Consider the following 144,179-nt stretch of genomic DNA (forward strand, 5'->3'; position numbering starts at 1 on the left):
AGTCATTTAAAGAAGTAAACTCAACAGGAGTATTCCCTGAAGTTTTACCCCCAGTCAAAATGAAGGCATTCAGGCAGAGAAGAGCCACCATTTGAGAAACTCTATATGGCGGGTTTTAGAACTCAGGCTTTGCTTGGGAAGCTGTTTTTATTATTAAATTTTGGTCATGCTGTGCAACATGTGCCATCTTAGTTCCCCGGCCAGGGATGGAACCTGCACCTTGTGCGTGGGAAGTGTGGAGTCTTAACCACTGGACTACCAACCAGGGCAGTCCTGGGGAAGCCATTTGTAACGTGATGAAGGCATCTGTATGGTGACTTCAGTGGTCCTTAAAGTTTGATAACCCACAGAGAAAGATAATAGGATTAGGAAATAAGATATAGATAGAACAACTAATTGGAAAAGTCCTACCTTTTATGAACAGCTATAAGTTTTACTGTTTTAACTTGCTAGATTGATGGTAGTGATTTAACATATTATAATACAAGAAAACAATCACTCCCACCAAATCACATAATATTCAATGTACATTTACTATTTTGATCCATCCAGATCCTCAGGATTTAGACCTTACTGGCTGTTTAATAAATTAGCCAAAATACCCCAACTCAGAAACAAAGAAATGAATGAAAAAGGAGCAAGAGTCATTCGTGTCTGGGGCCCTCGTGGTATTCCAGAGAAGCAGCTATTTTCCTGAGCCACCCTGTGATGATAAGTGACTACTGGAGTTGACTTGAGTTCAGCCTCTCTCTCTTGAAGGGAAAGCAGTTAAGATCCATAATGAGAGATTATCCTAAGGGAGGAGCTTTAAATCAAACAGTTGACTGGTTCTGATAGTTTGCAATTACCAGGACCACACACATACAGAGCAAAAGTGACCGTAACTCTGTGAGGAGACAGAATGGGACGTTTAGAGAGTATTCGAGCTGGAAGATCTCAGAGAGCATCCAATCTTTGCTTCCTCCTTATGCCAACAACAAGGCAACTGAGACCTGAAAGGGTTAAGTGATGTACCAAGTGCCACACAGATAACTAATGACAAAGTGAGGGCTGCTACTTGAGTGTGGGGAACCACAGTCTTTCTAGACAGAATTAGAAAAAAGCCCCATTGTTTCTAATGCTTATTATATAGTCTCTTCAATGCCTTTCTGTTACGAGGTGGCATATATTTGAAGAACTGTGGCATCTGGATCTTTTTCTCTTTTACTCTTACCTGTCTGATCTTAGGTAAATTGTTTAACCAGTCTGGGTTCCTGTTCCCTGATCTTTGGAAAGTACAAACATAGGCAGTGGTGAGCTTTAAAAACAGTATGTGCAAAAGCTAGTGTACAGTACATAGCAAATGGTAGCTGTTCTTATTATATTAGAGGAAATATTGTTTACAAGAAAAGAGAGTGGGCACTGGAGTCAGGCTGATAGGCTTCGAATCCTGCCTTCACTTCCTTGTTCTGGGATCTGTTTCGTTCTTTAAGCCTTGAGTCCTTCACTTTTAAAATGGGGAAAGCAAAATACTTACTTCATAGCACTACCATGGAGATTATTTCATGGTACGTGTGTAACTGCACCGCATGCTGAAAAGTTTGATAAACATTGGCCATTATGATAATTATCTTAAACTTTGCTATAGAGGATATAGGGCAGGGTCAGTAGACTTCATTTATAAAGGATCAAATAGTTAATATCTAGGGCTTTGCATGATGAAAGACTTCTATTGCAAATACTTACCTCTGCCATCGTGTCAAGAAAGCAGCCATAGAGAATATGGAAATGAATATACATGACTGTGTTCCAATAAAACTTTATTTACATAAATAGGCAGTGGGCTCTACTTGGCCTGTGGGCTGTACTTTGTCAGCTCCTGAGAGAGGGAAGTTAAGAATTCCTATTCTATGATTTCTCAAGGAAGGTGTCTGTTCATGTAGGTGAAGAATCGGGTATCATTTTTGATGGAAAGAAGAACTAAATGTCTCCTTTAGGCACACGTTTCCTATCTTCAGACCCTGTTCGTGGCAGGCTTTTCGAGTAGCAGGGCAAGAGTCTCTTTTTTCCCCCCAACCACAGCTTGCTTTCTCCTACCACACAGCCAGCCAGTTCATAAAGAGACAACCTAAGAATCACCTCACAGTTAGACCCACACTGTCCTAGAATTTCATTTCATGACGTCAGAGTACAAGATAAGGGATATTACCTGCAAATGCTGTTTGGTTCTGATATTGGCATGAGTTGCACAGTTCGCTAGGGGTTTTCAATTTTTCTTCTTCCTGTCCATTGAATAGCAGCTGGATATGCTTTGCTTTGAGTCCTAGGGTGCTTCATGAGGAGAAGGTCTTCAGAGACAAGCTATTTTTGGTTTTGACACCATTCAATGATCTTTCTCCTGTTGTTCCTGAACCCAACAAGTGGAAGGTCAGGTGCTCCCCTTCTGGAGATGATTAAAGGTGGTACTTTGCTCCAGAGTGGAGGTTTAATCTTATTAATTTGGTACCAGAGTACATCTTTCTGGCAGAGAAAAGAGAAATTTAATATTGGCCACTTTCACATACAGAATCCAGACAATTTATTTCCTACCCACTGATCTAGATTCTGGGACTGTAGAAAAGAAGCATCTTAGGAAGCTGCAAAAATTAGGGAGTGGACTCTGATAAATAAACATTCAGTTGCTGTATAAAAAACACAGTGCCACTGTTTACAATAGCTAGGACACGGAAGCAACCTAGATGTCCATTGGCAGATGAATGGATTAGAAAGTTGTGGTACATGTACACAATGCAGTATTACTCAGCTATTAAAAAGAATACATTTGAATCAGTTCTAATGAGGTGGATGAGACTGGAGCCTATTATACAGAGTGAAGTAAGCCAGAAAGAAAAACACCAGTATAGTGTATTAATGCATACATATGGAATTTAGAAAGATGGTAATGATGACTCTATATGTGAGACAGCAAAAGAGATACAGATACAAAGAACAGACTTTTGGACTCTGTGGGAGAAGGCGAGGGTGGGATGATTTGAGAGAATAGCACTGAAGCATGTCTATTACCATATGTGAAATAGACCACCAGTCCAGTTTGATGCATGAAACAGGGCACTCAAAGCCGGTGCACTGGGATGACCCTGAGGGATGGGATGGGGAGGGTGGGGGAGGGGTATTCGGGATGGGGGACACAGGTACACCCATGGCTGATTCATGTCAGTGTATGCTGAAAACCACCACAATATTGTAAAGTAATTAGCCTCTAGTTAAAATAAATTAATTAATTTAAAAAACCAAAAACACAGTGCTAACAAGTCTAAATGGTAGTGAGCTAATCATTAGGGTGAGGCTGTCAGACTTTATTGGTGATCCAGGGTTTACTGTTCCCTACAGAGCATGTGTGAAAGTAAGTATTTTGGGGAAAAAAAATCACGTCTTTGTGGTCTCAGCAGAAACCTGTGACTAGTTTCCCCTGGTTAGAGCAGGGAAAGACAGTTAAAAGAATATCACAACATTTAGTAGAAAAGGAAAATTCTCCCATATTTCTTTTTTTTTCATTATGTTTTATTATAGAACATGGACTGTAGTTTCTTGTGTTCTCTCACATTTATGACAGTAAAATACATTATTTCAGGAGCTACATAGACAAATATCGATAATTTTCCCAGAATCCTCCTTACTGTAGAGTTTTGACTCTCTTGGGGGCAGGGCATCAAATCTGTCATCTTTAATCAGAGTTCTGGGAAGCTAGGATATCACCTTGCCAGTTCTCAATTATGGAAATGTTTATATTGTTTTAATTATGTGAATAGTGCTTCTATAGGTATTAAAAAATATTTATTTTCTTGAGCATGATTTCATTTTGGTCTATCCAGACAACAGTTGTCATGCCTTCAAAATGGACTCATTTTATATTGCATTTTTTTAACATGTTACTTTCTGATTTCTGAGGTAACATTTAATGATCTATGAAATTGTTTTTTATTAATAGGTGATGAATTAGTGTACAGTCTTCTTAAAGGCATTTATTTTTCAAACAGAAGATTCTGTGAGATACAGGGTTTTCACCCAGAGAGATGACTTTTCAATTACGTATTTGATGTAGAGGAGACCTCTGTGTAGGGAGGTGGTGTGGACTGTTGGATTGGAGAACTTTGTCTCCTCCTCTCTGAAGCCCTCAGACATATTACTGCTGCTCAGCCATGACTAAAGCCAACAGGTGGGACCAGGGTCACAGACAGGCAGGACCAGACAGAGCTGAGGCAGAGGTGAACAGACAATGTTGGGGAGCTCATGAAGAGGGTTTCCTCTGTCACGTCAGACGTATACAACATGTCCAAAGGGTTAGGAGTCCTTATAGACTGTCAGACGCGGCGAAAAGGCTGGATTGGGTGACCTTTAAGGGTCAGTGGTGGGCTGGGTGGGAAGGCTGTCTGTAAGATGTTTGAGGGAAGCATATACGAAGGTAGTGGAGATTTCGCAGTTAAAGAAAGGATGAAAATAAGGCTCTATCTGGGGGCAGTAGCAGAGTCAAGCCAGGAAAACAGCATGAGGAGAAATGATGCTCCTGGCAGCCTTGCCAGTGACGCAACTCACAGAAGAGCAGGGGCTGGAACCCACGTCGCCTGACCCCCAGCCTTGGGGCCGTTTTCCGTAGAAGAGGAGCATTAGGATATCTGATGACGGAAGGGAAGGACCAGTGGAGGCTGCGGGCGGATGCTGCAGAGGCAGTGGCTTTTGAGAGAAAGAGACCAATTGTCTCTGAAGGTGGAGAGGGAAGCCCCAAAAAGGTGGATAACAGGGAAATGGAGGCAGATGGAGGACCAATGCCAAGTCGTCACGCTTCTCAGGAGAATCCATATTAATGGTAAATGAAAAATCTTTCTCTCCCCCCACCCCCTACACACACACACACACACACACACACACACACAAATAGTGAACAATAGAAATTTAGTAATTCTTACTTGGGCTGATTCTTTCCCTTTTCAAGGAGTAAATTGTCAAATGATTGCTATGACTTGGACTTACGTAGGGAGAGAAAATTGTTCCCATTTTTCTATTTAAGTCTCTTTTAAATCAGGACAATTTTGGTGCAATCCTTTGCCAACAGAATGCAGATTATAGATTGTTGTGGAGCTGGCTGTATTTCACGAAGACAGGAGATCACCACCCTCCCTCCCTCCCTTTCTTCCTCTTACGAACTGATTTCTAAGTTTTGAGTACATCCCAAGACTAGGATCTATAAAATAGCCTTAATGATTTTACCAGAACTTGTAGACATTACAAGCTACCTCTTTAAGGTAGGATAATACAAATAAAAAATATACCAGTTCTATGCTAGAATCAGGCTTGGGGGCCTAGTGGATAGCATGGACATTTCGAAAATTTTCTTCCAATGCTATTTTGGTTTAGTTTGTTAGGAAGTTCTAGGGGAAAAATTATGGGTGCTTTACAATCACCATAAATGACCCACATTCCTTTAATTTCATGTTGATCCTGATGACAAGCCTTCATTCCTGCTTTCCCTGCTAACTCTCATCTGCAGTTCAGGACTGAGAGCTAAGCGCTAAGATGATCCTCCTTTTATATTTATAATCTCAGGATAAATTGTAGATGCTCGACATGAACACATAAGTTCATGTTTATCCAAAGTTCAAACATCCAGAGAGCTCATATTAGCAGAGTGTGTTTCTAAAAGTGCTGGGCAGTGATGAACAGTTTTCGTAATTGTCACCCAAGGCTTAGACTGATCCCGAGGGGCCGCCTGGATTATCAAAGAGAGAGTCCTTTTTGTTCGGTTTCCGTATTTGATTTCTTTCATTTGATTTTCTCATTTGCTGAAAACAGAGGATGGTTTATTAAACCTCAGCCAGGATATTTGATTAGCGGGGGCACTGCAAGTCTAGCCGTTGTGTCTGAATGGTGACAAAGAGAAAGCAAATCCTGCCAGTTCTCTTTCCTGAAGAGGGTACTGGGATGGTGAGAAAGTCCCTTCGTTAAATGTGAAAGGAGAAAGGACTTGTCTCGCCTACCTTGCCAGCCACCTGAGTTCAATCACAAAAGGAGACAACGCCACACAAGAGTTAACTGCTAACACCTGACTGCTCCTGCCAAACTGGACGAGCGGGCTGCGTGTGCCTGCTTCCTTGGTCTAATTACCCACTGAATGCCAGGGTGGGAGCCCGCTCGGCAGGACACCCTGCCCTGCCTGCTTGAGCGCTTAGGCTGAAACACTCCTGGTTTTTAATCCTGTCCACAGCCCCGTCTTCTGTTAGTTGTTATTTTCCTTCCTCACCTCTGGACACTTCAGCACATTCACTGGAAACATCATCACAGGCGAACTTGGCTTTGACAGAAACCTCTCTGAAATGATTTTTTTACCCCTGTTCTGGCTTGCACTTGAATAATTCTCCATCAACAGCACGTCTGATTGAGTTGGCATCACAAACCCTTTTGTATGCTATTTTTTTTTCTTCAAGAAATATTAAAGTCTGAATAAAATTGGAATAGCTGCCTGGTAATGATCTCATTATATATAAATACAGAAGTGCTCGCAGGGGAGATAATGACTCCAAGACTCAGGTATGCGGCGAATTCCTATTATCTTGCAAGGAGTCAGCCCACAGCTGCCCTCCTCCACCACTCCCCCACGCATCCCGTTCAGTCTCAGGTTCAAGTCGCAGAGAACGAATGGCTGATTGAAGCTGGGAATAGGGTTTTTTTTTTTTTTCTTTTCCCCTTCATGACATATGTTAGGAGATGAAAGGAACCTGGGCTGTGTGTTTACTCTTCATTTGGGAGTTTCACATGTTCTGATTGATAGGGAAGACAAAAAAGGCAGAAGGGGAAACATTTGGTGCTGGCTGCAAAACATATCCATTCTCAATGTGAGGTTGCCTCGTCTGGTGAGGGTAATTGTGATGAGGCTAGCTCTGGGTAGAGATGCTACTAAGAGATTTAAAAAAAAAAAATCACAGCTCCCCACCCCGTTTGAATTCTTATAGAGCAAAAAGTCATACACAGATGGCAGCAGTAGGGGTGGGGACTGGGGTGGGAAAAGCCCTCTTAATATGGGCGTTTACTCATTATTAGCCCTGGTCATGTTCTCTGGCTGCCAAGGGTACATTACAGAGGGCTCCACATTGGATTCGGTTCCCTATATGGGCTAAGCAACCCTGAAAGATTTTTATTCCTTGTGATTAGCATTACAAAAAGCAGTTGGATAGGGGAGATGGTAGACCCCTTTGCTGTCAATGTCCCTGTTAGGTCCTGGAGGGGCATTGATCTAAAGGGGGATTGCCATCTGCCCTCTTAGACCAGAAAGAGGAGGGGGACGTGGAGGGATACTTGGCTGTTTCCTCTGGCACAAGGTTGATTTTTCTTTCTGCCATCCCTGTTTTGTTGTTTTTGTTCGGTTGCTTAGTTGTGTCTGTCTCTTTGTGACCCCATGGACTGCAGCACGCCAGGCTCACCCGTCCTTCACTATCTCCCAGTTTGCTCCAACTCATGTCTATCAAGTCAGTGATGCCATCCAACCATCTCGTCCTCTGTTGCCCCCTTCTCCTCCTGCCCTCAATCTTTCCCATCCCTAACATCCCTGTTAGGCACTATCAAAATACTAAATAACAACATGAGCATAATTCTTTGGCAAAAGGATGGAATTAATGACAAGGATATTTTGCCCACAGTTAAAGTATGTTGTAGAACAGTTACAATAAATTCCTATTGACTGAGAGAGAGTTACAGTCATAAAATCTAAAGAAGAGTTAGATTAGGCAGCGACCTGTTGGTATCAAGTGGGACCATTCTCACTGTGGGGAGGCTCAGGACAAATGTCCTCGGCCACATTTGGGTCTATACTATACATATGCTGTTTGATACACTTCTAAGTCCTTCCTTAGTTTATGTCTTGACATTTGTAATGCCTTGGGCTCCCTAGGTGGTGCTAGGTGTAAAGAATCCACCTGCCACTGTAAGAGATGTGGGTTCAATCCCTGGGTCAGGAAGATCCCCTGGAGAAGGGAATGGCAACCCACTCCAGTGTTCTTGCCTGGAGAAGCCCATGGACAGAGGAGCCTAGAGGGTTACAGACCATGGGGTCGCAAAGAGTTGGACACGACTGAATGACTGAACACACAGTGGTAAAATGCCTTAGCCTCAGGGAAGGAATCTTCTCTCTCCTTCCAGGGCCACAGGTCCTGCCGAGATCTGGGAAAATGGTCCCTGACTAATGCTCTGACTTCCTTGGGTGATGGCAATTAAATGTGGATTCAACTGTTTGCAGAAATTGAGTGTCGGAATCCCACCTTCTTGTATGTTCCCCTTTACCTGTAGAGGGATCTAAAAGAAATAGCCAGCTCAGTAATAACATTTTCTCCAATACCCAGGCAGATCTCATGATGCCGCCAATGATGAAGGTGATGCTAAACTATTATTCTTTGACAGTTTAACACGTGCCAAGCACAGTGCTACTTGCTTTTCACACCTTGGCTCATTTCTGGGGAGTGGAGACTGTTACGTCATCTTCAAGATGATCTTACAGAGAGTAACTTGATGTCCAGCGGGAGAAGGACAGGTTTGTGGCTACAGATACTTGGAGGCTGTGGAGACAGGAGGGGAGATGGGTCACACAGAAGAGAAATCTCTGAAGGAATCCCTTAGTTTCTCAATCCCTTTCCTAGTTTTCAGGGTGACTTCAGTATTCAGCCTCCATTGTTAGTGATACCCCAGAGATAGGCACAATGTCTGCCTACAAGGCACCTGTGATCTCGTAGATGGATAAGACTAGACATGAAAACACCACCACGTGGAACAAATCTGGATTTGGTCTCTCATGTTCTATTCACTAGCCTTTACAGGCTGCAGGGTTTTTTTTTTTTTTTGGTTGTATTGTGTGGTTTGTGGGATCTTAGTTCTCCAACCAAGGATCAAACCTGGGACCCCGGCAGTGAAAGCACCAAGTCCTAACCCCTGGACCACCAGGGAATTCTCAACCTAAGCTTCTTTTTAAAAACTAAATGACTGGACTAGATAAGAAGTTGGCAAACTTTTCTTATAAAGGGCCGGATGGTAAATATTTTAGTCTTCAGGGGCCCTGCAGTCTTTGACTACTCAATGCTGCCTTTGTAGCAAGGAAGTGGCCATCGACAATATGTAACATATAGGCATGCTGTATTCAAATAAAGTGTTATTTGTAATTACACTTGTAAAGAAAAATCAGGGGGGTTAGATTGAGCCCGTGGCTGATCCTTGGACCAGCTGATGGCTATAAGCCCCTTCCAGCTAGAAAAATGCTACCGTTTGTTTGTTCACCTTCCACACTGATTTCAGCTTTGGAGTGTGGAGACAGCTCTTTGCGTTTTCTCTTCTTTAGGAGGAGTATACAAAAGATGGCAATAGAAGTGGTCCTGGAGAGGCACCAGGAGGGATTCCCAGCAATGTTCTGATTGAAATCACAATGGGAGGAAGCCATTAAAAAAGGTGGGGAGAAAGGTCCTATTAATCAGAGATGGGCACTGCTGTTTTAGTTGGAGATCTGGCTATTAGCTCAGCAGGAAGACAAGATGGGGTAGGCTGGGAAATTGGCTTTTCCAGAGGCAGAATGCTAAAGAATTCTTTTTTAGAGCAAAATTTTCATGTAGTTCCTTATATAAGGCTTAGGACCCAAGGCACAAAACTTCAATAATGAAGTTTTGCTTGTACTGGGAAGCACAATCTAACATAGCAATATAACAATCTCACACAAGACTCTTAACAACCTTAATGGTCTAACACAATCTAAACACAGACTATTTTTGTTGGAAATACATCAGTTCAGTTCAGTTCAGTTGATCAGTCGTGTCCAACTCTTTGCAACCTCATGGACTGCAGCATGCCAGGCCTCCCTGTCCATCACCATCTCCTGGAGTTTACTCAAACTCTTGTCCATTGAGTCAGTGATGCCATCCAACCATCTCATCCTCTGTTGTCCCCTTCTCCTCCCTTCAATCTTTCCGAGCATCAGGGTCTTTTCAAATGAGTTGGTTCTTCGCGTCAGGTGGCCAAAGTATTGGAGTTTCAGCTTCAGCATCAGTCCTTCCAATGACTATTCAGGACTGATTTCCTTTAGGATGAAAATACATACACATCTCCATTTGAAAACTCTCCCATTTATTTTTTTTCCATTTATTTGAATAACTAGGTTTTCCAAGACATTTAAACAAATGCACACTCATAGGACTCTTCTTGTTGCAAGTGACAGAAACACCTTGCTCAAATTGACTTAAAAAATGGAATATATGGACTTAGAATATAGCGTGATCCAGAGTAATGCTGGCTTCATCTGGGGAAAGGGTCTGACCCAGAATGTCACATGAGGGTATTTGTTTCTTGTCTCTTTCATTTCTTCTTTCCTTGCGTATCAGCCTCACCTTCAGGTGGACTTTTTCCTGGTGGTAGGATGCAATCTAAGACTCACTTTCTTATATGACCAAATACAGCAAAGGAACAAGAGCTTTTTTTTTTTGGTCAAAAGTTATAGCATAGTCTCCTTGGCCCTGACTAGGCTACATGCCTGTTTCCAAACCAATTCCTGTGGCCTCAGCGAATTAGGGCCCACTACACAGCAAGAGTTGACTCATAGGAAAAGACTCTGATGCTGGGAGGGATTGGGGGCAGGAGGAGAAGGGGACGATAGAGGATGAGATGGCTGGATGGCATCACTGACTCGATGGACGTGAGTCTGAGTGAACTCCGGGAGTTGGTGATGGACAGGGAGGCCTGGCGTGCTGCGATTCAAGGGGTCACAAAGAGTCGGACACGACTGAGCGACTTAACTGAACTGAATTGAACACAGCAAGAATGGTAAAGGCGTGGGGTTCCCCAAAGGAGAGTTGGGTTACATCTATCGGAAAGAGGTGGATGGTTTTGGATAACAGTAGACTTCCAGTGTAATGATGCATTATCATTTTCAAAACACTTTCATGGAAACTCTAATTTGATTTTATAATGATTTTATGGAATGATAGCATGTTTATTATTTTTTAAAGACTTTATTTTTAATTGAAGGACAATTGTTTTACAGTATTACGTTGGTTTCTGCCATATTGTCAGCTATTATTATTTCCATTTTCAAATGAGAACATTAGGACTTAAATCACATGACTTGTTCAAATTCACATAGCTGGTGAAAGAGATTGTATTAACTTTTTCCCCCTCATGCTGTGATGTTTGACCACCAAACAGGAGAACTATTACCTCTTTTGTTTTGGGCTAGATGCCTATTAATGTCGTCTAAAATAGAATTGGCATTTTGGGACAGCCATATCCTGCTGGCTTACACTGGCTTATAGCAAAAACAGCCTCACTGATTTTTCACGTAATTGCTGGTAAAATGTATTAATACCTAAAATGGCTCTTTGAACCTACGTGCAGGGCTGCCTTTACTCCTGTGATATCTCGTATTAAATTTCCCCCATTGCTCCAGACTGGCAAGGATTTTTGAGTCATGTGGGATCTGAAATATTAACTGTCCCAGCTTTGTGCCATGTTCAAATTTAATATATGCTTCTATTTCATCTTTTAAGTAATTGATAAAAAGGCTGAACAATAAGATATATGTAATATTGATTAATTACTGATTTTAATCTGGAATGAGGTCTCCAGTTACATGTCACAGGACTCTCCACCTTTGGATTTAGTCAATATTTTTATAACTGATATGGATGGAGACTTAACTGATATGTTAAAAAGGTGAATCACCTCACAGATGGAATATATCTTCTCATTTGACCTCTTGGCCCATATGTCTGATATGAGGAACATTTTGATGGAGGACATCACCTTTGAAAATAAAAAGCCAAATTATTGGCCTGGAGTCAATGGTAGTGATGATTTTATGAAACTCCCATATCATTTATCCTGGATAGAGTCAGGAAAATTGTGGCCATTCAGTTAATGTTAAATTCCTGCAATGAAAATAAGAAGATAATCACAGTGGTGATCAAGTATCACCATCTGTGAAAATTTAGGAATAAATAGACAGTGTGTATTCCCTTAGTGACTCAATTTTCTTTTTTTCAGATTGGAAAATTGAAATTCTATAACTCAGATGTAAGCGATAACAAGGATTTGGCCAGAAATAGCGTCTAGGGCTCAGATTCTTAGGCAGGAGCATGGCAGGTGGATTGCAGAGTCATCTGGTGGTAGGGATGGCTTTTACACAAGCTTGTTCTCCTGTAGGCATGTTAAATCGCTCAGACCTGGCCCACTCTTTGAGACCCCATGGACCATAACCCTCCAGGCTCCTCTGTCCATGGGATTCTCCAGGCAAGAATACTGGAGTGGGTTGCCATGACCTCCTCCAGGGAATGAATCTTCCCCACCCAGGGATACAACCTAATAGTCTTAGGTCTCCTGCATTGGCAGGCGGGCTCCTTACCACTAACGCCACCTGGTAAACTCACCTTTCCCCCCTATCTTTTGGCCCCCCTGCAGTGTATGTGGGATCTTAGTTTCCTGACCAGGGCCTGAATCCCCGCCCCCTGCAGTGGACGTGTGGTGTCTTAACCATTGGACTGCCAGGGAAATCCCTATCCTATAGCTTTGACTGGGGATTAGTTCAAAGCACTTTAAAGGAGAATGAGAGATTCTTATGAATATTAGAAATAACCTGATCAGTTATTATCAATTAAACAAGAGTGAGAAACATCACTGTGCAACTTAATTTCCCTAAAAAGACTCCATTTAGGATTGGTCTTGGTCCTGGAGCGGGAGGTGTGCTGGACCACTCCCATCAGCAGAAGCTTTGTGGCCACTCTGTCCCAGGCGATGACATCTCCCGGACAATGATCTCAAACACACGTGTTCCTGCTCTGCCTCACTTCTCCCACTGCCCTGCCCTTAGTTCTCTTAGAAACGCCACCCTTACACCAGTATTTCCTAGACAAATCTTGCTTTCAAACTAATGGATAGATTTAATGGAAGATGAACAAAAGCTATTCTCTTCTTCCTGTTCCCATTAAGTGATTAACCGGAGTGATCAGGAAAATACCGTTTCTGTTCAAAAGGAGAAATATTTAGAGAGCAAATTTCCTTCACCTTTTCCCAACTGTTTTCAGAAAACAAGAAAATAGCAGCTTGTTCTGGTGCCTGATCCCGCCCCCTCCTCTCCCAGCTCTCCCTCCTCCCCCTGTGAGCACCCCCCCCTCCCAACTACACTCCTTCAGCTACAAGAAGAGGTTATCAAGGTGATAATAAGCGAGAAAATGTTCCAACCTTGTTTTAAGCCTCAGCCACATTGCACTGCTTAAAAGAGGTTAAATGCTTGTGTGAACCCGTGTTTTCCACACCCGGCCAGGCAGCCCTAAGCCGGGCTGATCCCGCCTCTCCTCGCCCCCTCTCTGCCAGAGACTCGTGGTTCAGGATGATTGAGGTGGTCTCAGCCTCCCCAGCAGCTGCTGACTTGCACTTGGAAATTCAATCCTCTCAAGGTAATTCCTCAGCTTATGAAAAACTTCTAGCAGTGAATTCTGAATTTGATGCCGCCCACTCCCAGCGGGCAACTGGCAGGCTCTCTGACTTCCAGCAGCCTCCTGGCCTGAGTGAGTGGGGTGCATTGTGTTATTTATCAAGGTAGTTTTACAAGGGACTTCCCTGGCCGTCCAGTGGTTAGGATTCTGCACTTCCACTGCTGGGGGCCAGGGTTCAATCCCTGCTTGAGGAACTAAGATCCCACAAGCCCTGCAGCAAAACAAAGTTGTTTTACAAGCAGGACTGTTTTGGTCTCATTAGGAGATTTCTAGCTATTTCTAGAGCACCACTCTTGATCTCCTTTCTCTCCTGAGGTCTTCTATATCTCAAATGACTTGGGGTCCATCTGGTCACCTGTAGGCCACAAGTTGGCCTGGCTTCTGCTGCTAAGTTGCTTCAGTCGTGTCCGACTCTGTGCGACCCCATAGATGGCAGCCCAACAGGCTCCCCCGTCCCTGGGATTCTCCAGGCAAGAACACTGGAGTGGGTTACCATTGCCTTCTCCAATGCATGAAAGTGAAAAGTGAAAGGGAAGTTGCTCAGTCGTGTCCGACTCTTAGCGACCTCATGGACTGCAGCCTACCAGGCTCCTCCGTCTATGGGATTTTCCAGGCAAGAGTACTGGAGTGGGTTGCCATTGCCTTCTCCGGGCCTGGCTTCTACGTCAGTGTAAAACTGTTGCAGGAGGGGGAACCCCTTGCAGGGCCGGAGTGTGGTCTCTTATCTCACGCTCAGAAATGAATTGTCCAAGGAGACATGTTGACAAAGCAAGAGGTTTATTGGGAAGGGGCACCTGGGGGGAGAGCAGGAGGTAAGGGAACCCAGGAGAACTGTCCTGCCACGTGGCTCACAGTCTTGGGTTTTATGGTGATGGGGTTGGTTTCCAGGTTGTCGCTGGCCAGTCATTCTGACTCAGGGTCCTTCCTGGTGGTGTACACATCGCTCAGCCAAGATGGATGCCAGCGAGAAAGAATCTGGGAGGTCGGTAGGACATGTGGGCTGGCAGCTCTTCTCTCCTCTTGACCTTTCCCCATTGGTGGTAGCGTGTCAGTTTCATGCAATGAGTAACAAACTAACAATAGTTAGTTTCATGCAATAATAATTCACACAAGTGGCTATTCTCTTGCCCAGCCAGGGCAGGTGGTTTCAGTGTTTCCCCTGAAAACAACTGTGCTTGTCTCCTCTTGGCTGGAGCATATCTCACTGCTTAGAGTGGCACTCTGTACTAAGGTTGGGAGGCCAAACGAATTGTGAAAGGAGCTGTGGAGTTACCATTTGCTATGATAACTCGGTCACCTCCTGCGAGCTGGTGGAGATGGACATCTTTTAAAAAGCAGATGGGGTACCAGGTTTGGAGAAATTCTACTCAGTTCGAGGAAGTTACCCAGAGATTCTGAAATAACCATCTGCTTTTCAGATGTGGGGGATCAGTATTCTCAAGCAGTGACACTGTGCCCTGCTTTTCATCCCTCACCCTGAAAGCTGCTCTCGTCCCCATGGCAGGAAGTCCCTTGTCGTGGTTGCAGACGCTGCTGTGACAATCCTCTGCCTCATAACGGGGACAGCTTTGGGGTGGGAGGATCCAAATGTCCTTGTCTCCTAAAGCTTCAGCTCTGAGTTTCAGGATGTGTTTTGGCAAGTGCAAATCCAATAGTAGTTGAACCCTTGATAATCTTTTATGCCCTGTAGAAGTATGTTTTTATTCATCCGTTTCTTCAGGAGATACGAAATAAAGCTGTTCCATTCTAGGCATAAATTAGCATTTATAACAATGCATTGCAAAAAATGTAATTTAAATAGAACTGATTAGAATTTTGATAGGGCACCTAGGAACCTCTAAACAAATGCCGATCAGGTAATGAGTGGAACAAGTCATTTATTTCAGTGGTTCAGCTATTTGTTCGATGATTGGGTCACAGTTTCCCAAACATCTACAGTGACTGTTCATTAATTATTCACTTCTCGCCAGTAATTGTCCAATTTAACTACAAACTGTGAGCTTATAGGCAAAGCCACAGAAGACAGCCAAGGGAAAAAGGAACAACCTAGATAAAAGTATATTTTCTTTTTGTAATAGCATTCGCTAATTCAAGGACTTAGAGAGAGGGGAGCTATTGTTAGACTTTGGCCTTGGTCTTGCCTACACGTGGTGGACTAAATTGCTCACCATTTGTTAAGCGGGGACATTTAAGCTCCAGAGTGCTGAGCTTTGCAAATGAGGCTGTTCAAGTTGGCATTCAGCCTGTCTTTGTGGGTAGAGCCTCACCTTTGGGTCATTGAGCAACGTTCTGTAAGTGGGACAGAGAAGCTTTGAATGCTATCAACTGGATCCCATGTTTTTTCAGGGTCCTCCTCTTGGAAAATGTTCTGAGTCAATCTGAAAGCTTCATGTGCAGGGTTTTTCTCCTTTGATATTTTGGAGGTTTTTCTTTTCTTATGAAGATGAAGATGTTTCTCTCTTTCATGAGTTCCGCTCACATCCAGGGAATTCTTGGTGGGCAGTGGTTTCGCTGGTATATCCTTACATTCCCTGATCTGTTTTACTTATTATCTTCACTGGTAATTAATGTTAGTTTGTCAGCCCTATTGTCTTGATATAATCTTGGTATTAGTAGGATGTCATTTTCTAGAATGCAGATTAGAAATGAAATCCTAAGAAAGGCAATAAACAACTTTCCCCCCAGGTCAGAATGAAGCATTTTTTGTTTTGTTTTGTTTTCGAAGCATTGTTCTAAAGGAAGAATCATCAGTTTTCAGTTCAGTTGCTCAGTCATGTCTGACTCTTTGCAACCCCATGGACTGTAGCACACCAGCCTTCCCTATCCATCACCAACTCCTGGAGCTTACTCAAACTCATGTCCATCGAGTGGGTGATGCCATCCAGCCATCTCATCCTCTGTCCTCCCATTCTCCTCCTGCCTTCAATCTTTCCCAGCATCAGGGTCTTTTCCAATAAGTCAGTTCTTCACATCAGGTGGCCAAAGTATTGGAGCTTCAGCATCTGTTCTTCTAATGAATATTCAGGACTGATTTCCTTTAGGATGGACTAGTTGGATCTCCTTGCAGTCCAAGGGACTCTCAAGAGTATTCTCCAACACCACAGTTCAAAAGCATCAATTCTTCAGCGCTCAGCTTTCTTCATGGTCCAACTCTCACATCCATACATGACTACTGGAAAAACCATAGCTCTGACTGGACGAACCTTTGTTGGCAAAGTAATGTCTCTCTTTTTTAAATATGCTGTCTAGGTTGGTCATAACTTTTCTTCCAAGGAGCAAGTGTCTTTTAATTTCATGGCTGCAGTCACCATCTGCAGTGATTTTAGAGCCTCCCAAAATAAAGTCTGTCACTGTTTCCATTGTTTCCCCATCTATTTGCCATGAAGTGATGGGACTGGATGCCATGATCTTTGTTTTCTGAATGTTGAGATTAAGCCAACTTCTTCACTCTCCTCTTTCACTTTTATCAAGAGGCTCTATAGTTCTTCTTTGCTTTCTGCCATAGGGTGTGTCATCTGCATATCTGAGGTTATTGATATTTCTCCTGGCAATCTTGATTCCAGCTTGTGCTTTGTCCAGCCCGGCATTGCATATAAGTTAAATAAGCCGGGTGACAATAATCATCAGTATTATAGTTTTAATGTTGCTCTCCTTGCTCTGGGGATTTTGTGGCTGAAGAACCTCCAGGGCTGAGGCTCTACAAAGTGGAGCATGCTTTGAACAAAGGCCTGATATCCCAGCAGGTGTGAGAACAGGGCTAACCTGGTCCTGCTGTCTGACAGGCTAATGATTGTCACAGCGATTTGTCTGAGTGGCATTGTCTTTTTTGATTCTGCTGCCTGAAAAGAGAACATCTTCCTTCCTTTGGGTCATGGCCACATACAAAGCATGCATCTAAGTCACTACCCAGTGGGCCATTATTACTAAATTAATAAAGCCGGGGTCTGGGTGATGCCCCGATGCTGACAGTGGAGTGACAAGCGTGTGTAGAGAATTTCTGTTGTATATGAAAACAACAGTGAATATCTCTGGGACAGAGTCTTTGTTGCCCAAACTCATGGTATCTGTGTGAGAGAAAAAGTGAACATTTGTTATTGCTGGAAGAATTTACAGCAGCCTGGCTCTATGTTTGCAGAATTCACCCATCATTTGAATACCTGCTTCTTTGAATAGGTGTCAGGCCATTTTATAGGTGAGTAAACTAAGGCAAAGAGAGGTAAAGAGATTTGCCGTACTCACAAAACAATTCTGAGGCCCAGGAGGCATGAAACCAGTGGTCCACCTCAAAGCAATTTTAAATCACTGAGGCCTATGTGTATGCCTGTGCTTTTCTTTCAAAATAGAGGGAAAAGGAAATAGATATACTATTAGAGACGGCTGATACTGTTTTCAACACTGATGATATTGGTTCTCATGAACTCTGCTATTTAGATATATGCTAAGAGAACTCACTACCTTGGAACAAGCAAATGGCAAATGGATAAAATATTGTGTTTGGGGTAATTTATTTTCTCTGGCTCTGTTAACTCTTGAGCAATTAACTGGATTATTTCCTTAATGTGAACAATGATTCTCTTCATACTAAAACAATTAGTTGGACAATTGTGTTAGGGTGAACATTTACTTTTATTATTTTTTTCCTTTCCTCCTATCACCTCCTTCCCCACATGTCTGGCTGTCTCTCTGGGAGCCATTTCAAATGCGTAATATCTGCGGGAAGATTGGAAGCTCTCAAACATCATAGCCAGGAAGTACAGCTGCACATTTCTTCTCAGCAGATCTCCGCATATCTTTGGAATTTTATGTCGTGTTTACTTTCCAATCACTGGATTCCGTGTTATAATGTCTCCATTATTTTGATGGGGAGATTAGAGCTGATTGTTGCTCACAGCAGCCTTCAGCCACCCCCGGTGAGACCTCCGCAGCTTACCTTATCATAATATTGGAAAGCAATTTCTCTTGACTGCTGTGAACCCATGCCAGAAATCCGAAATGCTGCCACAGTCATTAAGTGATTTCCAATTAGTTAATTGGTTTCACAGGCTGCTTCTTTCTAAACTGCACCTTAAATGAAAAGCAGAACCATCCATTTTTGAAAGAGAGGAACAAAAAAAATCCTGGGGCCTTTGGGTTTTCAGATCCTAAAACGAAGCATACTTTGGAAAAAACGGCATGAAAAACAGCAGTCCTGCAGAACATTATCATTTATAATTTTATTTATTTGTTTTGGGCTGTGCTAGGTCTCGATTACCGCCCGGTCTTTTCTCTAGTTGTGGCGAGCGGGGATTGCTCTTCGTTGCAGGGCTTCTCATTGTGGAGGCTTCTCTTGCTGGGAGCACGGGCTTCAGTAGTTGAGTTTCTTGGGCGCTAGAGCACAGGCTTAGTAGCTGAGGTGCATGGGCTTAGCTGTTCTCTGGCACGTGGGATCTTCCCGGATCGGAGATCGAGCCTGTGTCACCTACATTGACAGGCGGATTCTTTACCACTGAATCACCACGGAAGCCCTGAAAATATGATTACAGAAAAAGAATGTATTCTGTCTCCCAGCTTTCCCAAGCGGTGGAGAGTTTCTTTTGCCCACTTTGACTCTGAATTCAAAGAAGTGAGGTAGGCTATTGCAGAGCAGCACAGCGCATGAAGAGTTTCTAGATCCACATGGATTCTTCTCCAGGGAAGCCGCCTGGCCTGAGTGTTGGGTCTCCAGGGCAATATTTGCTTGGTTGCTCTGACATGCTATTAACCCTCACTGAGCACTGAGCGAAGTCCTTGAGAATGGTTCTTTAATAGGCTGCTTTTCAGAAAGGGATTTGGATATGGTTAGGAGTGTGTGTCAGACTTTATTTTTTTGGGCTCCAAAATCACTGCAGATGGTGACTGCAGCCATGAAATTAAAAGACGCTTACTCCTTGGAAGAAAAGTTATGACCAACCTAGATAGCATATTCAAAAGCAGAGACATTACTTCGCCGACTAAGGTCTGTCTAGTCAAGGCTATGGTTTTTCCAGTAGTCATGTATGGATGTGAGAGTTGGACTGTGAAGAAGGCTGAGCACCGAAGAATTGATGCTTTTGAACTGTGGTGTTGGAGAAGACTCTTGAGAGTCCCTTGGACTGCAAGGAGATCCAACCAGTCCATTCTGAAGGAGATCAGCCCTGGGATTTCTTTGAAAGGAATGATGCTGAAGCTGAAACTCCAGCGCTTTGGCCACCTCATGCAAAGAGTTGACTCATTGGAAAAGACTCTGATGCTGGGAGGGATTGGGGGCAGGAGGAGAAGGGGACGACAGAGGATGAGATGGCTGGATGGCATCACTGACTCGATGGACGTGAGTCTGAGTGAACTCCGGGAGCTGGTGATGGAAAGGGAGGCCTGGCGTGCTGCGATTCATGGGGTTGCAAAGAGTCGGACATGACTGAGCGACTGAACTGAAATGAACTAAAGGGGTGTGTGTGTGTCTGAGTTGCTCAGTTGTGTTCGACTCTTTGTGACCCCAAGGACTAAAGCCCGCCAGGCTCCTCTGAACATGGAATTCTCTAGGCAAGAAGACTAGAGTGGGTAGCCATTCCCTTCTCCAGGGAATCTTCCTGACCCAGGGATTGAACCTGGGTCTCCTGCATTGCAGGCAGATTCTGTACGATCTGAACCACCAGGGAAGCCCCATGGTTAGGTATATGGACTGTCAAAAGGAGTGAGGTGAAGGAAGGTGAAAGGTTTATTAGAATATCTCTAGTTAATGGTGGGGAGTCATAAACAGGAGTTGTGAGCAATTACTGATTTGCACAACAGAGTAAATATTTATTTAATAGGGTAAATAGGGTAATAACTAGCCACTAGGTAAATCAGTCATCTCTTTTCTTTGCTAGAGAAACCTAATGAGAGAAAATCTAATGGTAGATAGAATGCATAAAAAGTAAATGCAAAATTTCCTCTCTGTTATTTAGATAAAAATGCAGTCATTCAGATAAGAAGCAGCAGAGAGTAGTGGTTAAAAGCAGACTCTGGAGACAAATTATCTGGGTGGAAATCCTGACAATCACTTTCTAGTTGTGTAACTTGTGGCAAGTTGCTTGACCTCTATGTGCTTCAGTCTCCCGTGAAACAGGGGAGAGGAGCTTTAATACCGTCCTCCCAAGGTTGTTATGAAGGGTGAACATAATGGGTTAAAACCCATCAGTTCCTAAGAACCAGGTTTGATACATAATTTGTTCAAGAAACCAGATTTTATCATACGCCATGTTTTGAAAAAGATTCACTGTTTGATCTTTACATTGAAAAAACCCTCTCCTCTTTTGGGTAAGTACCCATGAGAACTAACTCTCAAAGGAGGGCAATAGCTGAGTTGCTGGGGGCCCATTTGGTTGGTCAGTCCATCTGTCAGTCAGCTATGTTCCCTGCCATTAACTCTTTCAGACAGTTTCTTTCCTTCAAATTGATCTTTTTGTTAAAGAACAATTTTTATGTTAGAGAAGTAGATTAAATTGGAAGAGTAGAAAAGGCAAGGATTGGAATACTGGGTCAGAAAGAGACAAACAACTTGTGTGCAGGTGTATATATATATGTGTGTGTGTGTGTGTCTGTCTGTTTGAAAGACAGAGACTGAGAGACAGACAGATGCACACACAGACAGACATGCACACAGAGAGAGACAGGGAGAGAGAACATTTGGGTAGCAACAGAAAATCTTCGCTGAGTAGGGGACCAAGGTGAATCCGGAGGCAAAGAAGAGAGGACAGGCAGCCCTGGCTGGCGCTGGTGCCTTTCCGTCTGCTTTGGAAGCAGTTGGTTCATCATTTCAGCAGCCTGGAGTCCTTCAGTAATGACTTTATGGATTAAAATTTAAAACCAAATTAGATGTGTTTACAAAACAGCACCCACACTGAATTGATAATGAGCTGCCAAAAGTTGGTCTGACAATTATCCGGGAGCCCTGGGGTGTGCCGTTCTGGTAGATGGTCCTGTTGTTTATTGGTGTGGGTAAAGCCGCAGCCACCCTTTCTTCTGTATCTATTCCCCTCCCTGCCTAAAGATAGCACTTTTAGGAGATATGCTGGCAGGCACAAGTAAGTAATGCATGTTTCCTGGCCTTGATAGTGACTCTGGTAGAAGTTTGTCTGCTTTTTGGGTATGTCTTTAAACATTTTTAAGTTTCCTTGTGCAGCCCATTCATTCCAGTGGAAACCATGGTTTAAAAAAAATACTAAGTTTGAGATCTCATAACGATACAGGAATTCTTAGATGGTGTGCTGTGAAAGTGAAAGGTTTTCAGGGATGGTGAATTCTTCTGCCTCTTTCCAGCAGTCATCCCGTTTCCTAGCACATAGCTATTTCAGAAAGGGAGAGTCTTTCATTCCAGTTATATGCAACAGAACGCAGTATTTTCTACTCATATATTTTTTAGAGCAGGAGCTGCTTTTTCAAGTTTGTTAATCAGTATAAAGGAAAGAAATCATCAAAGTGAATGCTTCTTGGTCCTATCTAGAGACAGCAACACTTTTTCTTGTAATGAAGCGCATCAGTAGATTTATTTCTATGGTCCATGAAGCTAGTTATGACTCAATAAATATTAAATCAATCAGCTGAATAATCTCTCCCTGCCCTCGAGGAACTTATGATCTGCTGAACCAAGATGAATCATGTCCCTTTATCTTTTAATATTTTTTGACTTTCGCTTTTGGGGAAGAAAATCTCAAGAATTTCCAACCAGGGAGCCTGAAGAGGTTTGGGCTGTGATGCACTTAAATTCATTTACAAGCCAGTGAGAAGATTTGGTAGGAGTTGTTACCTGAGCATTAATAATGCTTGTGAGATGGCCCCTTTATAAAAGAGAGTTAAGTGCTAAAATAACACCAGGGCTAAAGAAAGTGTGGCTGCTGGTGGTGATCCAAGGGGGTGTGTGTTGTGTCTCCAGGGGTAGGGAGACGGAGACGAGCACACTGGGACCAGACGGTACCATCTGTTAATCACAGAATTTAAAGCCACAATTCAATTACATGGGATTCCATGCTAATATGAGTGGCTTTTCCATTTCAGAAGGCAGCAGGAGCCTGCAGTATAGTCAGTGCGCATCCGAAAGCCTGATTAAATGTGTTGGGGGTGCACATGGAATATTTTAGTCTCGGGATATTATTTATATTGAAACAGGAGCATCTTGGGGGAACAGAGCTGCACTAAAGCCACACACTTAATGGATGATCTTTTGCTTTCAGAGAGGCTGTGTGTTCTGCGTGGACTCCAGTGGCCCTGGAAAAGGTCTTGGCATCTTCCTGACCTGCTGTAAACCTGCTCGCTGGGCTCAGACACATTAGAAATAAACAAAATGCACTTGTTTGAATGGATGCCAGGCATTAAGCTGCGGCTCCTGGACTTTGTATCAGGGACTCCAGCAGGGACGGTTATCCTCTGGTTGCACTGCAGTTTGGGTAACAGGAAATTTAAAACTAAAGGAGCCAGATATTTAACCCCTACAGGGGCTTGGTCCTGAGACTATTCTTTGGTTCTTGAGCCTTTAGGAAGCTCCTGATCTGATAGGAGGGAGGGTGCTCCCCTGCCCCCAACATTTAACCCCTTCTCGCTGCTCTGACTCTTACCTTGCTCCCTCCACCTGGGGTTTCCTTCCTTCTATTGTATTGGCCAAAAGGATTGGGTTTTATACTATCTCATGGAAAACCAGAGGGAGCTTTTTGGCCAACCTGATACTTCTAGATGTCCCAGCTCAACTCATTCTTCAAGAGCCAGCTAAAATGTCAGATTGGTTTTCCTTGCTGCCTCCCTTCACTAATTCTTCTTCTTCTCCTTTATTTCCCCCCCCCCCGTGGTTTTTTTTTTTTAAAGGCTTTTTATTGAATTTGTTACAATATTGCTTCTGTTTTTTATGTTTTGGTTTTTTGGCCTGGAGGCATGTGGTATCTTAGCTCCCTGAGCAGGAATTAAACCCGCACCCCCTGCATTGCAAGGCAAAGTCTCAACCACTGGACTACCAGGGAAGTCCCCCTTCACTAATTCTTATCCTCCTCACCCCGCAGCCCCATCCCCATAAAGCACTCAGGAAGCATGTCATCTGTGTTAGCAGTTCAGTTGTGTCCAACTCATTGTGACCCTGTGGACTGTAGCCCGCCAGGCTCCTTTGTCCATGGGGATTCTCCAGGCAAGAATGCTGGAGTGGGTTGCCATGCCCTCCTCCAGGGGAATCTTCCCAACCCAAGGGATTGAACCTAGGTCTCCCACATTGCGGGCAGATTCTTTACCAACTCAGCCACCAGGGAAGCCCATAGCCTCATAGAAAAGCATGGATTTTGGACTAGATAAGTCTGAGTTTATCTTTCAGTTCTTACAGTTATTGTGTGAGTTTAGGTAAGGCTTCTTCTGGTAAGGCTTCTTATCCTCTTTAGCCTTACTTACCCTTAGCTATAAAATGGGGATAATGCTACTTACCTTAGGGTTTGTAGGCACATTAAATGATATCACCAAGTACAAGGCTGCATAGAGAATATTCCATAGGTCTTAGTTCCTTCATCCAGCTGGTGGTAATTCTTCACCTTGTGGTCATGGATCTCTTAAGAAGATCTGATGAAAGTGATGGTCTCTGCTCCCAGGGGAAAAAGATACATGATCAGATTTTCATACAATTGTAGGAAATTCAGGGATCCCTAAAGTCCAAACAAGAACCCCTTAGGGGTGGTGGTCCCAGGACCTCCCTGGTGGGTCAGTGGTTAGGACTCCATGCTTCCACTGCAGGGGGCACAGGTTTAATCCCTGGTCAGGGAACTAAGATCCAGCAAGTTTCAAGGTATGGTGAAAAAAAAAAAAAAAGAGTGGTGATCCCTTGGTTAAACCCCTCCTCCACCAAAATAACCACATTTGTAAGACTGAAAAGAGACCTGGCACTTATGAGGGGCTGAACAAACTCTGGTTAATCTCAACTCTTCCAAAATTGCAATCGGTGTACACCAGGCCTGGAGGAAATCTAGTTGTAATTTTTCCTTATATTTAGTTTCGGGAAGCTGTCATGGCCAAGTGACAGAAATACCTCGGAGTGGAGAGTCTAGTCCTTGACTGACATGTCTTCCAGCTGGCCTGCCATACCTGCTTTGAACAAATCTGGCCTTTTCAAAGATCTTCCCTTTCTTGTCCGACTCTACCCTGCAGTCCTGTGTGTGCTGCTATCCAGCCAGGAGACGTGTTTTGCTGACATCTCTGTCTTCGCTCTCTGTATGGGATTTATAGCAATTATCCTCTGCTTGGTCCCGGTGTCTGTATTTTGGCAGGCCGCCCTGCCTTCCATGTGATAAGTGCTTTGCAGACAGTGCAGCCGGAGCTCTGCCAAGCCTAATGTCACCCCCATCAGATGCCACCTGGGTCTAGGGGTTACCTCCGCCTGCCCCTTCTTTTCTAAGTCTGCTGGTACAGGTTCCCCTGGTACTATGTTTAAAAGCACAAAGTGATGTGCAAGCCTGGCTGTCATCCAGTGCCTTGGAACAATGTTAGCAGTGAACCTAGATAACTCAGGCATCTCTGAGTGTTTTTTATAGCCCGTACTACCTGGATTGGTTTGTCTGACTGTGTACAGCAAGTAAATGAACTGGATAATCGCCATATTTCTATTCCACTCCGTGCTGTGTAGCCTGCGCCTCTGGAAACAAAAGTTTTCTCTCCAACAAAGTCAGTCCTCAAGAACAATGGTACCTCCTGGGGGTGAGTCCCTTTGTCAGCATGTGCCAAGGTATGACTAATCAAATTGGCTCAAAAAAACCCCACCTTTTTCCCATTTGACTTTCATTTGATATTTTCACTGAAGAGCAAGCCACAAGGACAACAACAGAGAAGCTCCGAAAGCAAACAAACAAAACTCAAACCAGCTTCTCTCTCCCTCCCCCCCAAAATAACCATCTCTCATTGATGTGTCCCGTTCTGGGTGTGCAGGTCAGGCTGTACTTATTTTCTGGCTGCTTTGTGAGTGTCCATATCTGAGAGCCCAGGAATACTACAGATCACTGTTTCTCAAACTTGAATGTGCCTTCAGATCACCTGGAAATCTTGCTGAAATGCAAATTCCTGTCCAATGGGTCTGGGGAGGAATCAGAGGTCCCGCACATCTAACGAAGCCCCTGGGGGATGCTGTTGTCCCTGGTCCCTGGGTGAACCTTGGAGAACTGAGACGGTGGCCTCATCCTGTAAGGGACCTGTGCATGAAGCTCCGGTCAATCTCCGTGGCCTGTTAGGCTCTCGGCTTGGCCTGCTCTTTGTCACAACATGATCCTGTTTCTTATAGCAAATGCAAGTAGAAAGCGTCTGGTCTTGAGAGAAGAGCAAACACATTTTCATGAAATCAAGGCAGGATCCACCTAAATATAACACATGGCCTGTGAAGACACCTCCTTGCCTGCAAGTCCTCATTGGCATCTCACTAGTTATTTAAAGTTCTCAGTAGGAAATTGTTCATCACTCAAAATTTAGGACAGCCTAGAAAAGTGCAATGAATGTAAAATTTCAAAGTCTGGAGTACTTGTCACAGCAAAGAGCAAATTTTTGGAGCTTGAATTGGAGACAAGGAAAACTCTAATCACAGCCGCTCATTCTTTGTTCATTCCTATTAAATACCACTCTTTTTTGTTTTTATGTCTCTTTGAAAACTACCTGGACTCTTTTCTGGAGGGAGTCGGGTATATAGTAACACATTCATTATGTAAACATTTATTCTTTCAACACAGAGTGTCTCCCATGTGAAAAAATGGTTGTAGTGACTTCGCTTCTGAGTTAATAAAGCAAGCCATTAACCTCTGTGAGTTTCCATTTCCACATCTGAATAATGAACAGCTGGCCCCGGGTGATCCCGCTTTGTCTGGTATTGTGCATTCTGAGCACTGTGAGACACTGAAGCAGAAGCATTCTGCCTGTTGGTGGCTTTTTAGTGTCCACCTTGAAGGCCTTCCTTAGCTCCTTCTCTTTCATGGCCGGGTGAAGAAGGCACTCATCATCCTGTGGGTGTGTGTGTTGTGGTTTGTAGGGTGATAAGTGAGGGAAGGAATATGGTTCCCTGTACTAATGTTTCTTTTTTTTTCTTTCTCCTTTGGAGTGGAAGAGCATTCCTATCAAAGAAAAGCCCCACAGAGAGTTCCTAGGTATAAATGTGAGAAAGGTGAGGGAGTCCAAAACCCTTTTGGAGGCTCTTCCTTTGGCCGCTGAGAAGGTTCCAGAGATGCCCCAGGTCTCTGCTGGAGAGGGGTGGAAAACCATTGCTCTAACATCCAAATTAGTTAGTTCTCTAACATCCAAATTCTAAACCACTCTATGCTGTTTCTATGTAAATAAAGCTGGTAAGGGGAAATCTAATTTAAGAACAAATGTGTAAGGAAGAGTGTGGAAATCTGAGTAGCTCTGGGTAGATAGAAACAAGGAGGATGGAGAGGCTCTGTCCTCCTGAGGATGGTGAGAAGGAGAGTGAGGCCTGGCAGGCATGTGTAGAGCTGACCAGATGAGGTCTAGACACCCCTGCAAGGGGTGGATGTGAGTTCTACAATGAAGAGACTGGCTCCTGGGCTTGTCTTGAAACAGGGATGAGGGGCAGGCAGAGACTGAGAGAGAGAAAGAGCAAGAATAAGAGAGAGAAAGAGAGAGAGAAATGTAGCCAGCCTGGGCCTGTACTCCCTGGGTCTGGTGGGCAGGAAATGAAGCAGAGCCGCTGGGAGACTGTGATGGATGGCGTGGAGGGGACTCTCCTGTCCTTGTAGTCTATCCATTTCCATTGAGTTGCTTTGGAAGTCCCAATCTGCAAACCACAGGGGCTGAGTTTAGACTCTAAATCAAGTCTCTGCCTTCATTGCCTTTGGTGTCTGTGAAATGCTTAAGCACTGAGTGAGAAGAGGAATCCTAGTTTCTACTTAGGCCAGTAGAGCAAGTCCCGCTGTGGCCTTTGGGCAAATGGCTTTTTATTTCATCTATATGTCAAGTACCCTCGCCTCCCTATATACATGTATTTTTTTCTTCTCTTACAGGGTGACTAAAAGTGAAGAGCTCCTTTCCTGTTGTCATGAAGGCTGCTGTCTAGTTGAGTTGCTTCTCGAGCAAGAACAGTCGGTGTCATTAATTTTTTCTCCGTACTGTGTGGGCTGTGGAACACGAAACCGACTTGATTGATCACATTGCCACTTCAAAACGGGAGTCTTCGGAGGCAGGTGGGTGAGTGGGTTGGTGAAACACTTCGGAGACTTAATGCATTTGTGCAGTTATCACAGCATCGCCCCTCCGTAGATGGATTACATTCTGGATCAGCTTGTGTGTGAGGGGCTGGGTCAAATCAGGATGGAAAGAGACAGATGGGGTGAAACTAAAGGAAGAAAATGACTCTGCCTCAGCCACAAGGTGGCCATGATTGCAAGATGGGCTAGGTATGGGTGCTCATGTGGGGCATGATGTGTGCCTGGGGGCAGAACCAGAATGGAAGAGGGATTGAAAATCCTGTCATCTGAGGAAGGGAGTAAAGACCAAGTGTATTTAATGGCAGAAGAGAAATTCTTATTTTGTGTGTGTCCTGGTTTTTGTCTTCAGTTCTTAAAGGGTGGTTGAAGAAAGGGGTATGGAATATTCTGTGTGGCTTTCGAGAAACAATTGAAACCTACTTGACTCCATTTGAGGGTGACATGTTTAAATGGAATGGGTACCTTCTTATGGAAGTGGGTTTCTCTTCATGTCGTCATTCAAGTCAATGCTTTAAGGCAAATGCGTGCTCTGGGACATATTTGGCTTGGTTGACCTCTACAGGTGCTTAGAAGGTGGTCAGACAAAGATTTCATCACATTTCATAAATTTCCTTCCCATCTTCAAGAACAACTTCAACAATTTCTGGCCTTGTTGAAACCAGATATCCTGCTGTGGACAGAATCCAGCTTCCTGTGAAAGTGGAGTCATATAGAACTGGCTCCTTTTTCTCTTTAAGAAATAAGATTAAAAATCTCAGTTTCTGTGTCATTGTGATACAGGAGAAAGAATAGAACTTGCAATCCAGAGTGGGATCCCAACTTAAACATTTTCTTCTTGTGTGATCTAGGGCAAAGCTTCAGTTTTTTAATTAGTAAATTAGAGCTAATGCTGTTACCTTTGCATGGTTGTTAGAAGCAATGAGATGACATAGGGACAGGGCCTGGTTACATAGTAGTCACTCAGTAAGTGTACTTGTTTCCATTTATTTCCTTTTGTCTCCCAGACAACTAAAATAGAGCAGTTGAGTTATAAGAAAAGCAAACTACATGCCAATATCCCTGATGAATACGGACACAAAAATTCTCAACAAAATGGTATTTACAGCACATTAAAGGGATTTATGTACCCCATGGTCAAGAGGGGTTCACCCTTGTGATGCAAAGATGATTTCAACACATGCAAATCAGTAAATGTGGTTCATCACATTAGTAGAATGAAAGATAATAATCACATAATCATCTTTCTGGGATAACAGGGTGTGAGGCTTCTCAGCACCTGTCCTTGACTTAGGGTGACTGCGGGTCATGGATCCAAGACTCATGGGAGGGGTGGTGGGGTGGAGGGATGAGAGATGGCAGAGTGCTGGGTACCAGCCTATGGGTGGTTTAGGCTAGAACGGGGTGTCCTCTTGTGGTCCCATTTTGTAGTCCCAGTGTGTGTGTGTGTGTTTGTGTGTGTGTGTGTTTGTGTGTGTGTTTGTGTGTGTGTGTTTGTGTGTATGTGTTTGTTTGTGTATGTGTGTGTGTGGTTGTGTGTGTGTGCACGCACGCGCATGTGTGCACGTGCACACAGTTGTTTTCCTTTAGTTTCTAGGCTCAAACTGTCTACTGCATAATTTCCTGTAATCTGGTGTTTCTCCGACTCCAGCATGCATACAAATATCCTGTGAATCTTGTGAAAATGCACGTACTGATTCAACATAACCATGGAGGGGCCTGAGATTCTGCATTTCTCACAAGCTCTCAGAGGGCACCGAAGCTGCTGGTGTATGGACTACACTTTGGGTAGACTGTGTAGCCAGTGCTGCCTGCAGAAAGCCTCTGAAGCCATCTTCAGTTGGGTGATGATTTTGGAGCCTGCCTCTCTGATTCTGCCAGAATTCATGGAGAATGCCTCCTTCTCATTTTTTGGTGAAGAGTCATTATTTTTGAGTACTGTGTATCTCTTTTTCTCCAAAGGTCTACCCGCAATCTATAAAGCCCATATATAGCAACGCATCTTTTTCTCAGAGTGGTGCTAACATTGCTGGTGGTGAAGCCCTAAGTACAAACCTGTTTTAGGAAAGAAATTCATCTTGTTAGAGGGAGCTGAGTACTTACAAGGCAGATAACGTTCTGCAGTTGCTGAATTGATGCAGAGAGGCACCGGGATTCAGACTTAACTATTTTTCATTCTTTGAATGAAGTCTATCTTCTGAATTACATGAGCTGTGTGAAGCGGGGAAGGAGAGCAATGGTTCTGGAAACAAAAACAGAGTTCTTATCTTTTAATACAGGAAAGAATGCCTCAGGATATTATTATTTGTGATTTATGGGGTGCATAGCAATATGACCAGTGTCTCTCCACAGCAGACAGAGGACTCTGACCCTCTGCCTTTGATGAACTCTTGTTTCTTCCCAGGGGCAGTTTTCCACTGTAGAATAGCTGCTGCATCACAAAATTTTGGCTTAAAAAAATCATACTGAATGAGCTGCTTGGAAACTTGATTTTTGTTTTCAGTCCTACTGCTGACTTTCTCTGACTTTGTCTAAATTCCTTATATCTTCTGCCCTGTTAGTAAGGTCAGTCACTCTTGCTATCAAACATTTGCTTTCGAAATACCTTGAGATGTTTATTAGCTAAATTAGTCTTGAGTATTTGTGAAAATCCGATTTCCTTCTGAAGATATATCAGTTTGAGCTGACAAGATCAAACTGTGTGAATGAATAAAACCAACTAAACAAACAAAACGGAAGAGAACTGGACCATCATTTGTGAGGAAAGAGTAGAAGGCAAGGCAAGTTCCCTCCCTCCCTTTCTTCCTTCCTTCTGTCTTTTTAAAAACTTTATTTTGAAATATTTCAGATTTATAGAAAAGTTGCAAGAATAGTATAAAGGTTGCCCAAATGTTAACATTTTCATCGTGCTTGCTGTCATCTCTCTCTCTCCATCTATATCTATGGTTTGTTGACCCAATTGAGAGTAAGTGAAAGACAAAATAGTTGCCCCTTATGCTTAAATACCTCAGTGAATATTCTAAGGATGTACTTAACCACAGCACAGTTATTAACATCAAGATTAAACTGACAACACTATTAAACCTATAGACTTTATTCAAATTTGAAGCCTGGTGTGCTGCAGTCCATGGGGTTGCAAAGAGTCGGACTCGACTGAGTGACTGAACTGACTGAATATGTCCTTTAAAGTAAGACAATAAAAAAAACAACTTCCTTTGGTTCAGACCCAGACCAGGCTTATGTGTTATATGTAGTTATCATGTTTCTTGTCTCATTATCCTGGAACATCAGCTCAATTTTTCTGTCTGTCATAGTGAAGGTAAATTCTTTTTTTTTTTAAAATTGAAATATAGTTGAAATACAATACTGTATTGGTTTCAGGTATACTACATAATGATTTGATATTTACATACATTATAAAATGATTACCACAATGTCTAGTCTGTCCCCATACAAAGTTATTACAATATTATTGACTGTATTTCTCATGCTGTATATTATATTCCTGTGGCTTATTTATTATCTAATTGGAGGTTTGGACCTCTTAATCCCCTTCATCTGTTTCTACCACCTCCAGGCCTCCCTCCTTTCTGGCAGCCACCTGCTTGTTCTCTGTATCTATGACTGTTTTCATTTTGTTTGTTAGTTTCCACATTTAAGTGAGATCATGCAGTATTTGGCCTTCTTTGCGAGACTTTTCACTTAGGCTAATCTAGTCAAGGCTATGGTTTTTCCAGTGGTCATGTATGAATGTGAGAGTTGGACTGTGAAGAAGGCTGAGCGCCGAAGAATTGATGCTTTTGAACTGTGGTGTTGGAGAAGACTCTTGAGAGTCCCTTAGACTGCAAGGAGATCCAACTAGTCCATCCTAAAGGAGATCAGCCCTGGGATTTCTTTGGAAGGACTGATGCTAAAGCTGAAACTCCAGTACTTTGGCCACCTCATGTGAAGAGTTGATTCATTGGAAAAGACTGTGATGCTGGGAGGGATTGGGGGCAGGAGGAAAAGGGGATGACAGAGGATGAGATGGCTGCATGGCATCACTGACTCGATGGACGTGAGTCTGAGTGAACTCCAGGAGTTGGTGATGGACAGGGAGGCCTGGCGTGCTGTGATTCATGGGGTCACAAAGAGTCGAACACGACTAAGCAACTGAACTGAACTGAATACTGTTTAGATCCATGCTTATTGTTGCAAGTGGCAAGATGTCTTTTTTAATGACTAATATTCTACTGTGTATATCCATATATATATAATGTGTGTATATATGTGCATATATATCATATATATATTTATATATATGTGTGTATATATATGTGCTTATACATATCATACCTTCTTTATCCATTTTTTTTATTGATGGACACCTAAGTTGCTTCTATATCTTGGATATTATAAATAAATAATGCTTCTGTGAACATTGGCGTGCAAATATCTTTTCGAATTAGGGTTTTTGTTTTCTGTGAATAAATACCAAGAAGTGAAGTTGCTGGATCGTATGGAAGTTCTACTTTTAATTTTCTGGGGAACCTCCATTCCGTTTTCCATAATGGCTACACCAATTTACAATCTCACCAACAGTGCAAAGGGTCCCTTTTCTCCGCATTCTTACTAACAATTGTTATTTGTTGTCTTTTTGAAAACCATCATTCTGACTGATGTGAGGTGTTATCTCATGGCTTTAATTTCCATTTCCCGGATGATTAATGATGTTGAGCATCTTTTCATGTGCCTGTTGGCCATCTGTATATCTTCTGTTCAGTAAGTGGCCTTTTTGTTTTGTTGATAGTTTTTTTTGTTGTGCAAAAGCTTTTTAGTTTGACTTAGTTCCACTTGTTTGTTTTTGCTTTTGTTTGCTTCACTCGAGGAGAGAGATCCAAAAAGTACTACTAAAGCTGATGTCAGAGAGTGTCCTGCCTATGTTTTAATATTAATTTTGTATCCTGCAACTCTGCTGCATTCATTAGTTTTAGTGGGTTTTTTGAGGGGGTTTCATCGTTATTTTTTCCTACATAAAGTATCATATCATCTGCAAGCACTGGCAGTTTTACTTCTTCATTTACAATTTGGATTCCTTTATTTCTTTTTCTTGTGCACTTGCTTTGGGTAAGACTTCCAGTATTATGTTAAATAAAAATGGTGAGAATGAATATTCTTGTTTTGTTCCTGACCTCAGAGGAAATGCTTTCACTTTTTCACTGTTGAGTATGATGTTGGATGTAGGTTTGTCGTATGATGTTTTATGATGTTTAGGTATCGTGCCTGCATACCACTTTGTTGAGTTTTTATCATCAGTGAATGTCGAATTATGTCAAAAGTTTTTTCTGTTACTATTGAGATGATCATATTATTTTCATTCTTCAATTTTGTTAGTGTGATGTATCACATTGATTGATTTATAGATAATGAGCTATCCTTGCATCCCTGGAATAAATCCTATTTAATCCTGATGTATGATCCTTTCACTATATTGTTGAATTTGATTTGCTAATATATTGTTGAGGATTTATCACTGATTTTGGCCTGTAATTTTCTTTTTTTCATGTGTGATGTCTTGTCTGATTTTGGTATCAGGGTGATGCTGACCTCATATAATGAGTTTGGAAGTGTTCCTTCTGCAGTTTTTTGGAATCGTTTGAGAAGGATAGGTGTTAACTCTTTTTGAAATGTTTGGTAGAATTCATCTGTGAAGCCATCTGATTCTGGAATTTTGTTTGTTGTGAGTTTTAAAATTGCTGCTTCAATCTGATTACTGGTAATTGGTCTGTTCACATTTTCTATTTCTTCCTGATTAAGTTTTGGGAGATTGTACATTTTTAGGAATTTATCCGTTCCCTTTAGACTATCCACTTTATCAGCAGTTAGTTGCTCATAGTGATCAACTATGATTTTTTGTATTTTTTGGTGTCCATTGTAACTTCTTTTTCACTTCTGATTTGTTTATTTGGGCAGATCATCTCTCTCTCTTCTTTTTCTTGATGAGTTTGGTTAAAGGTTTTCAATTTCAAAGAACCAGCTCTTCATTTCATTGACCTTTTCTGTTGTCTTTAGTGTTTATTTCATGTATTTCTGCTCTCATCTTTATGATTTTTTTCCCTTCTGCTAACTTTGGGTTTCGTTTGTTCTTTTTCTAGTTCCTTTAGGTTTAATGTTAGGTTGTTTATTGTCTCTTGTTTCCTGAGGTAGGATGTTTTATTGCTCTAAACTTTCCTCTTAGAACTGTTTTGGCTGTGTCTCATAGATTTTGGATTGTTGTTTCCATTTTCATTTGTCTCTAGTAGGTTTTCATTTCCTCTTTGATCCCTTCAATGACCCATTGTTTGTTTAGCAGCACACTTTTAGCCTCTATGTGTTTGTTTTATGTTTTTGCAGTCCCCACCCCCACCCCTCTTGTAGTTGATTTCTAGTCCTGCGCCGGTGTGGTCAGAAAAGATGCTTGAGAAGATTTTAATCTTCTTAAAAATATATTGAGACTTGTTTTGTGGCAAAGCAGGTGACCTGTCCTAAAGAATGTTCCATGTGCTCTTGAAAAGAATGTGTGTTCTTCTGATTTTGAATGGATTGTTTGAAATGAAATGTACCTTTAAATCCATCTGATTGGTCCAGTTTGTTGTTTAAGGCCAGTGTTTCTTTACTGACTTTTCGTCTGGGTGATCTGTCCATTGATGTAGGTGGCGGTAAAGTCCTCTCCTATTATTGTGTCATTGTCAGTTTCTCCCTTTACGTTTGTTAATTTTACTCCTATGTTGGGAATAGATATGTTCACAATTGTTATCTTCTTGTTTGGTCTGTTTTTCTTATGTAATATCACCCATGGTCTCTCCTTATCAGCTTTGTTTTAAAATCTAGATTTTTTAATGTAAGTATAGCTATTCCAGCTTTCTGTTTCTATTTGGAGGGAATACCTTCCCCCCGCTCTCCTCACTTTTAGTATGTGTATGTTTTTATATCTGAAGTGAATTTCTTATAGGTAGCAAATATATGGGTCTTGTTTCTAAATCCATTCAGCCTATATCTTTCTACTGGAGAATTTAATCCATGTACATTTAAAGTAACTATCAGTAGGTATGTACTTATTGCTATTCTGTTAATTGTGTTCTGATTGTTTTAGTAGTTCTCTTTTCTTCCTTTCTCCTTATTTTCTCTCTTACCTTGTGATGTGATGATTATCTTTAGTTTTATGTTTGAATTCCTTTCTCTTTTTTGTGCATGTATCTTAAGTTTTTGGTTTGCCATTACCATGAGTTTCATACTAACAACATATATTATATCTAATTATTTTAAGTTGATGATAACTTAAGTTTGAACACATTCTAACCACTCTACATTTTAATTCCCCATCCCCACGTTTACCATTTCTCACATCATATTTTATATCTTTTTGTGTATTCTTCAACTAGTTATTATGGATATAGGTGATTTGACTACTTTTGTCTTTTAAGAGAAAGTCAGTTCTTGACTTTAAGAGATTTTATAGAATTTGGATGGACAAATATTACTTTATTTTAACAAAGAGTCATAGAAGGCAGCTAGGAAATATCAAGGTTAATTTCTGAGAATATTAATGTTGGTTTGGCTCAGATGGTAAAGCATCTGCCTACCATGCAGGAGACCCGAGTTCAATCCCTGGGTCAGGAAGATCCCCTGGAGAAGGATATGGCAACCCACTCCAATACTCTTGCTTGGAAAATCCCATGGATGGAGGATCCTGATAGGCCCCAGTTCATGGCGTCATAAAGAGTCGGACACGACTGAACGACTTCACTTTCACTTTTACAAAATTATAAAAATCAAGACACAATTCCTATAATACAAAAGTGAATTCTCAAAATAGGAGTCAGCCCTTCACTTTCACTTCTGTTTGAGCAAATACCATTAGAGATTTTAAAATATTTTTTCAAATCTCCTACTATGCTCATAAAATATGCACATTTATAACTTGTGTTTGTATTTTAATAAAAATGAGATTATACTATGTGTCTTGTTGCTTTATAACTTTCTTTTAAAAAAATTCAATATGTCATTGGTATATTTTCCTGTCTGGCTATGCAGGTATGTGAGGGTAGTCTTTTGGTATCCTTTATGGGAAAGCCTAAACCCCAAAGTATTTTTCTGGCTCAGAGTCTTTGATCTTGGTTTTGGTGGTAGTTTTGGTTTACTGATAAACTTGAAAGTGGCCTTGTACCCTGGGAGAGAACATTCTTTGTTCATGCACACAGATGGAGTTTGGAGAGTAAACTCCTTTCTCTTGATTCTTGGCTCTTTCTGCTCTTCTCTTTCATGGTATCCTCAGATGCTTAATTTATTGGCTCTTCATGGAAGATGTCGTCAGGGTGTTTTAAGCCTGGGAAGACTTGATCACAACTTGGATAATATAGCTTATATTATATATTATGTATGTGTAATGTTGACTCATTTCAAAGGTCAAAATTAAATATGAAACAAAGTTTAAAATGACACTTTCAATTAGTGAAATCTGTCTCTTTTGTACTGAAACTAGAATTCATGATTACACGACATAATACACACACACACACAAACACACATACACATATATATATCTCAATATCCATGCATGCATGCACGCATTTTGTACAATTTCTGTGTTCACGTATCTGGGCATCATCCCTGTGGGTGTTAATTTCTAACTGTTTAGATGCTCTTTTATCTGTATCCCAGATTAGAAGTGCAGCTGTTCTCCAGTCTTAGACATACTTGCTTGATCTTGGAATGACATTAGGGGGTTTCTTGCAACTGTTTTGCTGAGATCATTAAGAAAATCAGTCTTAAAGATTGGTTTAGACTGGTTTTCCTTTGGTTCTTAAGTGGAATTTCTCTGAACTTTTCTGACCTTTAACTCTATTCATTCTTTGCTTATCCTGACCTTAAGGTGCCTTTAAACCTTAGAGGGCAACTAGTCAGTGATGATTCAAAGTTATTTATGAGCTTGATGGCTGTATTTGTGGTTTTCCCATTTTGCTTCTCTCCCTGAAGTCTTTAACCTGAAAGCACTTTGGAACAGGGTCTGTTTTCCTTTAACTGCCTTCTTGCACTTGTTGGGCAAAATCAGAGCAGTGATTGAGTCCTCAACACCCGTATGGCACTGCAGAGTAATAACATTTATCACACTTCTTGTTTAAGCCCTTTAGAGAATGACATTTCACAGTGTAATTTTGCTTCACAGATTTTTCCCATGTGAGTTTTAACTTTCAGGGTAGAATTCTCTCTTATGGCTTCACCTTTTTCCTATTTTGTGTATTTGGGAGAAGTTGCACAAATCAGCCTCCTCTCAGCATAGCAAATGGAATCAGGTTACGATCCCAAGTGCCCTTCACCTCCAGATTCCTGATGGTTTCTTCCTTGGTTTTCATGAGCAGGCCCAAATTGCCTCACCTCTCACTGCCCTTTCCACTTTAGAAACAAGCAGCTAATAGTAGCACAGCTCTAAAAATTCCCGGATGACCTGCATTTTGCTCTCTTTATTATCCCTTAAGAAATATCTCAGTAATTGAAATCTAGAGCAGCAAGTTTTGTGATCTTGTCATTTAGCATTTTACTTATGTTTGGTTTATTCATACTGTGCCTTTAAACTCCAAGTGGTCACTGTCTGCCTAAGGGACCTAAAGAAATGAAACCCAGAATATCATCATTAATTCAAAGGCAAGAAGTTAAGCAGAGGTCTTAGTGCCCACGGTTGTCTGGGAGTCAGAAGGAGGAAAAGGCGGAGAAGAACATGGAACATTTTAGTGGACAGTAACAGAGAGGTGAGACATCTATGCCAAGACTGATACTGCACGCTACCTTTTATTTATTTATGGGGACATGGGTATCTGTTTTGTCCCTCTACAGTAATTTATCAGTGAGTTCATCTTGATTTAGTAGTGCACAGAGGACCCGTACTGCTAATTCCCCACTATTTCATATATTTCTTTTACCTTAACTCATAAAGCTTCAGCATTGCTACTTCCTTTATCATCCATCTGTATTTCATCGCAAGTCCAACTCTTTGATCTGTAGCTTGAGCCCTTTCTCCCCACCTCTTTGTCCTCCCTTCTTCACAGATTGCATTCCTCGGTATTGACATTTCAGTCATTTGATTTATCCCAACAGGTTCCCTGATGCCAACCAGATCGTAATTCCTGAGCATCACTTCAGGACCTTCCTGGTTATTTCCCTTGCCTCCTAGTATTTGTGGATTGGTACCTAAGAGATTTACTGATGATTTTTCTCCTCTTTTAGGTTTTTGTTTGCTCAGATCCAACCACAGGTGGTAGCTTAGAAGGCCTGAGGATATCTGGAATTGTGTGAAATGGGAGCTTTGTTCTGCTTGGTAGGGAGTGCTGGAATGTTCTGTCACAAGTATCCTCACAGAAGGGCCATATCTGGAATTTCTTCAAAGAAAAGAAATCTGCTAGCCTTTATAAGTTAAACACCATCTACCTAATTTCCCTGAGAGCTTCTAGATGCGGAGAATTGGATGACCATCAGTTTTCAAAGTGGATTGTCTTTTAAAAAGAGAAACACACCTGTAAGAAACTCATATTAATTTTGCTTGAAAGAGAATAGAAACCTTTTTTTCTCATGTCATCTGTTTTTCACTGGAACTGTATCTGTGGGATCTGAGCCACACACACACATTCAGATAGGCAAATAGATATATATAACAGGGAGATATAAGAGAGAGAAAGAGAAAAAAAAATCTCCCTTTTGTTAATTCTCATGATATTGGCATGAAAAGTCTGAATGTTGCATTATCACCAGACTTTCAGCTGTACTGATTTACATTAGTGACATCTCTTTCTTGTGTCAGGCAAGAGAAAGCGCTACAGATTTTTTTCCGGTCTTTTTAGCTTATTTTAAACAGTTTCTATGATTTCACGTGGAGAGAGGTCTTGTCACTTCTGTATGATATATTAGAAACTGAGTGTATTAGGAAAAATAGCCTTGTCCTTAAGTTGAGTATAATCCAGGAATTCCCCCATTATTTAAAACTATAATGTCATGAAGGGCACTCATAATTCTCTGTTCTCTTGCTTTATTCTGTAAAGCTCCTGTGGCTGGGGTCTTTCAGAACTGTTCTGGTTGAGGTTGATGAAGTTGATCCCATTTCATATCATGATGGTGGATAAAAGACCTTCTGCTTGTGAGCAGGGAATGCCTATCAAGACCTCCCCCGACCATTACTCACCCCCCCCCCACCCCCCCATTCACTGCAGAGGGTACATTGGCCATAAAACACTGTGGTGTCTGCTTTTCTATCGTCCTCTCATCTGTAAAATACAAGAGTTTGTTGAGTCACCCAGTCCTAAAGTCAGGTTTAAAATGGGCTTTTATTGTAGCTGGAGGGCTTTGCTCTGAGGCAGAATTTCCTGATGCTGAAGATGTCCAATTGCTTGAATAGTTGTATAATCACATTCTCAACAGACCTTAAAGACTATTTTAATCTCTATCAGATACCTGGAGGCTGAAGACAGAACCCTTTGACGTTAGGTCCATAACTCAATTCTTTAGTAGGGGAAACCATGACAGTTTGTAACTTCTGATAATGGTACATGGATTTCTGCCCAACGTTGATGTTCTATTGATTAAAAAATGTTCTGGAATCCTGTGAAATGAATCCAAGCTGATAGGATGACTAAGTAAATAATAGTAAAACAGTAACCAAAAAAGTCAAGGGAATAAAGCATGGAGAAAAAACTCTAACAAATAACATATGTTTAACATCAGAAGTAAATAATAAAAAGTCTAATTTACTTAAAAGAATTCATCTTTGAAATGGAACAAAAATTACAAAAGAGGAGAAAAAGTAGAATTAAAATCTGATCTTGGAACAGGAGACACCATGGGGTCATACACGCATCGTGTGAGTGCACAAAGGGAAAAAATAGTATAATTTTTTTCAAGATGTTAAGTGACCGTGGTGCTTAGTCTCTCGGTTGTGTCCAACTATTTGCGATCCCATGGACTGTAGCCCACCAGGCTCCTCTGTCCACGGGATTCTCCAGGCAAGAATACTGGAGTGGGGTGCCTTTTCTTTCTCCAGGGGATCTGCATGACACAGGGCTCAAATCCAGGTTTCCTGCATTGCAGGTAGATTTTTAACCATCTGAGACACCAGGGAAGTTATAGACGAATGTGATCTTTACGTCCAAAAGGTCCACATTACTTTTCTGGCACCAGGGTTAAAAATAATATATATATATGCCTGTTGGAATTATCAAGAAGAAGAGCGCCATAGCAGAAACAACATTTGCCACTAAACTCCAACACTGAGAATCATTTTTATATATTCTACCAATCCTTACCAATTAGACTTATGGAGTAAAGAATTTAATTATCCTATAATAATAGTATGTACACTTTGAAATTAGAAATATGCTGCAGGCTTTGACGGAAAATGCATAGGCTGATGGCTTTTAACAAGAATGGAAGACAAGATTTAAAAACAAAACAGAGTCCTAAGTGTTGAGCTATGGCTTCTCCTTAAAACCCCTTCTCACAGGTTTTTTGTTTTTGTTTTTTTTAAACTGACAGAGAAGTACTGATTTACTGTTTCTATAAGGGGCATAATTTATCTGCACTGATTAAAATGATCAAGTATACAGTGACAGCTCTTTATATTCTAGGTAAATGCTTCCTTTGTGCTTTTCAGACAAGAATTTCTGATATGATGTGGGAAAAGCTGAATTCAGTCAGTCTTTGGGGTGTGTTTTTATCCAGGAGGTGGCTTGAAATGGATTAATGGCAAATCACAATAAATTATTTATCAGATAATAGGTGTGATAATTGTTCTTATTTATCATCAGTATAACTTGCCTTGTTCTCCTGTCATGCTTTCAATCAAATCCTCTCCAAAGATTTGCTGGTTAAAACATACAGTCAAAAGGTCATTCCAACAATTTTTACTCATAATGGCACACTGATTATCTCCTAATTGGAAAATGTAAACTAGGGGCTCTGGAAGAAATGCGAGTGACCCTTGCATTTCTAACACAATGAGGAGAGTCATTCTATACCTCATTCATCCTATCACGGGGAACAACACAATTTTCAGTAATTTTGATGGTCTCCTGAATTAATTGGAAATAACTTTTTGTTTTCCATGGAGAAGGAAAAAAAAACTCACATACCCAAGTTTGCTGAAAAAGTACAGATGTAAAATACCACTATCTACTGTCCTGCTGGCAGCTAATCCATTGAAGCTTAATTGTAATTATCCACCAGGTCTGGAGCCGGAGAGGAATACTGATTACTGCTACGTGCGTTTCCGTGGGCAAGACTGTGTACTGAGCCTGCTGCAAAGTTGTAAGTAAATTTATTTCTACTGGCAGCTGTAATGGATCATCGGTCATGGACTATTTCTGGACTCTGCAATGGGAGGAAATAATTCCAACTTATTCATGCAGAATTTCTCCAAAGATTGCCAGTGTTGCAAAAGGAGTCTGACATACACTTCAGCACCACACACTCTTGTACAGAGGTGCCCATGGTCCAGATGTTCACGTCGTCACCCAGAAATCCCATGCTCAACTAGACAACCCAGTAAGGGTTTTCCAGCTTCCTCAAGGAGAGTGGTAGCTGCCACCAGCAAAGAAGCCTACACACTTCTGTGCGTCTTCCCTCCCCCTACTCCTGTCTTTGCCCCTCACTTGTTTTGGGTGTGAGCAACTGGTAAAGAATCTGCTTGTGAACGCAGGAGATGCAAGAGACGAGGGTTCTATCCATGGATGGGGAAGATGCCCTGGAGAAGGAAATGGCAACCCACTCCAGTATTTTTGCCTGGAAAATCCCATGGACAAAGGAGCCTGGTGGTCTACAGTCCATAGGGTTGCAAAGAGTCAGACATGACTCAGCACACAAGGGCACACATACACATGTCAAGGTCACAGCTCAGATAGGAACCTCTGCTAATACTCCACTTCTCTTTTGGGTGCACGCATCCTGCTGCAGCTTCTTTTGGACATGTTGCTCTGTGGGGACTCCATAAACCTTGCCTAATTCACGTATCTGTTTTTTCCTGGTCAGCCTGCTTCTTTTGTACCTTCTGAAGATTTTCATAGATTTGAGTTGGACTACGGTCTATCCGAAGTTTCTCGCATCCTTTACAACTTGCATCATCTGCAGGGCTCCTGTCGATGCCCCCCGGCCAGGCCCTTCTCTACCTACTTTCTCTATTCTTGTTATCTTGGCTCCAGCCCCCTTGGCCTTGTTTCGTGTTTTTGTGTCTCTGAACCACTCTCTTCAGATCATTTGTATTGTTTCTCTTTCTCCCAGTCTTGCCCTCATTCTTGGAAACTCTTCAGTTCCTTTTTAATGTTCCGCAGGGCTGAGCTGGATTTACCTCTGCTTGCTCAGCTTGATCCTTCCGCTTTTCCTCATAGTGGAGTTTAGACACTACCAGTGTCGACTCCCATAGTGGAGGCCACTTCCTGACTCTTTACCTGGTCAGGGGGCCTGTTTTCCCAAAGAGTCTTAATAGCTCTCTCTGTGATTTTTTCAGTTCCTCAAGAAGTTGCCCTGCCCCAGGTGGTGCTAATGGTAAAGAACCTGCCTGCCAATGCAGGAGACACAGGAGATGCTGGTTCAATGCCTGGGTTGGGAAGATCCCTTCGAGAAGGAACTGGCAACCTGCTTCAGTATTCTTGCCTGGAAAATCCCATGGACAGAGGAACCTGGCAGGTTAAGGCCCATGGGGTTGCAAAGGATGGGACATGACTGAGCACGCATACAGTCACATGTAGGAAATAGAACTTTTTGGTGAACTGGGTAGTGATAGAATGTTCCTAGAGTGCCATACAGAACTTTTTGGTTTTGGTACTGATTGAGATTCAGTGACTATAACCTTGTATGCAGGGAAAGCAATAGTTTTATTGATCAAATTCTTTGAATCCCCAACTCAAGACACATAGGACAGAATATTTGAAATCATGAAAAATCGGGATGCAGTATTAGATATCCATTGCTGTGTAATGAACTACGCCAAAACTTAGTGGCTTAAACTTTTATTATCTCATACAGTTTTTGTAGGTCAAGAATTTGAGTACAGTTTAACTGGATGGTACTGGCTCAGAGTCTTTTATAGGGATGCAGTCGAGATGTTGGCTGAAGTCACAGTTATCTGAAGGACTTGTTGCTTCTAAGAGGACTCCCTGACATGGTTGTCAGTAGAAACTCTCTTCTTCACCACATAGGTCTTTCTATAGGACTGCCTGAGTGTTCCCATAATATGGCAGCTGGCTTCCCCTAGATCAAGTGATCCCAGAACAGCAAGTTAGAAGATTTAATGTCTTATATGACCTAGCCTTGGGGGTTGCACTTCATTGTTTCCAAGTACTCTATTACGTGGTGTGTTCAGGTACTTCAGTTGTGTCCATCTCCTTGTGACACTATGGACTGTAGCTGCCAGGCTCCTCTTTCCATGGGATTCTCCAGGCAAGAATACTGGAGTGGGTTGCCATGTCTTCCTCCAGGGGATCTTTTCGACACAGGAATTAAAGCTGCGTCTCCTGCATTGCAGGTGGATTCTTTACCACTCTACCACCTGGGAATCCCCATACAGAAGTCAGCCCTATTTACTGTGGGAGGGGACCACCCAAAGGTCCGGTACCGGGAGGCAGAGATTACTGGGGACCATCTTGGAGGCTGGCTGCCACAAATGTGTAGGTCCATTTATTGTGCCTTATTCTGCCCCTGTTATCCTTCCAACCACATTTGGAAGGTGATGAAAAGCATTGTGCCTTGTTTAGCTGAGCTGGAAGAGACACTGAGGCACATTATGTCTTTTGAGCAAGTGAACCAGAAAACAAGGAATACAACAACCATCATGGTTAAAACAAAATGTTTTAATTCCTTCTTTCATTCTCTCTTCCACCAACTTTGGTATTTCCCGATGTGTATTTTCCACAGTACTAATCCTGTGAAATACTCTACCAAAATTATTTTGCACTCAAACTCAGAGATCTACAGATTTCATGATGACTCTGAGAATTCTTGCAATAGAGATACTTGTTTCACTTTAACCGAGCATTTCTCAAGTTTGTTTATCCACAGGTTTTCAAACTTTGCCCTACCTAAAAACATCCTCTAAACCTAGTGTTCTTTAAAAATATATGTTTTGAAACACTGGGCTGGAGAGTTAGATGTCCATAACCAATATTATTCCAGAAAAGATTTAAGATGGTTGTAATATAAAAACAGTACGTTGAACCTACCTGGAATCGTACAGTTGAGTGTGCCCATTAGATTGAGGTCCTTGAAGGGCAGTCTTATATCCACCATACCTAACTCAATACCTAAAACTCTTTGTTTGCTGGGGAACCCTCCATCAATTATCCCCTTTATTATGCTCTCAGAGCATGCACTTTGATGTTTCTTTACCCCCATATGAGATCTCTGTTGAAAACTGGCCCTCAAAGTCTTTCAAAGAGCATTAACCTCCTTCCCCCAGTTGGAGAGAATTTTCTCCACCTACGTATAAACTCCAAGAAGCATTGCACTGCTGAGATTAAGCATCTCTTAGCCGGTGTATTTTATGACTGAATTGTTTGTCTTGGTATGTAAGCCTCTGGGGCATAACCATTTCTTCTTATGAGTCTGGTATAGCACTCAGCACACTGTCAGCACTCAACCTCAAATAAATCATCATAATAATAGTCATAAACATAAATCAAGGGAGCACAATTCAACTTATTTATAGCCTTACAGGAGAAGCACAATAGAGAAAGTGCAGTTATTTTCCATCATATTATCCTATATCATTTCCAAGCAAAATGTCATATTGTCCACTAGTGTGTAACCAGGTAATGAAGGATTCTGGTGTAACCTGCAAATTCCTTGAGGCCAGAGTTAAATGATGTTAGGCTAGACACTCACATTTTCCAAGTTTCTGTAATTAAAATCTGAATTTCTAGGGCTTATTAAGGTAATATTTAACATATAATTATCTTGACATTTTAAAAGGGAGAAGTGTTTAAGACAAATTATGTAGTAATATTTAATCACAAAAAATCTACTGGTTCTGCTCATTTCTTTAAAGATCTGTTCTCTGATTTCTAAGGTGAAAGCTTAAAACTTAATAAAGTTTTTAATCCAATGTTTAATCTAATGGACAATAGTGGATTAGTTAGTGGGTTATAATATGCAGGGTGGTTTTACCACATTGAAATTAGGCCTGCTTTACAGTTGAGCTTGTTATTCCATATGACTGAATATCAAACTACAGTAGTCACGTTTTCTACCTTTTTTCCTTTAAACTTGAGAGATTTGGAAAACACATCTACACATACCCATCTCCCAGTACCCACCATCCCTGTATGTGTGAAAATAACAACCTCAAATGTATTCATCATCAAGCAAGGTGCTTGAACATTTTGATAGACTTCTGTTCTGGCTTTATCCTAAGCATCTTCTTAAAATAATATCCAAGAAACACTTGACTGTATTTTCCTTTTTTGTTTTTTTAGGAAAACATTTTAGATTGAGCTGAAGTCTTCTTTGATGATCATTTAAATCTTGCCTCCCTCTTGTAAGTGGCAGTCCCTTTTTGGTGTTCATAATCATGAGTTTGTTTTATATTCTTCCACATGGTTGTTTTTTGCACTAACATACATATATAGGTACTTCTGTGAAATGTATAGTATTTTTTTGTAACATGAAAAATATTTATATTATATGTAATCTATTCACATCATATTTTATGTATTTTATGGAAATTACATTAAAGGAAAACCATCAGTGGTGATGTACACACACATCTGTTTATTTAGTCTATTCATTTTATCTACAGTATAATATTCCACATCTTAACTATACATCAATTTTATTTAACAATTCCATGATTTCTGTTGTAGTGAACATCTTTGCCTGTACTAGAGTGTTTTTTTTTTGTAATTTTACTTTACAATACTGTATTGGTTCTGCCATATATCAACATGAATCCACCACAGGTATACACGTGTTCCCCATCCTGAACCCCCCTCCCTCCTCCCTCCCTGTACCATCCTTCTGGGTCATCCCAGTGCACCAGCCCCAAGCATCCAGTATCCTGCATCGAACCTAGACTGGTGATTCATTTCTTATATGATATTATACATGTTTCAATGCCATTCTCCCAAATCATCCCACCCTCTGCCTCTCCCTCTGAGTCCAAAAGACTGTTCTATACATCTGTGTCTCTTTTGCTGTCTCGCATACAGGGTTATCATCACCATCTTTCTAAATTCCATATATATGTGTTAGTATACTGTATTGGTGTTTTTCTTTCTGGCTTACTTCACTCTGTATAATCAGCTCCAGTTTCATCCATCTCATTAGAACTGATTCAAATGGATTATTTTTAATGGCTGAGTAATACTCCTTTGTATATATGTACCACAGTTTTCTTATCCGTTCGTCTGCTGATGGACATCTAGGTTGCTTCCATATCCTGGCTATTATAAACAGTGCTGCGATGAACGTTGGGGTACACATGTCTCTTTCAATTCTGGTTTCCTCGGTGTGTATGCCCAGCAGTGGGATTGCTGGGTCATAAGGCAGTTCTATTTCAAGATTTTTAAGGAATCTCCACACTGTTCTCCATAGTGGCTGTACTAGTTTGCATTCCCACCAACAGTGTAAGAGGGTTCCCTTTTCTCCACACCCTCTCCAGCATTTATTGCTTATAGACATTCTGACTGGTGTGAAATTGTACCTCATTGTGGTTTTGATATCTTAACGTTTAACATGTGGGTTAGGGTTAGGGTTTCTTAATGTTCATACCCCCATATGAACATTTAAAATTTTAGCAGGTGGTATGAAGTGAATGTTCTCATTCACAAGGTCACCACTGGTGAATAAATCCTTCTGTCTATAAAACCTCGCCAATGCTGGGTATTCTCAAATGTTAACATTTCTTCTAACCTGATCACTGTAAAATATCCTTAGTAATTTAGTTTATATATCCCTGGTTATTAGAGAGGGCCAACTTATTGTCATATGCTTCTTGGCCATTTGTATTTCCTCTTCCACACAGCCTTTGATTGTGTGAATCACAACAAACTGTGGAAAATTCTTAAAGAACACCTTACCTGTCTCCTCAGAAACCTGTATGCAGGTCAAGAAGCAACAGTTAGAACTGGACATGAAACAACTGACTGGTTCCAAATTGGGAAAGGAGTATGTCAAGGCTGTATATTGTCACCCTGGTTATTTGATTCTATACAGAGTACATCATATGAAATGCTGGGCTGGATGAAGCACAAGCTTGAATCAAGATTGCCGGGAGAAATATCAACCTTGTAATTTATGCAGATGACACCGCTCTAATGACAGAGAGTGAAGAGGAACTAAAGAGTCTCTTGAAGAGGGGGAAAAAGGAGAGTGAAAAAACTGGCTTAAAACTCAGCATTCAAAAAAACTAAGATCATGGCGTCCGGTCCCATCACTTCATGGCAAATAGAAGGGAAAAAAGTGGAAGTGGTGACAGATTTTATCTTCCTGGGCTCCAAAATCACTGTGGCTGGTGACTGAACTCATGAAATTAGAAGACCCTTGTTCCCAGGTAGGAAAGCTATGACAAACCTAGACAGCGTATTAAAAAGCGGAGACATCACTTTGGCCACAAAGGTTTGTATAGTCAAAGCTATGGTTTTTCCAGTAGTCATGTATGAATGTGAGAGCTGGACCGTAAGGAAGGCTGAGTGCCGAGGAACTGATGCTTTCAAATTGTGGTGCTGGAGAAGACTCTTGAGAGTCCCTTGAACAGCAAGAAGATCAAACCAGTAAATTTTAAAGGAAGTCAATCCTGAATATTCATTGGCAGGGCTGTTGCTGAAGCTCCAATACTTTGGCCACCTGATGCGAAGAGCTGACTCATTGGAAAAGACATTGATGCTGGGAAAGTTTGAAGGCAAAAGAAGGGGCTGCAGAGGATGAGATGGTTAAACAGCATCACCGACTCAATGAACATGAATTTGAGCAAACTCCAGGAGATAGTAGAGGATGGGAGCCTGGCGTGCTGCAGTCCTTGGGGTCACGAGAAGTGGGACATGACTTAACAACTGAACAATGACATTCCTCTTCAACCAGTTGCCTATTATATTCTCCTACTGGATCACCTTTTTCTTATCAATGTTTAGAAGTTCTTTTTATAGTTGGGATATAAGCATTTTGTCTTTAATATTTGTTTCAAATATTTTTCACAGTCTGGTTCTTGTCTTTGCACTTTGTTTAGGTGTCTTTTGTTTAGATGTAGTTTTAAATTTTTCAGGTAACCAATTTACTTTATATTTTATGGTTTTTCTTTTTTAAATTTTAGGAAGACAGTTTCATTTCTTTTCTTCCTCTAGTGCAATGAGTTTTCATTAATTCTGGATCTTAGCTTGATCAGATGTGAAATCAATGTGGAGTTGAACCTAAGGTAGTCGATACTGGTCCTAATGAACTTAGTCAATGGAAAATCACAGAAAATATCTAATACATGCACCCCATCTTGACAAAGTGAAGGTGCTGTTTTCTTTTTTCATCAATGATTTTATGCCTGAGCTTATTATATTTAGCAGTTGGATTCTCCTCCTTTGATTTTCAGCATTGTTTAATTAGACATTTGGCAATCTCCATTGAATGGCTTTCTCATTCTGTCACTAAAATTTTAACAGCAGTTGTTAAGTGAAACAAGAGAAAGCTCTGTTCACCAGGATATACTCCAAATTCGAGGGAAAATGGGCTTCTGAATTGGAATTAACATGGTTATGTCACAAGAAAAATCTCTCTTGAACTTTTCTGCTTTATGTACACCCAGTCCCCTCTGCACATTAAATTTCCTATGTCAAAACCACCTTACAGCACATTTATCCTTGTCTGTTTATTGGCTTATGTTCAGAGTAAGATATCAAGTAGTGAGTCTTTCAGAAATTTGACAAAGTCTAAAGTGACTGCTGCCCCAAATTTTAGCATTGGAGATGGAATACAAGAGCTTAGTGAGATGGACAGACTCCTGGCATACCACTGTATCTTGGGGCTAGGCTTCAGGTTTGTTAAATATGCTAATTTAAGAACATGTGCAGATAGTGACTGCTTTGATAAGTTTTAGGCTTATTCTTAAATATCATTGGATTGACAGGATGGTATCAAAAAACCTTTTTCAAGGAAAATTTAAATGTAGTCAGTCATACGGTTACCATAACATAGAATGTTCTTAATGGAGAGCTTTCATATACCTTACATTGTTTACTCCTTGCAACAAGTCTGATAGGGATTATTTTTCAGTTAATTAATTAATTTGGGTGCCTCAGGTCTTAGTTGCAGCATGTGGGATCCAGGTGTTTCTTCAAGAATCCTCTGTTGCGGCCCTCGGACTCTCTAGTTGTGGACAGGGGCTCAGTAGTTGCAGCCTGTGAGCTCTGTGGTGCATAGGCTTAGCTGCTCCAGGCATGTGGGAATCTTAGCTCCCTGATCAGGGATGAAATCCGCATCCCCTGCCTTTCAAGATGGATTCTTCACCACTGAACCACCAGAGATGTCCTGGTATTATTTTTTTTAATAACAACTTTATTGAGATATAATTCAAACAACATACAATTATCTTTTTTTTCTTATTTATTTATTTTCATTTTTATTGGAGTATAGTTGATTTATAATGTATTAGTTTCAGGTGTAGAGCAAAGTAAATCAATTATACATATATCACCTCTTATTAAGATTCTTTTCCCATATAGGCCATTAGAAAGTAATGAATAGAGTTCCCTGTGCTACACAGTAGATCCTCATTAGTTATCTATTTATAAATAGAAATGTATATATGTCAGTCCAAGTCTCCCAATTTATTCTTCCTCTTCTAACCCCTGGTAACCTTAGGTATGTTTTCTACATCGGGGACCCTATTTCTGCTTTGTAAATAAGTTTGTTTGTACCCTTTTTGTAGATTCTACATATAAGTGATACTATATATTTGTCTTTCTCTGTCTGACTTCTTCACCTAACATGATAATCTCTAGGTCCGTTCATGTTGCTACAAGTTGCATTATTTTGTTCTTTTTTTATGGCTGCATTCAATTACCCTTTGAAGTGTTCAGTTCAGTGGTTTTTCTTATGTTCATGGAGTGGGGAAACCATCAGCACACTCAATTTTAGAGTATTTTCATTACCCCTCCCCCAAGTCCCATGCCCATTAATGGTCACTTCGCCATGTCTTTATTTCTCAACCTTAGACAACCATTAATCTACTTTCTGCCTTTACAGATTTGGCTTTTATGGACATTCCATACATGTGGAATCATTACTATGTGGCCTTTTTCTTTCTTTTAATATGTGGCCTTTTGTGAATGAATTCTTAGTATAATATCTTCAAGGTTCATCCATATTGTAGCATGTATTAGTGCCTTACTTTTTATTAATGTTTAATAATCCATTGTATGGATATACCACATAGTTTTGTGGAAGATTTTAAAAATTGGAGTCTAGTGGCTGTACAATGTTGTATGTTATAGGTGTACAGTACAGTGATTCACAATTTTTAAAGGTTATACTCCATTTATAGTCATTATAAAATATTGGCTGTATTCCCTGTGCTGTGCAATATATCCTTGTAGCTTATTTATTTTATACAGACTACAAAAGCAGTTTGTACCCTTTAATCCCCCACCCTGATTGTGCCCCTCCCCACTTCCTCTCCCCACTGCTATCCATTAGTTTGTTGTCTCTGTGACTCTGTTTTGTTATATCCATTAACTTGTTTTATTTTTAAAATTCCACATATAGATGATATCATACAGTATTTGTCTTTCTCTGTCTGATTATTTTACTTAGCATAATATCCTCCAGGTCCATTCGTGTCATTACAAATAGCAAAATTTCATTCTTTTTTAATGGCTGAGTACACTGATTATCTGTCTTTCACATTTTCTTTATCCATCCATCTGTTGGTGAACACTTGGGTTTCTTCCATATATTGGCTGTTGTAAATAATGCTTCTATGAACATTGGGGAGCAAATTGCAGGGTTTTTGATTTCTTTGGATTTATGCCTAAGAGTGGAATTGCTGGATCGTAGTTCTCCCTGGAGGAGGGCATGGCAACCCACTCCAGTGTTCTTGTCTGGAGATTCCCCATGGGCAGAGGAGCCTGGCGGGCGACAGTCCTTGGGGTCCCAAAGAGTTGATTGCGACTGAGCAACTCAGGGCATGGTAATTCTATTTTTAGTTTTTGGAGGAACTTGCATGCTGTTTTTCATAGTGGTTGCACCAATTAATATTTCATCAGCAGCATGCTAGGGTTTCTTTCTCTCCACATCTTTGCCAGCATTTGTTATTTGTCGGTTTTTTTTTTGATGATAGCTATTCTGACAGTTGTGAAGTGGTATCTTGTTGTTCTTTGGAAGTGCATGTCCCTGAATGACTAGTGATATCGAACATCTTTTCATGCCTGTGGTCATTTGTATATCTTTCTTTGGAAAAACGTCTGCCCATTTAAAAAATCAGGTTGTGTGTGCTTTTGATATTGAGTTGTATGAGCTGTTTTATATATTAATATTTTTGATATCCCCCCTTATTAGTCATATCATTTGTACATGTTTTCTCCCATTCAGTAGGTTTCTTTTCATTTTGTTAGTTTCCTTTGCTTTATACAAACTTTTAAGTTTAATTAGATCCAGTTTGTTAATTTTTTGCTTTTGTTTCTTTTGCCTTGGGAGAGTGATCCTAAAAAATATTGCTGTAATTTATGTTAAAGAGTTCTGCTTATGTTTTTTTTTCTAGGAGTTTCATGGTGCTGTATCTTATATTTAGGTCTTGAATACATTTTGAGTTTATTTTTGTTTATGGTGTGAGAAGATGTTCTAATTTCAGTCTTCTACATGTAGCTGTGTTTCCCCAGCAGCACTTATTGAAGAGACTGTCTTTTCTCCGTTGTATAGTTTTGCGTCCTTTGTTATAGATTATAAGCGACTGGCTGTATTTGACTATAAGTGCATGGATTTATTTCTGAGCCTCTATTCTGTTCCGTTGATCTCTGTGTCTGTTTCATGCCAGTATAATAGTATTTTGATTGTTGTAGTCTGTAGTATAGTCTAGGCTTCCCAGGTGGAACAGTGGTAAAGAATCTTCTTGCCAAAGTGGAGATATAAGAGACCAAGGTTTGATCCTGGGTCTGGAAAATTCCCTGGAGGAGGAAATGGCAAACTGCTCCAGAATTTTTGCCTGGGGAATCCCGTGGACAGAGGATCCTGGCCGGCTAACAGTCAGTAGGGTCAGAAAGAGCTAGAAACGACTGAGGACTGAGCACCCACACACACTTAGTGTAGTCTGAAGCCAGGAAGCATAATACCTCCAGCTTTGTTCTTTTTTCTCAAGATTGCTTTGGCTATTTGGGGTCTTTTGTGGTTCTACATAAATTTTAGGATGATTTTTTTTTCTAGTTATGTGAAAAATAGCATGGGTATTTTGATAGGGATCACATTAAATATATACATTTCTTTAGGTAGTATGGACATTTTAACAATATTAATTGTTCCAATTCGTGAATATGGATATTCTTCCATTTCTTTGTTTTGACCTCAGTTTCCATCATTAGTGTTTTGTAATTTTCAGAGTATGTCATTTACCTCCTTGGTTAAGTTTATTCATAGATATTTTATTCTTTTGATGCCATTTTAATTAATTAGTTTCAGTTGCATTGTATAGCATGCAGGATCTCAGTTCTCCAACCAGAGACCAAACCCTGCATACCTCCTGCTGTAGGAGTGTGGAGTCTTAACTACTGGACCACCAGAAAAGTCCTGATGCAATTTTAAACAGGGTTGTTTTTTTGCTTTCTGTTTCCAATAGTCCATTATCAGTGTATAGAAAAGCAATTGATTTCTGTGTATTAATCTTATATCCTGCAACTTTATTGAATTCACTTATTAGTTTTAACAGTTTTTGGGTGGAGAGTTTAGGGTTTTTTCTAAATAGCATCATATAGTCTGCAAATAGTAACAGTTTTACTTCTTCTTGTCCAATTGGATACCTATTATTTCTTTTCCTTGCCTGATTGCTGTGGCTAGGAAGTCCAGTACTATGTTGAATAAAAGTTGTGAGAATGGACATCCTTGTCTTATTTCTGATCTTTGAGGAAGTACTTTCAGCTTTTCACCATTGAGTATGATGTTAGCTGTTGGTTTGTCATAAATGGACATTATTATGTTGAGATATACCATATCAAAGTTGGTATATATCTTTATACCAACTCTGATGAGTTTTTATCATGAATGGATGTTAAATTTTGTCAAATGCTTTTTCTGCATCTATTTAGATGATCATGTGGTTTTTTATCCTTTGTTTTGTTAATGTGGTATATTACATTGATTGATTTGCAGATATTGAACCATTCTTGCATCCCTGAAATAAGTCTCACTTGATCATGGTATATGATCTTTTATATATATAATTGAATTTGATTTGTTAATATTTTGTTGAGAATTTTTGCATCAATAGTCATTAGAGAAATTGGCCCTTAATTTTCTTTTTTTTGTGTGTGTTTTCTTTTCCTGCTTTTGCTATTAGGGTAATTGTGACCTCATAGAGGGAATTTGGGTGTTCCCTCCACTTCAATATTTTTGGCATAGTTTGAGAAGGATGGATATTATCTATTTTTTAATATATATTTGGTAGAATTCCCCTATGAAGCTGTGTGGTCTTGGAGTTATGTTTGCTGTGAGTTTTTAAGTTAGAAATTCAATTTCACTACCAGTGATTCATATGTTCTGATTGTCTGTTTCTTCCTTATTCAGACTTGGGAGATTGTGTGTTTCCAGAAGTTTATCCATTTCTTCTATTTTGTTCAGCTTTTTGCATAACTATTTATAGCATTCTCTTATGATATTTTGTGTCTCTGTGATATCAGTTGTGTTTCTCCACTTTCATTTCTTATTTTGTTTATTGATAAGCCACATTTTGTTTATCTATTAATCAGCTGGTGAACATTTGGGTTTTCCCCAGTTCAGTTCAGTTCAGTCGCTCAGCCGTGTTCGACTCTTTGCGACCCCATGAATTGCAGCATGCCGGGCCTCCCTGTCCATCACCAACTCCCGGAGTTCACTCAAACTCATGTCCCTCGAGTCGGTGATGCCATCCAGCCATCTCATCCTCTGTCGTCCCCTGCTCTCATTTGATAAGTGAGGAAAACAGTCCTAAAATAAAACAGTCCTTATTCACAGTCATATAGCCAGACATCACTAGAACTGTAAATTAAATCCATTCATACTTCATAATATAAGAACATCTCTTTTCATATTTTTTCACTTTCTCCTTATTTTCTCTTAAAATTAAGGACAACCTAGTATTTATGTTTAGAAGTATTGCTATTAATTTGATTTATTTGCCACTAAGTCATTTTTGTTAATGCTTCCGTGTAGGAACTACATGGTTCTTGGGCATCATGAATGTAACGAGATTTACACACATCTACAGACTCAACACAGACATTCCCTAGGCAGTTATACTTTGGAATTCCACTCATTATCGTCATGCCAACCTGTTAACTTTTGATAGTTTGGTAGCTGATGACAGTTAAAAAATTCCTGGCTGACATGTTAGTTATGATTTGAAAGTATGGAGGAGTAAAATGTCTTGAAATTTTCCCTAGTTCCAAATTTAACAGATTTAGAGAGCTCTGCCTCCTTGTTCAATATGTTAAATGTGAAAGGATGTCTTATCTTAAATGTAAAAACAAACTTGATGCTAATAGTGAACAATAAAGTTTTTAATTCCATACTTACTTTAAGATAACTTTGTAACTGATATTTAGGATAGTTATAATGGAATTATTGAAATTGAATCTGGACAGTGCAATAAAAATCTCTCATATATAGAAGAAAACATCAATTAATTTAAATGACTGCCCTTGGGACAACTGATCTTCACAATGTGCCACATACATTCTTAATGTTCAGATGAATTGGCCATAACATTTGATGTTCAGCAATATTCCATGAAACAAATGATTTCTGTTATCTGGTTGTAGACGAGTAGGAGAAGCTGGATACATAGTCTTAAATTTTGTAGGGATTTTACATATAGCTAATTTTGAAGCCTCTCCTTTTAGAGTTGGAAAAACTAATTCCTAAAGAGATTAAAGTCTTATTTAAAGTCACAAAGTGAAAGTCAGTCTTCTTTATGCTTTGCCTGCCTAACAACTGTTCTTAAAACTTAGCAGATTGGAAAATATCACTGGAGGTTCCTGAAGAAATAAAAAATAGAACTGTCACATGATCAAGCAATTTTATTTCTGGGTGTTTACTTGAAGAAAACAAAAATACTAATTCAAAAAGATGTATGTACCCCAATGTTCACTGTAACATTATTTACAATAGCCAAATATGGAAGCAGCCTAAGTATCCATCAGATGAATGGATAAAGAAAATGTGGTTTATGCATACAATGGAATGTTACTCAGCCAAAAGAGAATGGCATCTTGCCATTTGCAACAACATGAATGGATCTAGAGGGTGTTATGCAAAGTGATACAAGACAGACAAAGACAAATATGATTTCACTTACATGTGGAATCTAAGAAACAAACCAAGCCAAACAAAAACATACTCATTAATACAGAGAACAAATGGGTGGTAACTAGAGACGAGGGGAGTGGGAGGGTGGGTGTAATAGGTGAAGGGAATTTTAAACCTCCAGTTATAAAATAAATAAGTCATGGGGATGTGATATACAGCATAAGGAACACGGTCAATTATATTGTAATTGCTTTGCAGGGAGATAGATAGTTATTGGACTTACTGTGTTATCCTTTCACAAGGCGTGCAAATGGCAAATCACTATGTAGCATACCTGAGAATAACATGATATTTATTTTAGCTATATTTCAATGAAAAAAGACTAGCAGATGCCTCTGGAAGGACAGATCCCTGAAATCCTTCCTCAGTGATCCTTTGATTTTCCAAAATTTCAGAAAATATTATTTGTTATGTGAACTTGGTTGAATGTGAGTTTGGCTATGTTTTGCTTTTCTGTTCCCAATGTCCAGATCACACCTGAGAACACAGTAGATGCTCTATAAGTATTCATATTTCTGTGACACTCTATCCAGTGTCTTTTCATGGTTTTCTGTCTCATGGTCCAGGCTCAAGTTTTTCTATGTTTTTAGTGATGGACAGTTTCCTCCCTGGTAGCATCTTAACAGAAAATGCCAGTGCATAAGACAGATAACTGAAGCAGGCTCCAGGTAGCCAGATGTTTGGCTTTTTGGTTTTCCCTCTTGCGGCTCTACAACAGGGGTTTGGGGGGAAGAGGACATGTCTTAGAGGGGCACCAAGGTTCCAGGAATCCCGGCTGCAAACCCACCACTTCAGGCTCTTAAAGAGAATTAGAGGTAAGAATCCTAACTAGGAATAGCTGTTGCATATTTATTGGCTCATATCCTGTTTGGGAAAGGTAATCATCTGTTAGCTTATGTAAAACTCTAAGACTCTAAGTCTTGCAGTAAGCCACATGCTCATTCAGTTCTCTCACCAGTCATGTTAGAGCACTTACTATGTATTAGGATCAGTCTCTATTTTAGTAGCTATGGATCCCAAACATATTGAGCAAATGGACCAAAATATTCTTTTTTTCTTGGAGCTGACATTTTGGTAGGGGAAGATAGACAATAAAAAAGATGTAATTACATACTGTGTTGGATGGTGATGGTGATGATACATCTATAGAGAAACAATGTGAAAGGGTACAGGGGGTGTGTGTTTGTGAGTGTGTGTGTGTGTTGCAGTTAATGGGATAGTAATGGAAGGTTTAAATGCCCTTTGCTTATAGACTTGAAGGAAGTGAGGGAATGGGCCATAGGCTTTCTGGGAATGGAAAGTGTAAAGCCCTAAGTGAAAGCATGCCTGGTAAGTGTAAAAGGGATTTCTGTCTTCAGTCTCCTTTACATGAGATTCCTTAAATTACAAGGAGCCATAGAAGAATTTTGATTAAGGAAATTATTTGGTAGGATTTCCTTGGTTCAGATCCTATAATTAGGCAATAGATAGGAAAGGACTTTCATGATGAATGATTTAAGGATAACTTACCTGGTATCGTGGTATCAAATTTTCTTTGGTCAATTATGTTGACTCACACATGCACTGATTCCATTTCTCTCTGTATTCCTGTACAGAAGGGAAGAGCTAAGAACCCCCTTTCTTAGGAGATGTTTAAAATAGGCCAGTGTCTCATCCTGGGTAGTTTAGGGGAGTCTTTGCCTGAAGGCAGATCAATCTCTCAAGTCTCATTACTGTTCAAAGAATCTTTACAATAGACTGCCCCTCTCCAGGTGACCTCAAATTCTGTCTCTTAACCAGGAGAAAGTTCTTTGGTGCTGTCATCCTTTCAGTTTTCCCTATATCAGAAAATACTGGGGCATCATAGACCTTAGGGGGTGTGGGAGAGCCGTTCTCTGTCATTTAGGCCGTAAGCAGCATCATTAGGGCGATGCTGAAGGAAACGAGTCCTGAGAGGTTGCTGTGTGATTCCATGACCACATTTACTATAGACCCTGTTTTCTAAAATGCTGCACTAGTTTCTTTCAAGGGAGGTTGTTATCTGCTGCTCTAAACAACTTGCTTTGCAGACAAGTCACTGGCGGAGAGGACAAGTTATGAGGCATCTGAAACAGGCTGGTGATGGGGGTAACGGAATGGCAACCAAGGACCCTTAAGAGCTGTTCGCACGTTAGATTTTGTTTGGAGCCCAGTCCTGGCCCTGTGGAGCACAGAGTTTATGTTTCATTTAATGATAGCCTGATACTGAAAAATGGATGCGGTGTAACTTTCTAGTGGGAGGCTGGGGAAGGGAGTCGAAGCAATAGTGTAGAAGGGAGCTTGACGTGGGGGAGATATACCCTGCCCTGTTATTACCAAGTGCCTGCTCCTCAATTGTTTTCACCTGTTTCAATGCCTTGCCCTGTGGCTCCCCTGAGGACCACCCTTTATTAAATGCTTCTTACTACTTGGGAGCTGTTGGTAGTGTTGCTGTTGGGAACAGGGTAAGGAGATAGAGGGAGGAGGAAACTTGGGATGCATCAGGAAAATTGACCCTGTTTATACCAATACACCATTTCATGCAAGACACAAATTCTTTTTAAGATATTCCATGTGAGCTTTTTCCTGAAGGAGCTCAATGGCAAATTATTTTTAAAATATATATATATATTTTCCTAATTTAAGTATTTTGTAAAACTGGATTTTCAAAGTACAGACTTCAGGAAAGCAAGAAGCAACTGGCAAGACCCCTTGTTAGATGTCACTTGAGCTTGGGGATGTGAAAAGTACCTAGCTTTACATAGCAGAGAGATATCAGATTTGAATCTTGGGTCCACCATTTGCAAGCTCTGTGACTGGATAAATCACTTGGCTTCTGAGTCTTCAACTGATTCATGTGCAGAAATGGAGGTAATGATTCTTCTCACACCAGGTCATTATGATGTAAAGTTTCTGACACATGATGGAGGCTCAACAAGGGCTGTTTCATCCTGTTCTTTCTCTATGGGTGCATGAGCACACACCCATTTAGGTTGAACTGAAAGCATCATCTTTGTTTATCAAAGAAATTGGCCAGTGATGGTAAAGACACCGTTTCTTGCTCAAAATAATTCTTAGTGCTTTTCTTGGACTTTGGTGATTTATCCTCAAGTATGAAATCACCTATGATCATTTTCTGCCTCTGGCCCCTGCAGTGGCCACAGGGACTTCCCCCCTGGGGCCCTGCTCCCCTCTCAGTCCTTAGAAGTGATGTAACATTGGATTCTTCACATTTACCATCATGTTAATCTGTTGTGTTGAATTCTGGGTCTCTTCTAAGTGCCCCAGTTCAACATTTTACACTGAGTTACTACCTTCACATTTGAGGAAAAGCTTCAGCTAACCAATAAGTTTACTGGGATTCCCTGGTGGGTCAGATGGTATAGAGTCCACTTGCAACGCAGGAGACCTGGGTTTGGAGTGGCAAATAGTAGGAAAAAAACCGTTCCCAAGTTTATGTGTTTCCTGTTTTTATTTTCCCATAGACCACATAAGAATACCATAATTCTAAGGCACTGGAGTCGACAACTCCTAAGGAGCTCCAACAGTGGTGGATGGACATTGTAATAAAATACATGAAACTGGCCCAGATATTACAGAACAACAAGATATTTGTCATTTTGACACTCTTGGCGGGTGGGTAGGATTGTGCTGCTCAGCCTCCTGCAGAGGAGATATATCTGTTTACTGTTAGGTCCCCGGACTGCTTCCTTCTATAGGGAAAGGATGAGTTGTGTTTAGACATTTATTCATTTAAGATATTGAAGGTTTTGTGTCTTAAAGTGTTCTTGCCCTCTTGTGGGAAATCTAAGGGGAGGCAGTGGGTTTCAGCATTTGCCCATTTAGTGCTATTATCAATTTCCCTGGGAACCACGTTGGCCACAGTGTTGAGTCTTTGGTTCTCCCTGGGACATATCTGTTTTGCTAAACATCTGAGAGTACGCTGTGTTTATATGTCTTTATCAGGACAATGACAGCATAGTGATTTCCTTTTGCTTTAGGAGCTCTATTGATTGAATAGGTGGATTCTCTGCTATACTGGCTTTCATTTTTTCTACTATGGTTTCTTCATTGGTCAGTGGAACCAGATTGCTATTAGTATATTTCTCAGTATCTGTGGGAAGGGCTATAGAGGAGGACTAGTTCCTCCTGCTCCAGTAATTCTATGACTTCATTTTGTGACCAGAGCCTGATGTCTGTACTATTGTTCTTGAGCTTGTATCCCTAGAGTAGTATTGTCTTTCGAAAGAATTACCTGGGAAGGCTCAGCACTAATCCCAGTGATACCACGGAGGCTGATGTGTGATTGTTTAAACCATTTCTGGGATTTCCCTTTGGAAACTGCCTTCAAAGGCAAAACACTAGTCACAAAGAAAATAGTTTGCTGATATCAGGGACTTTAAAATCTGAGAAGAGGAGTATTGATCTCTTTGAAAATCAACAGTCTCTGAATGTATAAGCTGTGGTTTTTTTACCAAGAAAATATCAGCCTCATTACTTTATGGTCACAACTGACAAGGATAGAAAAGAATATTTATAATAACACCTTAGCACAGCTATAGTCAATAACTCGTGATAGAAAGGACAATCCAGAGTATTAGCTTTTCCTGAATCATCAGCTGCATGTCCTTTTCTAGTCATTATGTCATTCATTGTTTTTTTCCTCTTTCATTAAAAAAAAATTTTAAGGCTTTCTCCCATGATCCCTAAAGTGGCAGTCTTACTTGTTTAAGCGAAGCTTTTATATTCCCTGATGTCTCAGACGGTAAAGAATCTGCCTGCAATGCAGGAGACCTGGGTTTGATCCTTGGGTCAGGAAGATCCCTTGGAGAAGGGCATGGCAACCCACTCCAGTATTCTTGCCTGGAGAATCCCATGGACAGAGGGGCCTGGCAGGCTGCAGTCCATGGGGTCACAAAGAGTCGGACAGGACTGAGCGACTAATACAAATACTTCTATATTCCCGGTTCCAGGCAAATTCTTTGATGGTTCAAAGCCCTCTGTTTGTTCTCTTTTTTTTCTAGCCAACACCATCTTTATTTATCACTCCTAAAACCATACTTGCCCCGCCATGATTCTTCTATCAGGGGAAACTGCTAACCACTTTTGCCTCCCTGTGATATCCACTGGGTTTATCCCCATGCTCCTGCAGCGTCATGTTTGAAATCTGAGCTCAGAGTAAGAAAGGATATGGGTAACAGTGTTAAGATTTTCTAGTAGCCTCTTGCATGTCATATGGATGTGTGCATTTTTGTGTATGCTTTTTTCTGGGTTCTTTTTACATATGTCCCGCTGGTTAAGTTTCTACTAATTACAAAGGCTAAATAAAGCCTCCTCTTCAGAGGGAGAATATTTTGGTAGGGCTGTATTTAGGAGTATGGTAGCTTGCAGCATTTGCAAGAAAAAGGAAACGCAAAGTCCAGAAGACTGATAAGTGACCCAGTCAACCCGCGTCCCTGGGCACCACACTTACTTTTTGCTTCAATAAAGTCAGCTTCAAAGCAATCTCAATCCTTCATCAAAGAGATTTCCAGAGCGCTCCCAATGGGTTAACATAAATCTTACTATTCTCACTGGTTTTTTTTTTTTCTTCCAAGTTGCCTTTCAAAAAAAAAAAAAAACACACCAGTCCTGTGTCTCCATTTCTTTAAATCTTTTATCCTCGGGCTGCTAGCACTGGCTGTATGGATTACATATTAGCAGTTAAGAATATTCCACAAAGTCCTGGCTTGTTCTCACCCTGCAGTGCTTACAGTCGCCGATTGCGATGAAAGGAATTTGAAAGGCACAGCCGGGCAGCCCTGCACTGGCTCAGCGCAGACCCTCTCTGTGGCTTATCGCGCTGAGGATGTTCTTTGGACCAGCCATCAATCATGTTTGAAACTTTCCCGTGATTCCCGAGATATGAACCCCTTTGATATAAGTTAACAATACAGCATATGCAGCAAGGGCTAAGGAAAATGCTTTTGACTTCAAGTTAAAGAAATGCTTTGTTCCAGCTCAGAGTTTTACACTTTCTTAGGGTCTCCCTTCTCTTGGGCAGCCTCCGTGGCCCCCTGCCAGCTAAGCTAAGTTTGGGCGCCTATGGATGCTTCCGTGGCTGCCATAACTGGAAAAGAGAGGCTCCTGGAGGGAGATTGACAGGAGTAAAGAGGAACAGAGAAAGAGATGGAGCAGGGAGAGGAGAGAGGGGGTGAGGAAAGAAGAGCTTATCAAGTTGAAGGCAGAAGTGGATTGGGAAAGCCTCCAGCCCTGAGGGAGCCGGAGGGGCTGACCGAACTCTCAGTTTCAAGCTCAGGGGCATCTAGAGAGGAAGAAATCCCGTGAGCCTGTATGTCTCTGCTTTACAATGAACAAATATAAAGGAACCATTTCGGGAAATGTTCTTGGGAGCTGGAGGTTCACTTGTTACTCAGACTCTACCCTGTATACTTCCTTTGTTGTTTTTAGAAATTTGGCCTTGCTTTTAAATATTTGAATATTTATCCCTGCTTCAGGATAACGGGGCAGATGACTCTGCTTTGCTGATGGGGAGCGGTTAGTTCTGAGCCCTGGGGCTAATATTTAAACATCAAAGAAGCCAAAGGAGCCCTCACCATAATCAGGCAGCTTTCATTTTCAGTTACTTCTAGCTGAAAGAGAAGGGGAGTTATCTGCAGAATTATGGGGCCCAGGACCCCCATATCATTGTGCATTATTTTAAGTGGACACAACGCTGATTGCTCAGTGCTCTGGGAAAGCTGTTCATCAACTGAACCACATTCAGAACAAGTGCCGCCTGCATCCCTGTGTTGAGGGTTGAAGACTGGAATTAAAATGTCACCCTTTCTTTTATCTTCAGCTGCAGTTTGGAGGTACTTCCCCTGAGGGTTGATCTGCTCCTTTTCTCACTGGGTTGAAATAATTCCATTAGAAGTCTTTTGCTTACTCAAGTAAAACAATCTACCAAGTGAGTGGCGTTTGGCAAACTCGTTCCCTTTTCTTGATTATTCTGGTCTGTTGATCTGTGTCTCTGGAGAAATTCTGGAAACTTCTAAGAAGTCTTTTGGAGTTTAAAATATTATCTCCCTGGTGGTTAACCTGGATCAGAGACTAATAAGATGAATTCCTCCCTTGCCTTGGTGATCCCAGTTCTTTCTTCACACCCATCAATCCTCCAGCTCTTGGAGAACTCAGAAATAAGGAGTATATTTGTCACTGGTGGGTAGCAAGGCAACAGAACAATTCAGATTGGTCAGACAGAAATAAATGCCTTTGGAGGAAAAGTAAAAGGCACACAGTTGGTTGTAGGAAACTGGAAAGAGAATTTTACATGAAATGGTGGAAAGAGAAAACTCATTCTGTTAAAAGCCACAGAATTATTGTCATCCTATCTCTGGTAAATTCCATGACATCTGGATCCAAATAATCTGCCACTAGGAACAAGGGGTAAAAAATAGAGGGGCCTTCCTTGGCATTTTATTTAGAAAACATCCTGATTGGTTTTTAAATTCCTAGAGCACATGAGGAAAGAATGAAGTTAGCTTTTTCAGAGTCTGCTTTCTTCTGGAGAGAGGATAGCAGAAAAATGAATGATGGGTTACTTCTAATTTATAATGATGGTTTCATCTCCCCCAGATATTACTTTAGTTCTTGGATGATCGCTTCTCCCCACCTGAATCCTGATTGCTTTTTGAAGATGAAAAAGATCACAGAGGCTGTATAGTACATTTCTAGCCTTTACACGTCTGCAGCTTACACACTGCTTTTGATACTAGTTTAAAATTTTTTGGGTAATAAGAATTCCAGTTTGTTTTCAATTTTTTCTTTACTCCATGGCTTGATTAACAAACAAACATTCATAAACAAAACCGATTAGTTCCTATCACTTTTTAGTTTTGTATTGAAGCCCAGACTTCAGCTCTCCTCAGTTATTTTGAACATAACTAGTGGCTTCCTTTATTAGAATAAACTGAACAGCCAACATGAGAAATACTGCCAATGTGTCTATGTCTTACATAACGAGAAACATGGTGCTTAACAAAAAACATATATGTCGTCTAATATCAAAGTGAATTATCCTTTCGTGCTCACTCTCAGATTTGGTACTTTTTGTTTTTTAACTTATGCTGTAGTTTTTAGGTATTCTGGAGCTCTGACCACTTTCATTCGTACTTATAGTGAAAAATTGGAGCACTCCCCCAAATAAATGATAGTGTCTGTGCTACTGTTTTTAGAAAGAAAATTTGATCTTTATCAAAGAGCAAGGATAAAACCCATGTATTAATCACCTCCGTTGCCTTTGTTCCAAATTTAAGATTATTGTCATTCCCTTTGCTTCAGCGTCTTCTTTGCCCCATGCTTTCTTTTAGACAGGGAAGACAAGGACAGAGGGCGGGAATGATGAAGGTAAGATATAGGGCAAGATACATGCATTCTTTGAGGGCAGAAACCGTATCTTCTTCAGTGTTTATTCTATCCATAGACTGTCTCTGTCTGCCAAATACTTAGAATCTAGCTTGACAGTCATTTGATTTTGTTGATGGGGTAAATGAGCAAGAAGATGGAGTTTGTGGGCAAGTCTAGACCGAGAGTTCCTAAAGTGTGGTTCTAGGGAACGTTAGTCTAGGTGCATATCCCATACAAAAATTCTAAGAAAACATAGACTGAGATTGCATGTTATTTAGGAGAGTCAAAATGCACATTTCTATACTAAAGAGTCTGAAAAGAAGTCCAGTAGGAAGGAAATCTGCAGCAAAGTAGTAAACCCAGGGTTTCTCAAGTCTATTTGACCAGAAACGTTTCCCCTTCTTTTTATTTTATTTTGTTTTTTCCCCCTTCTTTTTAAAAACTTCCTTTGCCTTAATGTCCCACTAAACCAGTGCTCTGATTAACATCCTAGATTAAATTAAGATGGAAAATCTTGCCTTGTTTGGGCATTAAATTTAAGTTGTATTTATTGAATATATAACCATGTCTTTAGGTATCACAAGAATCCCATTAGTAAGAAACAGGAGACAATGAAGTAAGTAAAAAAGCCTTCATTTCCCACCAGGTCAGGGAAAAAACCGGTTGACACAAAAAATCTTGATGAAATATTGTTTAGGGAGAAACCACTTAAAGATATAAATGTCTATTATGAGAAGCAATGGTTAGGCCTGCCTAAAATATTTGCTATCGCTGACTCACAGGCTTAATACTATTGTACAGAGAGAAACTGTGTATTCTTCTGGAATGAATAACAATTTAGCTGGGCAAGCAGTAGAGATCGATGGTTTTATGTATCTTTGATTCTTTTATGTTTTTCCAGGGTGCAAGTGGACTGAGAAAAAAATTCAGGCCCTCTAAATATTTTTTCTTATGCCTGAAAAGTCTATGAAGAGCTTAGCCATGAAGAAGCCGGGGCACAGTTTCCTGGGCAAGTTTCACTGTGACTTGTTCTGTTCTGAGTAGCCCTTGTTTGGGACAAATGGTCTCCATCATTTCTTCACCACTCAGCCCTGTAGGAGGAAGATGGCACTGATGTGAGTGAAGCTTCGACATGGCAGTCACCTTCCCTTTTTTTCTGCTCTCCCTTCTTTTTGGATAATGAATCGGGGTGTCGTTAGCTGCCTGCCTTGTGTTCATCAATGTCAGCGCTGGCAGGGTAACAGATAACGGCAGAGATTCAAGGCCACCCAGGGAATGAAGCCTGACAGGACCTCATCTATCACTCCCCTTTTAGGGGGTCTCTGTGGTGGAGCTAGCATCAAAGCTGTAATCGAAGCTCACCAGGTCGCTCAGGGGCCAGGCCGATTGCTCTGCCAAAAAAGCAACTTGAGCTGTCAAATCTGCTTTGTAAATGAAGTGCTTTTCTAGAGACAGTGTGTTTATAATTGTCATCCTGTATGTAGTCCCTCAATATCCAAGAGCTTCTCTCCATGAGCTCCCTCTGGTTATTTTCAGACAAATGAAACACCATGTGGAGGAAAGGTGTGCCAGAAAATGGATGTTTTTGACCTTGGGCATACCTAAGCATACTCTATTTCTGAGGTCTTTGCCCTAAAGGATTTGAGTGTCATCTCCTTGAGCAGCTCAATTATTAAGGCTAGCTAGAGAAGGCCTCTGGAGTAGGCAATGGCACCCCACTCCAGTACTCTTGCCTGGAAAATCCCATGGACGGAGGAGCCTGGTAGGCTGCAGTCCATGGGGTCGCAAAGAGTCAGACACGACTGAGCGACTTCCCTTTCACTTTTCACTTTCATGCATTGGAGAAGGAAATGGTAACCCACTCTAGTGTTCTTGCCTGGAGAATCCCAAGGATGACGGAGCCTGGTAGGCTGCCGTCTATGGGGTCACACAGAGTCGGACACGACTGAAGCAACTTAGCAGCAGCAGCAGCAGCAGAGAAGGCCTGACTGGGCGCCGCTGCTTTTCTTGTCCTTTGCCCTGGGGAGTCTGCCCTCGTGGCTGTTTCTATCCATCCATCCATGTCAGCAACCTGCGGACTGACATCTACAGCCACCTCTTTTCTTCAGTCTCCACTCCAGAACAGCACATCCGGATCTCCACTTGCATGCTCCACAGGCACCTCAAATTCATCGTGTCCTAGACACCGTCTATCCCCTTTGCTCCAAACCTGCTTCCATCTGCATTCTCAATCTCAAGAAATGCATCACCTTCTAGTAAGGAAAGCATCCTAGATCTGTTGTTCATCTTTCAGTTCAGTTCAGTCGCTCAGTCATGTCTGACTCTTTGTGACCCCATGAATCACAGCACGCCAGGCCTCCCTGTCCATCACCATCTCCCGGAGTTCACCCAACTCACGTCCATCGAGCCGGTAATGCCATCCAGCCATCTCATCCTCTGTTGTCCCCTTCTCCTCCTGCCCCCAATCCCTCCCAGCATCAGAGTCTTTTCCAATGAGTCAACTCTTCGCATGAGGTGGCCAAAGTATTGGAGTTTCAGATTTAGCATCATTCCTTCCAATGAACACCCAGGACTGATCTCCTTTAGAATGGCCTGGTTGGATCTCCTTGCAGTCCAAGGGACTCTCAAGAGTCTTCTCCAACGCCACAGTTAAAAAGCATCAGTTCTTCGGTGCTCAGCTTTCTTCACAGTCCAACTCTCACATCCATACATGGCCACTGGAAAAACCATAGCCTTGACTAGATGGACCTTTGTTGGCAAAGTGATGTCTCTGCTTTTGAATATGCTATCTAGGTTGGTCATAACTTTCCTTCCAAGGAGTAAACGTCTTTTAATTTCATGGCTACAATCACCATCTGCAGTGATTTTGGAGCCCCCACTGTTTCCACTGTTTCTCTATTTCCCATGAAGTGATGGGACCAGATGCCATGATCTTCATTTTCTGAATGTTGTGCTTTAAGCCAACTTTTTCACTTTCCTCTTTCACTTTCATCAAGAGGCTTTTTAGTTCCTCTTCACTTTCTGCCATAAGGGTGGTGTCATCTGCGTTGTCTGAGGTTATTGATCTTTCTCTTGGCAATCTTGATTCCAGCTTGTGCTTTTTCCAGCCCAGCATTTCTCATGATGTACTCTGCATATAAGTTAAATAAGCAGGGTGACAATATACAGTCTTGACGTACTCCTTTTCCTATTTGAAACCAGTCTGTTGTTCCATGTCCAGTTCTAACTGTTGCTTCCTGACCTGCATATAGGTTTCTCAAGAGCCAGGTCAGGTGGTCTGGTATTCCCATCTCTTGAAGAGTTTTCCACAGTTTCTTGTGATCCACACAGTCAAAGGCTTTGGCATAGTCAATAAAGCAGAAATAGATGTTTTTCTGGAACTCTCTTGCTTTTTTGATGATCCAGCGGATGTTGGCAATTTGATCTCTGGTTCCTCTGCCTTATCTAAAACCAACTTAAACATCTGGAAGTTCACGGTTCACGTATTGCTGAAGCCTGGCTTGGAGAATTTTGAGCATTACTTTACTAGCGTATGAGATGAGTGCAATTGTGCGGTAGTCTGAGCATTCTTTGGCATTGCCTTTCTTTGGGATTGGAATGAAAACTGACCTTTTCCAGTCCTGTGGCCACTGCTGAGTTTTCCAAATTTGCTGGCATGTTGAGTGCAGCACTTTCACAGCATTACCCTCCTCCAAAATCCAACTAAAATTAATTCTGTTGGAACCAACTTGTAAACATCTTAAGTAACCATCCCATCTTCTCCATCTCCTTGTTTCACCTGGATTTTTCAGTAGACTTCTGAATGCTTTTCCTGCTCTGTTTATCCACACTGCAAAGAGGTGTCCTACCTACAAAGGTGGTCATGGCACTTTCCTGCTCAACAGTGAGCATACTACTCGGCATCTCCCCAATGCTATGAGATGGACTCTACCCCTTCCTGTGATGTTCCAGGCTCTTCATTATTTGACGCGGGTCTATCTGACCACTGTCATCTTCTGGACTCTCTCCTGCCTTGAGATTATGAACTAGCAATACTTAAATACCTGCATGTCTTAGAAGATGCCAGTCACTTTAATGTCTCTGCACCTTTTCCATGCTATTTCCTCTTCCAGGAATGTCCTCTCAATACATGCCCATTCAGCAAATACTATTCATTTCTAAGTCTTAGTGCAGGGACTTTGTCATCTGTGAAAACTTCTCTAACTCCCTACCAATACTGTTATGATTTTTCATGTCTGCTTTTCCATTATAAAAGAAGTATCACTTACTGTCTCTGATTATCAAGCAGTATATTAATTTCTTTACAGATTTATACTTAATTCTCAAGTCTGCCTATAAGGTAGATACTATTAGACCAATTATACAGGTGATAAACTGGAGAAGGAAATGGCAACTCACTCCAGTATTCTCGTCTGGAAATCCCATGGACAGAGGAGACTAGCGGGGCTACAGTCCATGAAATCAAAGAGCTGGACACGGCTGAGCGCCTAACACACATACACATATGAAAAAATTGAGGCTCAGACTAATGACATAGTTTCCCTCAATTGAAAACCCAGCAAGTTTATGTGACTTTACGATGCTACTCTTTCTGTCGTTTTAAACTGTATCTGTTCATGTCTTGAAAATAAGCACTGTTACCATGTGTTTTAAATCCCTAGTGCTGAGCAGAATGTTTGGTACAGAGTAGGTGTTCAATAATAGATAGTTACTGAGTGAATATAATGCATAAAGTATTCCATATATTTGTACCCACAAGGTACTTTGCACACATTATCTTTATTTTTCAAAATAAAGATATGACAGGCATATGACCCTATGACAGGCAATGAGATTCCCATTTTCACAGTTGTGGAAACTGAAGCTTGAGCAGGTAGATGACTTGCTAAGGTCATACAGGAGGCAGGAGCAGTGTTTTCTCATTCCATAGCCCATGTTCTTCTCAGCACATCATGCTGGTTGCCAATGAGTGAATTCTCTGATGACAAAGCATCAACATCAAGAGACAGAGAGAAATGAAGAGCGTATAGTTCACGTCCAGATCTGTTACTGTGCCCTTCGTGGCATTCTGTGGCTTCACTGTATTCTTTCCATGGAGCTTTTTCTAACACAACTCTGCGACCTCCATCCCCTTCTCTCCAGCCAGCCTGGCCTCTCAAATTCCCTCTTACATATTCTGCCTGCTGTTCTTGCTCTCTGATTTTATTCATGCTGTCTGAAGTGCCTTTTTCCACCACTGCACCCAGCCGAACCCATGCATCTCTTAAGGACAAGCTCAAGTTCTATCTTCTCTACGAACAATTCCCCATAGCTCCATCCTGCCAGCCCCGACCAAACATAATGTTGTCTGTGCCTTATATTTTGGTCTGGGTTACATAATTTTATTGCGTTGCTCTATTCTATCTTGCACCCTGTAATTACTTCAGCATCCAAGCTTTATTCCCAGGAATATTGCAAACTCTTTGACAGGAGGGACTGTGCTATATATTTCTTTTATATTCCACACAGTGTAGAGCACAATTCTAGGCGGGCCCTCAATAAATATTTATTGAATTAAATTGGTTATGGCAATGACTACATTTAAACCTGCACAGAATTCCTTTTCATAAATTATAGGGGGCGAGAGAAGAGGCTTATTGGAGGGAACCGCTGAATATATTCAGTCTGGGCAAGGACACATGAGAATGAAGGGCTGTGATGCAGGTTCCTAAACAGAGAGAAATAGATAGATTGGGATTTGGAGCCAACAGTGGGAAGAGGAAGACTGAAGAGCGTGAGGAGGGGGAGTAGTAACTGCAGCCAGAGCAGCGAAGACGGTTCTGAAATGAGAGCCATGCCTTTTAGCAAAGAGGCAGCCAAGAATTTTCTGTTTTTAGAAGTTATTAACAAGTTAAATAATTTGACAGAGTGTTCTTAGGTAGTCAAGAGATTTGCTAAGCAAGTATCTTGCTGGGTCAGCAAAATAATGCTGCTCTCCATAATTCTTGCACAGGTGGAGTGAAGTATTTTCAGAGTTTTATTCATGAAAACCACTTCTATTTCTTTTTACTGTTGCTGTCTCTGAATTCTCTTCCTCCATCTCCCCCTGCCACCACCCACACTCACTCACACTCACACATATACACGTTCTTTCAATTGGATAATTTCCACTGAATATTTGGGGTGATAATATTCTCTCTTAAGTGACTAGATTCTTAAAAGATTTAATGATTTTTGTTTTTACTTCTGTCTCAGATTTATGTATTTGGGGCTATGGAGGAAGTTCCTGTGTGTAATTTGACTTAATACAGGTAATATTGTATTCTTGCTGGGAAAATCCCATGGACAGAGGAGCCTGGTCCGGTCCATGGGGTTGCAAAGAGTTGGACATGACTGTGGCAACTGAGCACAGGACAGGTAATATTGATTAGAAAATTATTTGTTCAAACACAAGATGACATATCAAACCATTCACAACATTAATGTGGGAATATTTCAGTATCATTTAAAAATCTGGCTTTTTTTTTCTCTTGGCCTCATTTCTGTACTTGGAACTTATAGTTTATTGCCAGAAACACTTTCCTGAACAGTTCTGAGAAGATAGAAAACAAATATGCCATAAAAACAGATTGGGATTAAATGGCAACTCAGAGGACTATGGTTAATTTCCTTGCTTTCTGGTAAGAGACAAATTATAAACTATTTTCATTCACTTGATTGCAGTTGAATCCTTAAATTTCTCCAGGGAAAAGCATACCACCAACTCCCTCGGAAATAGCTCCTGATGTCCTATAAATACTATCAGATATCAAGAAGTTGTCTTCTAGGAGGAAATGTTTTTCTACCTCCTTCTCTCTTTCCCCACCCTTCTTTTTCTCATTTTTGGTGCGTGACTGTGAAGCAATGATTTGTTTCCATTTGGAAACTTTCTGTTTCTACAAAGGAAATAGTTTTATGGGGTGTTATAGATATTGCTGGCTGAGTGTGACTACATGACAGAGATCTGCCCAGTGAGTGTAAATAGAGGATGATATTTATAGATTCCCAGAAATATAAGGTAATAAATTAGTGTTATTCAAGCCACTAAATTTGTGATAATTTGTTATAGCAGTGCAGCTGCTGGAAAACAATATGGAGATTTCTCAAAAAACCTAAAAAATAGAACTACCATGTGACTCAGCAATTTTTCTCCAGGGTATACATACAAAAAAACAAAAACAGAAACATTAATTCGAAAAGATGCATGCACCTCAATGTTCATAGAAGCACTATTTATAATTGCCAAGGTCTGAAAGCAATCTAAATGTCCACTAGCGGATGAATGGATAGGGAAGATGTGTGTGTGTGATGTGTGTGAGTATAGTGGGTATACACACACACCACACACACACACACACACACACATGGGCTTCCCAGGTGGCTCAGTAGGTAGGGAGTCTTCCTGCAATGCAAGAGACACAGGCAGATGTGAGTTCGATCCCTGGGTTGGAACATCCCCTGGAGAAGGGCGTGCAGCCCACCCCAGTCCTCTTGCCTGGAAAATTCCATGGACAGAGGAACCTGGTGGGCTACTGTCCATAGGGTCACAAAGAGTTGGACTCGATTGAGTGACTTAGCATGCATGCATGCACGGATGGACTTGAAGGGCACTATGCTGAGTAAGCCACACAGAGAAAGACAAATACTGTATGATATCACTTATATGTGGAATCTAAAAAATAAAACAAACTAGTGAATATAGTGAAAAAGAAACAGATTCACATACAGAGAACAAACTAGTAGTTGCCATTGTGTGTGGGGGAGGTGCAATACAGAGATAGGGGTGTGGGAGGTACCAACTATTGGGTGTAAGACAGGCTACAAGGATGTATTATATAACATGGGGAATATAGCTAATATTTTGTAAAAGTTAAGTTTTTACAAAATTAGTGACTGTAAATGCTGTGTAACCTTTAAAAGTTGTATTAAAAATATCTGGATGAAAAATAAAACAAAAAGGCAGAAAAGGAATTGTTATGCTAATAGTAGGAAATGAATACACTGGGTTTGCTTGTTTTCCTACCCAAACGCTTTCCTCCGATAACTCCGCACTATCTCCCTCTTCTTCCCGCTCTGTCTTGTGCTTTGAGGTGTATTAGTTTTGTTAATCCATTGGAGTTTTAGATAATAAAATAGAAATAGGTACTTATTAAACTCCTGTTCTTCTGTGTAACTCCTCTCAGATGCCCAGTAAATGCAGCCATTTGCACATACGAAGCTGGCACTACTGAGCCCACGCAGCCATATCCCTTCTTACTTAAACCTGTATGATTGTGGCAACCTCCTCTGTGTTCTCCATACTATGTTTTTCCCCTCTAACTGGATAAAACTGACCTTCCTACTAATATGCCCCTTTTATCATGGCAATCCCTCATCAAGAATTGACACTGACTTCCCGTCTCCTAATAAACTGATTCCTTTTAGTTTTCAAAATCTTATCTTACTCTGGATTTCTAGCCTGACCTTGAACCTGCTGTTTTGATTGAGTTACTGTCTTCCTATCTACTATATCCCAAGCTGTAGCAAACCCTTGTCTGGCCTGGAATTATCTTCCCTCATCTTTCTTCTTCTTTTTTTGATCTTTCTTTTTTAATCTTCTTCCTCTCTCCTGATTCCCCCTTTCCCTCCCTCCCTTCCTTCCATCTTTCCTATCTCTCTCCCTTTCTTTCTTTGTTTCCACCAACATTCTATACATTCTGAATGTATACCACTTCAGTTACCAAACATCCCTGATTCTTCTAACTTCTGATGACTTTCTGTTATCTGATCACTGAACTGTACTTGGTACCACCCATGTGGTTTTATTTGTGAGTTCAAGGTTATTTTCCTGTAGTTCCTTTTATCTGTGATTCAGGGCAGTGCGCATAGTGATTATGCAAATAGATTCATACTTAGCTGATTCCATTCTCTCTTGCCTTCTGTATACCTCCCTCGTTACCATGTAACCAATTCCAGAGATTCTCCATAGTGTTAACTGGAGGTAGGGAGACTGGGTTAGAACTGGACATGGAACAACAGACTGGTTCCAAATAGGAAAAGGAGTACGTCAAGGCTGTATATTGTCACCCTGCTTATTTAACTTCTATGCAGAGTACATCATGAGAAACGCTGGGCTGGAAAAAGCACAAGCTGGAATCAAGATTGCCAAAAGAAATATCAATAACCTCAGATATGCAGATGACACCACCCTTATGGCAGAAGGTGAAGAGAAACTAAAAAGCCTCTTGATGAAGGTGAAAGAGAGTGAAAAAGTTGGCTTAAAGCTCAACATTCAGAAAACGAAGATCATGGCATCTGGTCCCATCACTTCATGGGAAATAGATGGAGAAACAGTGGAAATAGTGTCAGACTTTATTTTTTTGGGCTCCAAAATCACTGCAGATGGTGACTGCAGCCATGAAAGACGCTTACTCCTTGGAAGGAAGGTTATGACCAACCTAGACAGCATATTCAAAAGCAGAGACATTATTTTTCCAACAAAGGTCTGTCTAGCCAAGGCTATGGTTTTTCCAGTGGTCATGTATGGATGTGAGAGTTGGACTGTGAAGAAAGCTGAGCACTGAAGAATTGATGCTTTTGAACTGTGGTGTTGGAGAAGATTCTTGAGAGTCCCTTGGACTGCAAGGATATCCAACCAGTCCATTCTAAAAGAGATCAATCCTGGGTGTTCTTTGGAAGGACTGATGCTGAAGCTGAAACTCCAATACTTTGGCCACCTCATGTGAAGAGTTGACTCATTGGAAAAGACTGTGATGCTGAGAGGGACTGGAGGCAGGAGGAGAAGGGGATGACAGAGGATGAGATGGCTGGATGGCATCACTGACTCGATGGAGATGAGATGGGTGCACTCCGGGAGCTGGTGATGGACAGGGAGGCCTGGCGTGCTGCGATTCATGGGGTCGCAGAGTCAGACACGACTGAGCGACTGAACTGAACTGAACTGAACTGAACGGGACCAGATGTGAAACCTGATGCAATCAGGATCGTGCTCTATCAGAGCTGTGTTCTATCTCCCTCACCAAACTATCTCTGAAAGTGCTTGGCAAATTCTGGAATTTTATTTGGTTACTTGATTGACAGAACAGTTGTAGAGCACGTCCATGGTGTTTTTCATCACAGCCACCTGTCAGGATGTTAGCACCACCATCAGCATCATCATTTTCTCTGTCATTATCATCATCTAAAGCTTCCAGTATTTTCTTGAAAATGTAATGCAGACATCAGTCTAAAACTACCTTACTGGGGGTCATCTATCCTTGATATTTAAATAAAGTTTGGTTTTTGTCTCCATTCCAGGGGGAAATTCAATGTTTCTCTCATTATCTTTGGGATTCCAGGGAAGTGACATTTTTCATAATCACTTCTGGTTGTGAGATTCTGCTTTGGTTTCAGATTTAGTTTCCATTCTGCATTTGCCCTCTTGGATGTTGTTTCTTTTCCTGCATGGTTTTATCCTGCTGTGTATTGCCCTTATCCAGGATCTTTTCTCTCCAAAGCCCCGCCAACTTAAGCTGCTATGTATTACAGACTTTACGGAACACTTAGGGGTGGATGGTGGTCAACCCAGAGGGTTAGAGGGTCTGTGTGCACTGATTCTGTTAAAGCATATTAGAGAAAATATTACAGAATTTATTGATACTAACAACAGAAAAGCATACTAGAGATTACTATTCTACTCTTGAGATAGATCTGCCTTAAAAATTACTGGTCATTTCTTCTACCATGCCAGGGTTGCCCTTCTCTCCTTGAATTCCTCCTCTCTCCTTCTAGATGAGAATTCTTGTTCATTTCTAGCGAGGGGAGTGGGTGGAAATCAACTAGATTTTCTTTCGTCTTGTTTTAGAAGACTCAAGTCAAGTCTTCTGGGTTTCAATTTTGTAATCAGACATGTCTATATAGGTATGTTCCTAAACAAAGATGGTTTTCTCCTTGAGAAATTTCTGCACTATTTTTTCTCTTTTACTGTAAGTGGAAAACATAAGTCAGAATTAGTTGTGAAAACTGTAAAGTGTTACCACTCCATATTTTGGGTACTGAGATTATTATGGGTGATTATTGTTTTCATGTTTAAAATAATTTTTATCTTCAAAATTTTCTGTAGTGAATGTGTATTTATTTGCAACTAGCAAAAAGTGAACAAACCGCTTAATCCAAAATGAATACAAATAGAAGAAAAGAATACTAAAACTGATCAACTTATTATCTATATTTTGAAATATTTATGTGTCCTATAGTTTTAGAATCAAAACTTCTAAAAGAGAATAATTTTTAAGCAAGTTCTTTCTAAGGACTTAATGCTCTGTGGGTCTCCGATAAATGTGAAACGGTATCTACTTGATTCACTCCCCCAGCTGACATACTGGCATAGCTTCAAGACATTAAACCATTTTATGAGGAGACTTGATGGGTACAAGTTATTGCCCCATTATCAGTGTAAGACACAGAATAAAATACCCTTCAGTTGGACCTATGGGAATAAGACCTGTAAGGCAAGAATAACTTTGAAGAGAAGAAACGAAAGTGATCAAAATGGACACCAAAAGTATTGAAGGAACACAGATATTACAGAAACATACGATGGGACACAGCAAGATAATGACTGCAGAACATGGGCGTTTTTGGCCAGTGTTTGTTTCCTGTTTGTTCCTACTGCTTCCGTTCCTTTAAATCAACAGTTCAGGCTGGGCCAGCTGCTCTAGTGATGGAGCTTTAAATAAGAATATTGAGATGACTGAGACAATTGATGGAGTCATCCTTTACCATAATATATGTTCATAACACTGAATAGTCCCCCGTTTAATCAAGAGATTGGCGGGACAGGGAAGACATTAGTAATTCACAGTTGGAATAGAATAAAAAGGTTATAATTCATGGATGAGACACCCAGACTACATTATGTATTATGAGTTTAACTTGACTTATAACTCTTTGTGGAATTTAAACTGTCAAAACCGACCATACGCCTTGACTTTTATAGTGATTTAATGAGTTGTTTGGTGAAAATAAATGTTGACAAAGTTACACAATTTTCTTTTTTTTTTTTTTTAAACATTGTTGTCCTTTTTTTGGATATTGGAGCTGGCTATTTTGCAATAATCCAAGAGTTTATCTTTTCACATCATCCATGGATAGGATCTCGGCCTTGGCCTTGAATGTGTTTTGCTTGTTTTGTATGCTTGATCTTGATGCGTGGATCAAGGCAAAAAGAACCTAACAACGTAATGATTAACCTCTGGTGGCAGTAAGACAATACTGTAAGTCTGAAAATAGGGGACCCATAGCCCTTATACCCCAAGAGTCAACTGATTCTCTAGGAAGTGCCCAGTCTTCTGGATGTGGTTTGGCTTTACCTTAGTGTTGCTGAAGGGCCCTGATGCAGCCATCCAGAGTGCTGGTCACGATGCTGGACTTGAAGGGTGAATGGTTGTAAGGACAAGCTCAATTCCTATGGAATCTCAAAGGAGGATCTCAACTATTGAACTGATGCTGTTGATACTGAAAGAAATGAAATAATGCCAAGTTGTAGTAGCAACATGGCAAAGAATCTTCTCAAATGAGCTGTAATTTGAGCAGGCACACATTATCCACTCATTAAGAAAATAAGGCACTACTAATTGGCTTATTATGTACTCTTTAATTGGTTCTGCTAACTTTTAGTTACGGCATAAGGGAATAAACAGGGAATCCTGTTTGGGGATTTGGCTTGGACAGAGAGACCTCATGAAATTTCCCCACATGGTAAAAATGATTAGCTGCACCACCATTTAGCAAACATAATAAGGAAATAACCCTTAATCTATTAAGAGCTGCCTAACTGTCCTGACTGCATGGTCAATGAGCCGCTACGAACGTAAAACTCCCTGGGAATAAAGTGATCTGATGTGTGGGAGGAAATGACCTCCTTTAGGGCACCTAGTACCCTGAAAGGTGATTTACTCTCTTGTCCTACAAAACGCCACTTACTTCACAGGGGTGACATTTTTCTTCAACTCAGCTTCTACCGTTATCTGCTTGTGTAAAGGAAAGTGAAAGTTTGAGCTAACCATGTAAATCCTATGGACCCCTAAAAATGCTTTTTCTCCAGTTGCCTAGATATTTCAGTCAAATGACTTTAGGCCTCATTGCTGATTGCCTGAATTTCGCATTTCACTTTGGAGGAGGACTGGACAATGTCGCAGGATGCAAAAATAGTAAAGCTATAGAAGGAAAAGTTTTCTGAAGTGTTAGAGATAATCTATAATGCTATGTTAAAGAAAATTTGCTTGTGATACACAACCCAGTGATAACTGATGCATTTTTATCTTTCAGTGTTTACTGTTTGAGCCAAGGTTTTAATATTTAGATCAATAAACACAGTTTATAATCTGAAGGTTAACTTGGTATTTTTAGCATCAGAATTTGATCCCTTCTCACCACCTCCTCTGCTAGTAGATGCCCTGAGGTGCCATCACCTCACACCTGGATAGTTATAAAAGTCTCTACGCTGGTCTCTCACTTCTTCCCTAGACGTGGCTCCTGGGCTCCGTTTGTCACAGCAGCAAAGTTTTCCTCTCAGATGCGGGTCAGTTTTCCATTTCCCCACTAGAAACTCCCCGTGGCTTCTCATTTTCACTCAGAGCAAAGGCCATGGCCCACACTGTGGCCAAAAGCCCTTCAAGATTGGTCCCCAGCAACCTCTCTGCCTGCTTCTTGAGTCCTTGCTGCCGTTCCAACCATGCTTACTCGCCAGTCATTCCCTGACTACCGGAAGCACTCTCTCCCCTTGTGATCTTTACAGCTGCCATTTCTTCCACCTGGAATGCGTGGCTCTACTGCTCATTTGCTCCAGGGCGTGCTCAGTTGCTTCAGTCGTGCCCAACTCTTTGGGACACTGTGGACTGTAGCCCTCCAGGCTCCCATGCCCAAGGGATTCTCTAGGCAAGAATACTGGAGTGAGTTGCTATGCCGTCCTCCAGGGGATCTTCCTGACCCAGGGATCAACCCCACATCTCTTAGGTCTCCTGCATTGGCAGGTGAGTTCTTTACCACTAGCACCACCTAGGAAGCCCCCAGTTGCTCCAAAATCTCTGCTTAAATAGTCCCTTATCAAGAAGCCTTCTGTGACCACCCTCCATAAAATAGATGATGCCCTCAATATCCCTTTCTTTCCCTTATTCTTTTCATAGAATTATCATCATCTGATATTTCCTGTATTTATCTCTGGATTTGTTAATTGCCAGGCTCCTCCCACTCCTAAACATATGTATGAGGTAGAGACTTTATTTATTTATTTTTGTTTACTTCTTGTGACAGATTGAATTTTCCAAGATGGCTACAAGATCGCCTGTCTTCTTAGAATGCAATATTGACAGTCTTCCATCAAGATATGTGTGTTGGGGATGGTTATGGTTTTCCATTTGAATCTTGGCAGGCCTGTGGCTCTTGACAGAAGTGATTTCCAAGGCTAATGCATAAGAGGAAGAGCTCTTCAGGTGAAAAAAGTATCCTGATTTCTGGTTAGAAACTTCCTTTAGTCTTCTTTATTCTAACGGCAACTCTTGGTTAATTAATTTACATGTTGTACATCCCCTTGTATTTTTAGAAATTTCAGGTTAGCAGTTCCAGCTGAATTTTTAAATAAATATATAAGAGAATAGACAACTCACAAGATCTGAATAAAGGAAAGTTAAGCTTACGGTGGGGGCTTCCCAGGTGACGCAGTGGTAAAGAACCTTCCTGCCAATCCAGGAGACACAGGAGAAATGGGTTCAGTCCCTGGAAACCAACTCCAGTTTTCTTGCCTGGAAAATTCCATGGACAGAGGACCCTGGAAAGCTATTGGCCAATGGGATTGAAAAAAGTTGGCCACAACTGAGCACACACACAAGCTGAATGTAAGGCTTAAATATATGATCTTCTTGAAAGCATTTTTTTAAAGTCATTTTAGTTACATGTACATATTTTTGGCAGATAGAATATTAGTTTGTCTAGACAAAGACTTTCATGAGCAAGAGGCTAAGGTCTGGTATTATCTGTTGATTGCCTTTGTCCTTGCTGTACAGGTATCCTCCATTTTTTGAAAGTTCACTTTGCTCCACTTTGCTTCACTTTGCTTATACGAAAGACTTAACATTGATACCTATTTTCACTAATCTGTAAAAATCTAAAGAGGATTTACATGTTTCTGAAAAGAAGAAGGACGGATGTTGAAGCTGAAACTCCAATACTTTGGCCACCTGATGTGAAAAGCTGACTCATTTGAAAAGACCCTGATGCTGGGAAAGATTGAAGGCAGGAGGAGAAGAGGACGACAGAGGATGAGATGGTTGGATGGCATCACCCACTCGATGAACATAGGTTTGGGTAGACTCTGGGAGTTGGTGATAGACAGGGAGGCCTGGCGTGCTGCGGTTCATGGGGTTGCAAAGAGTTGGACACGACTGAGCGACTGAACTGAGCTGAGAAGCAAAAACAGTGTCTGTTTCGCAGGGGGCTGGTATAGAAGCAGTGGGAATCCTGAGCAGCAAGAGTGGCCGCATCAAGCTCCTTCCCCAGGAGCTACACTCAGCATCTCAGCATCAAGCTGTTATGGTTTTGAACGGTGTGAGCGTCTGTGCTTTAACTAGAGTTCTTCTGTGCATCATTAGCAAGATGTGTCCTAAGATACTTGCTTCTTCGCTTTATGCCATTTTGGCTTATAAGAAATTATTTTTTAGGAATAGCTCTACTTTTGGATAATAGAGGAAACCTCTGCTTCTTCCCAGTTGTAATTACGTACACAGGGAATAGAAAAGCTTTAGCCTAGTTTACATTTTATACTATTACTATAGTAGAATTTTTGACAAAAGAGCAAAGCAAAGCCAAAAAAAAAAATATAGAAAGAAATAATTTTCCAAGTCACCATAACTCACATGAAGTAAAATTGTTTGGAAATGGGCTGTTTTCTCACTAAGAAAGACCCATTACACCTGAGCTGTTTTCCTGTTCACTAACCAGTGTCAAAGCAATGGAGAATTCTGAGATACAACCCTTAAAAATGTCACTCGTGTCCAACTGTGAAAGTCACCCAGCTAGACTGAGTTGCTTTACTTTAGACCTGAAGGAGTCAAGCTTCTGTCTTGGGACATTTCAAAGAGGTCCTGAGTGGCATTTCTTTCCTCATTTTTGATTGGGAGTAGTTCAGTCTTAGCAAGCCTCTACAATCATGACCTTCTCTGTCACCCATCTGGCTGTTGAAGCATGAAACTGGGGTCTTGAAGAGATGTGAGGTAGGAGGCCAGGTTGGCTGCGGGTCGTTTCTCTGAAAACATTCAGGAGCAACAGAGGAAAAGGCCACCCCATTTACAGCAACATCCTGTAACATGTCCATGAGAAGTCCCCAACCCTTTGGGCACGGACAGCTACTGGTCCGTGGCCTGTTAGAAACTGCGGCACAGCAGGAGGCGAGTGGCAGGTGCGCGAGTGAAGCTTCATCTGTATTTACAGCTGCTCCTCATTGCTTGCATTACTGCCTGAGCTCCGTCTCCTGTAAGAGCAGTGGTGGCATTTGATTCTCTTAGGAACTTGGACCCTAACACTAAAGTCAAGGGGGAATATCCTGAGAAAAATAAGTGATGCAGTTGAATCGTCCCCAAACCATCCTCCCCCAACCCCCCATCTGTAGAAAAATTGTCTTCCATAAAACTGGTCCCTGGTGCCCAAAAGACTGGGGACTACTAGTGTAAATTGCCCATCTCTGTATCTCAGAGAGGAAACCTGAGCAACGAGAGATCCCTCAGGGTAGCAGAACCATCTAATAACTAATGTCTTCAACTTTCCTACCACTTTCAATCCCTCAGTTCCTGGGAAGAAATTTCTCCCTTCAGGCAGAAATCTACGTGTGTTCCATGCCCTTACTTTCTCTTTAATCTTGGTGATTTTCTCTCATATTCCTGGGGGCTGACAACAAGTTTACAAAACTGCATGAATGAAATTTAGTGTGGGTTTAAGCAGAGCATGAGGAGTCGGGCAATTGGAGACTGTGTGGCTACTGTGCAAGATTTGGGCTGAGGATCATTTATGTCCCAGTTGAGTTATCCCAGGTGCCTCTGGTGGAGCAGACAAATCTACCACGTGCCAACTAAAGAATGTTACTTGCCACCTGGTTCTACGAGAGTTAGCCATTAGTCACTGCAGTTGCTGACCAGCACACCCTGAAAGGAATTCATGGTGAAGATCAAGAAGGAGGCACTCTGTCCTCTGAAAAAACTGGCAGAACAGGCCCTAAATAGTTAGATATTTTTTTGCATCTTCTCATACCTGGAAAAGCATTAAAATCGTTAACGGAGAAATCTGCTCCTTGTGACTAGAAACTTTTTACCAAAATGTTTTCTTTTTTGAGAAATTTTTTAATTAAAATAAGACAAAATTTTTTTTTCACCATGCTGTGTGGCATGTGGGATCTTAGTTCCCCAACCAGGGATCGAACCCAGGCCCCTGCATTGGCAGTGTAGTCTTAACCACTGGACTGCTAGGAAAGTCCCCTAAAATGTTTTCTAGATTGCATGTACCTCCTTTAGCAAGTTGCATATATGTGCTGACTTCCCCGTCCACCTCTTTGGAGTCGTTCCTCGGAGCTCTCCGAGAGGCTGTCTCCCTGGCTATTGTCCTTAGTAAGTCCCCAGATATAACTGACCTCATCCCTCTCACATTGTCTGTTTTCTTTTTTCAGTCAACACAAGCACTGCATTGTTTTTAAGTCTGGATTCTTTTATTCTTTTCCTTTTAAGTTACTAAACTGTGACATAGTTTGTAACATAGCAATACCTATTGGAAGACCATTCCCCGTCCTGCCTCCCAGAGGAAACACACTTGACCTTTCTAGTTTTGGTATCTTCTAGTGGCTACTAACAGATATCCGAAGAAATTTTCTGTTTTATGATTTGTTAAATATGAGACATTGCCTATGGGTGCTGTCCTATGACAGGTAGAGACTGTTAAATTAATATTTTATTTAAAGTGGATTTTTTTTTTTTAAGACAAAGAGAATGATAAGGCTTGTAGTGGAAGAACACTGCATGACTCTGTTCCTCTCCACTCTGAATTTCTGCTCCCCAGTGTCAAGCACTGTCAATTCTTTTAGCTCTTATTCTGGTATTAATCTTTGAATTTCTCAATAGCATACTTACACCACAATTTGTGATCTTTGCGTTTTAGATATCTTAAATTAAAAAAAAAAGAAGAATAGTTGATTTGCAATGTTAATTTCTACTGTATAGCAAAGTGGTTTAGTTATTCATATACACTTTAAAAAATATTCTTTTCCGTTATAGTTTATCATGGCATACTGAATATAGTTCCCCGTGCTATACAGTTGGACCTTGTTGTTTATCCGCTCAATGTATAATAGTTTGCATCCGTGAATCGCACTCTCCCATCCATCCCTTTCGTAGCTAGCTCCTGCTTGGCGACCACAGGTCTGTTTTCTCTGTCTACACATTGTCTTTTTACTTCCTACTCCAGAAGTTAGATTTCAGTTTTCAGCACATCCTACCACCGTATCTTCCCTACTACATAACCTTTGATTGCTTCATACTCTCAGGAGATTTTTATAGTTTTGGTATAAATTGGTTATAAAATCATTATTATGATTTTGTAAATATTGTTCATAGTTGGGCAACCATTTTTGATTTAATTGTATTTCCTTCTTGAACATTTTTATTGGAGTACAGTTGATTTGCAATGTTGTGTTAATTTCAGGTATATAGCAAAGTGACTCAGCTATGCATATACATATGTTCATTCTTTTTCAGATTCTTTTCTCATTTAGGTTGTCACAGAATATTAAGTAGAGTTCCCTGTGCTATAAATTAGGTCCCTGTTGGTGATCTATCTTATGTGTGTATTAATCCCAAATTCCTGATTTATCCCTTCCCTTTGGTAGCCATAAGTTTGTTTTTGATGTCTGTAAGTCTGCTTCTATTTTGTAAATAAGTTCGTTTGTGTTGTTTAAAAAAATTAGTTTCCACATATGAGTCATATCATATGATATTTGTCTTTCTTTGCCTGACTTCTTTTAGTATGATTACCTTTAGTTGTAGCCACGTTGCTACAAATGGCATTGTTTCATCCCTTTTTTGTGGCTGAGTAGTAAGTGTTCTTGCCTGGAGAATCCCAGGGACAGGGGAGCCTGGTGGGCTGCCGGCTATGGGGTCGCACAGAGTCGGACACGACTAAAGCGACTCAGCAGCAGCAGCAGCAGTAATATTTTGACCCTACTTTGAACGGTAACTGATTGCTACTTCTGCCGTCCTCTTTTGGTCTCACAGACCAGCCCTTGTCCAGCACAGGAGGGAGCTGTACAAGGGTGTGGATACCAGGAGACGGGCTCGTTGGGTCCACCTTGAAGACTGGCTACCATATCTTCTATCCTGGATTCCATGTTCTTTCTTTTGGTGGGCTACATTTTCTGGCGACATCCTGAAAAAGGTTGCCTGGGAAGTAATCTTTTTCAGATGTCACATCTGTGAACTTGTCTTTAATCTGTCCTCATCCCTGAATGAGGGTTTCGGTTTAGAAGTCTAGGTTGAGAGCATTTTTCTTCAGAATTTTGAGGGCTTTATTCTTTATCATGTAGTTTCCAGAGTTATTATTGGCAAGTCTGATGCCATTGTGGATGTTTATTGCTGTGTACTCCTTGTCTTTGTGTTCTTGAAACTTTTAGACTTTTCTCTTTATCCCTTGTATTTTGGAGTTTCATACTGTGTGTGGGATTTTTTTTTCTTCTTCATACATTTGTGTATTGTCCTGGATATGTGATGGGCTCTTTTAATTTGGAAACTCAAGCTCTTCAATTCTGTAAAGTTTTCATTTATTAAAAATAAATTTATTTATTGGTAATTTTCTCAGTTATCTCTTTCTGGGGTCATATTTGTTACATGGTTAATCTGTATTGATTCTTTGCTTTTCTTTGTATTATACTTTCTATTTTTTACCAGTGTTTCTTTGATATGCTTTCTGAAAGATTTTCTCAACTTTATTTTCCAAGACTTTTATTGATTTTTAAAATTCTTCTTTTATTTTTAACTTCTAAGAGCTCCTTTGTTGTTTGATGAATGTTTTTTTCTCTCTCTCTCTTTTAACACTTTGTCCTTCCATTCTACTTTTATCATTTTGTCTAATTTTTTTCCCCCATTGGATGCTTTATGAGAATGTTTGACTTAGTGAAATTGAACTATTAGTGCTGAAGAATGATACATGAAAGCTGATTGGAACTATATGTTCAGAGGCAGGGACTGTCAAGACTTGGGGCTTTAATTTAGGGTAATTGGTTGGTGCTCTTTCATTGATAAATATCTCAACTTAGTATTTATAAATCTTTTTTCCCCCTCTTGGATTGTTTTGTTTTAGGGTGGGTATGCTGGGGGACAGATAACAAACTAGGCTTCAGGATTCTAAGAGCAGAGTCGGGTAAGTGGGGTGGGAAATCTCATCACACTTTGTGCACAATTTCACCTGGTTTTCCTGCCTTAGTGGGGTGTTCCTCAGCTCTGCTGGCACCCCTGAATCTGGAGCTTGTCTGGGTTTAGGCTTTCGGTAAATTGCTAACATGGAGGGAGACAGACAGCTACCTGATTGTACCAGCTAATGGACTTCCCAGGTGGCGCTAGTGGTAAAGACCACACCTGCCAATACAGGTGACATACATGAAAAGATGCTCAACATCACTCATTATTAGAGAAATGCAAATCAAAACCACAATGAGGTACCACTTCATACCAGTCAGAATGTCTGCGATCCAAAAATCTACAAGCAATAAATGCTGGAGAGGGTGTGGAGAAAAGGGAACCCTCCTACACTGTTGGTGGGAATGCAAACTAGTACAACCACTATGGAGAACAGTGTGGAGATTCCTTAAAAAATTGCAAATAGAACTGCCTTATGACCCAGCAATCCCACTGCTGGGCATACACACTGAGGAAACCAGAATTGAAAGAGACACATGTACCCCAATGTTCATCACAGCACTGTTTATAATAGCCAGGACATGGAAACAACCTAGATGTCCATCAGCAGATGAATGGATAAGAAAGCTGTGGTACATATACACAATGGAGTATTACTCAGCTGTTAAAAGAATACATTTGAATCAGTTCTGATGAGATGGGTGAAACTGGAGCCGATTATACAGAGTGAAGTAAGCCAGAAAGAAAAACACCAATACAGTATACTAATGCATATATATGGAATTTAGAAAGACGGCAATGATGACACTGTATGCAAGACAGCAAAAAAGACACAGATGTGTATAGCAGACTTTTGGACTCAGAGGGAGAGGGAGAGGGTGGGATGATTTGGGAGAATGGCATTGAAACATGTTTACTATCATGTAAGAATCGAATCGCCAGTCTATGTCTGATGCAGGATACAGCATGCTTGGGGCTGGTGCATGGGGATGACCCAGATGGATGTTGTGGGGAGGGAGGTGGGAGGGGGGTTCATGTTTGGGAACACATGTACACCCGTGGTGGATTCATGTCAATGTATGGCAAAACTAATACAGTATTGTAAAGTAAAATAAAGTAAAAATTAAAAAAAAAGTACCTCCAGAGTAATTTTTTCAAAATAGGAATAATTGCAAATCATGAAAATCTAAGTTCCACTCAGACCTTTTTTCAAGGGAAAGTTTTATTTTATTCTGTAATTTTGAAAATAATAAATATGTATCTAAGTATTAAAAAAAAAAAGAAATGTGGGTTTGACCCCTGGGTTGGGAAGATCCCCTGGAGGAGGGCATGGCACCCACTCCAGTGTTCTTGCCTGGAGAATCCCATGGACAGAGGAGCCTGGTGGGCTACGGTCCACAGGGTTGCAAAGAGTTGGACATAACTGCAGTGACTTAGCATGCACCCACATGCACACCAGCTAATGGAGGGGACTTAGGATGAGGGGTTTAACTGCTTCGTAGAAAGACTTTGAAACAGTGATGCTCTGGTTGAGGCTTAGCTTCCCTCCAGCCTTCACAAGCACTTCATGTCTCTTGTTTGGAGAACGTGTACCTTGACATTACTGCACATTGAGGGGCATTTATTAGAACACTGGTTTTCAGAGTGTAGTCTCGGGGTCTGAAGGTCAAAAGAATTTATAATGATACTCAGATAAAATTTGCCTTTTTCTCTCTTATACTCCTTTGAGCATATGGGGGAACTTTCCAGAGGCAAGATGATGTGTGATATCACAACAGATTAAATGCAGAAGCAGGTAAGAGAATCTGGCTATCTTCTGCTAAGCCAAACATTACAGAGATGTGTAAAAATGTACAACAAAGCTGATTTTCTCACTATTTTTTTTTTTAAAATAAACAATTATCTTTCATAAAGTATGTTATTCGTGTTACCATGTACTGGGATTATTAATATTGTTAAGTCAGTTAATAAATAAATACAGAAAGTATCAGTTTTGGGTAAATATATGTGTGTGTGTGTGTGTGTGTGTGTGTGTGTGTGTGTGTGTGTGTGCATGCTCGGTCACGTTCAATTCTTTGTGATCCCAAGGACTGTAACCTGCCAGGTTCCTCTGTCCATGGAATTTTCCAGGCAAGAATACTGGAGTGGGTTGCCATTTCTTCCTCCAGGGGATCTTCCTGACCTAGGAATTGAACCTGTATACCTTGGGCCTCCTGCATTGGCAGGCAGATTGTTTACCACTGAATTACCAGGAAGCCCAAGTATGTATGTATGTACACACACACACATACACACACACACACACACACACACACACACACACACACACACACACACTCATGTAAAGGCTTCCCTGGAGGCTCAGATGGTAAACAATCTGCCTGCAAGGCAGGAGACTCGCATTCAATCCCTGGATCAGGAAGATCCTCTGGAGAAGGGAATGGCTACCTACTTCAGTATTCTTGCCTGGAAAATCCCATGTACAGAGGAGCCTGGTGGGCTACAGTCCATGAGGTCGCAAAGAGATGGACATGACTGAGCAACTAACATTTTCACTCATATGTGTAAATATATATTGGCATATAAATTTACCAAAAGCTGTTACTTTTAGTATATGATCAATGTGAACAAAAGTTCTCAGAGGTCTTCAGTACTTTTTAATAGTATGAGAGGGTCTTGAGATCAAAATGTCTGAAGTCGCTGAATTAGAATAATACTCTTGGATTCTTCTTTGGCCTCACTCCTCTCTAGGTGACAAGAACGACTTAATTGAAGAGTTTGGGAGAAGAACTGGGGAGGTAGGGCTCAGCCGTTTCCTCTCACTTTTCCTTTACACGGTCCTCAGTTCTTACACCTAAGATTTGCCTGTCTGTAATAAAGCATGTGTTCTCATCACCCTCTGATGGTGGTCACCTTAGGGCCTGTGGCACTGTCCTGTGATGAGGCTTGAATTGGCCCATCATGGCTTATGATTCTGATTGGATAAGTCTGTCTAATCCAGGAGTGGAATCAGAACATTTGTCTAATTCAGGCATAATAAGCCATGTTTTCTAAGAAGTGCTTTATTTGTAATAAACATTTAACTTTTAAAAAGTTTTAATTTTTGTGATTTTAGACGTACAGGCAAGTTGCAGAAATAGTACAGAGTGTTCTTAGATTCTTTTTGCCCAGTTTCCCCTGAAGTCGATGTTTTATGTAACCACAGGACAGAGTTAGAAAGCCGAGATAGATCATAATATACTGCAATGAACTAACCCACAGACCTTTTGAATTTCATCAGTTTTCCCATAAATCTTTTTTCTGGTCCAGGATCCAATCCTGGGTTTCACATTAAACGTGACATTTTGATCTCCTGCTGCTCTGGTCCTGCATCTGTGTCTTATGCAACGGTAAAATAGTGTGTTCTCAGTCATGTCCAACTCTTTGCGACCCCATGGACTGTAGCCCACCAGGCTCCTCTGTCCATGGGATTCTCCAGGCAGGAATACGGGAGCGGGTTGTCCTTCTCTCCTCCAGGGGATCTTCCCAACCCAGGGATTGAACCCATCTCTCTTGCATCTCCTGCACTGGCAGGTGGATTCTTTACCACTAGCACCACCTGGGAAGCCCACATCTGTGTCTTAACCAGTTGTATATTCAAGTGAGAAAAAGAGAGGTGTTGTTTGTCAGCCTTGTCTCAGCACTTCCAAATGTTGAATCTTTCTAGAATTCTGTGGTATGAAGGGATTAGTTCTTATCTTCTTCCCCCTATTCCCCACTATGGTACTTTCTGCCTTCTCCCTTTGACTATTCAGTTGCCTCAAGTCCACAGCTTTTCCAGCTTCCAGAACTTTGTTGCTATGTTTCTTCTGCTCCTTTCTGCCCTCCTGTTTCCTGCGGTTTGCCTTTTGGGTGACTTGTACTCTCTCCCACAGTCTAGAGTCAGTTGCTAAGCCCCACTCGTACTCTGAGAACTTGGGAGTGAATATATTTTTCTTCCCTTGATGTTATTATGGGGGCTTCCCAGGAGGCACAGTGGCAAAGGATCTGCTTGTCGATGCAGGAGATGTGGGTTCGATTCCTGGGCTGGGAAGATCCCCTGGAGTGAGAAATGGCCACCCACTCCAGTAATCTTACCTGGAGAATCCCATGGACAGAGGAGCCTGGTGGGAATCAGCTACACTGAATGACTGAGCACACACACACAGTGTTATAATTAGTTGGATTTTAGTAAGAATCAGCAATAAATAAAAGGTTTAATCTTCTTATTTGATTAGAAATCTGACCCTGATAGGTAAGCCCCAATTTGTACATTATTTTTCTTTTCAGTTGAAAACCTCATTGAAATACCTTTAATGACTTGTATACTTAAAGCTTTATAGTCACTTTTAAGGCAGACAAAACTATGGAAAAATTAGGGAAAAATTGGGTAACTTTAAAACTAATTTTAGATTTATTTATTTGTTGTAAACAAACACTTGTAGTCCATGATTACAATGCTTTTTGTAGTTTACCTTGAATTTCTTAGCTTAGAATCAAAAGCCGTGCCCAGACATGGGTTTTTATCCTTTAGGCTTGGCTGGCATCATGGTGCCTCCAGCTACTCAGTGATCAGAAATCACTGTAGTCTCTCCTAGTCTCCTCCTCCTTCAGTTTCTAAAAAGGAAGAACTGCTGGAAGGAGCAAACACTATCTTATCTCTGGTTCCCAGCTCTCAACTTTCTCCTATCATTTTCTCACACTCAGCTGAAAGGGAAGAGTGAGATTATGGCTGTGTTATACTTGTCAGTAAAGTATTTTTCTATTCTTAATTACTTTTTCTTTAATTTGAAAGAAATCAGGTTTGTTTCAGTTTATAGCAGTTGTAAGGAGAATAAAATATTACCTTCCTATCTTTTGTATTAAAATTTTACCTTGATATAGCCATTCCTTGCCCTTATACTTTGCTTATTATTTTATCTACTGTTTATTTATTATTGAGGCATAGTTTATTTATAGAATTGTACAAATTTTAGGTATACAAGATAGTGATTCATAATTTTAAAGTTTATATTCTATTTGTAATTATTATAAAATATTGGCTATATTCCCTATGCTGTACAATATATCCTTGTATCATTTATTTTATACATAGTAGTTTGTATCTCTTAATTCCTTATCCCAATCCTGCCAGCACCTCCTTTTTTTTTTTTTTTTAACCACTGGAGAGTCTGTTTCTTTCTTGCTGTATTTACTAGTTTGTTGTATTTTTAGATTCCACATATTAGTGATACATATAGTATTTGTCTCTCTCTGTCTGACTTATTTCAATGAGCCTAATACCTTCCAAGTTCAACCATGTTGCTGTAAATGGTAAAATTTCATTCTTTTTAATGGCTGAGTAATATTCCATTGTATGTATGTATGAAAATACATACCATATTTTCTTTATCCATTCATCTGTCAATGGACACTTAGTTGCTTCCATATCTTGGCTATTGTCAGTAATGCTGCTGTGAACATTGGGGTACATGTATTTTTATATTAATAAACAGTGTGCTACATTATTTATCATATGTTCAAAAATTGCATCTATTACTTCCTCTTGGGGTGGAATGAGGATGGAGAAGGGAATGTAGGGGATGGTTTCCTTGACTGTGATGCTTTATTTATTAAAATATTAAGGTCTGGAGCACATAGGACAAAATATTTAATGTTTATTTTGGGTGGTGAAGATGGGTATTTATAATGCTGTTTTTACTCTTTGGTATTAAAATTTTTTTGCAAATTCATAACCCTTTTTTAAAGTTGTATATAGCTTGATTTTACTAGGAATCATAGTGACTAACTACATGATCTTCTCTCATTGGGGAATGAATCACTTTCCATAAGTGAAAGGATTCTAGCCCATTGAAACTTAATTTTTAGGTCAAGGCTATGGTTTTTCCAGTAGTCACGTATGGATGTGAGAGTTGGACTGTGAAGAAAGCTGAGCACTGAAGAATTGATGCTTTTGAACTGTGGTGTTTTAGGTCAAGGCTATGGTTTTTCCAGTAGTCATGTATGGATGTGAGAGTTGGACTGTGAAGAAAGCTGAGCACCGAAGAATTGATGCTTTTGAACTGTGGTGTTGGAGAAGACTCTTGAGAGTCCCTTGGACTGCAAGGAGATCCAACCAGTCCATTCTGAAGGAGATCAACCCTGGGATTTCTTTGGAAGGAATGATGCTGAAGCTGAAACTCCAGTACTTTGGCCACCTCATGCGAAGAGTTGACTCATTGGAAACGATTCTGATGCTGGGAGGGATTGGGGGCAGGAGGAGAAGGGGACGACAAGATGAGATGGCTAGATGGCATCACCGACTCGATGGACGTGAGTCTGAGTGAACTCCGGGAGTTGGTGATGGACAGGGAGGCCTGGCGTGCTGCGACATGGGGTCACAAAGAGTCGGACACGACTGAGCGACTGAGCTGAACTGAAGCGTTATTTTCCAGGTCACATCTACCTTGGAAAAGCTTGGGATGGTAGAAACAACTACAAAGCAGTATTTCTATATATTTGTTCTCACTTGGTCTTCAGAAATTTCAGCCTTCTCAAATTTGGTGAAATGGTCTGTGTGTGGTAAGTTGTTTCAGTCGTGTCTAACTCTTTGCGACCCCATGGACTGTAGCCCACCAGGCTCCTCTGTCCATGGGATTCTCCTGGCAAGACTACTGGAGTGGAGTGCCATTTTCCTCCTCCAGAGGTCCCTGAGAATTATCTATAAAATCAAAGCACAATAATAACAACATTAGAATATATGCAAATCATGACTCAAATATAAATATTGCCCAAATCCAGAAGCAGGAAGTGCAATACAAAACTGCCTCTTTTAGCATGTCAGAAAGTTATGAATTAAGTTGAATTAATACATTATAAGAAAAAACATGTCAGTCAGAAAAGAAAGTAGATGATCAGTAATGGAAGTCTGCAAAGTTATGGAAGTTGACTTGCCCTAACATCTCAGCTGTGCCCAAGAGACGTTCTCCTGGCCTGCGGACTTCATCTCTCTGGGGACAAGAACAGCTTTTTTGAAGTGACACAGCTAACAGGTCCCCACATAGAAGAATCAATCCCATTAAACATCAGGACTTAAAGACAAGAGGTGCTGATTTAATTCTATGATCACTAAGTTAACAGGGTACAACTCGAGGTCCCTTTGGCAGTTAAATTTCTTGCTTTAAAGACATTGGTTGCATTTAGATTTATATATTAGTCATTTGTATGCAGGGTTAATTTGAGTGTATCCATTGAAGAATGATCTGCTTACTCTCTGATTATGAAAAAGATCAATTAGTTGAGCTTGCAAATTTGAGAGAAAGGATTCTGGAGAAGTATGAATTCACTGAAGTACCAATATGAAGATTCTTGGTAGCAGACTCTCATCTTGGCCCCACCCTACCAAGACAGATAGCCCACAACCAAAGTAATGCAGTTACATTAGGACATTTAGAATACAGTAAAAAATCAGTCACAATTTCACTAATGTTACAGTTTTGATGTCATTTTTACTTTTGAGGGGTTTACATGTAGTGTGTGTGTGTGTGTGTGTGTGTGTGTTGTGTGTGTGTATATATATACACACAACACACACCAATGTTGTATATATGTTGTGTATATATATATATATAACTGAGGTCCTGAATTTTTTAAAATCAAAATGGTAACTTTTATTTTTTTATTGAAGTATAGTTGAAATATAGTTGATTTACAATGTTGTGTTATTTTCTGCTCTATAGTAAAGTGATTCAGTTATACCTATAAATACATTCTTTTAAAATATTCTTTTCCATTATGATTTATCCTAGGATATTTATTAATGATCTAGTTCTCTGTGCTATACAGTAGGACCTTGTTGTTTATCCATTCCATGTAGAGTAGCTTAAATCTGCTGACCTAAGCTTGTACGCCATCTCTGCCCAACCCCTTCCCCACTGGCAACCACAGATCTGTTCTCTATATCCACGACTCTTTCTGTTTCACAGATGGGTCCATGTCTGTCACATTTTAGATTCCACACGTAAGTGACATCGTATGGTGTTTGTCTTGCTCTTTCTGACTGACTTACTTAGCATGATAATCTCTGGTTGCCTCCATGCTGCTGCAAATGACATAACTTAGTTCTTTTTTATGGTTGAGTAGTATTCCATGGCAATGGCACCCCACTCCAGTGTTCTTGCCTGGAGAATCCCAGGGACGGGGGAGCCTGGTGGGCTGCCCTCTATGGGGTCGCACAGAGTCGGACACGACTGAAGTGACTTAGCAGCAGCAGCAGCAGTATTCCATTGCAAATATGTACACATCTTCTTTATCAGTTTGTTTATCAATCAGTGGACATCTAGGTTGTTTACATGTCTTGGTTATTGTTAGTGCTGATATGAACATAGGGGTTGCACGTATCTTTTTAGATTAGAGTTTTGTCTGTATATATGCCCAGGAGTAGGATTGCTGGATCATATGGTAATTCTCTGTTTAGTTTTCTGAGAAACTTCCACACTGTTTTCCATGTTGGTTGCACCCATTTATATTTCTACCAACAGTGTAAGAGGGTTTCCTTTTCTCCACATCCTTTCCAGGCTTTGTTGCTTATAGAGTTTTTACTGATGGCTATTCTGACCAGTGTGAGGTGATATTTCATTGTAGTTTTGATTTGCATTTCTCTAATAATTAGTGATGTTAAGCATCTTTTTTATGCGCCTATTGGCCATTTGTATTTCTTCTTTAGATAAATGTCTATTTAGGTCCTCTGCCCATTTTTTGATCGGGTTGTTTGTTTTTTTGTTGTTGAGTTGTATGAGCTGTTTGTATATTTTGGAAATTAAGCCCTTGTTTGTTGCATTGTTGGCAAATATCTTCTCACATTTTGTAGGTTGTCTTTCTGTTTATGGTTTCTTTTCCTATACCAAAGCTTGTAACTTTAATTAGGTCCCATTTGTTTATTTTTGTCTTTGTTTCTATTGCCTTGGGAGTCTGACCTAAGAAAACATTGGTACAATTTATGTCAGAGAATGTTTTGCCTATGATCTCTTCTATAGATCTTGACTTTTTAATGAAATATTCCTTTTTTTGTGTACAGTCATTTCATAAATTTTTATTGAATTGATACTATATTCTAGGTATTGCTTAGGTCCTGGGTGGATAAAAGCTTTTGCCTTCAAGGAATGTCCCTTCTAAAATGAGGGAGAGAAAATAAATAAAGGAAACATTAAACAAGTGGCATGTCTGATGGCAATCAATGACATGAAGAGTAAGTAAGGCAGTGGAAGGAAGGAGAGAGTGATGGATGTGGTCCAGGAAAGGGTATCAGGGAAGACTCCTCAGAGGAACTGGTGCTGAATGAAGGTCTGACTCACTTCTCAAGAGAATACATTATTAAATGAAAAGAGGGAAGATCTAGAGTGAGTTAGATTTGGGGTTACTGATGTGTATTGCTAAAGACCAGTTTATTTCTTCAGGCTTAGGAGTGGGTTAGATATATTATGGCTATTAAATATTTATCAGCTCTGGCATTTTAGAATATTGGACATATTTATTATCTCAAAATACAGGCATGTATATTTGTATGCACACTCAGTGGACTAGAATGGAAAGAGTAATGTGTAAGTGTGAATGCTTCCATGTAAGAAAGATTCACTGGACCCTCCTGAAAAATTCCAGATTTTTCAAGAATCTTACTCTCTCTCTGTATATTAAATACTCAAGTAAAGGAACTGATTTTCATGCCCTGAATTACTAGATATAATCACACTCCTCCTAAGACTTTCCTATTCATTACAGAATCTTCACTTTGTATTCCCCAAATTAGAGTCTAGGTTCATGTCCTTGATAAAGTTTTCACAGTTAGTTGACAGCCATCTGAATCAGATTTATGATGAGGTGATTTTTGACTGTCCTATTTCCAGCTAATCTCTAGTTCACCTAATCAATGCTTATCAAGCGCATATTATGTGCCAGCTATTAGGAGTTGAGGCCAGAGATGGAAGACAGAATCTGTATCCTGACAGAGCTCTAGCAGCGGAAACAGTCAGCATGGCAGGTCAGGGGCTGTGATGGAAACAGCGCAAGGCGTGGAGAACAGGAGGCCTGGGTAGGCAGCCTGTGAGGCCTCGAGAGCCCTCATTTTAAAAGGAGACACGATATCAAGGGCACATGCCATAATTTAGTTAGCAGTTCCCTTATTTTTTGTGCCTGACGATTGCTTCTAATTTTTCATTGATATAGGTTAGAAGCAATTTCACTTCTAGATATGTGCACCAAAGAATTGAAAGCAGGTACTCAGACAGATACTTGTACACCAGCATTCACAGTAGCGTTGTTCGCAATAACCAGAAGGTGGAAACAATAAAAATGCCCAAGAATGAATAAATGGATTAAAAAAATGTGACATATATATGATATGTATTATATGCATTCTGATGCTGGATACAGTATGAACAAACCTGAAATATTAGGCTAAATAAAATAAGCTAGACACAAAAGGACAAATATGATTCCACTTATGTAAAGTACATAGATTAGTCAAATTTGGAGACAGAAAATAGAATAGTGGTTACCAGGAGCTAACCACTCTTGAGGAGAAGGGAATGGGGAGTTATTGTTTAATGGGTACAGAGCTTATGTTGAGAATGATGAAAAAGTCCAGGATATGAATAGTGATAATGGTTGCATGACAATGCTAATTTTCTTAATGCCACTGACTATGCACCTAAAATTAGTTAAAGTATATATATATCTTTTATCACAGCTTTAAAAAAAAAAAAGCTATGATGGTATCCCAGTGCATATAGGAAATACATATATCCTAATATGTAATACAAATTTCCCAGTATTTGGATTATTTCCTTATTTTAGACCTTAGAAGAAATCTTCCTGGATCAGAGTTTATGGCATGTAATAAATGTCACCAAATTGTTTTGTGAAAACAGCTGTGCAGGTTCACAGCTCTCAGGCACACATATCAGTGCTGATGTCATTATTCACGTGCCAGCCTGCATCCCTGACAAAAGGGAAGAAAATTGTTTTGAAAATTCACCAGTGAAGGACTAAGCCTTGAGTTAGGATCCAGATTAAATTATGAATTAAAAAAACGGTGCTTTGTTTTAATATGCACTTCTTTATTAGTGAGGTGTGGTGTTGGAGAAGACTCTTGAGAGTTCCTTGGACTGCAAGGAGATCCAACCAGTCCATCCTAAAGGAGACAAGTCCTGGGTGTTCATTGGAAGGACTGATGTTGACGCTGAAACTCCAATACTTTGGCCACCTGATGCGAAGAGGTGACTCATTTGAAAAGACCTTGATGCTGGGAAAGATTGGGGGCAAGAGGAGAAGGGGACAACAGAGGATGAGACAGTTGGATGGCATCACTGACTCGATGACATGGGTTTGAGTGAACTCCAGGAGTTGGTGATGGACAGGGAGGCCTGGTGTGCTGCGGTTCATGGAGTCACAAAGAGTCGGACATGACTGAGTGACTGAACTGAACTGAACTCTCTTTGTATTTTTTTTTTAACTGATGTATTTCCTATTGTGTAGGTTCTCTGGTTTCTTAGAGTATTTTAAAATTCATTTCTCACTTTAAGACAGCTTAGCAAAATACACACACAAAAACAGGGTGTTTTAAAAGTCAGAAAATTGAAGCAGAGGGAAACTAATGGTAGAAAAATAAAATGAAGACAAGGTAAGTTATTAAATATGGAGTTTACTGAGGGATCTGACTAGAGGAAGGCAACACATTTGTCACTGAGTTTTCTGGAAGCTAATGGAAAGAAAGAGAAACAAGATCCATAGCTTGATGGGTTCAGCCAACATTTGGTTGGTTAACATCACCTTAATTCCTGGTATAGATTCTGAAACAGATTCTTCCTGTGGGTTCATATACTAGACTGCATAGAAAAATCATAGGAGCCATATTTTCCAACCCACCTGATTTTGCAAAACCTCTTCATTGCCACTCAACAGGTGGAGACTCTTTCCTCCTCTCCCTCAGCCTGGGCTGGCTTGGAACTGCTGGTCTGGATTAATAGAACCTGGCAGAAGTAAGGCTTCATGACTTCCGAGGCAAAGCAGTGAAGGGAAACCCAGTTCCCACCTGGCTCTCTTTCTTGGAACAGATGCCTGGGAAGCCTGGAGCCCACATATGAAAAGTCTGTGCACCTTGAAGTTGCCATGATGTAAAGACCATGTGATGGAGATAAAGAGATGCATCCAATCAGATGGAGCTGAGTGGAAGGAGATGAGCCATCCCTGCAGAGGACTGCTGAGGTTGCAGATTCATGAGCCAAAATAAGTTTTGTTTTTTCTTTTTATATTTTTTTGGTGTGGACCATTTTTAAAGTCTTCACTGAATTTGTTGCAATGTTGTTTCTGTTTTGTTTTTTTGGTCCAGAGGCTGTGGATCTTAGCTCCCTGCAGGACTGAACCTGCCCCCCTCTGTATTGGAAGTGCAGAGTCTTAACCACTGGACCTCCAGGGAAGTCCCTCAAATAAGTTTTATTTGTTGCTTTAACCTGGTGTGTTTTAAGGTGGTTTGTTATCAGTAAGTAACTGGGAAAGTTTATTTACAGAAAATATAGAGGGAGGGGGGTTCAGGATGGGGAACACGTGTATACCTGTGGCGGATTCATGTTGATGTATGGCAAAACCAATACAATATTGTAAAGTAATTAACCTCCAATTAAAATAAATAAATTTATATTAAAAATAAATAAAAAAATAAAAATCTGAAAAAAAAAAGAAAATATAAAACTCTAGCAACTTCTCTTCCTTGGCTGATGCCTGTGAAGTTGGCAGTCATCTCCGACTCCGCATCTTGGCTGCTCTCAGACCCTTCATGAAGTCCAATGATCACCAAAAAGAGGGCCACAAAGTTCATCTGACATCTGTCAGACCAATATATACACATTTAAGCAGAACTGGAGGAAACCAAGAGGCACTGACAATGGGGTGTGCAGGAGATTCAGTGATGCCCAACATCAGTTACCTCAGCAGCTAGAAAACAAAGCACACGCTGCCCAGCGGCTTCCACAAGTTCCTGGTCCACAACATCAAGGAGCTTGAAGTGCTACTGATGTGTAACACATATGTCACTGCTCTGAGACTGCTCAAAATGTCTCCTCCAAGACCCACAAAGCCACTGTGGAAAGGGCAGCCCACCTGCCCACTGGAGTCACCAATCCTAATGCCAGACTGTGCAGCTAAGAAAATGAATAGACAGCTCCTTTGCACATTTTGTTTGTGTTAATAAAACTGTAAAACTCAGACAAAACAATAACAAACAAAACAAAACAAAAAATTCAGCAGCAGTGTTTTACAGCATCAGTGTGCCAAACACATATGGGGTTGAGCTGTTGGGCTCTGTACAGGCTGAAGCTGGGAGCTCCAGCGCCCATCAGTGAAACAATTCTATTGGTTTTGTAAACAAAGCAGTTTGAATGCCTTTGAACCTTCCTGCACATTTTTGGAAACCGTGTCACTCTTGTTAACAGTATACTTATAGTGTGTTCTGCTTAGAAATAATCTTTAATACAAATATTCAGAGCTTCTTCTTAAAGACCATTTAACTCTCACAGAGAACACCTTAAGCACAACAAACAGCTTCCTGGTATAGGCTTATATTTATTTGATGGCAAACTATAGGATATTCTAGACTTTTTTTTGGATGAAGAATTCAGATGAACCAGAAAGAGATTCCAGGTACCTGCTAAGAGCTCAAACCAAATGTGCATAATTGGGATCTATTGTTGGAAGGATAGTGAACTTTTGGGGAGGTCTGATTCTTTCTCCTCCCTCTGATGAATGTTAAGCTCCTATAATTGGCAAGCTCTCCATGGGGAGGATCCAACAGAGGGGAAGAAAGTCTGGGTCTACCCAGGAAAATTGTGACTGACTGAAGCTTTACATGGGACCTTTGCCTCCATGGTCCTGTTTACTGGTCTTCCAAAATTTCTATTGGATGGCAAATTCCTTTAGAAAAAGGGGGCAAGTTTTATTATAGCTGTGGAAGCTGGCAGAGAATAGCAGTCAGTTATGTTAAGGATGTGAGAATGGACCCGGGGTCTAGAGAGGCTGGATCTAAACCCTGCTGGTGCTACTCACTAGCCGAACGACTTCAGGCAACCTAGCCTCTCAGTGCCCCAGTTTTCTCCTCTATAGGAGTGCTCATAAGGGAGCAAAGGTTAAATCATTTTGAAGTCTCGTGAATAGTCTGTGGACAGTGACTGTAGCCATGAAATTAAAAGATGCTTGCTCCTTGGAAGAAAAGCTTTAACAAACCTTGACAGCATACTAAAAAGCAGAGACCTCCCTTTGCTGACAAAGGTCAGTATAGTAAAAACTATAGTTTTTCCAGTATCATGTATGGATGTGAGAGTTGGACCATAAAGAAAACTGAGCACTGAAGAACTGATGCTTTGGAACTGTGGTGCTGGAAAATACTTACGACAGTCCCTTGGACAGCAAGGAGATCAAACCAGTGAATCCTAAAGGAAATCAACCCCGAATATTCATTGGAAGGACTGATGCTGAAGCTGAAGCTTCCATACTTTGGCCACCAATGAGTGAAGAGCTGACTCACTGGAAAAGACTCTGATGCTGGGGGAGAGTGAGGGCAGGAGGAGAAGGGGGCGACAGAGGATGAGAGTTTAAGCAAACTCCAGGAGATAGTGAAGGACAGGGAAGCTGGTGTGTTGCAGTTCATGGGGTCACAAAGAGTTGGACACAACTTAGCGACGGAACAAGACTAGTGTGTGGCATAGAAGTGCTAAGCGTCAGCTGCTGGCGCTACTACTGCTACCGCTTATTAATTTTTTATTGGAGTATAATTGCTCTACAACGTTGTGTTAGTTTGTGCTGTACAACAACGTGAATCGGCTGTATGTATACATAGATCCTCTCTCTCTTGATCGTCCCCCTCCCCATCTTACCCTTCTAGGTCATCACGGAGCGCTGAACTGAGTTCCCTGAGCTACACAGCAACTCCCCACTAGTGATCTATTTCACACGACACTACAGCTACTATTCCTACTACATATTAGTGATGGGCGCTCGGTGAAGCTTGCTAGGTTTACATGCTTTGATCCCCTCTGTTCAGCTTTCATCTTCTACCTCTTGAGTCTTCTGCCCATCCCAGGCTGTGGGTGCTGTGGCTGCTGCCTCACCCTCGGTGACCAGGTCAGCCAGTTTGCCCTGGCAGTTTCACCACCGAGAGTTCATCATCACACACTCCAGGCCACCCCCCCCAGCTGCCAGTCAGTCCCACCCCATCCTGACAGCATTTTTCTGAACCTTCCATCAGTTTAGAGATACACACTGGAAAACACATTGTGTTTCTATCATGGCTCCTATCAACAAAGAGTTCATTGTGTTTATTTAGCTCTGTGTCTTTTTCCTATGCTTGTAGTAAAAATATTTGGTGGAAAGAATTGCTTTTTTTTGTTGTGTTGTATGTGGTGGACGTTGTGCTTGTCTTTTGAAGATTTGTGTTGTGAGCTTTTGACATAATCTCTCTCTCTCGTGGGTTTAGGATCTTTTGGTGGAGATGTTTGTGTTAAGTCGAGTCAGTCTTGTCCAATTCCTTGCGACCCCTGACCCCAGGCTCCTGTGTCCATGGGATTCTCCAGGCATGGCTACTGAGTGGGTAGCCATTTCCTTCTTCAGGGGATCTCCCTGACCCAGGGACCGAACCTGTGTCTCTTAATGTCTTCTGCGTTGGCAGGTGGGTTCTTTACCGCTAGCACCACCTGGGAAGGTGGAGATGAGCAGAGTGTAAAGTTTAACCCCTGTGGTTGAGTTTTTGTCAGCAGTTTTGTGTCAGACAGTTTAGCACTGACTTGGTTGGCTCTTTGGTCTCCTTGTGTACTAAACAGAGCGATGGCTTGGGTGTCAGAAGACCTTGACTGATGCATCAATCCCTTGGACAGTTCATTTCAGTGGAGCCTCAGTTTTCTAATTTGTAGGAGTGGCGCAATGATATCTCTCAGAATTATTTGAGGGTTTAATGAAGTGAAATGAAGTGAAGTCGCCCAGTCGTGTCCGACTCTTAGTGACCCCATGGACTGCAGCCTACCAGGCTCCTCCATTCATGGGATTCTCCAGGCAAAAGAGTACTGGAGTGGACCACCATTGCCTTCTCCATGTGGGTTTAATACAGTTATTCTTATCAGGCTCACTGCTAGTGAGGAGGGCTTTGTGATGATGAGAAAAAGGTTTTCCCACCTTCAGGCAGACACAGCCCTGTCCCCAGGATCTGCCCTGTGAGTGAAGTGTGGGTTGTGTTCCCTACTCATCCTCTTAGCTGGGTGAATGCTCTGGTACAGGTCACAAGTCATACAGCTGTGTGCACAGACTCCAAGGCTTCTAAAAGTTTAGTTTGTAATGATAGAATGTCATACATACACTGGGAATTATTATTAATGGTACATTCTGTTTCTCAAACACTGTCCTATCTATTTGTCTATCTATCATCTGTCTATATCATTTAATCATTCTAATTTTCACAAAGGATTTGAGATGGCATTGATTAAATCACAGAATCACAGCTAATATTTGCATAGCACTCTTTCATTGATCTAAATTCCTCTGTTTCATCCTCATAATGGTCTTGTGAGGAGAGTATCCTGTCTCTCACTTTACAGATGAACCAGCTGCGTCTCAGACACACATAATAAATGGTACAGTCAGGATGCAAACCCAGGTTTTTTGGCTTATACCCATGTTCTTTTACCAATATCATGCCATCCAGTCAGGTTGTCACTATGATAAAGTACGATATGACAGAGCTATTTTTTATTTTCTGTGCTATATCTCAAAATTGGAGCTGCTCGCCAGTAATTGAAACTGAACAACAAAAAAAATCAAAATCTATTATTATAAACACAATAGAGACATACGGAATTTGTCCTCTCTTGGTTTATGTGCTATCTTTAGCTGTTAGGGAATTTAATTTTTATACGAGAGAAGCCGTGCATTCAACCAAAGGGATGTGGATTACATAGAAATGAGCTATGCTTAAAAGGGACCCACATAGCCAGAGAAAAGGGAAGAAGAGGACAACATTACTACCTGCAGCTTCAGTAATCACTAGCTTCGTTTATTACGACCACTATCTATTGCTGTGTAAATATATCACATATGATCTTATACAAGGGGGATTTCCGTAAGAAGTATTCTGCTTAAGCACAATTGGATTTCAGATAAATCCCATATATCCGTTTCATATCACCCTTTGTTACAGGATTTCAAAATGCTTGTGAAACACTAAGGAAATGAAATGATATCTAGTCTCTTATCAAAAGAGCAAGAGTATTGCATTGATGGTTATGAGAAACAGGAGCAAAGAGATATTTCAAAACTGCATGTATGCCACTCAGAACCACAACCCTGGGTTTCAGAAATCACCTACTGTTAGGTATTTTCTTAGGAAAGATAGAGTTCCATGATTTGTTTTGCTGTATTCAGTACTGTTTTAACCTCATTTTTATTGTTCCGAGTAAGCATTGTACTGTATATTTCCGTGATACCAGATTTTGGGAAACTTTACAAAGGAAATTGAATCTATTTCCATAATTCCAGGTCCTGGTTTTTTTCTCTTTTTTTCCCTATAGGATGAAGGTAATGGTTGTCACCTCAACTCTGGAAAAATGCCAAAGTCACATGGCTTTCAGAATAAAGAGAGCCTGCTTCTTGTGACTGATGTTAAAGTACAGGAAGAAAGAGATTGACCCTTCTTGTAGCTCTTATTGGGGAACAAGACATACGCCCACACTCTAGTCTAAATTTGTCATTGGTGTCTCAAGAGACATGATTTGATTTGTGGCAATACCGAGTCCAGATTACAGAGAGCAAGAAAGCCCATATGGTGCTTGGCATCTTGGCAAGAAACATGAGTTAGATAGGAACTTGTTGGTTTTAATCTCAAACAGTTCTCATAGAATTCTTTTCACATATAAGGAAGCTTTAGAATAGTTTAGTCCAACATCTTTGTTTTCTATGAGGAAACTGGCTTCAGAGTGGTGAGATGATTTGCCTGGTGGTGATACCAAAACCAAGGCTAGAGGGCACCAGCCAGTGGGTCTCTCACCATACCATTCAACCACTTCCTTTCCTCTTCAAGGTGAAGACTAATGTATTTACTAAAAAATCAGCATAGATAAGATTTATTTAGAATTTTTGGGGGTTATTTTGGGCACTGTGCTTTAGATTTATCTAGAATTTGTTGCGGTATTTTGGGCACCGTGCTTTCTGCATTATGTCATTGAATCTTTCTGAAATGCTTTGACTCTACTAAGCTATTGTTGCTTCTGTTTACCTACCTTACAGATAAGCAAACTGAGGCTTACAGAGTTAAAGAAGGACCTTGATCAGAATCATACACCTCTGAGAACCAGAATTTGAGCCCAGTCTTTCTCAGAGACCTCACTCTCAACTGCCCCCTGACACTCACGCTCTTTGCTGCAGTTTCTTTGCTCTGATTCTCCTTGGAAAGGAATTGAGCATCAGCCCAAGTGTTGGAGCCCAGGGGGAGAGAGAGCACTTCACTCGTGAAGTGGTTACTTACTGTCTCCTTTCTCTTTTTTCTTCTCTTCTTTGTCCTTCTTTCTACAACAGTCTTTCCTTTTACATTCTCAAAACTAGAGGCCGTTTCTGACTCGAATTCCCATTTCCAGCTCTGGATTTCATCTGAGGTTTGCCTTCTTGTTTTATTTATACATTTGATTGTAAAGATCCTTAGGCAGAGATTTTGCTGTGTTTTTTGTTGTAGTCTTATTTATTGTATAAGGCTATGTATACTTTGGCACACACATAAATATTAACATAATAATGTTACATAGATTGTAGGAGATTTATATGCAGTCATTCTTTACAAAAAGCAGGTAGTTTGTTTGATTGCTTTTGTGAGAGAGGTTAGAAGTGGGTCCCTCAGCTTTTCTCAAACTTACGCACGTTCCTTCTATTGAGGGCAAAGAAAATGTATTTTCCCTCTGACTTTATTGAAGTTTGGCAGGTAGAGAACATGCATGTTTAAGAAAATGCACTGTTTGTGGGTGAGGGACGTAACAACGAGGTACTTTGTGCCTGAAAGCATTTCTGCAAAGTGCTAGGGCTTGATTTATGGTGTGAACATTGTTTGGAGGATGATAAATATGCAATGTGGATTCTGTGTTGATCCCAGCAATCCAAACTGCACAATTTCTTTGCATCCAGGGTCACTCAGTAAGTGACATTCGTCTGCCTGTAGCTGGGTACTGATTTGCTTCCAAGTGTGGTTCAGGCATGTCCAACATAGCTAATGAACCAGGGGCTGGATGAATTGAAAATTTCAATTTATTTTCTTAGGGGCTGTGTAGTTTCCCAAGAAAGAACACAAGCTGGTTCTCCTTTTGGTGTGCAGATGTTTCCAGGAGCCTCTGCTCACCTGGAGGGGATGCCCACTGAAGTCTACACTCGGAGGGACTTAAGAGACTTCTGGGAAACCACCATCTTAAGTGAGAGAGATTGACTCAGGAGCAGGTAGAGACGTTTTGAGGGCTGTGTACTGCATGTGGCTTGGATCTGTCTCCTCGGCACAACCTCTCTGCCCTCATGGCTGTAAGCAAAAGTCAGATCTGTTTGGTCAGCATTCCTAAACAATGGGATACAAGCACGCTCCACAGAGTGGGGTGGCCCATTCTCCCTCTCCTCGCTGTGGACCACTGCTCACTTGGCTTTAGTAGGATCCTTGGTTGTCTCATTCTAGAGAATTCAGTTCATTGACCATCAAATTTTCCCCCGCTCTACATAGAGCTCCTTGAGAGCCAACTGGCTTCTGTCTTGTTCCCTATTGTATCCCCAGCACTTTGTATAGGTCTGCCTCCTAGCAGAACTCAATCACCCTGTTGTTGGATGGATGGAATTTGGGTGGAGGAAGGTAGTGATGCTCAAGGCTGCACTGGGGTGCCTGGAAGAGCTGGGATGAGCTTCTGGGCCTTGTATGGAAATAGGAAGGGCTGGGGAGTAGAGCTGCCCTGAATCGTGGGCCAACCAATCAACCTTTCCAAGTCAGAAGTGAGCTTGATACTTGTTTTTGAGGCTTGTTGGTTTCTGTTTTGGTAAGCATTTCAGATTTGTATTCTGTCTTTCTTAGCTTCTACCATGTGACTTTAAGTTTATGGCAGCCTCTTAGTTTACAAGAGCAGAGCCTTCAACTGATTTCACTAATTGAAGTCAGTACCAGTCACAGATCTTAGTGACCTTAGTCACATTTGCATCTGCCATTTGTTTCTCCTCTGTGTCCCAAGTTTTAGGAATGTCTCTGGCCGTCTGTGCTGCTCACTTTCTGGCCCCAGGATTGGAAGATACTAATCCCCTGTACCAGCCATTCCCAGGTTACCAGGTATCATTTTGGTGCCACCTGCTAAGTCCTGCACTTCTCTTGTTTATTTTCTTTTTCCTCTACTCTTTTTAAATCCATGGATCACATGTCTCAGTTCTCCTTAAACCTGTGGCCAAGTATGGTTTTCACACCTGCCATAAGTACCAGTCACAGTTACTGATGAATTCAGTGATACGTACTAATAAGACCAGGCATGGACACAAGGAAAGAGCATATTCATAATGAGGCCATTAAATCTCACTTCTATTCAAAACTGAAAAACCTCTGAGGGATCTAAAGTTCTATGTGATTTTTCTCAGAGAAGAGAATTGTTCTGGCATCAAGGACAATGTTCTGGAGATTACTAGACAGCTGAAGACCTATGCATTCTTGCACAGGGACATAGAATATGGCCTCTGCGGATGCTGTTAGGACAGTGAAGTCAGAGGTAACTTTCAGAAGCACCCAGTGTCGTGTCTTGCTGTTTCCCCAGAACCTCTCTTGCTCTGTTATGATTCTGAACCTTTATGCATCCATATGCCCTTTTTCCATCTGGCAACTCCTACTCATGTTTTAAGACTCAGTGCCTTAGAGAAGCTTCCACAACTTCTCAGACACAGTTAGGCACCCCCACACCCTACCACATGCTTCTGTAGCATCCTTCCTCACACATATGTATTGTAATATTTACCAAGGCATAGGGCAAGAGTTGGCAGGTTTTCTGTAAAGGGCCAGATAGTAAACATTTTCAGTTTTGCCAGCCATATGGTGTCGGTTGCAACTCTTCAAATTCAACTTGGCTGTTGGGTGTAATCAGTCATAGACAATATCAAAATGAATGAGCATGGCTGTGCCCCAACAAAATTTAATTATGGACTCTGAGATTTGGATTTCATGGACTCTTTTGATGTCCGGTAATAGTCTTCTTCATTTGATTTTTTTCCTCTCAAACATTTGAAAGTATAAAAACCATCTTTAGCTTGTGGGCCATATAAAAAGAGGCATGGATCTGGCCCATGGGCTGTGTTTGCCCAGCTCTGAGGTAGAGCTCTTATTCAACCACACATCCATCTTTCCCATTTGACTGTCAGCAGTTGAGTTCAGGTATGGGATCCTGGGACATAGAGTCAGACATGACTGAGCGACAAACACAGGAAAGAAGGACTCTTCAAATTCTTGTTGAATGGATCTCTGTGCAGGACTATGGAGTCATAATGCGTGTGTGCATGCTAAGTCACTTCAATCGTGTTAGGCTCTTTATGAACCTGTGGACTATAGCCCACCAGGCTCCTCTGTCCATGGGATTTTCCAGGCAAGAATATTGGAGTGGGTGGCCATGCCCTCCTCCAGGGCATCTTCCTGACCCAGGGATAGAACCCATATCTCTGATATCTCCTGCATTGGTTGGTGGGTTATTTACCACTACTGCCACCTGGGAATCAAAGTTATAATGGTTCCCAAAATGTGTTGAGTACTTATGGTGTCCAACATTGAGCTGAGCACTTTATATGCATTTCTCTTTTAATCCTCATTTAATTTTGCTATCTAGAGATATTAAAGGCAACAGTTATCATTAGATTGTGTTAAATATGTCTGTGTAATCACATTTAATCCTTTCAACAACCCTTTGGTGAGTAAGTACTGATAATATCCACTCTTACAGCTGAGGGAAATTAAGCTTGGAGAGATTCTTTGCTCAAAGTTACTGAGCTAGGCAGTAGGGTGGGGTTAGGAAAGAACCTCGGCAGAGTTGAGGGTGCCAGTTCCTAACCTCCATGCTGTAGAGCATCAGCGCTTGGATGCCCTCTTGATGGGCTTGAGTATGAAGCAGCTTCTGGGACCATGGTGATGCTAAAACAGGCATGGTGGAGGGGGGCGGGGGTTTCCTTTTCTCCTTCTAATCAATTGGTTATGTTGAAGGACTATCACGATTCTGTTCCTAACTAGCTATATAATGTTTGGAATGGTACTTAAGCTTTCTGGGTCCATGTCGTCCACTAGTATAGCAGAGTTTAAGTTGCATGCTGTCAAGAGTCTCCTCTTATGGTAAGTTTCTATAATTTTGTTCTCTGCTGTTTTCTGCTTACATATTTCTATTGTCAGTCTCAATTCTGCCAACCTTGACTACAGAAATCTCAGGTTCCATGGGGTTGCTTGGGCTCAGAGAGGAGAAAGGGAGAAGGGAAGTAGCCACCTAGCCACAAACACATTTTAAAATCTACCATATGGCAACTTTAAGGATATTTGTTTTTTTTTTTTTTTTTTGGCTTTTTAAATTTTTTGATGGAAAGATAGCTTTTCCAAGAAAAACAAGTAACATTATTATCTATAACAAAAATGACAATAGTGATAGCATCTTTTATCTCTAAGGCATCGTTTAAAAGTGCCTTTTTGAAGGCATTACCTAAGTCATCCATCTGATATTCCTTTGAGACAGGTAAGAAGCTTTTTTTTTTATTAGAAGATCCTTTTATATAGCTGCAGAATGAATCTTTCTTTGTTGTAAACCAAAAGGCCCTGAGTGTCCCAGAGAGATTTCAATAGCAAGCCACTGGGTGAGCGGTCACTTCTCAGATGGATGGTCACAATTGTTAAGAAAAAAAGCCAGGCTTCTGCCAGGGCTTTTAGAAATTAAAAAAAAATATATATATATATATATTTCCCCCATTTAATATAAATACGACCTTTAGTACTTAAAAATCTGACATCCTTATTTGGCTGCTGAATATGAGTCAGTTGAACTGGATGGAGTGGAAGTATCTCACTGATTCCAAAGAAATATTTGCAGAACAGTAAAGGGATATTTGAGAGAATCTTCAGAAAGGCAACAATCTCTATGGCCATGCAGTTATGGCCTTGTTGCTGGGCCCAGGTGAACTGTAGAGGTTCTATTGGATTTGACTGTAGGTTTCTATTGGATTTGACTGTAAGTGACATCTCTATATGTATCTAGAAGGGTAGACCTATACAAGTAAAATAAAACAAAAATGCAGGATTCTCTATAAAAACACATACCAAGCGATCTTTTCCAAGTACAGCTTTTACATTTACATAAAATGTAACACTTCCAAGGTGTCTTTGCAGTGCCAACATTTGCTTCTAGCTTTGTTTAGCAGTGATTACCGCAGATACGCCTTGACAGCTTGGGAAGGCCATTGACAGCATGACAGAAGAGGCGGAGTTTGTTTTGGGGCCTCCCTACGTCCCTTTTCATATCTAGGTGCCCAGATCCCTCATACTGACCTTGACCTCTCCCAACCCATAGGAATTTCCACCTATGTCAACCCTCCATAGCGTTCTAAGCTTTGGGACATCTCTACTTCTCTTCATCCTTTTCTCCATTGCCTTCACATCCTTAAAGCATTCCTTCTTTTCTAGGTACAAAATCAAGTTGATAAGTAAATTCATATTACAGTATAAATCAATGCTAGGGTTTTGGATTTTAGGAATAACGGAAATTTAAAAAAATTGAATTGTCATCTTTTCTTTTCAACTTCTATCACCATGATTTTCTAAAATAAAGGATAGCTTAATACTTTCAAATTAGAATGGATATAATCTTACAATAAAAGATAGTTCAGCCTAACAGAGAGTTGGCAAATTCATACTGACATGTTAAAAAAACAGAATGTATTTTTAAAAGAATTTAATAAAATTATGACATTCATCTTTATTTTATAATTTCACATGTCTAATTGTCAACTGAACAATCTATATCAAGAGATCAAGATCATCTGTCATGTTCTGGAACTTTTTTTTTTAGCATAGTCATTGTAAAATATCAAATTTCACATGGAGGAGCTTGACAAAACTGTGAGCTCTGTTCTTTTTAACTTGTTCACATCAATTTGAAATGTTCTAGGTGAACTAAGAGGAGCTCTGAAATGATTGCCCTCGAGTTTCCATTGCTTTTTCACAACTTCTCTTTGTAGGACTGATGAGAAATCTGAGAAATTAAGCAATGAGCAGGGCATCTGATTAGCAAAATTTGCAAAACCAGACTACAGGGCAAGCACCATGTGGCATCTGCTGGACACAGGTCTGTGCAACCTGGGTGCCCCATTCGCCCAACCTGGAGTCATCAAAAATGTACTTAAGAGGGATGCTTCAGACTGGTAAAAAAATTTCTGCCAGCATGGGCCACACACCAACCAGCCTTTGGGAACTGTTTGTGTAAAAGGCATCACTAACCTTCCAAGGGCAATTTGCATTTGAAGAGCTTATTAACCAAAGAAGTGTCCAGTGCCTTTATTTTAGTGTGCTCAAAGATCCTTTTGGGAATCTGATGAGAGCTCTAGCCACTGTCCCTAGGAAAATGTCACAAGCTCAGGCAAGAATTGCACATTTTAGCAGGCCATTTCAGGAGATTTATAGATTTACACAGCTCTTATCTAACAAATGAAATTTGGGAAGCATAAGGATGAAGTGAAGCTTTTCAGAAGTCTGGGAGAGTGTTAGGGACCTGGTGGGTAAGTAGCCTGGTTTTTAATGTCTCAAGAGTCTTCTTAATTACGTACCTTCATTCCTGAAATAGATAGACATAAATAGCATGAGTGTAATCATAATCTAAACAGAAAGATACCTTTTTTCTTCTGCTTGCAAATTAAAGGATTGCTGAGTTATAGCAAAATAGTCCCAGTTTATGCTTTGCACAGAAAAATATAGAAGAAATAATTGCCCTTTGGTCTTTGAAACCCTCTTGGTGTTCAGCCTCTTAAACCCAGGCATCCTACCTAGATGGTCATGAAGAATTCATGCTCCAGTGTGAGGCAGTGACTCTGCCATCATTACAGTTGTCCTCATGCTAAACTCTTCTGTCTTATGACTGTGATGTTGAGAAGGGACAAACAGAGTTAATATTTTCATAGTACCCTCGGACTAAAATTCCTCCGTGTGTAACAAAATATGGGCTTATTAAGTCCTAGAGTTTTGTCTCTGATATTTCTGTTGGTGAAAGAGGTACTAACAATTAAAGAGAAATTGCATTGCTCCGTATGCTGTATACATTATTCATGACACAGAGTCCCTCTCCCCCGTTGTGCTAATGCAGACCATCCATAAGGTAGAGTGGTTATCTATAGGCTCTTCTTTTTTATACCAATCTGTTCGGTATGGTCAGACAGGATTTTTCCTGTTAGACATACCACACACACACACACACACACACACACACACACACACACACCCGAGTTTTTTTGCTTTGGTGGTTTGTATTGTAAGAATATAAAAAAGATACAGCATGATATTTTCATACTTCTTTTTCCTACCCGACTCTCTTAGAGGAGAATTCTAGATTTTTAAAAGTCTCTTAAAGCATCTGGGCTGAAATGACAACCCATTAGCTAACAGACCAGTAGAAATTTGAATGGATCTTCTAATTATTCTTCTGCTTTTTGCTTTTCACACTTTCTCTGTCCCTGCATCTTCCTATCCCTCTCCACCATGCTTCCTGGTGTCCTGAAATCTCTGGTACAAATAAGAGAGAGTTTGGACCAAGAATGCAAATAATGGTTACTTTTCTCATAAATAGAGATTGAATTCTCTTTTGGCTTTGCAAAATATTTTTAGCCCATAGAAGCATAAAAGATTTGCTTCAGAGCTAGGCTCCAAATGGAACTCTGTCTCATCTGGATGAAGACATTTGAATTGGACTGACTTTAATCTCCGGAGACGACAGCATATCTGACTTTGTTTAAACACTGTGATGCTCCTTAGGCCTAATTGTAACTAGTTGAATGCAGTGCACTGAGTACTTGAACTAGGACTTGGAATTCATTGCTGAACGACTGACTTGAGAGCTGATGTGTGTGTGTGCCTAGTTACTAAGTTGTGTCTGACTTTTTTGTGGCCCCATGGGCTGTAGCCCACCATGATCCTCTGTTCATGGAGTTTCTCAGGCAAGAATACTGGAGTGGGTTGCCATTTCCATCTTCAGGGCATTTTCCCAACCCAGGAATCGAACCTGTGTCTCCTGCACCTCCTGCATTGGCAGGCAGATCCTTTATCCCTGAGCCACCAGGGAAGCTCGAGAGCTTGCGTACCTATACTTTAAGAACTGTCAGGAACTTGATGCGGCATAATCTTATTTAAAGAGGGTTTAGTTTTTCATTTACAAGACGAGTAACTGGAGTGACAGCACCCTTCTGTCTGAGATAGGCTAGGTATTCACTAGTCAGTTTCCTTTTTCTGTGCGCACAGAAAGACCACATTTCCCAGCCTTGCTTACAGTTGAGCTGGGGCCATCTCAGGGGTGTCAGTGGGATATGAAGGGATGTGATGGATGCCATTTTTGGTCTTGATCATGAAAATCCCTTTATAATCACCCACATACATTCTCCTTCTGGGGTTTTGGAGATGATGGATCCTGCTGTGTGGACCAGAGTCATTTAGGAGAGCTGCCCTCCATTCACTATGACAACAGTGAACAATAAACCTTTATCACGTGAAGTCATTGAGTTGTTGGGTTTGTTAGCTATAGCGGCTAGTATTACTTATTAAAATGATACAGTCACACTGCCTTCAAGATGCTTATTTTGAAAATGTGTTTCTGAGCATAGGCTTTGCGTGAAGTGAAGTGAAGTGAAGTCGCTCAGTCGTGTCCGACTCTTTGCGACCTGATGGACTCAGGCTCCTTGGTCCATGGGATTTTCCAGGCATGAATACTGGAGTGGGTTGCCAGTTCTTTCTCCAGGGGATCTTCCCAACCCAGGGATCGAACCTAGGTCTCCCGCATTGTAGGCAGACGCTTTACCATCTGAGCTACCAGGGAAGCCCATAATTTCTATTATTACATAACCTTAAAGTTAATGGAGTTGATCACACAAGTAAGGATATTTGAAGAAAATGCCACATATCTTTTCTGCTTTTATAAATAAACCCTTACTGAGTGCTTACTGTAGAGCGCATTTATGGGACAGAGCCACTGACGGAGCTCTCAATGAGCTGAACTCCTGGTACTCACGTCCTTTCTAATACCTCCCTTCCCCCTACGCTTGAGTGTGGGCTGGACCTAGTGAGTCGCTTCTAACAAAGAGAATATGGCACGAGTGATGGGGTATCACTACCGTGCCAAAAGACTGTAACTTCTCTCTTGCTAGCTCGCTCTCTCTCGCTGGCACTTTCATTTCTTCTCACTTGTTTGCTCTGATGAAACCGGATGCCACATTGTGAGTTGCCCTATGGAGAGACCCAGGTGGCAAGGAACTGAGGAAGGCCTCCAGTCAACAGCTGATGTGAAACAGAATCCTGCCAACAACCTCTGGAGTGAGCTTGGAAAGCAGTTCTGCTCCCAGCTGAGCCCTCAGATGAGACTTTGGCCCCCGCCAACCTATGGCTTATTTACAGCCTATGAGAGATCCAGAGCCTAGAGACCAGCTAAGCCTTGCCCAGATTCCTGACTCACAGAAACTATGAAATAATAAATGATGCTTGAAGCCACTAAGTTTGGAGGTTTTTGTTTTTGTTTTGCAGTGATAGATAACTAAAATATCACTCTATTATATAGATGGTTGGGGGATGATGATGGCTATGATTTCTGTTTTTAAGGAGCATATATTTCTGTAGTGATTACCAGAGTGGCTACAGGAGCAAAGTTTTTAGGGATGGGGAGGAGAGTTCCATTCATTTGGCCAGGAGTTATTAGAGGAAATCGTGTTGAGTAACTGCCACTGGGTTTGGTTAGGATTTGACTGTATAAGGAGTGAGAAGAGACCATTTCAAGCATGGAGACCAGCACAGGGAGGTGTGAAAGAGTCTGGCATGTTTGGGAAACCTCAGGCAGTCTAGTTAGACAGGCTCATTGGAGAATGAGGAGTAATCTGTAAGGATGCGTGGGAACACAAGGCTGCAGAGATTGCTTTAGAACCTAGGGTTTATTTTTCAACCTGTGGTAAAACGGTGGACCATGGGTTGAAAATCTGTCTGTTGAAACTGGTATCTACCATGATGTGAAGAGCACAGAGCCCAAATGTTGGGCGAGAAAAATATCCCCTTGATATTTTATTATCTGCATAGTCCATGCCTAGATATTGCCAAACTAAGTCATTAAAATCTCATCATATTACTTGGTGTGATATTAAAAATGGTTTTGTCTGATTTTTCTTTGGGTTCTTTCTGTGTAGGATAAATATAGTTGAAATCATTTTTAAGGTGGTGGATGTATTAGTTAATCTTACTGGGGAATTCATTTTGCAACATATACATATATCAACTTATCACATTCTATAGCTTATGGAGTGTTCTATGTCAATTACATTTCAATAAAGCTGGAAGAAAAAAAACCTCCATAAACAGGCAAACAAATAAAAACAAATAAACAGGCAAACAAATAAAATAAGGCATTGTATCCCTTTTTTATTGGCTTCAGGGGTCTTTGGACAGAAAGCTGTTAATATATTCCTCCCCTAGGGGTAAGTCATTCTGTTTTTCACTGAGCCTACAAGTTCACTAGATATGCTATCATTATATTATTGAATATAGTAGTTTATCTATTATTTATATTTAATCTCACCTTTGCAAAGAATCCAAGTGTCAAAATTATTGCAGCATGAAATTTCTGAAAGCTATGGTAAGCTACAGAATAAGGTATTTCACAAGTTGGTAACTATATAACATCAATTAGTCTTACATCTCTCAACTATAGGCATTCCTAGAGCCAGGAAAGTGATTCAGCAAATGCTTTTTTAAAACAAACAAACAGTACTCTCTAATCTGCATTAAATGGAGAATTTAGGATTCTGTGCTGGTGCCCATTTTGTTGGGAAAACAAATATACCTTCAAATCATTAAATGCACCATTTTTCAAATTTCAGTAATCTTTCATTCAACTTTTTCCCAGTTAAATGTTCAAATGGTTTGGCATTATGTATACTGCTCATGGGCTTCCCTGGTGGCTCAGTGGTAAAGAATCTGCTTGCTAATGTAAGAGACATGGGTTCAATCCCTGGGGGTTGGGAAGGAAGATTACTTGGAGAAGGAAATGGCAGTGTTCTTGCCTGGGAAATCCTATGGGCAGACTATAGTCTGTGGTGTTGAAAAAGAGTTGGGCATGACTGAGCAACTAAATAACAACAATTCTGCTCATTGTTCTTCAGAGATGTTACATTTTCCCTCCCTTGGATTTATTTCCTTCATTCTTGCCTCTATTCTCTACTTGTAGCCAATACTAATGGCCTTCTTAGAAAACTGAGTTTGCTTTAAGCCGCTCAGCTGGTATTAATATTGGGGTGTCCATTTCCACGAGCATCTGCAGGGCTTTGGAGGGGAAATTCTCATTTGTTGCTGCATGAAGTCCTGGGCTCCCCAGGGCTGGCCTGGTTTGGTTCAGTCATTGGAATCCAGAGATGTTGATTCTGATGATGAGTCTGGCTCATTAGAATCACTTTTTCTACTTCTTTCTCAGTTGGGGACATTTATTCAAGAATCACTGCAATGGCTGGCTGAGTGAATGAGGTCACCTTGGTGTATATGAAACAGCGGCACACATCTATCAATCCTAGATCCAGGCATGTGCAAGCCTGCTGCTCGAGAAGGGACAGACTCATTCCCTTGGTTGAGATTTATCTGATGCCTGATATCAATTACACTTCAATCTCACTCTCCCACCTGGAGTTCCTGCTGATATCTAAGTCCTCTTTTGCACACTTCAAGTATGGTGGTTGCAGTTCCAGAAAGAAGAAAGGTTGCGTGGAGGTCAGGTCTATAAAAATATCAGAGGAAAGCTTTGGGTAGGTCTAAAGAATCACTGTAAAATTTTACCAGCTCCTCTGTGTCCTGCAGTTTTGCAAAAATCACATTTCTCAAACACTAACTCTAAATCCAACTAAAAAAAAGAAAACTGTCTCTTTTATGCTGATTCACATTCTACATAATACCTAACTATGTGTTTGATTGTACCAGCCATACACACTGATTACAGTGTGTAAAAATGACAGGTTTAGGCTTTTTTTGGGTGGGGAGAGGGGCTATGTTTTCTCCAGTGATGCCACTTGTAACAAAGAACTGCTAACTGTCAGGACATAAGACTATTAAAAGAGGAGAAAATCCCAAACAAACCTTTATTTCCTTCTTTCGTTGGGCTTCTCCCTACTTGCAGCTCTGTTCTCCACAGGCTACCTGATGGTTTTACTCAAGAAGGTTGAGATGTTTTGAAGGATTGGCTGGTTGTTTCCATTTCCCAGTATTATGGAGCCAAATGCTTAATGTTCAAGTGCAGTATTTCCCATGCTCACCTGGTTGTTGAACTTTTCCCTGTGGAATCACAGTAAGGCTCTGACTGGCTGTCTTTCCTCTTTCGGTGCTGACAGACCCCACTTTAGAGATTGTGTTTGTCAGGACATGTCCTGATAATAGCCAATCACAAACATTTTAGTGTCTTAAAGATGGAGGTCTATTTCTTGCTCAGGCTAAGTGCCCATTGGAGGGTGGGGCCGTGGGACTTTGTTCCATGACCACATTGCTCTTGGAGCTCCATATTCATTTGGTACATTTTTCCCTTTGGAGTTTTCACAGGTGAGCATTTTACTAGATACTATGTCACTGTGTGGTAGAGACTGTCATCCTTGCAGCCTCTGATGGTTGTTTTCCCTTTTGTCTGTTCCCTGACCTCACCTTTTATTCCTTCTCGTAGGGTGGAATTTCACTTATTGGTAACCAATTTCTGAATCAGTCAGGATTGACCAGGTCATGCTGTAGTAAAGGACAACCTCAAAACTGCAGTGACTTAAAAGACAAAGGATGATCTCCTATTCTTAGCATGGATTTTGAGGAACGCTGCTCTGTCCTCCTCACCCTGACATCCAGGCTGAAAGAAACTCCCTGTCTGTTTCTACAGTTGCTCAGGGTGATGTCATAGTTACCTATTGCTGTATAATAACCAACTTTCTAACTTGGTGGCTTTAAATGCTTACTTAGTTGCTTATTATTTTGCAAAGTGGGGTGGGATTAACTGGGGGGTTCTGCTGCTCTTGCTTGGGATGGCTTTGCAGTCACAGTCAGCTGGTGGGTTGATGGGGACAGCTGATACTACTAGGTAGGAAGTTAGGTATGAGCCCCAAGGGGTGGCCTAGCTGAAAAAGATACAAGCTGATCTCTAAACCCCACCCCAGACACAACATTTTGGAAACCCAGGCTAGATTCATTGAATAGGAGATACCAGGTGATTAGGGCACCAGAGTGGCCCAGGAGAGCTCACAGATACATGCTACAAAATAACCACAGAGACTTCTCCAACTCCAACACATGTACCCTTGAGGCACAGCTGTGTCCTCAAGTGACCTTAGGCAGCCCGGAGCCTATTAAGGGTTCATAAATATTCTATACATACATCTGATTATAACAGACTGAATTGTGGAAAAGACATGTGCAATAGAGTCTGTTGCAAGTTGCAACTGTCAGTCAAAACTGTCTGTCCATGCCGGCCTAGATGAATATGTCAAAGCCCTGTCTAGAAAGCCCCATACCTCATCATTCTGACACCAGTGCCTCTCTTGGCTTGACCCACCTCTCCCTTGAGATGTTCTTTCTTTAATAAACTTGTTTTCGCCATGAGCAAGACCTCAGATTCTTCTTTGTGTCTTTACCAAGAACTGAGCAGAGACATTACTTTGCCAACAAAGGTCTGTCTAGTCAAGGCTATGGTTTTTCCAGTAGTCATGTATGGATGTGAGAGTTGGACTATAAAGAAAGCTGAGCACTGAAGAACTGATGCTTTTGAACTGTGGTGTTGGAGAAGACTCTTGGGGCTCCCTTGGACTGCAAGGAGATCCAACCAGTCCATCCTAAAGGAGATGAGTCCTGAATGTTCATTGGAAGGACTGATGTTGAAGCTGAAACTCCAATACTTTGACCACCTGATGCAAAGAGCTGATTCATTTGAAAAGACCCTGATGCTGGGAAAGATTAAAGGAGGGAGGAGAAGGGGACGACAGAGGATGAGATGGCTGGATGGCATCACCAGCTCCGTGGACATGAGTTTGGGTAAACTCCGGGAGATGGTGATGGACAGGGAGGCCTGGCATGCTGCAGTCCATGGGGTTGCAAAGAGTTGGACATGACTGAGCGACTGAACTGAACTGAGGCTCACGAGGAAGGGTCCTCTGCAACTCTCCCTATCCACTAACTGTACAGGTTGGCCTCAGTCACGTCTGGGGTTCAACTGAGATTCCTGGCGCTGCTGGGGTGTCTGGATCTCTCTAACTGCCTGCCCTCATCTTCAATGAAGCTATCTTGGGTTTCATTGTTTTGATAAAGAGTAAAGGGTGAAGGGTGAAGTTGCAAGGCTGCCTACATTATCACTTTCACCACATTCTGTTGGTCAAAGCAAGTCATGGGGCTGGCTCAGGTCCCTGAGAAGGGAAAAGACTCCACCTGCTGATGGAAGAAACCACAGAGAATTTATGGCCATTTTTAATTCACCACAGCAGGAGAATGGGATTGCGGCAAATCATGTACAGGCAGAACTCAGAGGCACTGGGGGTTTGGTTCTGGACCACCACAATAAAGCAGATATCATAATAAAGTCATAATAAAGTTTGTTTTTTCTCTCAGTGCATGTAACAGGTATGTTTACATCACAGTGTATGTTTACACAATCTATTAAATGTGCAATAGCATTACATCTAAAATACAATGTGTATGCCTCAATTTTAAAATATTTGTTGCTAAAACATGCTAACCATCATCTGACCTTCAGCAAATCATAGTAATAGCAGTGAAAATCACTGATACAGATCATTGTAACAGCTATAACAATAATGAGAAAGTTTGAAATATTGTGAGAATTACAAAAAAGTGACATGGAGACATGAAGTGAGCAAATGCTGTTGGAAAAGTGGCGCTGATAGAATGGATACAGTGTTGCTCCAAACCTTGAATTTGTAAAAATATGCAGTTTCTGTGAAGTGCAATGAAATGAAGAGCAATAAAACTAGGTCGGCCTGTTCTTCTTGAATCTTTTCCTTGGATATGACAATTGTCACTTCTACTTACATCATAAACCAAGACACATGGCCATGCCTATCTTCAAAGACGGTGGGGAAATGGCTCCCTACGCTGTGCTGAGAAGATAAAAGGCTGAAAGTATTTGGTGAATGGAACTAATGATGCTAATAACAAATTTCCAATTGTTGACCATAAAGACTTCTATTGTAGGGAATTAATAGGTTTCTTGAATTGATTTTCATTAGTGTGCAGCTCATGTAACAGAGTTAGCCAATCAGATTCAAGACTGTTTGATTATCTTTAGGCTATATGTAAGACTTAAATGGTGCTATTTAGTATGTACCTCAAGCCTTCCCTGATGTTTAATCATTTTTTAGCTCTGCATTGACTATAAAAATATATCATCAAAATTTTTTGAGTGTAGCATCAACACATCCAATTTGGATATTGCTCTTAAAGGCTTTTCATAATGTTTGTTGCATATTGAGCAGGTGGGTCATCAATGTGTCTTATTTTCTTAGTTCAAGAGCAAGAATCCAGTGAATATGTGCATGAGGATGATTAAACAGAAGTCATACACAGAGCTGGAATCTCATATGTCACAAATTTAAATTTAGTAATAGTGATATTTTGATATGGACTTTGAAGAGACAGCAATAATTCGAGATTCCTGTGAAGGCTGTACTCTTTCAATCAGAGATGGTTTCTGTTCATGGAATCAAAGTCTGGTGAGAGACTGAGGTGGGTTGATAAAAGTCATATAGTATTCTTGACTATTTTCATGATGAATTGAATAAACCGTATTAAGTAAATATGTTTACAGCAAGATAAATGTGTGAAGTTTAAGAAGGAATTTCACAAGTATAACTATAGATCGAGGGAGGTGGCCTTCCAGTCTGTTGGGAAGTCAGCTGGCAGAATGAGGCAGGGGATGTGAAAGGCTGGCACAGACATAAATGGTGTTGTTGGCAAGAATAAGTGCTTTGCATAAAAAAGATTGAAATAATGCCATTTACCGCAATATGGATGGACCTAGATATTATTAAGTAAGACAGAAAAAGACATATATTATATGATATCACTCATATAGGGAATCTAAAAAATGATATAAATGGACTTATTTACAAATCAGAAATAGACCCACAGACAGAGAAAACAAATTTATGGTTACCAAAGGAGATAGTTGGGGTGGGGGACAGAGTGGAGGGAGATAAATTAGGAGTTTCAGATTAACATATATACACTACTATAAAATATGTTTTTTCTAGTAGTCATGTATGGATGTGAGAGTTGGACTATAAAGAAAGTTGAGCACAGAAGAATTGATGCTTTTGAACTGTGGTGTTGGAGAAGACTCTTGAGAGTCCCTTGGACTGCAGGGAGATCCAACCAGTCCATCCTAAAGGAAATCAGTCCTGAATATTCACTGGAGGGACTGACGTTGAAGCTGAAACTCCAATACTTTGGCCGCCTGATGTGAAGAACTGACTCATTTGAATAGACCCTGATGCTGGGAAAGATTGAAGGAGGGAGGAGATAGGGATTACAGAAGATGAGATGGTTGGATGGCATCACCGACTCGATGGACATGAGTTTGAGTGAACTCCAGGAGTTGGTGATGGACAGGGAGGCCTGGCATGCTGCAATTCATGGGGTCGCAAAGAGTCAGACATGACTGAGCGACTGAACTGAACTGATAAAATATATGTAAAATAGATAACCAGCAAAGACCTACTGTATAGCACAGGGAACTATACTCAATATCTTGTAATATATAGTAATGGAAAAGAATATGAAAAAGGATGTGTATACACACACACACACACACGTATAACTGAATTACTTTGTTGTATGTTTGAAAGTGACACATGTTGAAGTAACTATACTTCAGTCGCTCAGCAAACAACAAAAACCATAAGGTTGAAAAAGAAAAGAGTAAGGGCTTTGGAGCCATTGGCTCTGGTTCAGGACCTGGCTCGGTGGGCTCTGGCAGCCTCTCAAAGAGAGTGAGCACCAGTGGAACAGACCAGTCACATTCCCAAGCCGCCCTTGTAGCTGAGGTGTGGCCATGTGGCTGAGTTCTGACTGCTGGAAGGAGAGACTGGGAGTAGAATGAGGGACTTTCAGCCTTGGGCCAGAAGTACGCTCTTCCATCCTCTGTGACGCTCGCTTGCATTCCCCCTCTGCCATCTGAATGGCGACTTGGGGATGGGGGGACATAGTGGGGCTGTGGAATGGCTGGGAAAATGGAAGCTGCCTGGGTCCTTGAATGACTTCTTACAGAGCTGCCTACTTACCCTCCCACCCCATAGTGTCTTCTACATCGGGTGGAGACATGCTCAAGAGCATCTTGCTTTGTCAAGCCCCTGAGATTTGGGGGTCTGTTAGAGCAGCTGAAGTGAAGTGATGTCTTAATCACTCAGTTGTGTCCATCTCTTTGTGGCTCTATGGACTGTAACCCACCAGGCGCCTCTGTCCATGGGATTCTCTGGGCAAGAATACTGGAGTGGGTTGCCATTCCCTTCTCCAGGGGATCTTCCCAACCCAGGGATTGAACCCAGGTCTCCTACATTGCAGGTGGATTCTTTACCGTCGGAACCACCAGGTAGCCTGTTAGAGAAGCTAGTACTCCTCTATTACACGTGAGATATTGGGCAAGATGCATGGTCCTTATCAGCTCTACTTTCTTTTTTTGTGTGTTTCTGTTAGCTGTTTTTTTTTTTTTTTTTCTGGCTTTAAAAAATTGAAGTGTATTTGGTGTATAATATTATGTTACAGGTGTACAGTATAGTGATTCACAGTTTCTAAAGGTTATACTCCATTCATAGTTATTGCAAAATATTGGCTCTATTCTTTGTGTTGAACAGTATATTCTTGTAGCTCATTTTGTACTTACTAGTCTTAAACCTCTACCCATATCTTGTCCCTCCCGCTTCCCGTCTCCCCACTGGTAACTACTAGTGTGTTTTCTGTGAGTCTGTCAGCCCCACTTTCCTCATCTATAAACTGGGGCAACTAATGCCCATTTAATGGAACTTTTTTGGTAAGGATTGAAAGAGGTAAAGTTTATAAAATGTTTAACCTATTGCCTAGCATACAGTAAATACACAATAAATGGTAGGTATTAATAATAATGGGCTTCCCTGGTAGATCAGCTGGTAAAGAATCTGCCTGCAATGCAGGAGCCCCTGGTTCAATTCCTGGGTGGGGAAGATTCTCTGGAGAAGGAATAGGCTACTCACTCCAGTATTGTCGGGCTTCCCTGATGGCTCAGACAGTAAAGAATCTGCCTGCTATGCTAATAGGAATGTTAGAGTGTTTCCTTTTAGAAGTTGAAACAAACTAGTTTTTTCAGTTCATCCTAATGGATTATGAAATTAATTATAGTAAATGGTTTTGGAAAGACTGAGGTAGAATTAACAATTTAACAGTTGAATATCTTAGGCTAAGTGGGAAAAAAATAGAAGAATGTCTTACTTGATTTATTTCTTTGATGATGAGAAGTAGATCAAATAGAACAGACTGGATGAGATGTATGAAACTGGGGGCTCTTAACTCATCTCATTATCAGACACCAGCTTGTGCTTTCTAAGACCTAAGAGCTGACAGCAGTGTATGCCAGGCACTATTGAGGTGCTTCATGTGTATCCTAGGAGGATCCGCCTCCTAGGATCCATCCGAAGCAGGCACTATCATTATGCCCGTTTTACAGATAAAGAGATTAAGGCATGGAATGGTTAAGTACTAACTTGTCCAAGGCCATCCCGCCTAGCCAATAGCAGAGCCAGGATTTGAGTGTGTGAGGCAGCCTGGCTCCATGGCCCATGCTTTGGACTGCTATCCCCCACACTCTTGTAGAGGGGCTGCTCCACAAATATTTATTTGTTCAATAAGTGAATGATGCCACGTGGTTTATTTTCAGAGACTTATATCACCAGTGTGGGAATTGGAATTCCTGGATAGCAATCAGATCCCTGATTCTTTTAAGACACTAAAATATGATGGGAGGATCCCAGGGACAGGGGAGCCTGGTGGGCTGCTGTCTATGGGGTCGCACAGAGTCGGATATGACTGAAGCAACTTAGCAGCAGCAGTGTGATCAGGGAGGGATCAGAGAGCCATCTTAGATTTGTCAGATGCTAAAATTAACCCAGCATTCAAATTGAGGTCAGGAGATGGACGCAACCCGTGCTGGTGTGGTGCCTACTCTCTGGTTTGCAGAGATTAGGTCTCCACTCATCCTGCAGGTAAGCCTAATGGGATTTGATTGCCAAGTACGCCGCAGTGTCCACCTTCAGCCCTTTGAGAAGCTTCTGATGGGCTTGGTGTGCTCTTCATGGAGGTGTCCAGCCTCACTGTACCTTCTCCAGCAATCTCCTGTGGTTCTGAGGGAAAAGAAACATCCCTTGAAAATGGAGGCACATTTTATGCTTAATATTCCTCAAATCACTCTTGGTGGCTTATCTGCTTTTCCAGCAATTTTATGATAGATATCACTGATTATTTTGTTACAAGCTACCTACAGTTGGTGATTTTTTTTCATAAAGATCATGACGTGAGTGACAGTATAGCGTTCACTATCTTGTCTCCAAAGGTGTTCACGTACATCTATCTATAGATAGATCTATATGAGGACAGGAAATAGACCACGTTGACCTGTGATTCCTTTCCTATAATTTTCCTGTGTCATAGCTCTGATCTTAAATCTTATTTGGCAAGCCACAGAATGTGCCAGTTTATCACAGAGATAAAAAAGTAGACTTTTCCCCTGCCTTCTGAATTTCAATGGAAGGAGTATTCGTCTTTACTATTGATCTCTTCCATTGAGTAGTCCTTGTGATGATTGCCACTTTTCTATATTTATGGAGAATCAGCACTTCATAAATGTCAAAAGGCACTTTGCTTTACAGAACTGTCAGCGTTCTAACATCTCACAAAGTTAGCAATTATCACGAGAAACCACGTGTGGAAACTGGAAAATAAATAATTACTAAGGAAAGTAATTTTTTCCTTGATAGAATCAGAAACAGAGAAAAAGTCCTTCATTCTCTGTCTTGTTTTGATTGTCCTTGTCCATGAAGGCACTGCGATCCAGGAACTTTCTTGTCTCTCTTTCCCATTTGCTTCTATGCATCAGAGTTCTTCTCTTACGGGGTTCGAATATCAAGTGGGGTATAAAAATCTCCTGCAATGGGGGATGCTTGTCCTGCAACAGAGGAAATTACATTTTGATCCTAGGAATCAGAAAGGGCAAACTTTTGGGGTCCTATGTAATTATTTTATGAACGTTTATAAAGAAATTTCTCCATACTTTTCTTGAGAGCATAAGTGAAGATTTCTGACAATTTTCAAAATTAGGGGTGGAGGTTCTCTAAATAAATGTCCTGACTATTTACCCTCCACTGAATTGACCTCCTCTTTCATGTCCTGTAGACATAATCTGTGCTTGGAAGGTGGTTTTTTATTTTTTGGTCCCTAGTAAGGCTACTTTGAAAGGTTGTCATAGCAACACTGGCCACTGGCCTCAGATAATATAACAGGGTGAGGAGGTGGCCTCCACTGGACTTCAGGCTTTGTTAGCTCATGCTGTTGTGTGCTGGAGTGGCTTGTTTGGAGATAACATTTCATTGCAGCAAAAATGCTCTATGCCAGAGACCCCTAGAAAAACCGTATCTTGTTTTCAAAGTGGATAGGTCACACAAACCTCCCCCACTGTCCTCTGACACCCACCACCTATGCTATCTAGTGGGAACTTGGCACATGGATTGCCACTCTTCACACTTCTGGTCACGCGCTTATCGAATGATGCTAGTTGGAGTATGCAGTGTCTCCTCAATAGATGTAGTTGGAACTGACAGGTTTTCAGCTTTGCGGGGGAGCCCTGTGTGGTTTTTTTGGTTCAGTCTGCCAGCTAAGTTGGTAATGTCCTGGGTATCTTTCAGCAGACTTCCGTCACCTACACACGGTTGTTATACATGTTTCGGCTCTTGCATTTAATGGCTGTGTTAAATGATGTTACTCTCATAATTCAAAGGGGCAGTATGCAGACCCCTGTGCATTTTTCTCAGCAAACTGCAAAGGAATGATGAATTCCATCTGTCTTCCTGGCACAGAATTTGGTTTCAAGTTTTCTGTGCTCAGGGTCCTGGGCTGTCACACTTATGTTGATTGACTTTTCATGGCTTTTCAATGGGTGGAAAAAAATGTCTGCTTTCGTAATTTTGTTCTTTGATTTCAGTGGTCTGATTGCTGGTATTTTGAAAAATCCTCAGAATTTCCTTGCAGCCGCTTTTCTTTCATCTCTCCAAGTTCTTATCTGCCTCTGTCTCTTCCATTCTTATTTTTCTGGCTCCTCACTTTGACCTTATGGGAACATGATAGGCACCTAATACATTTGGATTGTGTTGAATTTTAGAAGGGAGAGAGAGAAGGCACAATTTGGATGAATGCTATTTTAGTGGAACCTCTTTATTCTGATGTCTTTCAAAGGGTTATGGCCTTATGTCAGAAAGGAGAATAGAGCTGAGCTTCTCCTGCTGTTAACTGGCCATTCCCTGTTTGAAATCAGGCACAGATGTGCTGGCTGCAGGCAGAGTGTTCGGACTGACACAATTTTTCAGGCTGATCTGATAATTGAGAATATTCATATATTGAAAAGATGTCTGTGAGTGCTGTGGGAAGCTAACATAAATAAATAAATAAATAAATAAATAAATAAAATAAAGGAAGACAGTAATTCTTGTCTTGAATGAATACAGGAATTCCTGTCTTCTTGAATTCCTGTCACGAATAAGCCATGCTCATGTTTGGGTATTTCCATCAGATTTATTGCCATGATTATTTTAAATACTCTTATGTAGATTGAACAAAGAATGTCTTTTGCCTTTCATCCCAAAAACTCTGGTGATATGTGGTCCTTGATCTTGATCAGCTGAGGTAGTGCCGTGTGAGAGCTGTGTGATAATAAATGAGAAGGCAGCGAAGATAAACTGCCCTGTCCTGCCCACTCACCTCCATCCTTTAAACACAGATTGACTCCGGGACATGAAAGGACTGCCAAGTAGTAAGCCTGCACACACAGCAGTAGAGCTGCAGCAGTCGGACTGTCCTTTGATGAAAGCATCTCAGTGTCCCTTTAATTATGTCCCCAAGGATTCGCATATCTTAACAATCAGAATGGCCACACAGAAAATGGCATATCTTAACAATCAGAATGGCCAGACAGAAAAGTGATCAGGAACCAGTGGATTTCATTACTCGGGAACTGTGGGTCTCAGAACTCTAACAAAAGGTGGAGGGGAAATCTGAGCAGGAGAGGGACTAAATCACAGAAGCATCTTGATATTGTTTCAGGTCCCCCACCTTCCTTCAAACTTGCAATGCCCCCACTTCACTCAAGAGCAGAGTTTTCATAAAAAAAAATAGGGTGAAATGTTCACACTTTTGCTTTACCCGTGGAGGGGAAAGTCACATAGAAAGACTTGTTTACAATACTGACCTACAGCTCTGAATGGCAAAATTTGAAGATATCAAATACCAGAATATCTCTAAGTCATAGCGATCCATAATGATATCACAATCAATGAGGTCTCACTTACTATTTAAAAGATACTGTAGAAAAACTAAATATCATGGGTAGTGCTACAAAATACAATATCGTCTGGCACAGAGTTGGTGCTCAATAATTATTTGAATCAAATATGATGTGGGTTATACAACTTGATCTTATAGCTCAGAATAATCCAACTCAGTTCAGTAGATTTCAGTTACTTCAGCACCCATTTACTGCCAGTAATTTGCAAGGCACTGTGTTGGAGGCTGCAGATACAATCTGATATTATTGATGATGGTGGTGGAGCTGACTGCCAGCATAAGACAAGCAAACAAATGTAATATCTATAAAACAGGCAATGTTAGCTTCATCAGAGAGCTACCTAAAAAGTACACCCAAGAAACATATGTGGATGTGTGACTGTATCTAGAGTACAGGTTATAGAAACCACCAAGTGCAAGTCACTGGTAGTGGTCATTCAGTTAAGCGTGATGGAGGTCAGACAGGTTTGAATGCACATCTGTAGCCCAGAATGGAGATGCGGTGGTTTTATGGAAAACTTTCTCTAGGAAAGGATGCTGCATGGGTCAGTGGGATGAACACAGATATTTTTAGTCCAATGACCTGTGATCAGATCCTACTTCCTCTAATGGTTAGCATGGTGGAAACTAGTAAATCTCTGATTCTTTATTATTTTATCTCAGAAATAGAAATAATGTTGCTATAAACACAAATTTGCAGGGTTGTCGTAAGGATTAAGAGAGGATACAAATAATATCCTTCATTTAGCACCTGGCAGGTAGAAAACCCTCAACAGAGATCCCTACTCTATCTTTTTCTCTTCCAGCAGAGAGTAAGCTTATACCAGTCAGTCTATTGGTCTGATGCTTTTGCCATAACTGTTCCAAGGAAAAGGGTAGGAACCCTTTTTGGGGTTGTTTACTTTTTAGTAGTGCTAAGGAAACTGAAGAAAAGTAAGGGGCTGCAAATAATGCAGGGGAAGTCTCCTAAGATGGAGGGGACCCAGTCTACTGAACAGTGTATTATCTGTGTTTATAAAACCTAGTGTTGCTGTTCAGAGAATTATTTCAAGCCTCTTTTACACATGATCTAAAATTCTCCTCATTCGCTGTTGAATTGTATTTGAAAAGTAGCCAGCTTCTGATTACGAAATGGTTTGATGGCTAAATGTTTTATTCACAATATAGCTTAGATTTATATTCATTTCCTCCTATATATATATTATATAAATTATATATATATAAAACTTTTAAATGTATATATATATATATGTCTATTTAAAGTTTTTGCTAAAATTGAATAACAGGGCACCTATGACTGAAGGTGGTGGTGGATTACATTTCTGAGCTTTTTTTTCTCCTAGGGTTTGGGGTTCTTTCAGGTGCTATATGCCTTATATTTTGTAGTTTCCTCTCATATCCTATCCTGGAAGTTTCTAGTTTTTTTTTTTTTTTTCATTCTTGAAGATTTTCTTGAAACACAGATTCCTCTTTATATTTTTTCTTTTTTTCCTCCCAAGATTCTTCCTGAAGACAACCATATTTTAAGCTCTCTGAAAGAAGTCTCTATGTCTTAAATCTCTTTGCTCAGCAAATATTTACTCATATGCAAAAGCCCAGGAAATTCTCTAGTAAGTCAACTGCTTCATTTGCAGCGTTCTGCCTATATTCTAGTCACCAAAGCATTGTTCATCGTGGGACATTGTTTCTAATTCTCCTGATGAGTCAGAAAACCAGGCAACACTGTATTTGGAAAACTGACAGCGAGTGAACATTTTCACTCATTTTATACAATACATATTAATTTTCAGAAGATCTTGATCCAATAGATTACTGAAGTGATAATATTTAAGCACAATACTGTATATTCCTATGCTAAGTAAAAATGGATGTCTCTTCTTTTTTCCCTCTTTCCTTACCCCTACTCCTTCTTTCTTTGTTACCTAGACCGTTTCACGAAAGGGGGACGATAACACTGTTGCAGTGGCTGACTTTCCAAGATTTACTGCTTTGCTTGCTTCAGACATTCTTCCACATTATTCTCTTCTTAGAGCTATGCCTGACGCTTAAATGGAGTCACAAACAAGTGAGAAATAAATGGGAATCCACTTTATTTTTTTGCCATCCTCTCTTAAAAGGTGTAATATAGACTAGTAGTTTTCATAACGTGTGTTTATGGAGTACTTATGTGCCAGGCCCTGGGCTAGTTGCTCGAGACACAGCAGTGCACAGGGGCCCTGTGGATGAGAGCCCGGTCAGACAGCAAAGGTGTTGGAGGCCCAGTGCAGTCTGTTTGCAGTAAGGCTTTTTGGAGAAGTACATCTGGCTTACAGAAGAGTGTGGATTAAGACTTCTGGTTAAATAAATTACCAGCCACAGAAAAGAATGAAATAATGCCAGTTTCAGCAAGTGGGTCTCTGGACCCAGAGATGATCTTACAAAGTGCAGCAAGTCAGACTAAGACAGGTATCATATGGTATTACTTTAAATGGAACCTAAAAAAATTATACAAATGAACTTATTTACAAAACAGAAATGGGTTCATAGAAAACAAACTATGGTTTACAAAAAGGGAAAGGGGTTGTGGAGGGGGGAGGGATAAATTTGAAGTGTGGGATTAACAGATACACATTACTATATAAAGATAAATAACCAAGACCTACTGTATAGAACAGGGAACTATATTCAATATCTTATAATAACTCACTATGGAAAATAATTTGAAAAAGAAATACATATGTATATCTAAATCACTTTGCTGTACAGTAACTGAATCACTGTGCCGTACACCTGAAACATTGTAACTCAACTATACTTCAAAAAAAAAAAACTCAATTCACATTTCCCTAAATTACCATTAACGAGGAGAAACCTTTGCTTCCTGAAGTTCTAGCATAGATTAACAAGAAATTATTAATCATTAGTTTAAATGATTTAAAATCATTTACACTTCCTCTCATTTAGACAAACTTTCCTCTGTTGGAAAAACTGGGCCATGCCGACTGCCAGTTACTCATCACAGCCCTGAGACGGGCATTAAAAGCTGCTCTAAACTCCGAAGAGTTCCCCTTACTGGGAAGTTGGTGGTAATAGTTCTCTAACAGGCTTTCTTAATAAATGATAAAAATAACCTTTTAGATACTTAAATCATTTGGCTGCCAAGGGCATTTAATCAGGCCCATTGCCAAATGCTAATTAATGATACAAGTGGAGGATTTTATTTAAATTTGTTATACTAATATGTGGAAATATAAATAGAAACTGCCGATGGAGAGAAACTTGTCAAAGGTGGAATGTGTCAGGTGACAGAGCAAACACCAAAGTTTAAAATAATAGACCTGCTGTGTTACAGGAGGTAATTGATGTAGAAATCTTGCAATGAAGATAATTTATTTGTAAAAAGCTTTTTGTAATTTAAAGTACTCAGAGTGCTAAAAAATATAAAAAATCATCAGGATTGTTGTAGGCTAATACTTATTGAATAGGATGAATTCAACTCAGTTGTGAGGGAGGTAGGTTATGGTGAGGTGTGTGATATAAAGGCTGTCTCTTTCGTTGATGGTATTTTCTTTTCCAGTGTTTATGTGTCCAGTTGGTGTTAGTCCTGAGTTTATTTCCAGCACCAGCTGTGCTGATGTCGTGTTTTAGATCTTTCTGATTTGCAAAGAAAGTTTATGGTAGGGCTGTGGTATCCCTGATGGCTAATGGCTAACATGATTTCTTCCACGCTCAGTGGAGTGATGTTATACTGCTCAACCCAGATATGTCTGGGTATTTATCAACATGGTTTCCACTGGAAAGCCTCATGGTTTGGCTTTTGGGCACTTACGCTCCTGACATGTCCCAAAGGCTTTATTGTGGATTAAAACAAGTGGAGTAGCTAAACACGGAAGATCCACCTAAAGTTAAGAAGGCAGAGAGGACTTCATGCTGGTCTATTCTTGCTGTTGCTGCTAAGTCGCTTCAGTCGTGTCCGACTCTGTGCGAACCCATAGACAGCAGCCCACCAGGCTCTGCCATCCCTGGGATTCTCCAGGCGAGAGTGCTGGAGTGGCTTGCCATTGCCTTCTCCAATGCATGAAAGTGAAAAGTGAAAGTGAAGTCACTCAGTCGTGTCCGACTCTTAGCGACCCCATGGACTGCAGGCTACCAGGCTCCTCCATCCATGGGGTTTTCCAGGCAAGAGTACTGGAGTGGGTTACCATTGCCTTCTCCATTCTTGCTGGATGACAGCAAAAATGAGAAGGTCTATAGATATGTATTTTTTTCTTGTGTTAGTGGAAAGACTGGATTTACAGATCTCTAAACTTGAGTCTGGCAACTAACCACTTAATTTAATGAAATGAGTAGTTCTGGTTAGAGAAACCAGTGCTCTCAGTCAAGTTGCTGTGTATAAGGATTAGTTTGAGTGAGGACGAGCTGAAAGTAGTTGTCACACTGAGCAGCAGTGCAGGATTTGATCTGCTCTATTCTGGTTGCTTCTGAGACTTCCTCATTTAGTGCCTTTGTTTATGCTAATTTCCCTACCGGGAGGGAGCCTTTTTCCATTCATTCCTCTCTTTACATCCCCCCAATACATTCAGCTCAAATTCCACTTCCACTGGAAAAACCTTGGAGCACTCCATCTAGAACTGATGTCTTATTCAGCTGAAGAAAGAAACAGAATACATTTAAAATCCACCAGATAAGCGTCGTGTATTGCCTAGAATCATGTGACTGACACTCACAGTATATTATCTTTTTTATAATCAGTTGCCTAACTCTTCAAAATTAGATTTCACATTCATGGAAGGCAGGGATAACACCTTTGCATTTCCCACATCTTTGCACAGCGCTTCGCTTAGGAGAGTGAAACAGTAACTGTTTATTGATGAACCAATGAATGAACCCAAAGGAAACTCAAACGGCCAATGTCATCAATTGACTGGTGACTACAGCGTGTCATTCTCACTATGAAGGCCAGCTGCCCTGGTCCTCCACCTCTCACGGTGGCTCTAATGCCAGAAAGGGGCCTGGATGCATCTCATTAAGTGAAACATTAACTTTTTACCACACGTCCGAATGGTATAAACATCTGGGAATGCTCAAGATAGACACATTCAAATCTGCATTGCCAAATGACTACAAAATGCCTGACAAGGCTTTTCAGTGTTTCTTTTTGCTTACAGAAGATCTCAGTCAACATTTAGATGCTTGTAAGCGCAGGGTGATGTAACTCCCTCGGCATTCCAAGGAGACGGTACTTTAAACTACGCTTGTCAAGACCTGGCATCTTCTATCTGGAACCCTAAGGTCATGAAATAGACCTTACAGATCCTTTCCCTTTACTGAGGTGGATAGTGAGGCTTACAGAGTTTAAAAGACTTGCTCAAGGTCACTCAGCTTGTTATTGACCTAGCAAATTCACAAAGAGTTACTGCATTCTTTCTGCCACCCGTCTGAATAATGTATAATTCACAGATGGCTGTGCTATTTGACCGTCAGGTATAGACCAAACCTTTCATTTTTGTGTGCTTTTATATGCTCTCTGTACCATATTGAGCTCTTTTGATCTTCATAGATCAAAATTTTGGGAATCTCCATCAAGTAGACTATTACACAGACGGGGAGGCAGCATCAGGTGTGTTAGAAGAGTTTGAGATCAGCAGTGAACAAACCCATGTAGAAATGATGGCTACCTACTGCTCTCTGAGCTTTTACTTTGGCATTTAGTCCTGGAAAAGAAAAAAGCCTTCATTTCTCTCTGCTCTTGCTTGGCTGGTCCCCCTTGAGACCAATAACTAGCATTTATGATGAAGATTGTTACTGTGACGCCTTACCCATCTGTAGATGCAGAGCAAAGTGTGGGGAGGGCAAGGACCTGGGGTTCCTGCCCCTGTCCCTCCTCTGCTCTGCAGGGCATGGAGCAGTCCCACAGAGACCTTTCCAGGTGTGTGGGGCTCCCAAGGGAAGCCTGGCATGTGCTGACAACTGAATTTTCAGTTTTAGAAACTAAGCTTTCCTTGCTTTCTGTGATGATCCCTACATGCAGCCCTCTGCACCATCTGGGGGAGCACTCCACTGGGTTTTGAACGGTGGCAGCTGTGAAGTCAATGATACTTAAGTCAAGTCCTGTCTTTTGATTCTTCTAATGATGCCCATCTTTAGGTTTCTGTGTGGCATTGAAATCCCCACAGAAATGCGGAATGGCTCTCTCCCTGTTTCTTAGCTCCACTTTATGATTTGGGCACACCAAATAAAAATACAATAAATGTTATGTGCTTGAATCATCTTGAAAACACCCCCTGCCCTGGTCCATGGAAAAATTGTCTTCCATGAAAGCAGTCCCTGGTGTCAAAATGGTTGGGGACTGCTGCTTTGAATTGTTTTACAGAAATTGAAACCCCCACCAAGTGGAAGAAGTAATTGTGCACTGCCTATAAGCATGTAGACCCTAGATGGGTTGGAACCAGAAGTTGGATGATGCTGACTCTTGATTACCTCACCACCAACCCATCAGAAGAATGTCCATGAACTGATCACATACCCCCACAGCTCCCTCCCTCATCCAGTCTGGGTAACCTGGGTGTGCAGTCACAAAATGTCTCTTAAGAAAATAGTTCCGAGAAGTTCCCTGGTGGCCTAGTGGTTAGGATTTGATACCTTCACTGCTGTGGCCCAGGTTCAATCCCTGGCCAGGGAACAGATCCTACAAGTTGTGTGGCGTGGCCAACATTCAGAAGGAAAGAGAGAAAGGAAGGAAAGAAGGAAGGAAGGAAAGAAATAGGGAAGAAAGAAGGGAGGAAGGAAGGAAGAAAGAAAGAGTTTCCTTCAGACCATAGCCCTAATTGCTCCTGTCTTGGGGACAGCGTGAAGTCATATGTGAGAATCCAGACAGGTCCCATGATCACCTTCTCTGTGTTTCTTCCTCCTCTTCCCCAGCCCCCTCCCAAAGTCCCCTACACCAAAAAATAGCATTTCTTCCTCTCCTTCGGCAAAACACCAAAGGGATCCTGTGCATCAGCTCGCGCAGATGACTGTGGGAAAGAGCCACAGTGGCGCACAGCAAGGCCAGTCTACTGGCAGCAGGTGGCGGTGAGGAAAAGCGCAGCATTTAGTGCAGGGCGCCAAGCAAGGGGTCCGGAGCAGGAGCAGCCGGTGCTCAAGGCCTGGAAACTCCTGGGAGGCTTTCAGAGAAAGGTTTTTAAAGACTGGATGAGGAAGGGCAGCGGTGGGGTGTGTGATCAGCTCCTGGACATTCTTCTGATGGGTTGGCAGTGACGTAATCGGGAGTCAACATCATCCAACTTCTGGTTCCAACCCGTCTGGGGTCTGCATGCCTGTGACCACTGCGCAGTTACTTCTTCCACTTGGTGGGGGTTTCAATGTCTGGAAAATGGTTCACGGCAGTGATCCTCAACCTTTTTGGCACCAGGGACTAGTTTCGTGGAAGACAAGTTTTCTGCAGGCGGGGAGCGGGGAATGGTTTCAGGATGATTCAGCACGTTACATGTACTGTGCACTTTATTTCTATTATGATTACATCAGCTCCACCTCAGATCATGAGGCATTAGATCCTGAAGGTTGGGGACCCCTAGGTCAAAGGATTTGGCTCAGAATATTATCTATAACCCTTGAAGACATATTAAAGGTCCTTGACTTTGTTGCATGGCTGAACTATAATTATTTTGTCTTTCTTCTTTTTCTTTCTTTCTGCATTTTCTCACTTCTCTGATTAAATTTACTCTTTGGAACTTGGGGAAGGCCTGGGAGGCTAAAGTTTTCCTACAGACAAGAGGCAACTGAAGGACATGGCAGGGAGTCTGTTCCCAGGAGGCTCCCTCAGTCCTGCTCAGTTACAACAGGTCCTGCTCCTCAGACAAGTGGGCAACACCCAAAGGAGAAACCGCTTGTTCCTCCTGTTTTCAAATTTCTACCCTGTGCACATATTTTGACATACATTATCATATTTAATTCTCACTACAATTGAAGGTTAACACCATTGTTCCAAACTAGAGAGAGGTAACCAAAGCTCAGAGAGACTAAGTCAGAGTTAAGAAACTTGAGAGTCAGACAGTTATAAGCAAAATATCTCGGATTCCCAGCCAGGTCTGTCTGACTCCTTGGCTTTGGTCTTATGTAATTGCTCATCAAACTTTGGACTTCCCAGGTGGTGCTAGTGGTAGAGAACCTGCCTGCCAATGAAGGAGATGCAAGAGACACGGGTTTCATCCCTGGGTCAGGAAGATCTCCTGGAGTAGGAAAATGGCAACATGCTCCAGTATTCTTGCCTGGGAAATCTCCATGGACAGAGGAGCCTGGTGGGCTACAGTCTGTTGTTCAGCCACTAAGTCATGTCCGACTCTTTGAAATGCCATGAATTTGCAGCATGCCAGGCTTCCCTGCCTTTCACTGTCTCCCTGAGTTTTCTCAAACCCATGTCCATTGAGTTGGTGATGCCATCCAACCATCTCATCCTCTGTTGCCCCCTTCTCCTCTTGTTCCAGCATCGGGGTCTTTTCCAATGAGTTGACTCTTTGCTACAGCCTGTGGGGCTGCAAAGAGTTGGACACGACTGAGGATACACATACACATACACACATCAAACTTAAGGGTTTGTAAGAGTCACTTGGGGTGCTTGTTAAGAAAGCAAGTCCCAGGACCCAGTGGTGGTCATCTCTCCAGACTACACAAGCATAGGAGATGATGGGAAAGGCTGGTATGAAGGATGTCTGCAGGGCCTGGAGCAGAGCTAGTGTAAATGCGATGGGACTTTATACCATACTTGACCCACAGCTCTTTTTCTGCTTGAGCGCTCTCATCTGGGGCAAAGGTCACAGATTGTTAATATCCATGTTCAGGAGTGCACTTGGTTGAACACAGCATTTCATCAGTTCCTTGGACCATCTGCCTCAGAATAGAGCGTTTATTTAAAGACCTGGTGCCTTCACAGATCCACTGATCTATGGACTTTGAAGCTCAGGAACTTGCATTTTTTACCATGTCCCTGGTGGTGGTGGTTTAGTCTTTAAGATGTGTCCAGCTCTTTGCAACCCCATGGACTATAGCCTGCCAGGCTCCTCTGTCCATGGGATTCTCCAGGCAAGAATACTGGGGTGGGTTGCCATTTCCTTTTCCTCCCATGCTCCTACCTGGATATTATGTACAATCAACAGTAGATATAAAAACAAACAAATAAACAAACAGTATAAAAACCAGAAACATATTCAGAAATAGATCTTGCTATGCTGGTTTCAAAATTAGTCTGTCTTAAATGGTAAATAAATGGGGAAAAATATGACCAAAGTCATCTCTAGGCACTGTTTCAATTAAATTTGTCATCTGGGCTCTGCTTACCTGTTCAAATAGATTCAACAGAGAGGATGGTGATGATAACACTGTAAGAAACAGACAAAATCAGAGCCTGTTAGATTAATCTCTTTCTTCCCCCTGGGTCAGTGAAGTGTCCATTTCCTAGTTGTTTATCCCCAGGGGCTTTCAAAGCAGATCTGGGGACCAAGGTCCTGTGAGCATACAATTGATTAAAACTGCAAGAATTTTGGAGCATAAGGGCTGGAATTAATTAGCATCCCTTAAAACAGCAGCACTAGGCCCTTGAATATTTGGAACATATGAATGGTAACTGTTGATTTCTCAACCCAAAGCAGAACATCTGTTCTTTTGCAGAAAGTCGAGCAAAGATTGCAATGCGGAGTCAGGTGGGGGTAGTGTTGTTAGGAAATGTTCAGATCATAGCTGTCCATTTGGATTTATTATTAGACAGCACTCAGTATAATTGCTTTCTCAAGAGTTTTTAGATGTCTGACACACACACTGTATATCTTGTGCAATTTTATTGGTCCTTAATCCTCTGTCAAGTTATTCCAATCCCAAATGCACATGAGAAGCGTCCATAAAATGTAACAAAGAATCTGTATTCAGAATTAATTTTACATTAAACACAATTCATTACTTCCCATCTAGTCATCTTGCCTGTCTGGATCTTTGGGAGATACAGACAAGTCAACAAGGAAAGGACAGATGACAATGAAGCAAGGGAAAGAATGGATACAGACGGAGCTGTTTCTGAAGAAGTAAATGATTAGATCTAAGAATAAGTTCCCTGGTGGCTCAGACAGTAAAGAATCCACCTGCAATGTGGGAGACCTGGGTTTGATCCTTAGGTTGGGAAGATCCCCTGGAGGAAGGCATGGCAGCCACTCCAGTATTCTTGCCTAGAGAATCTACATGGACAGAGGAGCCTGGGGGCTATAGGCCATGGAGTCAGAAAGAGTCGGACGCTACTGTGTGACTAAGCACAGCACAAGAATAAGTTACCAATAAGATAACAGCAAAGTCAAACCGAAAAATATTATATTGCTTATATGTAGCATCTAAAAAAAAAGATATACTATACTTATTTACAAAACAGAAATAGACTCACAGATACAGGAAACAAATTTATGGTTACCAAAGGGGATGGGGGGAATTCCCTGGTAGCTCAGCTAGTAAAGAATCTGCCTGCAGTGCAGGAGACCCAGGTTTGACCCCTGGGTTGGGAAGATCCCCTGGAGAAGGAAATGGCAACCCACTCCAGTATCCTTGCCTGGAAAATCCCATGGATAGAAAATCCTGGTGGGCTACAGTCCATGGGGTTGCAAGAGTTGGGCACAACTTAGCTGCTAAACCACCAGCAAGGGGATGGGCTGGAGTATAAATTAGGAGTTTTGGATTCAGTTCAGTTCAGTTCAGTCGCTCAGTTGTGTCTGACTCTTTGCGACCCCATGAATCACAGCATGCCAGGCCTCCCTGTCCATCACCATCTCCCGGAGTTCACTCAGACTCACGTCCATTGAGTCCGTGATGCCATCCAGCCATCTCATCCTCTGTTGTCCCCTTCTCCTCCAGCCCCCAGTCCCTCCCAGCATCAGAGTCTTTTCCAATGAGTCAACTCTTCGCATGAGGTAAGTTTAGCTTTAGCATCATTCCTTCCAAAGAACACCCAGGACTGATCTTCTTCAAAATGGACTGGTTGGATCTCCTTGCAGTCCAAGGGACTCTCAAGAGTCTTCTCCAACACCACAGTTCAAAAGCATCAATTCTTCGGCGCTCAGCCTTCTTCACAGTCCAACTCTCACATCCATACATGACCACAGGAAAAACCATAGCCTTGACTAGACAGACCTTAGTCGGCAAAGTAATGTCTCTGCTTTTGAGTATGCTGTCTAGGTTGGTTGTAACTTTCCTTCCAAGGAGTAAGCGTCTTTTAATTTCATGACTGCAGTCACCATCGGCAGTGATTTTAGAGCCCCCCAAAATAAAGTGTGTCACTGTTTCCCCATCTATTTCCCATGAAGTGATGGGACCAGATGCCATGATCTTCGTTTTCTGAATGTTGAGCTTTAAACCAACTTTTTCACTCTCCTCTTTCACTTTCATCAAGAGGCTTTTTAGCTCCTCTTCACTTTCTGCCATAAGGGTGGTGTCATCTGCATATCTGAGGTTACTGATATTTTTCCCAGCAATCTTGATTCCAACTTGTGTTTCTTCCAGTCCAGCGTTTCTCATGATATACTTTGCAGATATAAACTACTATATGTAAAATAGATAAGCAACAAGGACCTACTGTATTGCACAGGGAACTATATTCAATATCTTGTAATAACCTATGATGGAAAAGAATCTGAAAAAATATATGTGTTAAAAAAACCTCAAACAGAATTATTAAAGGTACCAAGTACAAACCCTCATCTAGTGTACATATAAAGTGTCATCATTTTTTATCACTCATTCATTTTCGTTTTAATTCAAGGCATCCGCAAGACCTTGGGTACATCCCAGCTTTGCCACAAACTTGTTCTGTGATTTGGGGGAAGTTATTTAAGTTCCCTATGTAAAGCGAGTTTATGTAAAATGGAGATAGTAGTTCTTTCCTTGCAGAGGTCTTGTAAGGTTGGACGTGAAAGAATGCGTGTCAGGGCCTACCAATGTGTTTGAAGGTATTTAAAAGGTAGAAGGTATGGATATTTACAAATGCTAGTTACTTCTCTTCCTCCTCCTATGTCTAGGATCAGCTATGCAGCTGATATTTTTATGTTCAGACTTGAGAGAATTGGATTTATTTAGTTGCTGCTTCACTAAATTAATTGGCAAGCGAATGGCTGACTACATTAATTTTCTGTCTGGTGTGCCACTAACAAACACAGTTGCTTGTTATGAGCTGAGGTGGGTGGAGATGGGTGCTGTCAGGAGCGAGGAGCAAGGTGATGCTTGAAAAGCAGATTCATTTTCATTTTTACGAAGTGGGTTAGTTATGTTTTTTATTCCATTGTAATAAAAATGCAAACATCAGAATATTGCGGCCTTCACTTTTGCTTCATTTTCTGCCATAGTTTTGGATAGGAAGCAGCCTCCGAAGTCTGGGGAGGGAGAGCGCTTGGGATGGGAGGCGTGACGCGGCTGGAAGCACTCGCTCTAGGTCAGCTCCTTTCGGCTTCAGGTGCCTCTTTTAACCTTAATAAAAGCTGGTATTTTGGTGGGCTTAAAAAACACTTCAAATGCTTTCCATTAGTATTTTCACATTTTAATAAACTTTTGTTGTTCAGTTGCTCAGTCGTGTCCGACTCTGCAATCCCATGGACTGTAGCACGCCAGGCTTCCCTGTCCTCACCACCCCCTAGAGTTTGCTCAAACTCGTGTCCATTGAGTTGGTGATGCCATCCAACCTTCTCCTCCTCTGTCGTCCCTTCTCCTCCTGCCCTCAACCTTTCCCAGTATCAGGGTCTTTTCCAATGTGTTGGCTATTATAAAGTATAATGGGGGCTGGTGAGGGAGAAATGGAAGGAGAGTGGTCAAGAACCAGATTTAGATTATTAGAGTGATCAGGAACTAGGCTTTTTCCAGTTTGTACTTTAATGGTTCAATGTCTAGAGTTACACTGAGTTGGCTGGGTGGTGATTAACACTGTTGTGGGTATAGCTGGCCATTCTGACTTCTCTAATGGGCTTCCAGATTATGCCATTTATTAATTAAATTAGATCAGCCTGATGATTTTATCTCTAGATCATCTTTAGGGGTGAGTACCATCTCTGCGATAGGAAAACGTGAAAGCTTTCAGATTTCACTTGGCGATAGTTAGCTGCATCTCCCCTCTCCTTTGTCATAAGGGCTAGGAACTGGAATTCCTCAATACAGGGAGAGGAAGAGAAATAAAGTTTAAGAATCAAAGGTAAATGACATTTTGTATTTTCAACTTCCCAGAAGATTCACAACGGTTTTCAAGGATTCCTCATGCCTTGACCTCAGGTGAGAGAGGGCCATCTTTTTATAAGACAAAACAATATTATAAGTTAGCTATAAACTTTGAACAGTTTAAAGTTATTCTGCTCTATTTCCCTTCTGTAAGAGTGAAATAGAGGCACAAGCAGTGGTGCTTCAGGGTTAAGCGATAGAAGTGAAATTAGCACCAGTATTAGGAATTGATACTCTGGCCTGGCTCTGGAAGAGAGGCCAAATCTACTTCCATACAGATAAGGAAACGATTGACTCTGGGGTTTTCTGCAGTGGTATCTACATATCATGTCATTATCTATCATGTATCTTTCCATCTATTTATCAGAGGGCCAAGACTTTGGTTAAGCCTATGTTGGCCCCTGGAGATAGATCTGGCAACCCACTCCAGTATTCTTGCCTAGAAAATCCCATGGACAGAGGAGCCTGGTGGGTTACAGCCTGTGGGGTTGCAAAGAGTCAGACACAGCTTAGTGACTGAGCATGCATTTTGGTTGCCAGTCAAGCTGTAATGAATATACTGCTAACATTGGACTTAGAAAATATAGAAAAAAATTTAAATTAAAAAAGAAATATTGAGTGACTCTATTGACCCAGATTGTTGTTGTTCAGTTGCTCAGTCACATCCAACTTTCTGAGACCCCATGGACTACAGCAAGCCAGGATTCCCTGTTCTTCACTATCTCCTAGAGTTTGCTCAAGCTCATGTCTGTTGAGTCGGTGATGCCATCCAATCATCTTGTCCCCTGTCATCCCCTTCTCCTCCTGCCCTCAATCTTTCTCATCATCAGCATCTTTTCCAGTGAGTTGCCTCTTTGCATCAGGTAGCCAAAGTATTGGAGTTTCAGCTTCAGCATCAGTCCTTCTGATGAATATTCAGGACTGATTTCCTTTAGGATTGACTAGTTTGATCTTGCAGTCCTGGGACTCTCAAGAGTCTTCCTCAGCCCCACAGTTCAAAAGCATCAATTCTTTGGCGCTCAGCCTTCTTTATGGTCCAACTCTCACTCCATACATGACTACTGGAAAAACCATAGCTTTGACTATATTGGCCCAGATAGCCTGGCAATAAAATAAATCCATACTTTTGATACTTTTCCTCTGCCATCTTACATGAGGCATGGCATTCTGTTTTTTTTTTTTTTTTTTGAGTGGGTGCCAGAAGGAAGATGCACAGGTGTCACAGGTGTATTTTTTTTCTGGAGCCTCAAAAAGAGATTTCAGGCAGATTTTGTTAGGAAATGGTATCCATTGCTGAACTGCAAATTAGGTTGCAAGTGCTTTGGGCCTTCTTAGTAAATTATATAGCTAAAAGCTGGAGCTACACTGAATCCTTTGAATTTAATTTGATGGCTGGCAGTCATCAATGGTTAAAAGATTTTAGAAAACCTGAATGCTAATGCTTGAATGTGCTGGTAGGGGATGTTGCAGAAAAGACAGGCGGCTCAGAGAGCCAAGTAAAACACTGGACTATTCAAAAACTAATACAGTAGAAATGAATATACAGTATAATATTGCAGCAGTGCTACATAATCAAGGCACACAGAGACTTAGGAGTCTTACAAGTTCATTTTCCACCTTCTGAGTTATAAATTACCTCTCTCCTCTGCAGTCTTCATTCTGGGGAAGCTTGTCTTTTCCCTGTCTTGCCAGCCTGTGTCCTTTTGCATGCTAATACAAGATTCTCTTCTAACCTGAGCATAATAGATTAGTGACTATCTCTGACTCCTTTCCTTGCATAAGGCATTTTTAGCCAAGCAGGGAACCTGACATTCGTCTTAAATAGTCTTAAACATTTTTCATATGAAATTCAATTAAACTATTTCTGAGTCTGAATGTCTGTGCAGTTTCTTACCTTTCAGCAGAATGAAGTTTTCCTTCCGGTGAAAATACTTAAAAGCAAGCAATTGGAGGAAGTGGGGAGAGGGTGGGGGCGGGAGGGGGTGAACCATGCTGTTCGGCACAGTCAGCTAATTGTTTCAGCCTTTGTTTTTCTGTTCCCCTTGAAGATGAGCTGTATTTTAATTACCGCATGAAAGATTTGTCTTGATTAGATGGCTAGGAGGTGTCAGTGCTTCTGAAAGAGATGAAGCTGCAGAAGAAGCAAAGGAGGCAGAAAAAGTGAGTTCATTTTGAAAACTTTTGAGGCTTCTGCTGTCCTCCCTGCCCTCTTGCCACCATGCGCCTCACTTCTGTTTAGGCTCCATTTCAGGTATAGAAGCAGTCCTGAGGTGCTAGATGACACGGTGGGCTGAAAGAACATCTTCTTTGCTTGGGATGAGGAATGAGTAGATGAGAACGTTGCTGGAGTGTGTTTAGAAAGAAATTAGGCAAAATCTGTCCATCCTTAAAAAATGTTATTGGAGTATAGTTGATTTACAATGTTGTGTTATATTCTGCCGAGTAAAACAGTGGATCAGTTATACATACAAATATATCCACATTTTTTTTGCATTCTTTTCGCATATAGATCATTACAGTGTATCAAGTAAAATTCCCTGTGCTATACAATAGGTTCTTATTAGCTATCCAGTACTGGAGTGGGTAGCCATTTCCTTCTCCAGGGTATCTTCCTGACCCAGGTATTGAACTAGGGTCTCCTGCATTGCAGGCAGATTCTTTGCCATCTGAGCCACCAGGGAAGCTGTATTTTATATATGATAGTATGCATATGTCAATCCCAGTCTCCCATTGTATCCTTCCTCCTTCTCTCCCTGGTAACCATAAGATTGTTTTCTATATCTGTGACTCTTTCTGTTTGGTAAATAAGTTCATTTGTACCATTTTTCAAGATTCCACATATAAGCGGTATCGCGTGGTATTTATCCTTTTCTGTCTTACTTCATTCACTGTGATGATCTCTAGGTCCACCCGTGTTGCTTCAGGCATTATTCCATCCTTTTTTATGGCTGAGTACATTCCACCGTAAGCATGACCGCATCATCTTTATTCCTCTGTTAATGGATATTTAGATTGCTTCCATGTCCTGGCTATTTTAAATAGTACTGTGATAAACTTTGGGGTGCATGTATCTTTTCAAATTATGATTTTCTCTGGATATATGTCCAAGAGTGGAGTTGCTGGATCATATGATGGCTCTAATTTTAGTTTCTTAAGGAACCTCCATACTGTTCTCCATAGTGGCTGTATCAATTTATATTCCTACCAACAGGGCAGAAGGGTTCCTTTTTCTTCACACTCTTTCCAGAGTTTATGAAAACCTCTCCATCTAAATGCCATGGGAGAGAGCTACCAGGCTGTGTAGCCAGGGCTGTCTGCTCTACTTCCTGAGGTGGAAAAAGTTGCATAGATTGCCAGCCAAGTCTGGACACTAGGTAGGTGATGTGGGTATATAGCTAGATAAATTGAATCCCCCTGCGTACAGTTGGTGGAGGAGACAAAAAATGGGTAACTTGCTGCATGGAAATTCACTTAGAATGTGAAAAGCCGATCCAGGAGCACAGAGAGTGAGGTGCCCGGGGTGCCTCTGGGGTGTGAGTTGGGTAAGGCTTCATGGAGGAAGTCATACTCACGCAGTTTCCAAGGATGAGTGATGGGGGAAAGAGTCAACCTACGTAACTATGATAAGGACTGAAAGGTATTTTTAAAAGTTTAGCAGTTGGATGGTCACTGGTAACTCAGAGAGAGCAGCTGGAGGGAATGGTGGGGGCAGAAGTGGGTTGTCTAGTGTAGGTTTTTAATTATAGTGTTTCAGGCTAGGCTTGCATGTAAAAGCCAAGCAAAATTCTGATATCTAGATATCTCAGGCCCCAAAGTATTGCTAGTAAAGAAAAAACAGACTTAATTTAGTGTGCATTTTTCAAATAGCTTATACAATTAATAAAATCAGAAGTTCAGTTCAGTTCAGTCACTCAGTTGTGTCCATCTCTTTGCGACCCAATGAATCACAGCATGCCAGGCCTCCCTGTCCATCACCAACTCCTGGAGTCCACCCAAACCCATGTCCATTGAGTCGGTGATGTCAACCAACCATCTCATCCTCTGTCATCCCCTTCTCCTCCTGCCTTCAATCTTTCCCAGCATCAGTGTCTTTTCAAATGAGTCAGCTCTTCGCATGAGGTGGCCAAAGTATTGCAGTGTCAGCTTCAGTATCAGTCCATCCAATGAACACGCAGGACTGATCTCCTTTAAGATAGACTGGTTGGATCTCCTTGCAGTCCAAGGGACTCTCAAGAGTCTCCTCCAACACCACAGTTCAAAAGCATCAATTCTTCGGTGCTCAGCTTTCTTTATAGTCCAACACTCACATCCATACATGACCACTGGAAAAACCATAGCCTTGACTAGATGGATATTTGTTGGCAAAGTAATGTCTCTGCTTTTTAATATGCTGTCTAGGTTGCTCATAACTTTCCTTCCAAGGAGTAAGCATCTTTTAATTTCATGGCTGCAATCACCATCTGCAGTGATTTTGGAGCCCCAAAAAAACAAAGTCTGACACTGTTTCCACTATTTCCCCATCTATTTCCCATGAAGTGATGGGACCGGATGCCATGATCTTCATTTTCTGAATGTTGAGCTTTAAGCCAACTTTTTCACTCTCCTCTTTTACTTTCATCAAGAGGCCCTTTTGTTCTTCCCTTTCTGCCATAAGGGTGGTGTCATCTGCATATCTAAGGTTGTTGATATGTCTCCCAGCAATCTTGATTCCAGCTTGTACTTCCTCCAGCCCAGTGTTTCTCATGATGTGCTCTGCATATAAGTTAAATAAGCAGGGTGACAATATACAGCTTTGACATACTCCTTTTCCTATTCGGAACCAGTATGTTGTTCCATGTCCAGTTCTAACTGTTGCTTCCTGAACTGCATACAGGTTTCTCAAGAGGTAGGTCAGGTGGTCTGGTATTCCCATCTCTCTCAGAATTTTCCACAGTTTATTGTGATCCACACAGTCAAAGGTTTTGGCATAGTCAATAAAGCACGTTGCTCAATTCGCAATTTCTCTTTGGCTTTGTAACACAGCCTAGGACTGTTTCTCACAGGAATTTGTGAAATTATCTTTTCTTTACTCTGGACATTTTTTGAATTTTTTAAAATAACTGAGATAAAGGACCTGGCTTAGTTAAATGAGTGTATGTGATACAAACGAATTTAGTATCACATAATAGCTAAATACGTAATAGATGTTTAACCTAAGGCAACATTTAGTTGTAGAAAGCATTTTTTTAAAACTCACAAACCACATTTGATTAGTTCATTTTTTAAAATAGCAATTTTCAGCTTCTATATGAAAGTTGGTGTGAGACCCACATATTCCATATTTTTGGCTTGTTTGTTTTCCCTTTATTATTAAACTGCATAGCACTTTCTGTGTTCTCAATGAAATGACTTTGCAAACACTGATTGTGTTAGGGGAATAAACACAGCTCTTCATTCTCTAACTTACCTCCTCCTCCCACCCCTCATGACTGAGGAAAAATAACCGGAAGGTAATTTTTGGAACAAGGTCGGGGAGGAAGGGAGGAATATTTGGGGACTTGGGTTTCTGTGTGTGTGTGAGCTGGAATCAGTCCTTGATCTGACACTGAGTTCAGGTGGATTCTGGAATAAGCATATGTGTTCACAGTGGGATTTAAGCTTTCAGTGTCCAGGACTACTGCCAATGAGTTGAAATGAGGTAAAAGAGTAAGGAAAGTGTTAAAAATAAAAATGAAAAAAAGTACATTGCCAATTCTGGAAAAATTTGAGTCATAAAAGAAGGCATCATATTTTTATCATAGAGGGCATAATTTTCCCTGTCATTACCACTAGAATCTGTTTTACTTAATGTAAGCAATTATTGAATGCCTGGTGAATGAATATGTGGTCTATATATGGCGCCTTCATTCATATTTAGGTGGATGCTATTTTTTTCAATCCTACTTCTTGAAATTTTTATATTTGAAAAATACCAGGGACATTTTGAGGTCCCAAAAGCTCAATTAATGTTGAAGCTGAATTTTATGGGATGTGAAAATACTGTAAGAAGTTTGATCACATTGTGAAAGTATACACTTATCTTTTTAAAACT

The 144,179-nt window shown here is 41.0% G+C and overlaps 1 pseudogene; it reads left to right on the forward strand.

Moving 5' to 3' along the window:
* Positions 1-13,381: 13,381 nt before the first annotated feature.
* Positions 13,382-97,230, forward strand: LOC138094063 (large ribosomal subunit protein eL32-like; annotated as a pseudogene).
* The last annotated feature ends 46,949 nt before the right edge of the window (positions 97,231-144,179 follow it).

The sequence above is a fragment of the Capricornis sumatraensis genome, chromosome 17, assembly GCF_032405125.1.
Source record: "Capricornis sumatraensis isolate serow.1 chromosome 17, serow.2, whole genome shotgun sequence".
NCBI classification, from domain to species: domain Eukaryota; kingdom Metazoa; phylum Chordata; class Mammalia; order Artiodactyla; family Bovidae; genus Capricornis; species Capricornis sumatraensis.